At 32.9% G+C, this 144179-nt stretch overlaps 1 protein-coding gene and 1 pseudogene across 3 annotated transcripts; one reads left to right on the top strand and one right to left on the bottom strand.

Annotated features, from left to right (window-relative positions):
* Positions 1 to 13424: 13424 nt before the first annotated feature.
* On the bottom strand, positions 13425 to 23203 carry LOC143242509 (ubiquitin-like modifier-activating enzyme 6 pseudogene; annotated as a pseudogene). Its single transcript, XR_013022841.1, has one exon. The product of XR_013022841.1 is annotated as a ubiquitin-like modifier-activating enzyme 6 pseudogene (transcript).
* A 28893-nt stretch (positions 23204 to 52096) lies between these two features.
* Positions 52097 to 118611, top strand: LOC143242497 (histone lysine acetyltransferase CREBBP-like). Of its 2 annotated transcripts, none has more exons than XM_076485930.1 (27): positions 52097 to 52950; positions 64876 to 65756; positions 67190 to 67396; positions 70255 to 70699; positions 71186 to 71341; positions 71699 to 72038; positions 74829 to 74946; positions 75126 to 75291; positions 77001 to 77401; positions 78533 to 78619; positions 80103 to 80913; positions 86907 to 87025; positions 89948 to 90118; positions 91593 to 91750; positions 93264 to 93344; positions 93623 to 93679; positions 94612 to 94689; positions 95736 to 95803; positions 98442 to 98589; positions 100657 to 100803; positions 102894 to 103007; positions 104321 to 104486; positions 111787 to 111999; positions 113213 to 113365; positions 114815 to 115096; positions 115280 to 115603; positions 116106 to 118611. In XM_076485930.1, exons 1-27 carry the CDS (start codon positions 52869 to 52871, stop codon positions 117621 to 117623), a joined length of 7491 nt encoding a protein of 2496 aa, XP_076342045.1. In that variant the 5' UTR covers positions 52097 to 52868; the 3' UTR covers positions 117624 to 118611. The 2 variants fall into 2 exon arrangements, with proteins under 2 accessions (XP_076342045.1, XP_076342052.1); XM_076485937.1 differs by having other exon boundaries at positions 52730 to 52944.
* The last annotated feature ends 25568 nt before the right edge of the window (positions 118612 to 144179 follow it).

Genomic DNA, 144179 nt, shown 5'->3' with positions numbered 1-144179 from the left:
TCGGTACTCTGTATGCTGTTGTGAGAAGTGTATTTTGTATTGTTTGTAGTTTAGTTTTGATTGTTTTATTACTTACAGTTACCCATGCTGGAGCTGCATATTCTATTACTGGTCTTATATATGTTTTGTATATTTTCAAAATGTTATCTGTAGATGCTCCACTGTGTTTACCAGTTAGACTCCTAACATAGTTGGTTCTTCGCCAAATTTTATTTTTAATTTCGTTGACATGATTGATCCAAGTTAATTTTGAATCATAAGTCAGACCTAAAAATTTTGCTGATTGGGCAACCTGGAGTAGAGTGCCATTCATATATATTTCTAGCTGTTGTTTTCTGTGTTTTGTCGATTTCGTAAAAAAGTACCAGCTGAGTTTTTGCTGTGTTTATTTTAATTCTATATTTTGACAGTATTCACTTATTCTATTTAATTGTGGTTGTATGTTTGTAGCTGCTATCGTGGGTGTTGCAGCACTTTTCCAGATTGCCACATCATCTGCGAACTGTGATGAGAATCCATGATTTGGATCCTTCAATGGCATATTGTTTACATACATGATGAAGAGTATAGGGCTAACCACCCCTCCTGTGGGACACCAGCTAGTGGAGTAAAGTATTCAGAAAAAGTTCCTTCTACGTTTACTCTACATTTTCTGTTTTCCAGAAAGTTAGATAACCAGCGAATAATTCCTCGCGGTAGTTCCATTTCATTCATTCGGAACCTTAGACCATCGTGCCAAACGGTGTCGAATGCTTTCTCTATATCGAGAAAGCAAGCGACTGTACATTCTTTTTGTTGAAACTATCTATTATAGTTTCGGTTAATCTTATTAAATGATCTGTCGTTTGTCTAAATTTTCTGAATCCATTCTGTTCTTCTGGTAATTTTGATGTTATCTCCAAGAATGTGGAGAGTCTATTACTTATTATTCTTTCGAGAATTTTGCCAACACAGCTGGTCAGACTGATTGGTCGGTAGCTATTTGGTTTATTCGCTGGTTTTCCTTCCTTATGGAACATTAATATATTTGCTAGCTTCCAAGAAACTGGGATATATCCTGAGGATAGCGATAGGTTAAATAGTGAATTTAGGTGGTCAAACAATTTCGGAGTGCCGTTTTTAAGAGAATAACTTGTATTTCATCTTCTCCTGGCGCTTTGTTTTTGGTGTTTTTATTGCTTCTAGTATTTCATGTAAGGATATTTCTTTTGTTAGTAATGTGCTTTCATAATCAGTGTTAGAACTTATATTTGTATCAGTTATGTTTACTGGAAATATTGGTTCATATTTATGTTTATTGTTTGCTATGTGATCAGTGACTTTATTGTAGAAGTATGTATTCATATCTGGATCTGTGTGTGTTTTAAATGTATTTTGGAGTTGGTTCTTGAAGGCTTCGGCTATTTCTTTATTTGTATGTGCTATGGTGTTATTGTGTTCAAGTGGAGGATATTTCTTTGTGTTTGTGTTTTCATTTGTGAATCTTTTAAGATGTGACCAGAATTTTTTCGGGTCAGTTATCTCATTTAGTTTATTACAGTAATTGTCCCATTTATTTTGTTTTGTTGTTTTATTTGAGTTCTAATGTGATTTCTAATGTTGTTTATTTGTGTTTTCGTATCTCTGTTTCTTGTAATCATGTACTGTCTTCTCAGTTGTCTGCGCTTTTTTTATTAGGTTGATTATTTCTGTGGTGGGTTTCCATGTATTGATTGTTGTTTTATGGTGTTGTTTTGGTATTGTTAACTTGGCTGCTTTCTGAAGGCAATCTGTGATTGTTTGACAATAGTTGTCCATTTCGACATGCGTTTTAACTTCTTTAATAATTTTATTAGGTAACAGATTATCTAATTCTTGTTTATAGCATTGCCAATTTGCTTTACTGTAATTAAATTTTTCTTTCCTATATGTTACATTTTTATAGGGGGTGAGATCGAAGACGCAAAAAATTGGGAGATGATCACTATCTACATCTTTTCCCACTTGAAATTTTACTAATTTCTGGCTTAAATTATATGTACACATACACAGATCTAGTATGTCACTAGAGTTAGTTGAATAGGATGTATGTGTTGGGGTGGTATCATTCAGTAAAGCTATATTATTATCATCAATAAATTGTATTAATTTTCTACCATTTGGATTAGAACTTCGGCATCCAAAGGAAACATTTATACTGTTTAAGTCTCCCATGACTATGGTGTTTTGATTGTGGGAAAAGATGTTATTTAGTAAAGTTGTATCTAATTGTTTACTGGGTGAGCAGTAAATTCCTGCTACGGTTATTTTAGTTTTATTCAATTGAGGATATCTACAGTAACATGTTCATTGCTACTGTTTAATTCTATTTCTTCTACCGATAAATCTACTTGATGAAGCAGCATTATGCCTCTGTTTTCATCATTTTTATTTTTTCTGTCTTTTCTAATAGTTGAGTAATATGGTATTTTAAATCTATTATTATTATATGTTAAAGTTTCACTTAATATTATAATCTGGGGTTTAATTCTTCTATTAGGTCTTCGATCTCATGTTTCTTGGAAGCTATTGCACCTTGATGTTGATATACACTACTGTGAACATTGTGCTGTGAGCATGTAACCTGTTAGTGTTGTTATAATGTAGGGTATATGAGGTGTGACGTGTTTTATGGTAATTGTGATCAGTAGTTCTATAAAGTTAGTTGTCTGGTTTGGTTTAGTATATTCTGTTATAAAATCAGTTATAACATTTTGAAAAGTGTTGAAAACAGGCTTGCTTTCTCTGTTGTGTTAACATTCGTTTCTTGTATGGTGATGTTGTTTTCTTTTGGTTTTGTGTTAATGTGTTCTTATTCTGTGTATTAGTCTTCTGTACTTGTTGTTTTTTGTGGTTCTTTTCCTTTAACATTTCTGCATATGTTGTTTTATTGTGTTCTGTTGATGTACTTGTTTCGGGTAAGCTGTTTGTTTTCGGTTGATTTTGTTCTGTTGGTGTGTCTGTTTTAGGTAAGCTGTTTGTTTTCGGTTGATTCTGTTCTGTTGGTGTTCTGATCTGAAAAATGCGTTGCTTTATTTGTTTATATTTTTCGCAGCCTTTGTAATTTGCTGTGTGGGTTTGACCACAGTTACAACATTTTGGCGTTTCTTTTCTTTTTTACATTCATTGATATGGTGTTCCCGCCACATCCGCAGCACCTCGGTGATGCTAAGCAGGCTGCTGAAACATGTCCATATCTCTGGCAGTTGTAACACTGTGTTACAACAATTGCCGGAGTTTTCAATAGTTCAACTTGGTATTTTGATACCAGAGCAATATTCCATTGTTTATCAGATTTTGAATGTTGTAGCTGTCATCAATGTCAATTCTAATAAGGTTAGTTGGTGTTTGTGTTTTTTTGAAATAATTCTTTCTGTCTTGGTGTGTGGTATGTTTTGTTCGTCAAGTGCCTGTTTAATTAGGTCCAGGTCAATCGTCTGATGAACCCTCTTACCACTATTGCTTTTGGTTGCGGCTTACTTCCCGGAAGGTGGATTTTGATATTTCCAGGTTTAAAGGCATCTGTTGGCCATTCTTTAAGTAGTCGGTTAAGATCGACTACATCTTGCCCTTGCACCAGTACTCCGCCTCTCGGCAAACGCTTAATGTTAACTATGTTAACATTTGGTTTGCATCTCTTTACTTCTGTGGCAAGCAGGGGTTGGTTATATTGACCCGGAATGCCTTCTATTATAACTGCGTATTGTGGTGGTCTTGTTTTTGTCACTGTATTATTGTTAGTTGTAGGTTTATTTTTCCTCATATTTCTCTTTGATATAACAGTGATAAAGTCTTGGTCTTCCAATTCTTTATCACTGTTATTTTTTCTTCATTATTATGTATATCAACTTCCATGGTGTTACTTTTTTTTACCTTAACATTATTGGGACTTAACCCTACTTTAATTGCAGGAGTAGCTACCTCTACCTCAGTATTAGTAGCTGTCACTGCTTCTTCTTCACATTCTGAGTTTTCCGTAGAATTAATTTCCTTAATTAATTTACGCTTAACTTTACTTTTTTTTTTAATGGCAGTATTTATTTTTTTAACAGTACTTAATTCACTTTTTGCCAAAGAACAGAGAGTTAGTAATGGGGAGATATTAATATCGCTGCCACCAGTTACTCTTGACTTACCTTCATTATTCTTTTGTTTAGCTGCAACGGTTTTTTCCGCCATTTCTTTTCTTGGTCTTATTGGACCCGTTGTTGTTGCTTGTGCGGTTTCCCGCTCTTCCGTTCTCAATTTGAGAAGGCCTCTGTGTTTTCTTTACGTAAGGTGTTGTTCCGATGAAATATATAACAAATTCAAATTCAAGGGATTCTTATATTCTTATTTCTAATTCTTCAAACCTAAATCGCTTTGAGCAAGAGAGAGAACGTCCTACTCGTTTCCTTTCCCACGCCAAAATCCTATTAAGTAGAAACACTTGATGTTGTTTGTTTTTGAATTTCGCGCAAAGATACACGAGGGCTATCTGTGCTGGCCGTCCCCAATTTAGCAGTGTAAGACTAGAAAGAAGGCAGCTAGTCATCTCCACCCATCGCCAACTCTTAGGCTACTCTTTTACCAACAAAAAAAGAGATTGACCGTCAAATAATAACGCCCCCACGGCTGAAAGGGCGAGCATGTTTGGTGTGACGAGGATTCGAACCCACGACCCTAAGAGTCGAGTACCTTAACCACGTAGCCATGCCGGGCCCGATAGAAGATACTACAAATTTCACAGCGTAATTATGCAATAATGAACGACATTACTCAGTCAATAACAAGGCCTAAGAATTTAAACTTCATAAAATAATATACAGATTTCTAAAACAATATTCATGTTTTTTCTTCACTGAACGACTTTTTTCAAATCGGGAAGAAAAAAGCACATCTTACTTAAATTAAATTATGAATTGGTTAACTACAATGAACATTTTTGTTATTATATTTGTTAACAAAATATACAATCAAATTAAAGAAAAGAAAAGAATGTTGATGTCAAACGATCATGCAAGTAACGACTAATTGAAATCCATCCATACATTTTATCAAAATCCAAAGCATTATATTCGAACAAAAACTTTACGATTATGATGTTTTTGCTAATTATAAATGAGATTAAAATTCGTTCGGTGAATATTTAATAACAACCGATTTACCAACAAACCAAATATATATATTAAGAATGATTATGTTGCACATGTTACACCATTCGGCAAAACGTTGATAAATGGAAGCTAGCAGTCAACTTCGACATGCCAGTAGTAGAAATTAAAACAGATTATATAAACAAATGTTGTTTTTTTTGTGTATCTTTTCTTATCACAGAGCCACATCGGGATATCTGCCGAGCCCACCGAGGGGAATCAAACCCCTGATTTTAGCGTTGTAAATCCGTAGACATACCGCTGTACTAGCGAGAGGCATATAAACAAATAAAAACTGAAGTTTGTTTATAGATGTTAGATTTTGTTCAGGAATTGCTTGTTCATTTCAGAAACTAGTTTTAATTATATTTGTAGGTGTATTACATGACGGATGATTTTGATTAGCATTTCAAATGTTGACAAATTTGCATTCCCATTGTTTCCTAAAACGTTATGATTTCAACGTTAAAAACCGACTACTGACAGGCCTAACAATCGTTAAAAAATCTACCTGTGGATGTTTTTCTAATTCTTCTTCTTTCTCACTTTTTTTTTAGACACTTTTCCTTGTTGTAAACTGGTAGCTGCAGCTGTTATTTTAAGACTTTATATCTAATCTTACTGCCATCTATTGTCCAGTTTTATAATTATATTACACATACAGTAATTTCCGTGATGCTTATTTCCGATTGTCATGACCAGAGTCTCTTTAAAGGAATATCACAGTCAAAATGCACCAAACATGCTCGCCATTTCACCTGTGGAAGCGTTATAATGTGACGGTTAATCCCACTATTCGTTGGCAAAAGAGCAGTACAAGAGTTGGCGGTGATGACTAGCTGCCTTACCTCTAGTCTTACACTCAGTGATGTCGAGAAACCCACTTGTTGAGAAATTTATATGCAAAAACGGCTCGTTTGGGTTGAGAAAATATTTTACATAGAAGAGCGAACAACGTTTCGACCTTCTTCGGTCATCGTCAGGTTCACAAAGAAAGAGGTAACTGACCGGATGTTTGAAAGGGGTTGTGTAACTGAGTGTCGGAATGTAGAGGGCGGTATTAGATGTTTGAATATATAATTTTATTTATTTTACTATATTAATATAGGTATAAAGGCGTTCCTTTATATTGGTTTATTTTGGGTTTAAGTTGTTGTATAAGTAAGGCTTCTTTAATTTTGCGTTTGTTTATGTTTGTTTCTTTATTTAGTATTTGAGTGTTTTCTATGGTTATGTTGTGTTTATTTGACTTGCAGTGTTCGAAAACGTGTGAAGGTGACTTTTTATGTTTTTTGAATCTTGTTTCCATTTTAAACCAATATAAAGGAACGCCTTTATACCTATATTAATATAATAAAATAAATAAAATTATATATTCAAACATCTAATACCGCCCTCTATATTCCGACACGCAGTTACACAACCCCTTTCAAACATGTGGTCAGCTTCCGGTCAGTTATCTCTTTCTTTGTGAACCTGACGATGACCGAAGAAGGTCGAAACGTTGTTCGCTCTTCTATGTAAAATATGTTCTCAACCCAAACGAGCCGTTTTTGCATAGAGTCTTACACTGTTAAATTAAAGATGGCAAGCTCAGATAGCCCTCGCGTAGCCTTGCGCGAAATTCAGAAAACGACAAACAAACACAATCAAATTTCATCGCATGTTGCACAGCGCGTGAGTTGTTACAGATGAAAGTTTGTTTTTGAATTTTGCACAAAGATACTCAGGGCTATCTGTGCTAGCCGTCCCTAATTTAGCAGTGTAAGACTAGAAGGAAGGCAGCTAGTCATCACCACCCATCGCCATCTCTTGGGCTACTCTTTTACCAACGAATAGTGGGACTGACCGTCACATTATTACGCCCCCACGGCTGAAAGGGCGAGCATATTTAGCTCGACGGGGATGCGAACCCGCGACCCTCAGATTACGAGTCGCACGCCTTAACATGCTTGGCCATGCCGGGCCCACAGATGAAAGAAGCGTGATGTTCTACAGGCATTTGCAGGAGATTTCTGTTAGTGGATCCAACGTTGCTCCTCAAGCAGAGGAGACATTCTTGATGACGAGAACCCCACTTAAAATAAAAATGTATCTCAAAACGGCTAGGATGGATATTAACTCTTTTATTGATAAGCAGAGAGTAACGTTTCGATCTTTCTAAGTCATCTTCTGGTTGATAAAGAGAAAATGCAACTGACGAGAGTATAAACGGGTACAGGATTGTAGGGGACGTTGGAGTTGGTTGACAGGTTATTAATTAGTATAGGTATAAAAGGGTTCCTTTATATTGGTTTAATTTTGTTTTTGGTTTTAGTTGTTGTTTAAGTATGGCTTCTTAGATTTTGTGTTTGTTTACATTTGTTCCCCACTCAGTATCTGGGTGTTTTCTACGGTTACGTTATGTTTACTTGATTTGCAGTGTTAAAAAATGTGTGAAGGTGTTTTTTTTTGTTCTTTGAACCCAGTTTCCATTTTTCTGCTTGTTTCTCCAATATAGAAGTCATGACAGTTGTTACATTGTACTTTATAAATTATGTTGGTGTTGTATTTGTCAGTGTAGTTTTTAGATAATATAGACTTTAGTTTTGTACCTGGTTTTTGAACAAATTGGTGTTTACTGGAATGTTGTTTTGTTATAAGTTTTTTTCAAAATGTTGATTATTTTTTCGCTGATGTCAGGAATATATTACCTGCATCAGTGTGAGGTTTTGTAGTTTGTTTTGTCTTGGGATTTATTGTTGTTTGTTCGTTGTTGGTCTAGGTGTGTACAAGTTTTTCCACGGTTTTTGGAGGATATTTGTTGATGTTGTTTTATTTTGTTGATTTCATTGATAATTTTATCGGGTGAGAATAGTTTTGAAGCTGTGTTTATTTAGTTTCTTAAAATATTGAGTTTTTGTTTTGTTTCATGTGCCGAGTCCCAGGGAATGTATAATCCAGTATGGGTGATTTTTCTGTGGATTTCTGTTTTGAATTGTATATCAGTTCGAGTTTTCTTGAGGTTAAGAATGGCTATTTGGTAAGTTTTTTTCCTTTTCACAGGTGGACTTAATGTAAGAGAATATCGGGTTAACGTGGTTGAAAAAACTAAGTATGTGTTATGTAAATGTGAATCTAGAAATTGTATCACCAACATACCTGTACCAGTATAGTGAGGTAGAGGAGGGTGTAAGGCTAAATTGATCGCTTGGTTTTCAATCTGTGTCATAAAATATTGGCTAGAACTGGTGACACAGTATTCTCCATAATCAGGCCATTTATTTGTAGGTAGTTTTTTCAAGGCTTCTCAAGGTCAAAGAATATTGATACAAAATATTGTCGTTTGTGAAAAGCTTCTCTTGACTGCCGTTTCAAGTAGAATCAGGTGGTCCATGGTCGAGCACTGTTGTCGGAACCAACACTGGGTGGACGAGAGGATGTTGTTTGATTCGATAAACCAAACAAGAGAAGCATTAACCGCCCTCTTTAAAGTCTTACAGAGACAGCCCTTCAAAGCAATTGGATAGTAGTTTAAAGAAATTTTGGGATTTTTCCTGGGCTTAGAGAAAAGTAAGACAATAGCCTGGCGCCAAGCATCAGGAAAAATATTCTCCTGCCAGATCTGGTTAAAACAACCTGTAAAATAGCAAGAGGAGCAGGAGATATATGACGCAGCATCTCGTATATCACCAGATCCAACTGACGTACTGCCAGACCGATTAAGAGCCAATTTGAGTTCCACCAGTGTAAAGGGGCGATTACAGTCAGAGAGACAATCAGCTCGAAAGGAAAGAGGTAATCGCTCTACTCGAGTCTTGATGGCTAAAAAGGTGGAAGATAAAACAGAAGCGCTAGATACCTGGCAAAAGCTTTCACCTAGAGTATTGGCGATGCTCCGGGTATCAACTACTTCCTGGCCATCAGAGAGCAAGATCTGGAGGAGGACAGAATTATATTGCCCACTAACCTTTTGAATCTTGTCCTATATGACTTTGGAATTGGTGGTAGAAGATATGCTGGTCTTTAACTTAATCTAAGATTCCTTCTGGCTTTGACGTCTTAACCACCGAGCATGTGCACGGGGCTGCTAGAAAGCGATGAGGTTTGATAATGTGGGATATCTACAGAAAGTATCCCAGGTCCGTTTTTGAACCTTTCGTGCTATGTATCAGGCAGGATTCCACCACGGACGAGGATATAGTGGAAAACGTGTAGAAGGTTTAGGAATACATTGAGCAGTTGTTTGTATAATACAGTCAGTTACTGCTGCCACACAGTCGTCTATTCATGGCTTATAGAAGATGGCAAGATCAAGTTCTAAAAGAGCAGTGAAAGAAAACCAGTTTGCTAGATCCAGCTTCCACTGGGGTACTCAGGTTGGGTGGCATTGACCACGGCCAGTCTCTCTCAAAATTACAGGAAAATGATCACTGCCTCGTAGATTATTGTCAACCCTCCAAGAAAAATGGGAGCATAGTGAAGGGGAGGAAACTGAGAGATCAATAGCAGTAAAGGACTGACTAGGTGCATGAAAATAAGTAGAAGAACCAGTATTGAAAAGAGAAAGGTTGTGATCAGAGAGCCTACTCTCTACACAACGACTCTTCTTATCAATATCAGCACTTTCTTAGAGGGGATTACGTCCATTAAAGTCCCCAGGATTCAAAATGGAGACGGCAACTGTTCAATGAGAGCATCAAGGTCTGATTGATCATAGGTCTTTCCAGGCGACAGGTAGAGAGAACAAACAGTGATGGTATGACCCAAGGAAACACAGATGGCTACGGACTCCAAGGGTGTGATGAGTGGCAAAGACAGGATGTGGCACATGCTGATCAACCAACAGTGCTACTCCTCCATGCACTCGTCCATCACACAGCCTGTCATTCCCGTACAAAGAAAACCGCCAAAAGGTGACTGTATCAGCAGGTTTCAGAAATGTTTCCTGTAAGGAAAGACATACAGGATGGTAGGAAGCAATCAGTTTTAATGTCATCCAAATTAAAACACAAACCTTGACAATTCCATTGTATCAAGGTGGCTATTTTTATTTATGTGTAAGCAAATTGGGTAGAGAACCCTTCTGTTTATGACCACATCTTTTTCCTTACTGTCCTTATTCTAGGGAGGTCTATAGACCTCCATGGATCCTGTCCTGGGTCAATTGGACAGGTCTTTGCTGTTGAAAAGGGATTCCTGTAACTGAGAACGTAAACGAATGATCGTTTTGCATGTTGGGGTGGAAGAAGAAGATGTATCCGAGGAAATGCCTATACACGGAACCAAAAAAAATGGACCTTGGGATTTGTTGGAATGTATGTAAGGAACAAAGATGGGTGTTGAAGTTGATTCATCAACTTTTATAACTATGTAGGTCAAAAGACTTTTCATTTGTTTTGAGAACGATTCTTCTGAAGGCACAGAGAGATCTGTCTGCATTCCCACTGTAGTTGTGGAACAAAGTGCAGCAGCATACATCCGAGATGAAATGTTGGACAGCAACTTTCGAGCTTTAGGATAAGTAATGCTATGAATCGTTTTCAAACACCACACATTTTGGGCAAGAACAAAAGTAGGACGGGTGAGAGCCATTGCAATTGATGCAATGAGGGTCCATTTCACACTCATAGGCATCATGGTCCTCGCCACTGCAATAAGCACATGTCAAGGAACCACGACATTGTCTTTGAGTGACCAAACTGCTGACACTGGAAACATCAGAGGGTTTGGTATGTATGGCCATACCCTGCAATAAGATAACCTGCCTTGATGGTGGCAGGTGGACGTGGTGATGTAAATATCAAAATGAGGATATTGGTCGGTATCGTAATTCCATCATTGTAAATGGAGATACGCCTCACTGCAGAAACTCTCTGAGTAGAGAAACCAGCGAGAATCTCTGACTCTGGGATGTTCTTGAAATCCCTCTCAACGAATTCAAAGTAGCATGAGGTGTAACCTAATAGGTACATCTCCAATTGCCTTTGAAGGCAAGAGGAATTCACAGTGTTAAGATGTGGAGGTTTCCACCAATATATCACTAAATCGAAGCTTCTTTACTGACTTTGGGGAGCCAGCAAGTCCTTTCAGAATGAAAAATCGAGACATTTGCCCTGAAGGTTTGTCGAAAGAGAATGTAGGATAAAAAATGAAATACAACATGTGTTACAGATGTTAAAGATTGCTACTCAGAATCTTCAAGACATGGTCGTTTAATTATGAACTGTTTTTTTTTTACTATTTTATCTAAGTTTATTTGGAAGATCCATAATAAAAAAGTAAAATTTCAGTGCCCACTGACCCCACCCACCATGGACCCTGACGAGAGGACACACTACAATGTCAAACAAAAACACTGCAGCAATGCCAGGGTTTTGTGAGCACTATACCCAAGCAGCAGCATCAGATACAATGTTCCCAACACTGGTACTTGGTTGACCCTAGCCCAAGTGGACCAGCCAATTGACCCAAGAGGTGTGTTGGAGTTGGACTCCTCATTTACCAAGATCCTCTACTCCCCTTCACGAGTCACCACACACATCAAACGTGGGTGGATGTTTTGATCACAGAGGAGGTAAACTGAAAGAATAGAACTTTCCCTTGGAGGTCCCCTCACTACATACAGGATTCTACACCGAGGGAAAAGATAATGAATGTGGATTAGCATAACTTGAATAATAAGTATAATTTAGATGAGAATAACCTTAACAGTGTCATGAAAAAAGGAATCTTGGTGTAATATATAATCAGCCTCTTAAACCATCCAAGTGTGTTGTTGCTAATGGCCAAGCAAATGTGATTTTAGGTTGTATCTGCAAAACATATTGAATAGAAATCTAAAAAAAGGTTATAATTCCATTTTGTAGGCTACTTGTTAGGCCACACTTGGGGCACAGGATTAAAAACATTGAATTGTCAGAAAAAATTCAGAAAAGGGTTACTATAATGGTGCCTGAGATGAAGGGTTTTCACGTATGAAGAGTTTGCAATCTCTTGAACTGTTTTAACTTAAAAAGAAAGAAAAGTGTCAGAGGATATCTAATTGAGGTGTTTATGACTGTAAAGAGAATTCACAGTGTTGATACATTATTATTTTTAGTACTTAACAGTGAGTATAACAGAACAAAAGGGCACATATTTTAATTCTGACAGGGTAGAAGTCACCTTCAGCTAAGACAGTTTTATTTTTCTAACAGGGTGGTTGGCCTTTGGAATGGGTTGTCATTGAATGTTGTGGAGATAGTAAATTTAAATGAATCTATGAGAGTTTGATAAGAGCATGAATGATAAGGGCTGGCTTTAAGTTTTTAAAATACATTTATTAATATTTTTAGTTTAGTTTAGAAGATGAGACAGTTGAGATGGATCAAAAGATCCAATGTTATCCAAAACACTATTATATTTACAAACAGATTTTTGTGTATGCTAATAAGAAGCTATGTTTTTACACATACAGCATATTCATCTATGCCTCCTCATAAGTTTGTATCTAAGGTGTAGGAAGCTTATAGGGCGATGAGTGAAATCTATACTTATAAAAGTAAAAACTTTATTTGTCCATAATCAATCCTATTGTCTTTAGACAATCTCAACTAAACTTGATGATATATTGAGCCAAGGGGCAAGCAATTGAGTGGTTATTACATGCCACATACACAGCAAAAATTTGTTTGTTTAGTTCATTACTCTGAAGTATTGTATAAATTTTTACTCCTAACATCTATTGAGTTCTTTTTAGCTTTATTCAAAAATTTGGAGTTCTTTCAATACACAAATGTTAAATATTTACATTTTTGCCAGGAAATATGGCAACCAAAGCACAAGATCTACCCCTTAAAGTGGCAAAGCTACATCTGAAAACCCTTTGCTTTTCACATGGTGAATTCTTGTATGGGTCTTTGAGAATAAAATCCCCAGAAATGTCTTTATTTTGACCCAGCAAAGCCACTCAGGTTATCTGATTTGTCCACCAAGGGTAACTAAACTCCTGATTTGAGTATTGTTACTCTGAAAGCTTACTGCTGATCCACTTGAGGGCAGTCCAGGAAGGAGGAAGACCTTCTCATGTAGTCTACTAAGACTCAGAGTATCAACAAACACAGAGGCTGTAGAGACAGATTAAAAGGTAAAGTAATTGTAACATGATTTTTGTAATAAATAAATTAGTTATAAAGTAAATTACTTGTGAAGTAATTTATACACATAAATGACTGTGGTTTATTAAAATGACAGTAAGAGAAGGCTTGTACAAAATTCATTTATCGAGAAACTGAGACTAAATCAGAGGTGGCAGAACATAATTTAATTTGCAGAGTCAGTGATAATTGGGAACATTTTAGTTGCTAGAATAACCAAGATCACAGAATTCAATGGTGAAACAGCGACTATTGATGAAAGTTATATACAACATTCTATTCCACATTCAAAGCAGCACTTCATTACAAGATTAAATATGAAGAGTACATGCTTCCCCACACACATTTCTCCATCCATGAACAAAAAATCTAATGTATGAAACACCTTTAATCCAAAGTTCACACATCCTCGTCACACACACATTAAAAGTTCAATTACTTTCATAAAGAGTAAATTAAATTTGACAATTCAACACAAATTAGCTGACCTTTCTCTTCACAAATGGGAAGATAATAAATGAAGAGAGAGAGAGTAGTCATTTGATGCAGTTTTCAACTGTTGCTTATTTCTCCATCAGTGTTCCTTTACAACTATCACTTGGAGTTTACAACTTTAAATAAATCAGACCTAACAGGCTACCAATGCTAATGCTATTATGATATATATAATTTAAAATTGTGTAAATTGCAGCAAATGCAAAACATCAATGAAATTTTAATCACACACGATGTTAATAAAATCCATGAAAGCTACCTGTTAAAAATGTTAGGTGTGTTAATGATATATATACATACACACACACACATATACCTCAGAAGTTCAAAAGACAGTCCAAGTAATAAATAAATACAAAAGACATAAATTTTGAATAAGTACTTTAATAGTTTCCTCCAAGTATCCTAAACCAAGCACTTCCTAACTCTGGGTACATGAGTAGGTAAATCAGAACAGATCACAATGAAGTGTGGTAATTCAGGTAAAACTGAATTAATTTTGAGAATTATATCTAACAGTTTTGCTTAAAATGAAAAAACAGGCAGCTAACCTAATTACCATTGTGCATTAGCTACATTAATTAATATCATAAACATAATCAACTAATTAAAATTAGCATATTAAATTCCACGTATCCTATTAATTGAAATATTCTCATTATGACTTCACATCATTTTAATTAATTTCAAAATTACTAAACTTAACTGACTAGTGTCATGACTCAAAAATATAACTAACAAAATTCTTATTTTTAATTTTTTTTACAATTTTAAATTCAATTATCCAAGCCTTGAGTGAGAGTGTTGATTAGTCAAATATAATTAATTAATTGAGTTCAATTATTAATCTATTGACAAATTCATCTTAACTGCCTAGCTCCACAAGATATTACAAAGAAATTAGAATTATAATTCTCCTATTAACCAAGTCAATTGACAAGACTGAACAATCTCTATTAAAATGTACACAAGCACAATGTGTATGTTCTTAAACCAACAGAAAATACTGTGACTCTGACTAGATACCTTCAGTGACCAACTCTTCCTTTCATTCTAACCAGTCCAACTCAAGGGATATTCCAGACTAGCCCGACTAAGATGATATTCTGTACAGACCAACCAAATGTAACATTCTTAAGAGTACAAAAAGCCATTACATCTATCCAGAATGACAGCTCTACCCACGTGACTGGTAATTCTCATCACAAGACAGCTGGAGTTATACCCTACATATATCACTAGAACAATGACTGAAGGATGCTGCTGCTGATATTCTTAAATAATGTGATGAACTGAGTGATATTCATCCCAGGCAGAACAGGTATTGTCTATTTTTAGAGCAACAAAATAAACAAAGTTACATTTGAACAAAATAAACTTAATGACTTTCTTGACCAAAAAATATAAAACTTGCAAACATATAAAATACAAAGTTTAATATTACAGGATAGAAATGCACATATTAAAATAACTCACCAGTATGCCATCCATATAACTACATTCTTCAAAATTTTTTTGCAAGTTTACAGAAATCATTTTTCTTCATTTTGATTAAAATCCAAAATTTTAATTCTTTCAGAATACAACTTAATACATAAGTAAGCTCTCAGACCTTTCTCTATGGTACCAATTTGGTGCAGTTTCTGAAAATTTATGAACACCCTTTCCTGAAGTTAATTCAAAGAACAGTTAAGCTTTCAAAACCTTTAGGTTTACCACAGTTATTTTACACTTAAAACAAACATACATATTTAAGTTTTTAAACTTAACATTTTAAATGCTGAAGCACGTGTCTAAATTTGTATAAAAAATTTTTCACACATCCAACTCTATAATTCAGAGCTTATGACAAAACATTTTCATAAAACATTGGTTAATAAAAATAAAATCACAAAAAAGTTTATTCACTTAGGCAGGAAACCAAGTATGAAGTGTTATAGTACAACAGTTTACTCACATACCTAATTTTTATGTGTGTGTGTGTGCCATACGTAACTAGAACTTTGTTTTCTTAAGTCTGACAGGTTCAAGCCAATGAAAGGTTTCATAATCTGCTTTAAATAATTAAATGAGCAGTTTATTTTCAAATAATACCATTCTATAATGTCACATTCTAAGCACTATGCTGAGAAAGACATAGTACTTGTTTTAATTTTACTTTAAAATTATCACATTCAGCAAAATGACATTCAGGTTACTCTACCTTACAATAAAATAAAATCTAAGAGTGACCACTCTAACATGAAGCAGTACACTTGGAATCTTCACCTGACATGAAGTAAAATACTTGTAATCTTCACCTGACATGAAGCAACACACTTTTAATCTCTTTCCAATATTAAACAATACATTTGTAATCTTCACCTGACACAAAGAAATACACTTGTAATCTTCTCCTGACACGAAGTAAGACACTTGTAATCTTCACCTGACACGAAGTAAGACACTTGTAATCTTCACCTGACATGAAGCAACACACTTGTAATCTTCTCTTGACATGAAGCAACACACTTGTAATCTTCACCTGACATGAAGCAACACACTTGTAATCTTCACCTGACATGAAGCAACACACTTGTAATCTTCACCTGACATGAAGCAACACACTTGTAATCTTCTCTTGACATGAAGCAATACACTTGTAATCTTCACCTGAAATACTACGCTAGGCTGTTGTTTTTTTTTGTTAGTATAGTATTTCAGTTGAGAATATGTTTTATTACTGAATATATTTAAGCTGAATTTTCTATTAGGCTATGGAGCACAAGATTTTCAAATGAATAATGCATAAATTAATTACAAATTAAATGTTTAAGACTTACATTACCAAGAAAATTTTACTCTTGTTTTCAAGTGTAAAGATATACAGTAGTACCTCGGTTATCTAACGACTCCCTTCTCGAACAATTTGGTTTTCAAACATATTGTTTGAGAAAAAACATGTTTTGGTTGTCAAATATAAACATGGTTCCCGAACCAAGCTGTCATGGCCTAAACCCCCGAAATAGCCCGACTGATGATCTAAATGACCCTTCGACCATTTTTGGCCCATGCTAAGCTTGCTCAAAACATTTTACCCACACCTGTCTCAGTCCACAGCCCTGCTAAAATCTGCTGTAAATGTTCTAGTTTTTCTTTTGTTTGTTTTTTGTTGTTCTTCTAAATATTCTGATAAATAAGCCACCATGGGGTCAAAGAAGGATAATGAAAGCAGCAAACCAAAAAGAAAAGTTGTTAGAGCCACAATAGAGGTGAAAAAAGATCACACAGCAAAGTATAAGAGTGGTGTTCGTGTGTCAGACCTTGCTACACAGTTTGGTGTGGTAAAGTCTACAGTCTGCACTATACTGAAAAATAGAGAGGTCATCAAAGAAGCTGATGTTGCAAAAAGAATGACAGTGCTTACAAAACAAAGATCACAAGCAATGAAAGAGGTAGAAAAATTGTTGTTGATTTGGGTAAACGAAAATCAACTGGTGATAGCATTTCTGAGACCATCATTTGTGAAAAAGCAAAGCAGTTGCATGCTGACCTCCTGAAAAACACCCCTGGAAGGAGTACTGATACAAGTGATGCCTTTAAGGCTAGTATGGGTTGGTTTGAAAAATTTAGGAAGAGAAGTGTGGTGAGACATGGGGAGGGTGCCAGTTCTAACAAAGATTTGTTAGGGAATTTAAGGGCTATGTAGAAGCTGAGGGTTTTATTCCCCAACAAGTGTTCAACTGTGATGAGACAGGCCTCTTTTGGAAGAAAATGCCAAAGAGGACCTACATCACCAAGGAGGAAAAGTCACTGCTAGGACACAAGCCAATGAAAAACAGTAATGCAAGTGGGGACTTAAAACTTTAGCCTTTGCTTGTGTACCATTCTGAGAACCCAAGAGTTTTTAAGAAAAATAATGTCCTGAAAAGTAAACTAAATATCATGTGGAGGGCTAATAGTAAAGCATGGGTAACCAGGCAATTTTTTTATGGAGTGGGTCCATGAAGTGTTTGCCCCAAGTGTAAAGAATTACCTCACAGAAAAACAGTTGCCACTCAAGGCCCTTCTTGTGATGGACAATGCACCTGCTCACCCACCAGGCTTGGAGGATGGGTTGGTGGAGGAGTACAGTTTCATTACGGTGAAGCTCTTGCCCCTTAACATGACTCCTCTCATTCAGCCCATGGACCAGCAGGTCATATTGAACTTTAAGAAACTCTACACCAAAGCACTGTTTCAAAGGTGCTTTGAAGTGACATCTGACACAGAGTTAACCCTCAGAGACTTCTGAAAAAATCACTTTAATATCCTCCTTTGCTTGAGAATCATAGAAAAAGCCTAGGACCATGAACTCAGCCTGGAAGAAATTGTAGCCAGAGTCAGTAGCAGATAGAGACTTTGAAGGCTTTGAGGCTGAGCCTGGTGTCGAGAATATTGTCTTACTAGACAAGTGTATGGGCTTGAATGTGAGTGGTGATGATGTGGAGGAATTGGTGGAAGACCACGGAAGAACTCCAAGACCTTCAGAAGGAGCAGCAACAGAAGGCAACTAAGAAAGTGTCTTCAGATGAGAAGGAGAGAAGGAAGGATGTTCCTAGTTCACTAATCAAGGAAATGTGTGGAAAATGGGGAGAGTTACAAAGTTTTGTGGAAAAATTTCACCCTGACAAAGCTGTAGCAAAGAACAGCATAAACCTTTTCAATGACAAGTTGTAGCAGTGCAAAGAGACAGAAAAGAGAAAGAACCCCAGAAGGAGAGTTACCTGACATTTTTATGGAAGGTGATTCCCCTTCCAAACAATAATAACCCTCCAACTCTCCACGTTCCTCACCACCTTTCACTTATGCCATCAGCTCTCCTCAGCACAGGTAAAGTACAGTTAAATTTTCATTTATTGTTTTTTTATTGTGTTTATAGTTTTTGTGGTTGACTTTATGCATGTAAGTATTATTATACAGGTATAAATAAGCAATATTTTTACTTAAAATGCTTCATAATGCATAATTTTTAGAGGTCTGTAATGGATTAATATAATTTACAGTATTTCTTATAGGAAAAATTTATTTGGTTTTCGAACAGCCTTCTGGAACAGATTAAGTTCGAGAACCGAGGTACCACTGTGCTATGGATTATCTGCACTGTGCCCACTGCAGGTATCAAACTCCTAGCATTACAAACCCACAAGCTTACCACACTGACCCACCAGGTAGCTACTAGGAAAGTAGCTACACTTTCCATAAATTTGAAATTTATATATATATATATATATATACACACACACACACATGTTGGAACCAAAGTCTAAAAGCAACAAATAGTCAAGATGTTTGATCAAACTCCAATTATGATTGATTTTTTTGATAATCAAATCATGATCTAATAATACATTTTGAACAATGACCAATTTCAGGCATTCATGCTAATAAATACTCATATTGAAAACACTAGAAAAATACAAAACCAATGTATTTCTATTAACTCTTCATCCTGAATACAAACATGTTTCTCATATAAAAAGTTATTTATTTGGTACATTTTCTAGAACTGAAATTTTTTCGGGAAATTTATGCAGGCAGAAAAACAAATTACTCAATATTATAACTGCAAAATCATCTGTTTTTTTACAAAGCAGTTTCATATAGATATATATAGTTGTACTTATTCACTACACACAAAACGTGCTAAGGTTATAAAAGATACCACTTTCATGAAACTAAATTATTTAATTAATTATTTTACCACACCATTATTATTTTTATTATTATGCAAATACATAACTCCAAATAAAACCTCACAGTGTCTTTTTAATTAGAATATTTTACTGGTAATTAAAGTAACACTGATTTTTTTAATCTTTTGATCCAATTATTAAGTTTTTTCTTGTCATTTCAGGCTAAAGAGAAACCAGTCACTTGATCTGATCACATGATTATTGTTATAAAAATCTATGTATAGAAATCTACATTACACAAAAGTACGTAAACATAAAATACAGTGGAAATGCTCAGCACCAATTTATTCTTCTATTATTGAGTTCACTTTTTTGAACGAAGATTGAAGTAGTATCTCACAATTGGCCCTAAAGCTTCCTCACCTGATGCCAGTTGGAATGCAACAGTTAAGTCAGTATATTTTTGTTGATCAAAAGGTTTTATCAGATGTTTCATAGTTTTAGTTTTTCTTTTATCATGATTTGGCATCATGTATACCCATATCATTTCTGCTTCTTTAACCACCATGCTTGGATGTAATCCAGTTTGTTTTTGTAGAGCATCCAGGAAATTTTGAAGAGTCATTTTTGGATACCCATTGATTTCCCATCTATCCCAAACTGTAAACAAAAGACCAGTGCCCAATTTTTGGACCCGAGGTGGAGCTGGTTGAGACGCTACAAATGATGCAACTGCAAGGTTTAAGAAGTAGTTTCTGTAATGTTCAATTTCTTTTAAGCCTTTCACAATTTTTAGTAACTCCAGAGCCATTAGGCTTCCGACAACTGAAGTAGTTGTGGCAAGAGCAGGTATAATTTTGCCAGCAATCTGCTTAATTCTAAACCTGGAAGCTTGTTGAATGCCGTACATCTGAGCTCGGAGATTTGCTGCAGCTGTAACAAAGTCAACATGACCTTCTGCATAATCATCTTTGTTGTAGTGAATGGGTGATACAAGATAAATTCCATTCATGTCATGAGACATTCTGCTAGACAATAAAGCCTTCAGAGTCATTCTATTCATTTTATCCTGGCACTTAAAAGATATGGAAGGTACCTTAGTTTTTTCATTAGTTTCTATGTGTTTCTGAGGGTCCAGATGAAAGTCTGGTACCTTTACTGCAGATATAATCTGCTTTATATTGTCTAAATTTGTGTCTGCAGAAGTAACTGGTATTCCCCATATTGTAGCTAACAGTTTGGACATTGATATAACAAATAATCTATGTTGTTCATCCTCCCAAGAAAAATTAAGAGACTTAGGAGGTCTTTTTGGTGACTGCCAAAACAATGTGCCATTCTGAAGCTTTGAATCTAATGGAAAAATACCAAGTAGCTGTAATGCTTTGTGATTAAAATATTTTTCAAATTGTATCCTGCTAATTCGAACACAATCCTCAAAGGAATAAGGTTTTGCCTTTAAAAATTTTGCAACACAAGAAATATTTTCTACAGAACCTTCAGACTCTAGCTTCACTAATATATCTTGCACATGTCTATTTTTCATCCAGAACTGATTCCACATTATAGGTTTTTGATAAAACAACCTCATAAATTTGTCAAGTGCCCACTGTACTGTGTGTTCCAACTGTGAAGGAAAAGACTTGATGGTGCAAAGGGGATATTCTTCATTACTAGGATCAGATTGTGCAGAGTAATGTTCTGTTAAATTTGGAATAATAACCTGAACATGACCCTTACTACCCATTGTACCAGAGTCTAATAAAGGTTTGCAATTTTCAACACAGCGTTTGTCCATGTATCGCCTTGACTCTAAGTTGTCAAGGGCATTTGCTATAATGTCTTGCTGGTTAAAAAATTCATCATTAAAAAAATCTGTTTCATCACATACTTTGAACTGATACCATTCTATGTTTATTGATGGATTTATTTCCTGTAGTGCTTTAGCAGCAATCATGCTTTTTGGTTGCCTAATATGGTGATTTCGGAAAAGAAACTGTCTATTCAAATTAGATTTTTCAATCACATCATGATCTGTTAATGTGATTTTACCACCAGCAGAAGCCACTCCTAATAGTGCACAATTTTTTATTATTTCACATCCAACAGCTCCACATCCCACTATAAACAACTTTGTTTCACCCAACAGTTTACATAATCTGTTACCAATACATATTCTAAGAGAGTCTAGTGTATCATTTTTTAGCACAAAGTTATCAGGGTCATTTAAATTAGAGCACACTTCTTGTACTTCAAAATGAAACCACTGCTGTATAGGAGTGAACTTCTTTGTAACAGCTTTTAGCACTTCTTGACCAACAACACCACCAAGAAAAGCTAAAAGAGGAGTTACCTGACCTCTGGCTGTAAATGATAACATTTGTAAAAAAGTTTTATTGAGACAATTAACTGGTTTTTCCAGTTTGGAATTTATATCCATTGCCATTTCAAGGAAATACTTACTATCATACTCACATCTGGTTCTTGGTAGTCTTCCTTCTTTCTTGTAGAAAAAATAAGTAGTTAGTAAACCAACATGAATATTTTCTACATTTGGCACAGTCATGTTTGAAGTACTGAAAGTTGGCTTCCAAATCTGTGCTTCGATGGATTCAAAATACATAGACTTTGGTTTCTTAACTTGTCTGCAGAGTCCACCTCTCACATAATTTCCATAGTCTCTTGGAGACTTACCACTATTTGTGACAATGGAGAAAGTTGATGGTGAAAGTACATTAACTGAAACAACTGTTCCATTTAATGGTTCCATTCCAACTATATCACTTAAAATAACTTTTACCCCTGTATCAAAACCATGATGTTTGCCGTCTACTGTAAAAATAATAATTAAATCATCTGTTATTGCAATGTTTCCAATTTGAACTTCTTTTAGCTCTTCTCCATCTGCATCAACTACAGTGAATGACTCACCAAAGTCACAAAATACGGAAGCACAGAAACCAAACACATCTGTAACTATACACGGAATAGGATAATTTTTACTTCTACACAGTTTGTTTATAGAAATTTGTGTGTCTAACTGTGTTTCTGTTAATATCACACATTGAAAACAACTTAACCACTCACAGTCAAGAAGATTTTCTTCACTTTTTTCTGTTATTGTGATTGTTACATCTGAATTTAGTTCTTGAAGTTCCTTTTTCCAAATAGACGTTTTTGAAGACATATTGGTATTGCCTGCATCAAGAAATGAAATAGAATGTATTCTTGTATCGTCTGGAGTGCTGTTACCATTGAAGTTTATTGTTAGCTGTTTAATTCCTAAGAGAACAAGATTTTTAGCAATCTCAATCCCAAGTCCCCCAAAGCCACAAAGTAAAACACTCGTACCTGAAAGGCTTCGCATAGCATCATAACCAATTGCATACAGCTGCCTGTTATAAAATGCTTCGTCGAATCCCTCCATCATTTACGACTTTTATATTAAGCCTGACGTAAATTTTTTATGCTCATTACAAGTACGTCTCGTTTCATGATGAGGAAGGGATGTCTTTTGTCAGATTATAATCCAATACGTTGAAACTATACTGTACCCGTCTACATTCTACGCTACAGCCTACAGAAATTAGCATTAACGCACAGTCAGCAAACAATTACTTCTATTTAACTGAACACTTTAAAATCAGAGAAACTCATTATTTATTTGATAGAACAGTTAAATATTTCTTTCCATACTAAATCACTTTATAAACATTTAACTTCAAGTGAATAATTTGTCAAGTTGTAGGAATCGACTTCTACTCATGATACACAAACACACCAATTTACACAACGACCCCTAGTGTACATAATATGTTACTCACAATATATATAGAATAAAAGTACTAGATATCTATTAACACAAAGATACACGTCGATAACTCGTAAAAATAACTACAAACATTCGAGTATCTTCACCTTTCACTATCAGTTTGATATTGAAAGCCGTCGCACCAAACATGCTCGCCTTTTCAAAACCGTCCTATTGTGTTCTCTTGCGCAATAACGATACAGGATACAATAAACGTCTATTGTTCCACAGCTTTTTACAAATGGTTAGAAGAGGCAGTGGCGTGTAAAGATACGACGTGACGAAAAACCGCTGTTTTATATAAATAATACAGTCAAGCTGCAAATTTGCATAGGCTTAGCCTAATACTAGTAATAGCGTCTGACCCAGTAATAAGACTACATGAACTTTTAAACTTATATATGAAAATTATAGTGCTAAAGAGACCTTTATATTCAACGACCCTGGCTAATCTGTATAATATATGCATTTAAAATATATTATTGTTATTATTAATAAAGTTCAAATTGGTCTGTTAATGCTGTTTCGCCCCATCTCCCTTAGCACAGGCCTAAAGTGTATATACAAAATCACTCCCCACCCCATCCCTGGGCACCTAGTACTGTATATTTAAATTACCGTGGAGTCTTACTCGTCAAATTATGTACACACAATACTAAATATTTACCAATTAATACTGAAATAAAGTATTATAGACACGATGAAGAATGTAGGGTCTTCCAAACATACAGTTTTAGGCCTATGTTTATGACACAAAATATAACATGATATACCTTCAATATCATATGTGTATGATCCATGGTAGAACTTCCAGCTATTTCGTAGATACTTTTGAATCTTCTTGAACGATTGAAGTAACGTCACCCATAGAAAAAGCGGGTACAGTAGCTGAAATATTTGTCCTTCCAAGTCCTTCAGGTGTTTGAAGTCGCAATTTTGTGCTTGCGATAGGCCTGTATGCAATTTACAGTCTCGATAATTTTGAGAATGGTCAGTCTCACTTCAAATATTTAAAATTACATGCAACGTAACTATCTACTTAACATTTATATTTACGTAAGTATTTGCCAATAGTGCAATGGAAGAGTGCGAGCGATATTCCGACCCTTGTATTGGTGTCTTAATGTAAAAATAACTTTTTAAAATTCGTATTTAATATGCACAATGAAACATGTGAGATAGGATTTAAGGAAACAAAAACTAGCTCGATTAAATAGTAAACAAAACCATAACTACAAATAAAACAGAAACTGCTATTTCACAATACGAAATGTTCCGATGGCTAACTTGTTTGTTTGTTTGTTTGTTTGTTTTTTGGAATTTCGCACAAAGCTACTCGAGGGCTATCTGTGCTAGCCGTTCCTAATTTAGCAGTGTAAGACTAGAGGGAAGGCAACTAGTCATCACCACCCACCGCCAACTCTTGGGCTACTCTTTTACCAACGAAAAGTGGGATAGACCGTCACATTATAACGCCCCCACGGCTGGGAGGGCGAGCATGTTTGGCGCAACTCGGGCGCGAACCCGCGACCCTCAGATTAGGAAGCGCACGCCTTAACGCGCTAGGTCATGCCAGGCCTTCGATGGCTAACAAAGTGGAACTTTTATCTATGGCCCGCCATGGGCAAGCGTGTTGAGGTGTTCGACTCGTAATCCAAGTGTCGCGGGTTCGAATCCCGGTCGCGCCAAACATGCTCGCCCTTCCAGCCGTGGGGACGTTATAACGTCACGGTCAATTCAACTATTCGTTAGTAAAAGAGTAGCCCAAGGGTTGGCGGTGGGTGATGATGACTAGCTGCCTTCCCTCTAGCCTTACACTGCTAAATTAGGGACGGCTAGCGCAGATAGCCCTCGAGGAGCTTTGCGCGAAATTCAAAACAAACAATCAAAAACAAACTTTTATCGATTGTTTAATAACAAAAATAAATAGTCCATAAGAAATAACATTTGATAACTCAGTGACATAGATGTGTATTAGTCAATTGATATGCACACATATATAGATACATATTCAGTAATGTTATAAACAGTGAAATAAGTGCTCTAATTAAAGATGAATTTTTTTCTCGTACTCAATAAAATAAATGCTAAAGCTATTGTTTTGAATTAAGCACAAAGCTACACAATGAGCTATCTGTGCTCTGCCCACCACGGGTATCGAAACCCGGTTTTTAACGTTCAAAGTCCGCTGAGCTACTGGGGGACAAATGCTAAACCACAAAATTTCAGACGATTCTTAGAACCTCCGATAGAGTAATCTTTAGAAAATACTTGTTAAACTCTATGTTATAACATGAGAATTAAGTTCCAGTCCACTACTTCAAAGTTGTAATTGATCATTGTTCATCATAATATTAACGTTATTAGGCGTATATATTTCTAAAGACATTTATATGACACAAATCTTTCGTGTAAATCACCTATCTTTAACTATATAAAGTTCAATATTATATAGACACTACGTTAAAATGTACTTATGCTGAGTTAGGGCTCCTCATGGTTTAATTAGTTAGAGGTAAAAGTGTGTGTCTTCCATTTGCTGTGTTCACTGAGGGGAATCGAACTCCTGATTTTAGCGTTGTAAATCCGTAGAATTACAGCTGTTCAGCGGAAGACAGAGGCAAAAAAACTAGAGGGAATCTTCAACATCCGCGACAATTAACATTATTTTTAGGCATGATTATAGTAAATTAATCTATAAGATCTTTTTTATCAGCTATATATTAGGGAGCCAGCAATAATAAGCGTGGGACGCAAGTATACTCGATCCAAGTTTATTTCTCATCAGCTTCCCACCAGCATACCTTCAAATTCAAATTCTTTTTGGCAGAATGAGAATATATCAATCTATGATACCTTGGGCGTTGTCAAAGACGTTATTCGAAAAGGTTTGACCTTCTAAGTCTAAAACAGTAATCAGATCTCAAATCGGTCAAGAAATAACGTAGCTATGAGCCAAAAGTTTGTACTTGAGTTACAAAAACACGAAAAAAACTCAGAACCATGCTATGTTCCGCCATACCGCAACTAACTAATACGACTTCATGAAGCAAATATAACAATTTTACTAACTGCCTGATAACTGGTAGTTAAGTAAACATTTCAGTGCTTGCCTTCACCACAATATATACTTTTTATATAGTACACCGTTTTATTTTTTTACTTTTCTGAAGACATCTTGAAAGTTTGTTTCTTTCAAGTGAGAATTTAATTAGGTAGGTAATTTGGTAGTTACAGCTTGTATTTTTTAAGATGAGAAGTTACACATCGTTGCAAAATATTCGGTACTTTGTTGTATAAAATTGGCGTCTCATTGGAAAGAAATGGTTTTATTTTTGTAAAATAATTGTCAAATATTTTTTGTCGAATACAAGAGACTGAAAATTTAAAAAAATGTTGGTTTGTTTGTTTTGAATTTCGCGCAAAGCTACTCAAGGGCTATCTGCGCTAGCCGTCCCTAATTTAGCAGTGTAAGACTAGAAGGAAGGCAGCTAGTCATCATCACCCATCGCCAACTCTTAGGCTACTCTCTTACCAACGAATAGTGAGATTGACCGTAACATTATAACGCCCCCACGATTGAAAGGGGAGCATGCTTGGTATGACGGAGATTCGAACCCACGACCCTCGGATTACGAGTCGAGCACCTTAATCACTTGGCCATGCTGGTCAAAAAGCTTAGAAAATACGAAACACGTACTTATACGTAAAAACATTTTTTTTAACGCAAAACAGAAAATATGATGACTTAATTCTTGTAAAGAAAAACTTAAAACTAATTGGCCCCAGTTGAAGGATCGTTGAAAAAAAACAAACTTCCTGAATATTTATAAAAATTATAGAAATTTTGGTGGTCGACTTCATTTGATTACCGCATTCAAATGTTATACGTTTTTCACAAAATATGCATCTGATGTTCTATCAAAGTAATGCCAAATTTTTGCAAAAATTTATATTTATGAATAGGAATGCAATATCAAAAGATAATGAAACATTGAGTTTGAACTTACAACTTCTTCCACCCAGTGTTCAATTTTGCATTGAAAGGTTTTCCCATTCTGCTATCGTATGGAAATACAAAAAGGCTGTATATGCTTATAACGGTCTTGAAAACTTGAATCGTATAATATTTCTTTTAGCTTTATAGAATAAGTCCAAAACTGAGTCGCTTAAGGCCTACTTTATTTAAACTGTGTATCAGTATTATCCCTATCTTCTTCTAACTACACGTTACAGATAATAGCTCAACAAAGTAATATAACACTATTAAAACCCAATATTGTATATCTAGATGGATGCATGGCTAATCTTTTGAACCGTGGCTAACCATGTCTACTCTTTTTCGTTGCCTCTCTTCCTATGTTGTTACGAACATATAGCAGCAACAAAATACTGTTTGTCTTTTCAGGCTCACATCGCAAGTTAGTCTTTCAGGAATTTAAAGCTTGTCATCCTGACCTTTACTTTTACTGCAAGTTTATCTCCTTAAATTAGAGTAAAGTGTTGTTCTTCAGAACTGCTAATCAGTTATGTCATGCAACCAAACTTTTATGAAAGGCACAGGCACTAAACAAAATGATTTTTATCATCAATGGTGGTTTAAACCTTAAACGGCGGCAATCATCAATTGATACTGCTACCAACAACAATCCCGCTGTTTAAGGGTAAATAATAATCATACAAATTATAAGTAAGTTGTATGAAACTTTTGTTATTATTAAATTTCCACTGTTATTTTGATTAACTTATTGGTTTTCAATACACACACAAATATTTTAGCATATTTAGTAAAAAGTTTATAGATGAACTTGAGATTATTAAAATAACGTATGTCCTGCTATTGATAGTGAATACTCCCACAAACTAATCACCTTGTTAGAAAAATAATTAAAACTGTCTAAATTACAACATAGCCTGGCCAGGCCTCTGCTTTTCAAGGTACAGCACACAGAGAACTCGGGCAAAGGCACCTCTCCACCCCCACCCTGATAATCTTATTAAATTAAATCAGATAACTTCTTGCCCTTATTTTGTCAAACGAAATTAAGACGAGATATCCTAACAAATCAACAAAAGACAATTTTTCCATTCCTGGTTTCATTCTTGTAGTCCTCATGTGAACATATTTTTTAGATAATGACATCAAACTGTAAACAGCATTCCAAGTGAAGCCTATTAGTGATTTATGTAAGAAAATAATTACCTCTTTTTGTTTATAAATGTCTTATAATACATGGCTTGAACAATTTACCTTCCACTAGAGCTGAGTTATTTATTATCCATAAACATCAGTTACTGTCACACAACTAAATGATGAAAATTACAATGAAATATTTAATGTTATAAAAATAATAAACTACATTATTGTTTCCATTATTGCTGTTCTTTATTATTTCAGCTATCCAAGTTATTGAAATATTGTAATTATGAATTCATGTTATTAACTGAAACTAATTTAAGGTTGTTGAAATTATCTGATCATTTTCATGGCTTAAAAACAAAAAAATAATTGAAATTAGTATTTTCAAATATTTCTATTTCAACTGATCCAACTTCCTGAATCTCATGAGGATAATTAATTAGATGAATTAATAATCAATTAACGAGTTTAACAAGTAACTGATAAACCAATTTAACTAATTACTAAGCTATGTGTCAATATCATTTTCTTTACTGAATGTATTCTCATCCAAATTACTATATTACCAAAATTATGATAACTGAGATATATTAACTAGCATTTACTATAATAAAAGGCCATTTGCCAAGTATTTACAAACTTACCAATGAAACCAAGTCATTGCTTTTCTTCAATACAGCTAGAAACACCCAATAGTTAAACGTCATCAGCAAACTCTACTAATTTAACAATTAAGTTCCTATTATTAATGATAAAGAAAATGAGAGAAAAGGCCTAATATCTACTCTTGAGGCATAACACTGTTAACAAAGATGAGATTTGTCTAGACTCCATTAATAAGAAATTTTTGATTTTTATCACTTAACCACCTTACAATCCGATCAGCTCATGTTTTTTCAATGCTCACTGATAGTTCATAATAGACCCCACCTGATAATACAGTAAAGACATTTATATAACAACATTGTGAACTTGAATAATTCCCACAAAAGTTCCTTTTATTCAAAAATACTTTCTCACCATTTAGCCTTTATTAAATGTACATTTTTCAAAGCCTTCCGACTGTCTTTACACTGGGAGCTTCATTTCTTGTATAACTAAATCATTTTCTCTCTTGAAGCCTTTTTTTCCCTAAACACTCAAGCTATTCCATGCTCTCACAACTTTATCTTCTGTAGAGTGATTTTATTCCAAGGATTCCTCAAACATGTTTACTGTAATCTTGTGATTAGTGAAATTCACCTTCATTCTTACCTAAGAGTTTTGAGTACTTGGCTATGCCTCAGTTAGTGTTAAACACCTTTGAAGTTAAAGGTTTTATGTGAGAAATGGTTTATCTGATGATCTTAGGTGTGTAGCTTGTTTGTTTTAAATGTTTACTGGATAGCTCCTGAGTACATTAATTAAAGTATTGAAGAATTAAAAAATAAAGCATAGAAAAGCTTTAAATGAACTATTAGTAGTATTAAAAGTGGACTTGGACTGTAAAAACAATTCCAGTCTCATTTAATCTGTATGTAGAATTTACTATCACTAATGTAATATACAGATGATTACAACAGCCTAAGCAAAATGCTGTGACAATCTAAAACAATTAATTAAATATAACAATAAAAACTAAAAAAGATTAACTTTCAAACAACTACAGGGTGTTCTGTAAGTCCCTACCCATCCATATATCTTATGTATCCAGTGTATCTGTGTGCTGTCCCTCATTTTCGCCTCGTAATATTATGTGACACCATTTTCCTCAACATAGCAGGGGTTATTGTTTCATGCCACAGTAACAGCTGCCTTCAACTCATCATTAGTATTATAACATTGTTTATAATAATATATGGATGGGTAGGGACTTACGGGCCACCCTGTAGAATAGAAATCTTATCCTATACAAAGAACAGTTAGTAAAGCCAAGCCTGGCCAGGAATAGGTATAAATTTTAATAATACAGATCTTAATGTGAATAATTTTAGTAAATATCTTACAAATTAGGAAAAAGAAACAGAAAACTAAAAAAAATGTAATATACAAGTGAATAACAGTGTTTCAAAATTAAACCACTTCTCAGTGTCAATAATTATGCTGAACAATAAGTTGTTCTAGCTGTATCTTGTGAACTAACCCTTTTTCAAGATCAAAGAAGGTTTTTATTTAGTGGTTAGATCACAAACTTGTACCTGGTATGATTAGCTCATTTACATAATCTTTCACAACTTTAACGCCTAAACATCAATCACCACCAGGGGAAACTCGCGTGAGTTTAATAATACAAACATACTCAAAATTAGTGTGCTGCAGATAAAATGTGAGTTAGTACTATAATGTGACTAAAAATTCACAGCTGAATAATTTGAACTAAATGATATAAGGAATAAATAACTAAGTAGTAAACACAGCTGTAAAATAAAAGTAACATCTGCTATCTCATATGTGTTTCACAAGTAACCTCATAATAATTTGGTAAGTACAATAATATGTTATTTCAGCTATTGAAATACAGTATAAAAAATGCATTACTTCTTTCAGTGCAACTCATACTTTACCACAAAATAGTTTTTTTTTGCAATCCATCATCACTACAACATTTAATATAAAGTTTTACTTAACACCTTCCTTTTGCAGTGTGAAAACATTATTTCACACTTCTCATTTCACTGTTGCTCAATTTAACTTAAACATTTCTTTGTAAAGCACACACTTTATAATTTATGTCTTTTTCTTTTTTTAAAGTAATTGATCTCAAAATCAATTTTTGTTTCATACATACATAAACATAATTTAAGAATAACAAGGGACCTAATGGTCTATCTAAACTATCTCATCCAACAGATGAAATTTTAAAATAGATATAAAACTTGAAACCAGCCTTTACCACTAAAAATATTCATCATAAAGCCTTCCCTTACACAACCCATTCCAAATGCCAACCACTTTGTAAAATAAATCTGTAAAAAGTTTTAGTCAAGTCCATTCGTAAAGCTGCTTCAGTCTTGAACAAAATGGTTGTAATATAAATGTTTCTTTAATGCAAAACAAATACACATTTGAAAATATCAGAGAAAAGAGTAAAGTTATGCAGTTACAGTGCTATTGTGTTCAAATCCTTATCTAAATAACTGTATGGAAGAAATATTAGTATTCATGATGCAAAGTATTATAATAAGTAACTATGGTTTTATATTTTTGCTATGTTATACAAGAGAACCAGAAATTAATCAGAATTAATTAAAACAAACATGATTCTGTGAGTATTTCAAGAATGGCTGTATATACTATTGTACATATTTCAAGAATGGCTGTATATACTATTGTACATATTTCAAGAATGGCTGTATATACTATTGTACATATTTCAAGAATGGCTGTATATACTATTGTACATATTTCAAGGTAGTTTCACTCATATACATATAAAAAAATGTAAGCTATTTATTAAAGTTAAATTGATTAAAAACAAAATGTGTTATTCTTAGGCAGTGGTATCAAGAGGTTAGTAAATAACTTATTCATATTACATAATTAACTGTATTATATAAATCAAAGTTCCCAAAATAGAAACTATGCATGTAAATAAATGTAAATGTAGAAATTTTCATATATATATGTATATGTGTATATACATGCATTTTAATAGTCGTTAAACTTTTCATTATGAACTGTGATATAACTTTATCCACTTCTGTGCACATTCATCACATGTTTTATTGTTTCGGATAATGAGAAATATAAATGATGCCCTTGGCTAAAAAAAATTTGGATAAATAATTTTTATGAGAAAATAATGTTAGTCTTGTAGGAAAACACCTTAATTTGAATGACTAAAAAATCCTGAAAAATACGAGGGCTATGTTAAAAACATCTAATACAAGGCTAGGGCTATACAGAATAGAGTGTTTCTGGTTAAGTTTATTTACAATATTATTCTAACTACCTTAATAAAATAAAGATACCACCACGTTGGAAGTGGCATAGGAATACGTTTCAATAATGATTCCTTTTAAAAAATAAAATTTTAAATTATAAAGTATCTTAAATTAACATGTAATTTATTTTTCTATAACAAAAAGTAAACACTGTAATTCAGGTAGATATATTTGTTGGAAGTTTGAATAATTGGTCTTCCATAATATTATTTCTGATAAAGGTACCAATAATGGTGTAAAGAGGTGCAACGAATAATACAAAATAAGAAAACATTTTGCAAAATATATATGTACATATGCAGCATTTCTTCTGGAAAGAAATGGTGGCTATTTATCACTTTGCATTATTACTGGTGTTATGTTTTCCTGGGTTTTGATAAAATTCCCATGGAGAACTTTATTTCAATGCTGAGATGTTAAACTTTATAAGTGGGAACCTATATTATTTCTCTATTAAGAGCTGTAAAGTTTGTGTATGACTACTTGATGAAGAAGGAATGTACTATTAATTTAAATATCTTTAAAATAAAATTTTGTTTGTTAGATATATGGTTGAATTTTGAACTAAAAAGCCAGAAAATCATAGTGAGATCCTGATAAAGTTTCACTTGGGGCTCCATGTACAGCATCTACTGGATTAACATCAGCATGTTGGAAAAGAAAACAAACAAACTCTAAAAGAGTACTTGAATATTAAATTTGATAAATCTAAACTAAAATGAGGAATTTATAAGTTTGGATGGCATGCCTGATGTGAATAAAACAAAGTATAATTGTTTCACTACTTATGTTGTGATCTTACAATTAATCAGGACTATGGATAGAAAGGGGGACAGGGGATCAACACCCTAAAGTGTTGACCCCCTTAAGTTAATGTCATTCATTAGCCTAACGTGATTTAGTATTTAAAAATGTAAGAAGTTGTGGTTGGCTTCCTATGACTGGTCATTTTTATGTGAATGAAATTTAAATTTGGATATAAAATCATGAATATCCAGGATAATAAATTTAAATCTAGATCCAGGGTTATTTTTTATTGAGCAATATTTCACCATCATAAAATTATTGAATGGTTTAAAATACAGTGATCTATTAGGCATTGTTAGTTTGAAATTTTGTAGGTAGGTTTATGAGTGTGAAAAGGCTTTATGGAGTTTGGTTGGAATGTTATTTTAAAGAAATGATATGAGTTGCTCAAAAAAACTATAGAACAATTAATTCTATTTCTGTAGTGTGAAATTTCTGAGGTCTTGACAAAAGAAGCTGTAAAAAAATCATTGATGCAATACATCATAATTAAAAGCCTTATTAATCTGTCTTTTTTTTTAAGATGCTAATTTTTATCAGGAAGATGAAAAAGCACGAACTTTGTGTACTTGAGTTTTAAAAAGCTTTTGATTTGGTGCCTCAAAAGAGTATCAAAGAAAATCACATTAGTAGGGGTTGGGGAAATACTATTTAACTGGAAACAAGTAAAAGGTTATTATTTATAGGGTTCAGTTAAAGTGGGCCATTTGTTACTAGTGCTTGGACCTTTCATTTTTCTTATTTATATTAATGATATAGTTAGGGGGATAATTAGTAATGTTTGTTGGTTATGTTTCTAGTTCTATTTTAGAATGTTGACATGTATGACTCATATGAATTGGGAGATTAGGCTTTAGTTATAGAACTTATAGTAAGAGCAAACTTATGCATGGGAATTATCATAATTTGAATCACATATTTATACAGATAGCATGAAATAAATAGATGACTGAAGAAAAACATTGGAATAGTGGATAAGCGACCTTAGAACATAGGAAATTCTCTGTTGCTGTTAGTAAAACTAATAGAACTTTACGATGTATTTATAGGTGCTTGGATTACAAGTCAACAGACATAATTACCTCTACACAAATCTCAAGTTAGGTTTACTTTAAGTACTGATTACTGTTTTGGTTTCACACAAGAAAGGATACTGACTTACTGAAAAGGTAACTTTGAGATAACTTGGTTAAGACCTATTAAGGTGATCTCATAAAAGTTTACAAGATAGTTCATATAAGATGAATGCTACTGTTTTCTTTGTGCTTTATCCTGAAGACAATAGGATGAAAGAACACAAGATTTAAAAACGGCGGCTACGTTTATGTTTTATTTTTGTAACAGGGTTAACTTATGAAATAAGTTGCTAATGGCATAGCAGGTGCTAACACTTTACAAGAGTTTAGTACCAATTAATAGTGGAATATGTGATTTCCAGAAAAATAGTTTGTAACGTATTTTTCTTAAGGATGGGTGTGAAAGGTGAGCCCTGAAGTACCAAACCGTTCCTTCTCATCGATATGTAAATGAATAATGCATTCAGGCATGTGAGAATGAATTCCAGAACCAAAAGGCACATCTTTTAAAGTATCTTCCAGAGGAGCTTTAGCTTGTTCCTCACTTTGGTAACATGCTTCGTCGGAATTATTTCAAATGTTTGATAAAATACGTATCTTCAACAACTACAATAAACACATAAATGATAAATGAAGATATTTTAAACTAAATTGATAAACGTGCCTGTATTTTTTTGTATAATGTTCTACACTAAACCAATGGAATGTGAAACTTGGCGTATGAAATGGGAAAAAAACAAAGCCATATTGCATATCGTTCTATCAATTAACTATGATGGTAAATACCATTCCTCATATTGTTACAAAGAAAATCTTTATAGAATTTTAATTTTCAAATAAATGTTAACTTTTTATTTTATCTGTCATGAAATTGCTTTTCGTAAAACACTTCATTAATACATAATAATAGTAGCACAGTAAAATATTTCATAATTTTTATTGCAAGATAAAATACTTTTATTGGTTTTCCTACTTTAGAATGATTATGGTAACTTATAATAGACCGTAAAAAAGAGCGGTTTAATGTGTATCATTTTCCACATTATCTTCGTAATGCTATAATTTACTTCTATAACTATACATTTCAAGATAATTTTTTTTTTTATCTTGATACATGTTAAGCTTCAGTGCTCCCTCTACGTTACATTATTTACAACATGTAATTTTGAGAATTCATACTTTGTGTAATTTTAAATTTGTATAATTTAAAAGGAGAGCTTTCGTTTTACAAACAATAACTAAGCCATTTGACAACATTTTTACCATTTAATATCCTAAAAATTGTTTTATTTATTACTTTTTCCATAAAAGTACTCAAATTGTCGGTAGTTTTAAATCAATTATTTATTATTAAATTCGTAATTATTCTTTCCATAATACCCCAGTGGTTAAGTAGTAAGTAACGGCGTATAACGTGAAAAATATAGTTTATTGCTAGTGATGGGCACTGAGCAAATACCCCATTGCGTAACTCTGTGTTTAACAACACATTTTTAAAAAATATTTTCAATGTAATAATATTTTTCAAATACATGTCGCTAATTATGTTTCTCTATTTACGTATATAAAAACAATTTATTAATTAAAGAATTCGCTTTTTTGGCTCATATTTAAATATCGTCTGTGAGTCAGGAGTAAGTCTTTTGATTTACAGCGCTAAAGTCCGAAGTTCAATTCTCTGCGCTTTGCGGTTCAAAATAACAAAATGGTGTATTTGTGAGTAAGCTTTGAAAAGCTTTACAACATTTTTATTCGAACAAAACATAACGTTCTACAATTTTATATGCAAAAACGGCTCGTTTGGGTTGAGTAAATATTTTACATAGAAAGTCGAAACGTTGTTCGCTCTTCTATGTAAAATATTTACTCAACTCAAACGAGCCGTTTTTGCATATAAATTTCTCAACAAGTGGGTTTCTCGACATTACTGATAACGTTCTACAGTTGTTAATTTTAGTGTCCCAATTTAAACTGCGGTTTCATTATGAACTAACACTTGCGTCTACTGAAAAAAAAATTATTGTTTAAAGTCAAGTAACGGTTTTCATTTCTCAACTTGTTTATAGCTTCATTTTATTTCAGAATTTTCGCCCAAAAATATAAAAAATGGCTATCTGCACATAGCGGTCCTCAATTTTATTAAACTGATAGACTAGATGAAAAGCAACTGGTAATTAGTATCCACTACCAAATCTTGGGTTACTTTTATGTGACCGAATAGTGTACTTTCATTATATAAAATATGCACTGGCTCATTTTTGAAATATTATTAATTTCATAACATGCAAGAAGCAAGAAGGCTGGAAGGTTTAACCACCTGGCCAAACTATACTTGTTTATAATTAAGCACAAAGCTACACATTGAGCTATCTATGATCTGCCCACCGCGAATATTGAAACCCAGATTTTAGCGTTAAAAGTCCATAGGCATGGGGATATTTGTTGAAGAATGGCAAATGACCCACAGCATTTCTCATAACCTAAAATCAATATTTTATTAAAATGGCCTATACTTTCTTGATCAACACTTCTAAAGTCTAACATAGCAATTGGTTAAAGTTCCCTTTTTTACTTGAATCAGAAATCGGTGCATTGTCAAACACTTAATTTCTGCACTGGTATTTAACTTCTTTATATGTATTTATGCTTTATAGATCATAAACACATTAAACTTCTCCTCAAATGATTGACGAGCAGCTGAGTAATAAATAATAATTTACTATATATATTTTTAAAGTGAATTATCGAACAGTTTATGAAATACTATTTGTCAATATAATATAAACAGTTTATGAAATACTATTTATCACTATAATATAAGTAGAACACAAGTTATTTAAAAACATTCACATAAAAATACTACTTACTTTTTATATAAGTTTCTAATCAAAGCAATCTATGTTCTTAAAATGAAACTAAAATTTAACCTGGCAATCAGTATAGCTAATTAGATACGCCGTTCTTTCATTTCTACTATTATTTTGTTTATAATATTATTTAGAAAACTTTCATTTAAATGAAAAGCAACTCCAATTTCAACATTAATATAATATTATTGTTATTTTACAGGATAATCATTATTTTAGACATTCACAGCTTTAATTAGCCAATAAAACGTGTTAATTAAATATAAAATAAATTTTTAAAAGAATAATCCAGAAACAGTTACATTGAAAATTCGCACTTCTTTACCCTTGGCGTATTTAGTTGTTATTATGTGATATGATTTTTAAGTTTGCAATATAATTCCGTATTGCAATTTTACATTCCTAAGAAGATAGTCAACAATAGTTGCTATAACGAATCTGCTATTTCAAAAAGATCTTGTTAGTTGTTTGTAGCAATACAGATTCTGGTCTTTTATAACTTGTATTTATGTTATGCTTTCACTTCACATTAATTCAACTTGTATGCCTTAATTAGAAATGGTATTGATTAACTGGCCATACATAAATTAATCTGCAGTCTCTTCTAGCTTTTGTAGAGAGAGCAGATGGGAAAATTGACTGCTAGTTCAATAAACTCTCTGAGACTTTTAGCCGAGGCATAACAGCTCATAAATTACTCTTATTTTTTATTTTCGAGTACCAGTCTTTAGCTTAATGCTTCATCACTTGACCGATTTGAGATTTAGTTACAGCTGCGACTATTGAAAATTCCCTTCTCTTTACTTACTGTTCACTTTATTTCTGAACTTGGCTTACAACATCTCCTTCCAATGGTTTATTCTAAAAATAATTGAAAAAGTGGGCATTATTAAATGATAATAAATACATTTTTTCTTGTGGTTGACTACTGTCGTTGAACAGATCTTTTCAAATTGACAGCAAAAATCAGAGAAAAAAAAAGGATATACTTTGTTCATTATTTTATTAATTCTTTTGAGAAATAATCTAAAATAGAGATAATTTTTCTTGTTATTAACTAAAATATGATCATTTTCCTATTGTCCTGGAATATTAAAATGAAATTGTGAAAGTTTCAAAGTGCATGACTACCGTAATTGAGGTAGCCTTTAGATAAAACTTTAACTGAGTTAAACTTGCTATATTTGTGCTTTACGACAAAATCACATTTTTTGACGTTGAGAATAATTTCAGAATACAGGTAGAAATTAGTGTATGGTAGTAGTACTAATGAAAAACAAACTTTAATTCCACTAAACCGTTCCATTCATGATTTTAGAAGAGAAAGAAAGAAAATCAGTATCAAATAAAGGTCATTTTTGCTGAGTCACACAATATGGCGCTTGAGTGATAGACAAAGGAATGAGTTAATATCGGAAACAGTTTAATAATTTCTATTATCTTCAGATAGTTTCATATCACATGTAATTTGTTTAAAGTGATAACACAGTGGGGAATGTTCTTCTCAGGTTGTAGTGAGGAACTATTAATTTGAGATATATGGTGAGTTCTAGAATTTCCAATTGGAAGGATTTTATTTGCAAGAGTTGCAGATGTGAAATACCACGTATGAGCCTAAAGTTACAAACTATAAGTTAGAAGACGTCTTGTTCCAACATAATGAAGATAATCAAAGTTTAATAAACTTAATAAAATACTGATTTCTTTACAACTGGAGAGTTGATGCAGAATTTTGTGTCTGTTTTGAGGCGCACTTTATTTAATTACTCTAACTCTTTACAGTTACGAAAGAGTTTTCTTAATATTCTATGGGTAGATAATGAAGTTCCTTATCTTAGCTTTTCTCAAGCCTTTGAAGGAATAAAAGGAAGTATGACAAGAAAACAGAGTGGCAAATGTTTATTTATATATATATTCAAAACACCATGCAGATGCGAATAAAACATTTTACATACGTTTACACATGTGAATTTTTGGTTTTTTATTTCGTGCAAAGCTACACGTAATTGAGGAATGTTTGCAACTTTAATAAAAGTTAAAGCAGGAAAGAATTTAACCAACAACATGGTGTGTCCATGATTCTGACGAACACTAATGTCTAAGCTAATGCTACCATAATTTTTTCAAATTCTTTATTTTTCATCAAAATATTTTTAAAATATTGAAAAAGGTTTTCCAAGGAGAATATTTTAAATAACCATTCACCATTACTAACTTCCATTTCATAAAACAAATATCAATCATTCTATTAAAGAATGTGTGCGTTCACAACTATAAAAAAGTAATTTCTCATTTTCGTAAATTAGTTACCCCTTCAAAAACAGCATCTTTTTTAAAAAGATAAATAACTGGTGGAAAATGGGCCTGGCATGGCCAAGCGTGTTAAAGCGTGCGACTCGTAATCTCAGGGTCGCGGGTTCCCATCCCGGTCGCGCCAAATATGCTCGCCCTCCCATCCGTGGGGGCGTTATAATGTGACGGTCAATCCCACTATTCGTTGGTAAAAGAGTAGCCCAAGAGTTGGCGGTGGGTGGTGATGACTAGCTGCCTTCCCTCTAGTCTTACACTGCTAAATTAGGGACGGCTAGCACAGATAGCCCTCGAGTAGCTTTGTGCGAAATTCCAAAACAAACAAACTGGTGGAAAATGCTACATCTACATAACCTTCAATAGATATTATATTATTCCTGTATCAAAATGAGCTCGTGATGTTCTAAAATCTTTGTAAAATAGAGTTAAATTGACATTGATTGAGAAAAGTCACTGTGTGATAAAAACATGTTTTATTCATACAAATATTTTTGCCTAACAGTGTTGTTTTTAGACAAATCTAAAGGGCTAAAATGTAGAGTTGGTGGGTCAAATGTCCCGTTAGGATGCATATAATAAAATGTCTTATTGGAAATAAAAATCTCCTAAACTTATAAGGAGTGTTTAGGCTTTGTCTAAGATGCAAATATTTTCTACTAAACTGAGACAGATAGTAGTATGGGAGATGAATTAATTACAACAGATTGTCTTGGACAGAACCATAAAAGTAATTACGTATTTTTGTAAATTGAGTCTTTCATTATAAATGAATATACATGCATACTGAAAATGTATAGAATGCTCTGAAAATAAATGGGTTAAAGTAATTCTGAATTTGTATTTATAAAAGTACTCTACTTTGTGGTTCACTCAACAATTTTAAGCTGCACTGATAAGTGGGGAAAAATATCTGTCATTGTATGACCAAAAATAATATGGAAAGGAGATTCTGCTGCACTGGTCTGGGTAAAATTAATGAAATTATGTTATCTCATTGGTCAGCGATAATTTTAAAGACTTACAATACTAAAACCAGGGTGCGACTCCTCGTGGTGGACAGAATGGACAGAGCTCATCATGTAGCTATATACTAAAACAAACGAGTACTTAATTTAAATCAAAATGCATGAATCCACACAATTTTTTCAGTTGCCATTACCAAGATTATTACAAACAGAAATATTTTACTTATATCCATAATTAATTTTATGAGAGTTTGATCACCTTATTGCTAAACTTTTGATGCACGTGGATCCTATTTTTTTTCTATTGGATTAGATCTTAAAACTGTTATGGAAATATGAACTATTTTAAGATGTGATATTAGCAATTAAAGCTGTCAGTTTCCAGGATTTACTGCTACAAATGATCGTCTAGGAGACTTGTGCTGAACTTAATAATAAAAAAAAAATTGTTTACCAACTTTGTATTAAGATATGAATTAACTATGAGACTTATTATGATCAAGGTTACATCACTAAATCAGTGTTGGTCAAAGACCTTGGAATAAAAACAATAAACTTAGAACTAATCCTTTAAAAATGAATGGCAGTATAACGTAGATACTCTGTGTTTTACAAAGAAATGAAAGTGCAAATTGATCTTTTTAACTATTTGCCTTTAGGAATATGAATCAGAGACAACTGAAATAGATTATACCATTCATGTAATGAGTATCAATGAGATCTCTCATGAAATTTTGTATCATACAAAGTAAAGATAAAAATACATCAATGGTAGTACGTCGGGCTCGTGATGTAATGATGTCATGCGACGATACAGCTAAAAGAAAAAGAAAGGTATAATCTTAAGTAAAGACAAATCTAGGAAGACCCATGTTCAATGACAAAAGGATTAAGAATGTGACATATCACATTTCGAAGATCAGGCAGTGAAGCTAGGAGTTTTCTTAGTAGCAACTCATGGAAATACCTTTGTAATAGCATGTTAGTTATTTAATAAAATGAAAAAAAAAACAAGTAAAGATTTTTTTAAAAATAAAGTAATTAAATCAACGAACAACAATGGTCACTGTGACTCTTCATATCAAGAAATATTTTCTGACATTTCTGCCTAGCAAGAAGAAAAATTCGATTTTCTCACTGACAATGAGAATCCAAATTTATGAATGTCCAAAACGAATAACAGCCAAATCAGTAATAATACGCTACAGAATACTTCTCTGAGCCTTTCATGAAATATGAAAGCGTAATATTCACAAATACGGAAGATCCTCATTGCAGGTGAAATGTTAATATATGTAGTATAGATATATTTGCAGCTTTAATAAAAGTCAAAGCAAGAATGAGTTGGCCAACAACGTGATATATGCATGATTAACAATAAGGTCATTTTTCAAATTTATTTTTTTTCATCTAGTTATGAGAGAAGCTATTGTTTCTTTTTTGTTTTTTGAATTTCACGCAAAACTACTCGAGGGCTATCTGCGCTAGCCATCCCTAATTTAGCAGTGTAAGACTGGAAGGCAGGCAGCTAATCATCACCACCCACCGCCAACTCTTGGGCTACTATTTTACTAACGAATAGTGGGATTGACCGACATTAATGATGAAAGGGCGAGCCGGGATTCGAACCCGTGACCTTCGGATTACAGTCGGACGCCTATAAGGGCGCCAACCATTCATTATTATTGCCCTTGAATAAATGCCAAACGTACTCTAGGTTGTTTGTTTGTATTTTGAACTTCGCGCAAAGCTATAGTTGGCGTGACGGCGATTCGAACTCTCTATCCTCAGATTACGAGTCAAGTGTCTTAACCACCTGACCATGCCGAGCCCCCTTTGTCTCATAGTCGTAAAAGCACAGCTTCTACTATACTACGTGGCCTGATATGACAGGTAGTTAGGACGCTCGACTCAATCCGAGGGTCGTGGGTTCGAACCTTCGTAACACCAAACATGCTCGTTCCTTCAGCCATGGAGCATTATAATGTGACGCTCAATTCCACTATTCATTGGAGTAGTCAAAGAGTTGGCGGTGGGTGGTGATGATTAGCTGTATTCCTTGTAGTTTTACACAACTATTTTACGAACGGGAAGCTTTGCGCGAAGTTCAAAATACAAACAAACAACCTAGAGTACGTTTGGCATTTATCCTAAACAAGGGAAATCAATAATAATGAATGGTTGTTTAAAATATTCTCCTTAACAAACCATTTTAAATCTTCATCTAAGGGTGCTTTCTTATAGCATGGCCAAACGTGTTAAGGCTTTCAACTCGTAATCCGAAGGACCTGATTTTAGCGGGTTCGAATCTGCTGGATTGCTTCTAATTATATTTAATAAAACTTTGGCTTTTGTGGTTGGTGAATTTATACGAAAAGAAAGCTATTTGTCTGTTTGAAGTGAATCACAAAGCTACACAATGGGCTGTCCGTTCGCCCTTTCAGCTGTGGGGGCATTATAATGTGACTGGAATTATAATAATAGCTTATAATTATTAGCTGTGTACTAGCTAACACACAGAATTACATGCAGGAAAATTAATGTAATTAATTTTATGAGGCTTTAACTTTTATGAACACCTTATTGCTAAACTTTTTGATGCACGTAGATCCTATTTTTCAGATCTGCTATTATCAAGTTGTCATCCAGGACCTCTCAAAGGGCGTCTTCGATATTGGATTAGATCTTAAAAAATTAGTAAAATATACAAGGAAGATGAAATGTTATGGAAATATTCTTTAATCACAGTCAAAACAGAGTTGAAAACCATGAAGACAAATAGATATTGTTAATATGTTTGTGAATTAAGTATAATGATTTAAGTTTCTAAAATTTTATCAAGATGTGATATTAAAGCAATTAAATTTAGCTGTCAGTTTCGCCAGGATTTACTGCTACAAATGATCGTAGCATTAATAATGTCAAATATTCCCACAGTTGACATTATTCACTTCAATAATACAGTGAATTTTCAGATTGTTTCATACCGGAGGTAGGAGTTCCAAAAGGAACAGCATTGAGTCGCTTATTATTCTGTCATTATAATAATGAAATACCGCGTTCAGTTGTAGAAAAAGGAAGTATTAATCTTGCACAGTGTGCAGATGACACTGCACATTGGATTGCACATCATTTTGTGCTAGTAATTACAAAAAATTGCAATTAGTGTTAACTGAATTAGAATTGTCCCCCAGTGGCTCAGTGATATGTCGTGGACTAGCTAAAATTTAATAACACAGATAGCCCATTGTGTAGCTTTGTGCTTAATTCAAAACAACAACAACAACAACGACTTAGAATTGTTGCGTAATTTATGAAGAATAATAGCTAATTCTGATTCATAATCAAATTGCACCAGAAAAGTAAATGTACAAGAAAATTTTAACTCTATTGTGAAAAGAGACTGGGGTAGGCTTAACTATGAGAAAATCTAATTATTAAACAGGGAGAATGTTCTTTACAAGGTTACTTATATTGAATATGCTGCTAGTGCGTCAATAAACAATAAACCCAATAAACCCATGGAGGTTTCGCACAAACAATTTTCGATCTCAGTTTTGGATCAACAATTAAAATGTTTTAAAATTTTTAACTGTTAAATAATATAAAAAATGAAAACTTCTATTTGTTGACAGAAACTAAAAATATAGCAAATAATAGGAAAGTTAATAAGTATAATTCACCTTTAAATGTATATTATTACTGTTAAATAAGAAAGTTTTAAATTAAATTTAATCACATTATTTTATAAAGTTTACAATGTTTTTAAATTTAAATTTAAATTTTTAAATGGAATTTGATTTTATTATTACTACAGCAAGATTTTATATTGAGTTGTTGTGGATGTCCAAGTAGTTAGCCCGACATGACCAAGCGTGTTAAAGCGTTTGACTCGTAATCCGAGGGTCGCGGGTTAGAATCCCGGTCGCACTAAACATGCTTGTTCTTTCAACTGTGAGGGCGTTATAATGTGACGGTTAATCCCACTATTAATCCCAGTAAAAGAGTAGCTCAAGAGTTGTCAGTGAGTGGTGCTGACTAGCTGCCTTCCCTCTAGTCTTACGTTGCTAAATTTGGACGGCTAGCGCAGATAGCCCTCGAGTAGCTTTGCGTGAAATTCAAAAACAGTCTAACTAGTTTAGTTTATGATTTTTGTTAATCAGATATTTACGTGATAGAAGATTGAAATTAATTAATAAGATTAAATAAACCTTTAAACTAAAGCAAATGAAGAATTAGGATTATTTTTTATTTCATTAATTGGTATAAGATATATTTATTATCAACATCTTAAAGTACATTGTATTCAAGCAACATGTCTTATTACGTGGGTGTCAGAGCATCTGAAGGGTTGAAAAACACCTTTACTCGAAAAGGAAGGATAAATTTCATTTTCTCTCTTTCTCTGGTGATGGCTCTGTTGATGTTGTTTAAAAATATGCTATTTGAATATATAATTATCTGGCTTTTAGTTATGACGAGAATACCAGAAGCTTTTGATATTTTTAATAAGTTTGATTAGTTTACTTATAACTTCATTGCTCTTATAGTTGTAATAATTTTATTTTGGTGTCTCAGGTACCTGTTTCAAGTCAAAACTGTATGTTTTTTATTTATCATTTGTGATTATTATTAAACATAAAATGTTAAATTTCACTTATATATAATATGATTAACATAAATGTTTCATTTTTGGAATTATTTTATTTTTAGATTTTTGTTTATGTGTGAAACTGGCATGTTTTATTTACTTTAGGCGATTTATGTTTCAATGTTTTTCACTTCATTTTATTTATGAATTTAAGTGTGATATGTTTATTTGAAACTTTTCAGTGTTATTTAATATCAATGTTTGCATTTGATGTTATTATATGCATTAATTGCTAATTTTATGGGCTTTAATTTTATCTAGTTTGTCACATTCAGTACTAGTGATCTTTGTTATGCACTAGTAATGATCTCAGAGTGTTTTAGGTTTTCTAATGAATTTTAAAATTGTTAAACTGTTTGGCTGTGTATTTTAATTTCTTATTAAAATTTTATATGTAGAGGAAGCTAAATTACAGTGAGAAGCATGTCTTTCTATAAGTGGCTTATCTTTAGTGTAGTTGTGGTTAAAATTAGTGGGTTATCAATTGTGTTGATAGGTTCAAATAGCATATTGTTCTTCTGATGATAGATATTTTCTGTTAAATATATTCCGTGCTCTTTCCTACAAAGATTTTATTATTCCTTGATTTGCGATTGTTTAACGGCAGGAAAAGGAGTGAACAGACAAATCTGCGTGAACGAATTTACTGTTCATTGTTGTGTACAATAAGTACAATAGTGCTCTAATGAACGAGAATGTCCACGAAGGCAGTTGTTTTTCCCTCTTTCCATTATGAACTTAATGTTGTTGCTAAAGGAGTTGAAGTATGAGAGGAGGTTAGTATTTGGTGGTCACTGCATGATCAGATGATCAAAACATCATTGAAGTGTTTTTGTAATTAAAAAGATGGGGGATGTCTGTAGAGAAAATAACTATCAGAATCCGCTACGAAAATATACATGAGATTTATTACTGGTCTTTTTAGTGTTAATGTAGCAGATCTATTCACCTATATTCTCAAAATGTAACACTTGAACTAACCGGTATAAGACTGTGTGTTTTGTGTTTTTCTTATAGCAAAGCCACATCAGGCTATCTGCTCAGCCCACCGAGAAGAATCGAACCCCTGATTTTAGCGTTGTAAATCCGGAGACATACCGCTGTGGTATAAGACTGTAAACACTCACTTCCAGAACAACTACGAATATTGAAACTATAATATAACTAATCAAAGTGTACATCAGATCTTCCTATGTCAAATAATAAGACAGACATTTTGAGTTAGCTGAGGTTTAACCACGTCGTCGCCTCTCTCACCCATTCTAATAAACATCTTTATAAGACTCTTTTAAGAAAGAGCTTTTACTTTGACAGGCATCTTACCATCTTTTTACAGAAATTACTTTAACGACACTTGAATCACCTGGCTGTGTGGTAAACACGAAATACATAATTACCTTTTACCTCCTTCAGTAACAGCATTATGTTAATGATATAAAGATAGAAAGAGAAAACTGCCTTTCTTTCCTGGAATTCTTTATCGTTTTCACAGTAATAACATATGCAAAACAATCTATAGACAAATTACTCACATGGTTAGGTATCTTAATTTTCCTCCCTGCCACTAACGATCCACAAAACACAAAATTGACAATATCGTTATAGAATAAAACAAGATATCTGCAAAATATCTAGCATCAGAACAATAACACATAATTAGAACATTCAGTCAAATGTTATCCATTAATTTTATTCTCAACTGAACCAAAGACAAACCAATCAGTAATTCACTTAGTACAAAAGAAGCATTAAGAAGGTCTTTGCAAAATCCACTCTGAATCTCAATCGCCATCTTGAAGTCATAATGGATATTGTCTGTGGTAATAGCTCACAAATACGTTGGGGATATCCCACCTGCGAAATAAAATTCAAAGGCTGATATTGAACAAGTCAGTAATTATTTGCTCCTCATTCCGGTGGTACAGCGGTATGTCTGTGGACTTATAACGCCCAAAACTGAGTTTCGATACCCGTGGTGGGCAGAACACAGATAACACTTTGTGTAGCTTTGTGTTTAATTGCTAACAAACATTTGATTCTCACCCATACAGTCATCAAGGAGCTCTCTAAATTCTCGTCAAATCACAGAAACATTGTTAAAATTTACCAAAAATTAATCAGTAAAAATCCAACTGTATGTCCCTACACATATTTGCTGATTTACTTCACCAATTGACAAGTGACACGTTACGTTTAAGATACCACTGCATCTGAAGGCCCTAAAATATCCGCTTACTCTGCTCTACAACACACAATAATAAGATCCTACAACTGTCTCTGCGTGTTACATAACCATAACTCGAAAAGAATCGTGAAAATAAAATAAAGAACGGTGACAATGGCTATTGTTGTGACAACTCACCAGTCACGTGAGATTGTGCATTCCCATCATGACAAAACATGTGAATGCATACAATTTGAAATCAAAGTTATTTTTATAGTTCAACAAATTAACGACATGAAAAGTAATTCAGAGAAATCCCTTTAAATTGCACACACTCATCCAAAAGTTATACAGTCGATATAAATTTTATATGTGGTGTTAAATCACAACTTGTTGTTGCTCTAAGGAAAACTGACATTAACCAACCAGACCAGATGTAAGTTCATATAGCAACACAACTCTTCAGCTTATACAAAGGATTTTTCAGGACCATGAAAGTAACCTTAATATTAATAAAGCCACGATTTCAAAACCCCTTTGGTTTATTGGCATGTCAGAGCTTCCAGCAATCATTGAACAATCATCAGTTTCCTAGCCTCGGTGTGCAGACATACTCACCGTATAAATTAATTTAATTATCATTATTTATCATATTTCTGTTACCTTCACAAAATATCTTCCAATAATCCAGAAAATAATTCACAGTGTTCTTTCAGTTGACAGCCTTTTAACCATTCATGTAACCTAACTTACCATAACAGGGTTCATAATGTAATAGTTTCATAAAAAGTGCTATGAAAGATTACTGACTATCTCATAAAACAAGGACTGCCATTTCATTTTAGTCATTGCCTTGTCATTGAACTGACCATCATAACTACTGGTCAAGTGGTCACTCAAATGTATAATTATAACACTAATGATCTAGCCATTCATTATAACAATAAACCCACTACTTGAAAGGATGTTTTTCATCCTACTCCTTGTTAACTATCAGGTGTGTATTATCAACGTCTTCCTTGTAAACAACTTTAGCAGAATCAGTATGTTCGCCTACTTTTAGCTACAACAGTAACAAGTTTTTGCAAAGTTAATAAGTAGCATAAAGTGATTGCTGATATATTATACTTATATAGGTCAGTTCAGCCACAAATGAGTTGCTTATGCATTGGAGACACATATCATGGTTCAACTCAAATTTTAACTGTCACTGTTTTATTGTAACCCTTCTTTTAACGTATGTTCACATTATTCATCTTTAAACACAATTCATGTACATCGACTATTCTAAAATGCAACTACTCGATATATCCTCGTGATGTGAACTTTATGATTTAAACTTAGCACGCTTTTGTTTCACAGCATATCCTGCCCATACAGTAAAAAACATAAGACTGAGAAGGACATGGTAAGGTGAAGGTTTTCAGCAATGACAACATGACTCCTCAACCATTTGGCTTCTTGGTTCATATAGATTACTCAAGATTATCCAGCCTTAGCCACTGTTTAGCCAACATATCAGCAGTGGACTAGCACAATTATCAATGAGTAAGCTTCAGCTCATTTGGTGAATATTTTTTATAAGATGCATACATCAATTACATGTCTTAGATTCAGGAAGAGGACCATTTTCATCCAGAATGGTTTTTGTCAAGGGAAAAACCTACAGTTTTTTGCTAGAGGCTTAAACAAGGTGCAAAATCTTTCCAATTTCTCCACCATCTATTAATTTATTTACGTGAATGCACACATAAAAATCTCGCCACAAATTTGTGATAGTATGTGACATTAAATTTTGTTATACAGCATTATGTAAAGTTGAAAGCACTTACGCTGATGACCGTTTTAGCAAGTATTACACATCTTAAATATTTCATTATAGCAGATGATGACAATGCACTGGGTTACAACCTATGTACCAGATATTGCAACGTATTTATTTTTTGAGCCAAGTGTGGTTTAGCATTGGATTATTATTATTTTCTGAAATCTGTGGTTCACCTGTAGCACATGAAAAAGTGATTGATAATTTCCACTGTAACTTGATCCATAGAACATCAAATCCTGAGCCAACACTGGAGATAACTATTTTTCGTTGTTGTTTGTTTGAAGCGCAACATTGATAGTTTTGGGTTAGAGATGTCCTTAAAGATTAATGCTTAATTTATCATATAAAAATAACATTTTACTAAATGATCAAAATGATGACTTTACTTGGAGCACCTGATACTCGAGGAGTTTCAGCAGCTCAAACCGTTAGTACTCGTTAGAAATTCAGTCTTGCATCTCCACATTGTTAGAGACTAATCCCACTTGGTGCCAAGCCCATTTTTATTCAAACCAGCCACTCTAATGTTGGGTGTAAGTTAATTACTGCTTTTCCCTGAGGTGGTAGCCAAACTTAACTTATGTTCCATCTGCTGAAATCAGCATAAGCAGTTGCAGCAAAAATCTGCTGTTGACCATCTTGCATTTAATGTAGTATTTGTCAGAACAGAATTTGCATCTACTGATTCTACTTTGCAACATGATACAGATAAATTCATATCAAATACTCAGTTCAACCAAATGAAAACAGAAGCTCCATCTTTCGTGTTTTTATCATATGCGAAATTAAAACTCATTCTATATAGATGGTGTAATCATTGCTACTGGACCTGGTAAGCCCTATTGTTCCACAAAGAGCCATGGTGGCCGCATCTGATATATGCAGCAGTGAATGTATTAGTTAGTTTTTTTGGTCAAGCACTGAAGGTCATCACAGACATTTAAAATTGTTTTTGAACAGAATTAGCCACTGCTGTTAGGTGTTTATTCTAATTGAAATCTGGATTGATAAAACCACATTAAACTGCGCTGTTGTAGAAAGTACCTCAGTTAAAGATGAAAGTTCTTAAGATTCATGTGGTGCCACAGGGTTTTGCTCAACGACCCTTTATAAACCTTGTAAATAACAGAAAAGGAAAAACATTAACCCAAAAGTGTATAATAAAAAAAAAAAGTGATTATTCCATACACTTGAAAAGGAAAATAAAACTGTATTTTTCTCTTATCATCTGGTCAGTTCTTAAATATTTTCTATAGAATTTCTATGGTTGCTGAAACTGAAGATCGAGATAACTACTTGAAATACGGAATCCAGCAAAAATCATTATATATAGATTGAAAGTTCCCAGTGTTATATCCTACAATTATAGTTTACTTATAAAGTGGGAGCGTTATAATGTGACAGCCAATCCCACTATTCGTTGGTAAAAGAGTAGCCCAAGAGTTGGCGGTGGGTAGTGATGACTAGCTGCCTTTTCTCTAGTCTTACACTGCTAAATTGGGGACGGCTAGCACAGATAGCCCTCGAGTAGTTTTACGCGAAATTCAAAAACAAACAAACAAACAGACAGAGTAACTTTTTTTTTTTTTTTTTTAAGCAAATGCAAACCGATCAGTGGAAGGATGCAGGAACGCGGTTCAATATTATGCCAGGATTGTGATAGATTATCTGACTGTACTAGAAACAAAAACTCACAGAGTTTATAGATCGACCAGCAACAAGTTTTGTTTTAGGGGCCACAGAATTCTTTTAAAACTTCCTTGATGTTATAATCTTAATCTATAAACATTGATTATATATATATATGTATCCCTAATTGACAGATGGAATCAGACGGAAACGTGCAGTTCTCACAGAGAATGAATGTTGTAGATGTATATTGTTCGTGATGACGAGAAACCCACTTGAAGTAAAAATGCATCTCAAGACGGCTGGTACGGTATTAATACTTTTATTAAAGGAAAGTAGAGAACAACGTTTTGACCTTCTTAGGCCACCTTCTAGTTAACTCTCTTTTAATACCGTACCAACCGTCTTGAGATACAATTTTGTATTATGCTGCATTGTTGATTTGTTCGTAATACCCATACATTTTATTTTATACATTTAAGCCATAATTAAGAGTAAAAAATTACCAAAGAAGTCTACAAAGACCAATATATAACGTGTTTGAGAACTGTTAATTTGAATTATTTGTAAATATATTGAGGGGGGGGGGAGAACAACAAAATCCTTCAGCTTAATGTTACTGATATAGTTCTTCATATGAAAAGGTTTTATTTGGCCACAATTGCACGGAGGTTTTAGTGTAGTACAGTTGCATCTCTTGGTAAACTACGTGCGAAATTCCAAATAAGCTCTAGCTGAATTTTCTTTGGAACTTTTATTTTCTCTCTCTATCTGTCACTTAGTACTGAAAGTTGAAATTGGCTGGCAATTGAAGCAAACTTCTAATCTGCAATTTTTCAAAATCGATTACTGTCTTAATTAAAATAAAGCAAATTTTAAAAATAACGCGAGAGAAATATTAATTGGAATGTTTAATGATGTGATCGAATGTAAAGTGCTATTTAAAATAGTTTTTCAGTTTTCGTGTTTCATCAGGGTTTAAGCAAGTCCTTTTTCTTAAATGTTTATGGAGAAATGGGGTATTTTTTTAAATCCAGAAACAAAGTTGTGTGCTCTTTCTACAATAAATGTTTATTTCTGCTTCATGAAGAGTTAAAAATCTTTGTTTTTCGGTACATTGCAAAATGGGTATGATCTTACATTCTGCCTGAAAAGTTACTAACTCTGACATGAAAAATATCGCCCACTAAAAGTCCAATCAACGTTTTATAATAACTCAGGAGATTCATGATTGTATAGTGCATGAATATAACATTACTCAAATCTTTTAATGTATAATTCATTTTTGTAGATAATTATGCGGTACTCTATTTCATATGTTTATCAAATACATTGCTATACGTGCGCTTAATTTTAGTATAGATATATCTTGCTCCAGACCTGGAAGGGTAAATAAATCTACCTATAAGGAAATAACTGTTTAGTCACGTGGCTACTATTGTCCAATTGAGTATTTGTTCTGGCACGAGCCATTTAGAGTCGCTCTTCTCCCTGAGTTGTATGTGACAAGCGCAGAAAAACTTTTCATCAACAGCCGCCATATTAGATTATTTCAGAGTTGTCGAGAGATATACGTTGGAAGGTTTTATGTGTTATTCTTCCTTTTGTATATGTTTATTATAGATCATTTTTGACTGCTTAGTCGAGAAAGTGGATTACAAGAAAATGATGGCAATTTTGTACATATTAAGTAGTTTGTTAAACTAGCTAATGCAGCCACTAACGCGTAGTCCCCAAAGTCAAAGCGTCTGCCGACGCTTAGCCGATATACGTAAAATTACCACAGGCTACAGCAGTAACATCACACGGGCCGTAGCAGCCTAATGCTGTGGATATGATGATGGAGGCGGGGGCTAGTCGGGATGCGGTAGAGACTATTAGAATTAAGACGTAAGATTGACGAAAAGTCGCCTGAATCAGACATGTGCATTGTATAGTATCATTTTCGAGTACAGAAACGGTGTTTGAATTCTGTGTCATAGTTATTTTATTTTTAATTTTTGTGTGATTTTCATTTGACAGAATTAAATATTTGATGAAATTACACAGCCAAGTTAACCTACATTAAGTATTATCTAGTTAGGCTTGAAAGAGTTTGTAATTTAATGTTAATTTATCACAAACCAGAAGGTTAGTTAATACATCACTACTACTGTTTGTAGTACAACACTACAGTACTATTAATATTGTGACAGTATCTGAGTAGTGTAGATTAAGCCTACTCCAAGGTCTGTTTTATAAATTATTCCTGCTTGAGTATTACCCTATCTTGGGGAACATGGCTGATCTTGTAGACGGAAGACCACCAAATAAACGACAGAAATTATCTGAATCAACGCTTTCATCTTCAGATGGTACAGGTAACTAATATAATAATAATTCTAGTAGTATTTAGCATTTAATATTAGGCCTAATTAGTCCTGTCTCATTGTTATTTTAACTAGACCCTGAGTTTGAATATAAAATTAAATTTGGTTTCTGTCTAAACATTAGTTGAACCTTGATAATGATATAGCACGTCAAAAGTGCTCGTTAATGAGTTTCAGGTTTTGATAATAACAACTCTTGAATGGTTATAAGTTATAATTATTATGTATGAAGTTTGGAGTAAAGTATGGTTTGTCATATAATGATGATGATGACATAAACTACACTGGCTACGAAGTTTGGGCGCTCATATGTTTAAAATAGAAGTGTAAAATCTGGACCTCCTTGTGGGAATAACACTCAGTTGTTTTATTTGAGATGTTGCCATGCCATAGCTGGTTGTTAATAGTTGGTGTAATTTGTATAGGTTAGGAAGTCTGTTGTGTGAACTAGTCTTAAAAAATAGCAGTTAGGCATTTTATGTCCCATTTAGACATGAAAATATATCTAGTGCTTTGTTATTTGAAAAATTATTTGCAATTTACCATTTAACTTTAACAGTGTTTTACTGTTACACAAGAATACATTACATGCTTTCTCATGACGTCAGATAACAATGCATGCATTATTAAGGTTGTTGCATGTGAGATGTTTAACAGTTGTGTTGCATGTTTTTAGATCTAAATTTTGGTTCTGCATCTTAAGAGTCAAAATAAATGTTTTAAATTTACTCTTGGAAAAATTTACTATGTTTATTAATTGTGTTTTCAATTTGTTGTTATTATGGTTATGATCTGTATCAAATTATTTGATTTTATTAATACAAAATTAAATTGAATTGTTTACAGTTAAATTTTGTACCTTATATTTGTGCATGAAAGTAATGATAGGCATAATAAATTTCAACCATTTCATTGTATTATGAAGTACAGATATAAGATTAAATACTATAGGGACAACATGAGACCATTTCATTTACCAATTTTTTCCTATAAATCTAATTTCCAAGAAAAAGGAAATTAAACTCATTAATGTTTCAGAAAGTAATTGATTACCATTATTATTATTTTCAATTTTTTGAAAATATTACTATTTTCAAATTATTATTTTGTTATTGGACCCTTTGGTCTATCTAGACTATTGCATTTCTACTACCTTACTTCTAGAAACTTTATAATCTAATTCTATTTTGTAATATTTTCTCCTTATCTATAAAATATTCATCTAGTCTTTCTCAACTCTCTCGTGTTAAAGTTTCTACCACATGGGAAAGCAAACTGTTCCAAAATATAAACTGCCTTCTATATTAGAAAAGTAACTCTTCCTTAAGTGGAGCTTGTGCTTTAGTTGTACATATATTAAACTTCTGTAGTATTACTGCTTGCAGATATTTTGAAAATGTCATAAATTTGTTACCAAACCATTTAATAATCTTCAACTCGGTGATATGTCTCCTCTACAAGCCATGAGGTTTCATCTTGTCCCTTTACTGTAACTCATGCAAGTCTGGAATCATTCCGGTAACTCTTTTTGTTTTCTTCAAATTTTGTCTAATCATTTGGTATCTTTTTCTTAAATAACAAACCCAATCTGAACCATATTCTGATGAGATATATCCAGCACCTTATTAGAGTGAAGTGATATCTCGTTTGATATATACTCAGTATTTCTGTGTGTACAATTAAAAATTGTTCATTTTAGTACTAACATATATTGTCTAGAAAGTTTTAGAGCCTTTATAGTAGCTATACTCACTGTTTTTTTCCCTTGACAATGCAACCTAGAGATTTTCCTGCAAGGCTATAAGAGTAATGAAAAATTGAGATTACCAATAAGGACAATGTTACTAAAATTAGAAGATTTCATCCAGTTACTAACCCAACTTACTAAATAGTTCAAACCTGTTTGTTAAATTTCAACATTTTTAGTACATTTTAACATACTTTCAAAATTAATATCTGCTAATGTAATTATTTAACTTTTTATTTCTTCATGTCATTAATAATAATGAGAAATTGCAAACAGTTTGGCATAAGACCCTGAGGTACACATCAATCCACTTTATTTTCATCCCACTTATAACAATATTTACTTTATCCTTCCATTTTAACAACAGTTGAACTATTACTTCTGCCTCAATAAATGTAATGTTTTGAAGACATCTCTTGTATGGTACCTTAAACTTGATGGAAATTCAAGTGTACTATATCTCTTATCTACTGCATTATGTGTGTTCATTTAAGTCTAACATTTTAAAACAAATTTTAAAAATATGTGTGAGGCATGACATTCATTTTCTAAACCCATATTGATTGTTTGTCATAATATAAAACTTGTCTGAATGTTCCTGTTGAATTTCTTTAATTATAGGCTATTATTTTTTCAAACAATCAGATAAGACTAATTGGATATTGTCTAACCCTCTATCCTGTAGAAAACAATGTTACATAAGTTGGTCTATTCTTCTGGCATCTAATAATTCTTAATGGATTCATTAAGAAATAAAGTTAATGGCTTAACTTAATCTGCTCTGTTTTAGTAGATTTAATTTTAATTAACACTAAATATAATTGAAATGTTAATACCAGGCTTCTTGAAGACAAAACAGCATATTTGACCTTTCAAATTAAAACATATTATACCAAGAATTAAAAAAAAAACTCTGTATCTGAACATTTAGAAATACAGCACCTAAATTTTCTAGAACATTAACTCTGTAATGTAATCTTGACATGAATCCAGAACTGTTTCAACAGTGTATTCTTGACACAAAAAACTAGGAGAATGAACCAGAAAGATGAAAATCAAAATTGGAATTTAATCACAGAAGTTTGTTCAGTCTTTGCAAATAAATTGCATAAATCAAGACAAAACCATGGCATATGCCAATGTACATTTTGAAAAGATTCTTCTACTTGAAAACTTATACAAGTGAGGTATAAGGCAAACATCCTCACAAAGGTAAAAATCAAAAACAGACTTTAGGTTTTATTTTATTAATTAAATGTCTTGTGAAATCATAAAACTATAGGAAGTTTCCAAGTTAAATCTGAGGCTTAAACTTTATCATGTTCTGTTTAAATGATGTTAAAAAAAGTATAGTTTAGTGCTATGAAAATACTGTGAAAGACTCCTAACAGTTTTGTTTTCAAACATTAGTATTCTTTCTTTGTTCAAATAATGTACAAGAAAAAGCATCTTTTCTGTTTACTGTGTTATGAAGAAGTGTCTGAAAATATGCAAAGCTATCGAAACAGTGTTACTACTAGTTTTAAATCACATTTAAATTGAAACAGAAGTTTTATTCATTAATAATACAATGTAAATGTTGCTAGACAGGGAATTATTAATTTTTCAGTACCATACAAAATATTAAAATACAAATTAAGAGGTAAAGGTGAAACTAGATTTGTAAGGTAACTTACTTATACTTTGACCTTTCCTCGAACAGTCCTTACGATTATTTCATAGAATTAGGCAGAAGTTTTGATAGTAGGTAGCATGTTAGCTGACATGCAGTAATTTTTTAGATCTTCCATTATAAAAGAGAAGGGCAATCTTCACGTCATAAGTGTGCTGAAAACCTATGAAAGAAATAACTTCAAGGTAAAAAGTTTGGACTTGTTTCAGTTACTGTTGCTGAAAGAAAAAAAAAAGAAGTCATTCTCCAAGAGCTACCTGCACAGATTTTTGTCAACGATAAAAATATGTAAGGCAGATCTAACTTGTAAGGATAATGAAGTATTTGGATACAGAAGGACTCTATGGAATAAACAAAATGATTAGAGAAACCATTGAAGGAAGCAGTGCAAATGAGATAACCTTCAAGGTCTCATACCAGGCACAGGAAATGGTCAAGTTCAGAATGGTCATAAATGTGGGAAATGGTGGTAAAGAAATGGGGAAAAAAAGTGGAATTCCTCTCCCTTGCAGCATATGTCTTGGACAAAGGTGAATAGTCAGTCAGAGAGAGGAGAATATAGTTGCTGCTAGAAACATGTTTTGTGGAACACATTTTTGATATATTGAGTTGGAATAAGGGTCACTGTTTTCTTAAGCAGCATTGGGCCCGGCATGGCCAAGTGTGTTAAGGCGTGCGACTCGTAATCTGAGGGTTATGAGTTTGCATCCCCGTTGTGCCAAACATGCTCGCCCTTTCAGCTGTAGGGGCATTATAATGTGACGGTCAATCCCACTATTCGTTGGTAAAAGTGTAGCCCAAGAGTTGGCGTTGGGTGGTGATGACTAGCTATCTTCCCTCTGGTCTTACACTGCTAAATTAGGGACGGCTAGCACAGATAGCCCTCGAGTAACTTTGTGCGAAATTCAAAACAAACAAACAAACAATTAAGCAGCATCTGATAGATGCTTACTGAGAGAGATTCTGTTTTAGACCTTGTATTTAGTATTAAGAATGATATCTTTAGAAATCTTGGACAAAGGGACCTGAGTACTAGTGATTATAACATCATTACTTTTGATGTTTATATTAAAACTAGGTGTAGAGTTAATAAGAGTTTTATGATTTCCAGAAATTATTATATCTTTTATAAAAGTATCAAAAACAGATTGTATTATTCAACAAAATAAAGGTTAGTGAATTACAAGATGTTTAGTTTAACCATCCAAAATAGAAGGGAATGTATTCTTTTTTCTTTATAAAATATATTAGTGAAATGATTAAATTACTTGTAGTAGAAAGTCTGTAGCATGCAATGAATTTTAATTCATGCTTAAAATTGAGCATCTTTATGAAAATAAAAATTATATAAGAAATTATTAGTAATTTCTCATCAAAATTAGCTACCTATGTAGATGAGAACTAAACATCGGTTGTGCTGGTTTAATATTTTGGTATAACTAGCGATATGCACTATTGTAAAGTGCTGATCCATCAGTTGGGAACCCTTGCTGCTGTTGATATTTTTAGTCTTAATCTTGATAACATCTTAAGAGGTTGGGAAGCTTAAGTTTTGTTCATTACTCATAATAATAAAATTTTATAAACAGATGAAAGTAATAATTTGTGCATACACTAAATATTTAAACTAATACTGCTAATATAACTGAATTTAAATAAATATTAGAATATAACTTACAAAAGTATTTGTTTGCTTAATATAATTATTACTGATTCCTCTCCAGAAAAACATGACACCAAAATTTAAAGAATTGTGTAGAGACCTCCATAACAACATACAGTGATGACTGAGAACTCATTTATTGTCTCTGACAGTGCAACTAAATTGTATCTTAACTTTTGAGATAAGCGTCTGACACATTAGTATAGTAGGATGATACGGATAGTACAATAAAATATAGATGGTTATGTAGATAAAAATAAAATTGTATAAGAAATAGAAAATATGGCAATTAGAATTAAAAGTAATTAAAGTTTAGAGTGATTAAAAAAATGTTAATACTTCTATGAGTTTATAGTTGTTATTTTCCATGTTTCATACAGTTTCAACTTGCTCTGTTCAAATATATATATATGCATGTCCGAAAGATGTCAAACATTGCATCCAGAGCTCTGGAGCACACCGTTTCCTTGAGATTGTGTATATTCCACGACTTTGTGGTATACACATGTTCTTTAACCATATCTCACAAGCAAAAAATCATGTGGTGTTAAATTTGGTGAATAGGCAGGCCATCTCAGAGGACCAACTCTTTCAATCTGTCTTCTGGAAAACGTTTTATCCAGATGGTCGTGAACAATGACTGTCGTATCAAAAAAGGTCTACTGTGTATGTCTGCTGGATACCTAAGGTTCCATGACCAGTGATGATAGTCGAAGAAGAATGTATTTATCAGTCCTGCAGCAACTTTTATCGTTTTTTCTGAACTCAACCTTGTTACCATCATCAAGCCCTCTGTAACAGAAAATCCGGTATAAGTGTAAACATTTTTTGAATTGCCCTGTATGTGCAACAGATAGAAAAAAAACAACTAAATGTACTGTGAGCTGTCTATAAACAACTAATTTAATGCAAATATTATTATTATTATTTTAACATATATTCAAGTAATAAATATAACAGTGTATCTCTTAAAACTAGCTGTAAGTGATTAATGAGATGTCTTCATAGTAATAACACATAAGCTGTAGTAAATACAACACAGATATTAATGTAACAACTTATGGTGTAATGCTGCACTTGAAATAAGTAGTGAGAGGTAAAACTAAAGATGGTTGTTCATTAATACTCTAGAAAATAGTTGCTAAAGTAGTTGATAGTTTTGAATAAGTCATGGTAATGTGTAAAATTGTTCAAGTCTTTTTACGAGAAAAACATTTATGAATTAGCACGAGCAAATTGTACAGATGTTTAAAGTGATGTTTCAATAGAAAAAAGCAAGGAAATTGTAGTTTTAATGTTATAAATATTTGCATTATACAGCAGAATTTTCAATTTTACTAAAAGTAAAGAATAAATTGTGCAACACCACTGTGTTCAAAAGGGCTGCCCAGTGGTAATTATGTAGACTTGTAATGTAAAAAATTAGGTTTTGATACTCATAGGGAGCATAGCACAAATAGCCCATTGTGCAGCATTGTACTTAATTACAAACAAATATAAAAGTTTGTTGTTGTAATTTTAAAGGTTCTTGTTAAAGTTCTGTATTTCCCTTCATTCTCTTTCTTCTTCCTATGGTTTTGTATCCAATAATTTGTTTTGCTGTAACTTTGAAATGACATTTTACCAGTGTTAAGTAGATTTTGAAAGGTAACATTTTAAGAGTTCATTATTATTCTTGAGATTTTTCAAGGTTTTAGGATACATATTGCTATGGACAAGTGTTTTCTTAATACATTACTCTTTTAAGTCTTTTTCTTTAATAAAAAAATAGAACTGAAACAGAATTCTTTCCCATTTTGAAAGAAATTGGCTAATCCAACAATATTTTTCTTTATCAGGAAAAATACTAGTAAAAATTACAAAAAATTAAAAAGACATAAGATTCCGACTTGTAAACTTTACAGAATCATTCCTTGTACAGTGGTATAAACAGTGATTTGTTTTTGTTTTGCTTAGGTGCATTATTGTTTTTGAAACCCTAGTTTCCAAGGTGTTGAAAGTGCTGAAATTATGAGATAAAAAAGTGTTCTTTAATTTAGAACATCTCAAGTAGCAAACCTAACATCTTGTTTCATTCTTTTCAGTTTAGGTGAGAGTAAAACATTTCAGGTAGACTTTTAAGTTGAGCTTATACATTTTCAAAACTTTTTTTAGCTATTGTGATACTAACTATCTTCATTTTGGTAGAACTTCTGTCTTCATTTCCTTAGAGGGTTTTCAAGAAGAAATGTTATGATATTTCAATCATGCTGTTAACACACACTCTGTTGTCAGTTGATGTGTTTCTCTCAATTCGTAGCTCATGAGGCTGGCTGGGATGCAACAAACACAGCAGTGGTCTGAACACTAATGACCATTTGTTGCACAAACAACTGTTATGGAGTAAATACCTTCTCTAAGCTGATAAAACAGTTAATTATATTTGTTATAAGATCTAATACTTATGACAAGTATAATTAATTGTAATTATGCTTTGCTAGCTTAAAGAAGCAAATTAATTCATATAAATTTCATTATTTTAACTTGTTTTTGTATTTTTCTTTGTTCATAATTAAATTAATTTTTTTATTCATGTACAATGACATTTGGATTTGGTTGTGAATGAAGAACATTAAATAAATGTGGCATGATTAAGCTAATAAATTTAATAAGCTTTATTATTATTATTCCCATTAAGGTTTGCCATCTAACTGTAATTTTTCATAAGTACCTACAATTCCAGAAAGTCAACTTTTCCAAAATTAAGTACATAATTCACATTAACTGTAAAATTTGTTTAAACATCAAAAACAATGATTTTATGATTACTCGTGTTTATATATTTTTTTACTACATTTTTAACTCTTTCCTTTTACAAAGAGCAGTATATAAAATTAATATCTCTGCTAGAGACCTGTCTGGTAAGGGTTAACCAACTGTTAACCAATGGGCAGCTTATAAGGGTTGAAGGAAAGATTGCATGACAAGCTGTACAACTTAAGTAAAAATACCACTTTGAACTATTTAAATTTTTTTTACTTAAATATTTCAGAACTGACATTTTGTAACATTGGGAAATTTTTTTATTGTGTGTGAGTAAATTTATTGTTACTCAAACATAATGCACACAAAAACTCCTTTGTCAGTAAAAAAAGATATAATTATTGGAGAGAAATTGAACTTAGCTAAAAATATAGTTGGAAAAATATTGCTTGTATCAGTGATGTCGAGAAAACCAACTTGCAGAGAAAAATATTTATGTAAAAATGGCTCATTTGGGTTGAGAATACTTTTTTTACGTATAGGAGTGAACAATGTTTTAACTTTCTTTGGTTGTTCACTCCTCTACGTAAATAATTTTTTCTCAACCCAAACAAGCTGTTTTTACGTATATATTGCCTGTATCAGTATAGGGCTCTGATATCATATGCTATATTTATGACAGTAGGTAAATATAATTAACTATGTTAATAACTGATGAAAATAAAACAGGTTAGACATAATTGGAAATATAAAATGACTTTTCTGAGCGACAATGTTTTAGCTTGTGTTGTTGTTTAATAGTTTCTTCATGTGTAAGAGCTTGTATGAAGAGATGAGAAAATGAGTATTTGTAATTACAACAACCAGACACAACAGTGAGTTTTATTGAAAAATATCTGTTGGATACATTATGTTATGTGCACATTAAAAAGGCAACAGAAACTAAGAAAAAAGGGGCTATTTTTAATTTTTTTAAAAGCAGTTTTGCATTAAAATTTCTGAAAATTACCACCTGAAATATTGTGTAAATACTAAATGAAATGATACAGTATTTTCATACATAAGTTACACGTGTAGAAAGTGTGTGCCAGGTCTTATGGAATTGGGCTAAGTATTTTAAGTGTGAGAACAAAGTAAGTGATAACACTTACCTTACCATGTTGGTCTAAGTAAGGTTAATATAATAGTACATGCTAAATTTTGGTTGAGATTGGTATGAAAAATGGACACAAGTGGTGGCTTTGCTTTACATAGATGTTTATGCATATTTATAAAACTGTTACTTATGGCTGTTTTCTAGTGGACATTCCAATCTATTTACATTACACTATTTGTTCTGACATTGTTAACTGTATTTTGTATAAAATTTCTTGTGAGCAAAGAATTATGATATTATAGTAAGGTGTTTTGAGTGCTAAATGTGCTGTTTTTGCTAATTGAAAACATGATAAGTTGAATTGGTGAATTCAAAAGGAGCCCACGTCCACATTTTTTCAAAATTGAGATATTATATGTTTAATGATCTTTAAGAGACAAGCTGTCTGATTGTGTGCATAAAGGTCCCAAGTTCACAATAATGTATTGACATAATGTTCACAGTTTGGGGGTCATAGAAAAAGTACAGCGAAGATATGATACAGTCGAGACGTATCAAATATGGGATGAAATCATTGGTGAAAAGTTTGAGGTTGCCTCGATGAAAGGTACAGATATGCTGGATTTCAAATCCCACCTTGGTCACTTTTATAAAAAGTCAGACAGAAAGGATGGAGAGAAATACATAGCAAATACAAGGTGTTCAGATTCAGTGCAGATTTCAGAAATGACAGTTTCCAAAAATATGTCTGCTCAGGTCACAACCAGATTCTGCCTTCTAAAGCCCTCGGTCAGGGTTGTTACATATCCAGAAAAGCCACTCTACAGTAAACAACTTAATGTAAAGGCAGCAAAAGTAAAGGATGTTCAAAAATTGGCAAAATATATTTCACCAGAGGTTCAGCAGTTCCTCAATAAGTTAACAGTTTGTGATACTAGGGGTGAAGATGAGTCTGACTTTGAAGATTAGATACCATGAGAATGATGTACCTTATTGATAACCTGTCCCCTTTCAGAATGAAAAACTCATTTTACTGGCAGTTATCATGTATCAGAACAATAGTTTGGATATAAATTGATGTTAAGAAGTGTTAAAAATATGACAGAATAAGAAATAAAGATATCCTCAGATGAAAAATATGTGGTATGTTCATTCTCTTTAGATTTTACTATTGTTTAATTCAAGAAGGGCCCAAGTCCAGAGACTTTAGTTTGCCAACCCTCTGAAATGTAAAGAATGAAGTGCTTCATATTATAGCATTTGTAAGCTATGAACTGGTGCTATATCTGGGTAAAGTATGAATCATTTGGCATATCCTCCCTTTAAAGTAATCAATTAAGTTGATTTCCTGCAAAAACATATTTCTTGGACTTGGGCCCCTTTTGAATTCACCGATTCAATTATATGAAATAATATTTATAAAGTTAAGTGAATGTTTTAAAATATGACACTGGATTTGAATTCAAATGGAAAACATGCAAGTTGAAGGAAATCTTATGTATCTCAGAAGGACTGGCATGGTTATTAACACTTTTACTAATAAAGCAGAGAACAATATTTTGACTTTTTTAGGTCGTCTTCAGGTTAACAAAGAGAGAGTTTGCAACTGGCTGTTGCTGGGTGCATTTCAGGGATGAGAGTATAAACAGGAATGGGGTTGTAGTAGCAGTTAGATGTTGGCTTGTTAATTAATATAGGTATAAAGGTGTTCCTTTGCATTAATTTTAGTTGTTGTATAAGTAGGGCTTCTTTAATTTTGCATTTGTTTATATTTGTTTTCCTACTAGTGGCTAGTTTCCTATGGTTATGTTGTGTTTATTTGATTTGTAGTATTAAAAAAATGTGTGAAGATGTTTTTTTGTGTTCTTTAAATCTAGATTACATTTTCGTGCTTGTTTCTGCAACATAGAAGCTGTGGCAGTTGCATTGTATTTTATAAATAATGTTGGTGGTGTGTTTGTCAGTGTAGTTATATAGTATGGACTTTAGTTTTGTTGGTTTCTTGTCATCAAGAACTGAAGGAAATCATTTATTTAATTTGAGGGTGTGCATTATTTTAGATAACATGTCAAGACAAGATGTTCTTTAAGTTTCACTGCTGAGAATATTGTTTAACATGTATGAAAAACAAATCTTAATTTTTTACATTTTCTTTGCATTATTTTATATTTGAATTTCTTTCAGTTTTAAAGATTTTCTACATGTTGAAGAGAAAAGATTAACAATATATAAAAAGAAATAATTTATTTTGCTTTAAAAAAAAGAGGGATTAAGGTTTAAGATTAAAATTAGAAATAAAGACAAAATCAGAATGGTATTTTTCACAGTATATCCACCTTGGGTGTTTAGCATTAGAACACAACAAAATAATTTCACACAATTATGATAATTTTTTGTAAACTGTATTTTTAATATTAATTTATGGGTTTGTTTGCTAGAGAAAACATAGTGATTCAAGATGTTGAAATTTCATAAAAATTAAGGCTCCGGTAGAATTTGTAATTTTCTTGTATCAAGTAGAAAACTAAATTGTACATAAACCTCAGACTCTGTGAATTAGCCAGATAATGAGTTATTCATATCAGTTATTGAGTAAGAAAGTGAACTTGAAATTATTTTTACCCAATAATCCAAAAGATCCCTCCCAATGATAAAATCTGTTAAAACAGTAATATTACAGTGAGGATTATTAATATTATATAAATTCGAAAGTAGTAGATATATAATTTTCAGTTGATTGCACTTTGTTAATATTGTGTTAATATTGCAAATATTTCAGTGATTTCCTAAACGTTTTCTCCAATATAAAGACATTGTATTTGCAACCTAGAGACTTTGAAACAGAATTACCTTTTATCATAATATACTTGTATTAATTTTTTAAAATATATTTTGAGAATTGTGACTTTTTCAGCTACTTTTTAAAGGAAACTGTCACTTATAGATGTGAATAATACATGAATATGTTGTTTACATTTTTATTTATATTTTTGTAGATTTTAACCTGGGAAACTTGTGGGAGTTGGAAAATGAACTTCCAGAAGAACTTAAGAACACAGAAACAAGACCTGAGCCAACACAGCAGCTACAATCTAGTTCTCACTCTAGCCTGAATTTGCAGAATGGTGCAGTAGATTCCTCACTCAACCAGGAAGATGTTGGTGTTATGTCACCACAGAGAACACAGCAGTTATCTTACCTTCTTCAAAATAAGGCATCATCAAGTCATGGTGCACTAATAAGTTCTAAGAATCATTCAGGATTGTCTGGCAACCAGACAATTAATAATCCCAATGCCATTTTGCAAAACATGAGTGATGTACAAAGTCCTCATTCAAATCTGTCTTCTCCAAACATGATAGTTAGTAGAGCTGGGACTTCAGTGTCTAGTTTGATTCATAACCATACCATGAATATTGAAAATTTGACAAGCATATCAAATAGCTTGATAAACAGTAATCTGAATAGTGGGTCAAGTATTTCTATTGGTATTAATCCATTGGTGAGTATGTCTTCAGGGGTCAACAAGAGTGGACTTTTAGGTTCTCAAGGAAAGTTGTTAACCATCTCATCTTTGAGCTCATCAGCTAATTTGCCTGTGCAATTGCAACAACAAAATCTTCCTACCAAATTCTCTCAAATCCAAATGCAACATCCTCAACAGACCCAACTTCTTGATGGAGGAGGAGGAATGATGAATGGGTCTCAGATGAATGTAAACAGTTCTGGAACCATTAGAATGCCGACCAATGCTGTATCAGTCAGTAACATGACACATAACAATATACTGGCTAATACTGTTCCTCAGAACACTACTTATCAGAATCCTCTTAGCCATGTTGGCATCTCCACTTCTCAGTCAATGACAGCAATGAAGGTACTAAATATATATATATATATATATTTGTATCTTTAAGATGTAATTAATGAATGCTCTTATTGTTATTGGAGAAAAATGGACTTTTTTCAATTTTTTAATCATGTTTTAGCTTTGTCTGCAGAACATATTTGAGCTTGATTTATATACTATTATTTGTTAAGAATATTTGTGAAAATAGTTTGTGTGTGTGCACAAATGTATGGTGTGGTAAGCCATTGATATCAAAATTTTAAAATTCTGTACAAAAAGATTTTCATTAACATTTAAGAGGGAAAACAAATACTGTTTATTGCTAACCTGTATAACTTGAATTATATATGATATTAAAAAGTTGATCTTTGTAAGAAGTTTGTTTCATTAGTGATCTAGTAGCTTGGCATCATGTGTTTGAATAAACAGGCATGAAATTTCAGTGTTGGGCTACTGCAAATATTAAAAATGTGCCAAAAAATAAAATTTTGATAGTTTTTTTTGTTAATAATTGGCTTTGTTAATGTGTTTAAAAAGTTTCCCCTAACCCTGTATGTGAAATTTTGATACAATACCTTACCTCCGTTCACAACAGCTCTCCTCAGTTTGTGCTGCTCTTTATTTGACACTTGGGTAATAATGTATGTTTTTGTTTGCTTGTGAACTTTTCAGATTTAGGCATTTCTTGGTGGAAGTATCTATTACAAAGACATTGTTTCATATATAAGTCAGTAGTTTCCACATTGTCTGGTGCAAAACAACACATTTGTTCATACTGGCCTATTAAACTATATTGACATTGAGTTTATCTTGGTCTGTTGGGAGAGGTGATCACACTTGTGTGGCAGGTGCTAATTTTTTATGTGGTCTGAGCTTTCTTTTGCACTTAACAAAACTCCAACTGTGTTTCTTGTTTATGGCAAAAGATATTTTGAAAATTTCTTCTACCTACCTCTGCCTTACCTTATACCCATTTTGTATTGATTGTACCTCAGCCATTTTTAGTGATTTGGTGACTAGGTTTCTCATGTTTTTTGTTTTTTTTTACATAGTTATTTTTACCACTAAACCATTGTGGCGTTACACACTTTGTCTCATCATCGTTCCTTTATTACCTCATATGACTAGGCATAACTTTGTGCTGTAATCCTTTCTATGACACCAGAACTCTGGAGTCTTTTTTTTCATATCCTTTCTGTTGTTTTTCCTTTTTGACCTAGGATGTTTGTCTCGACCTTTTAAAGAGCTTATATTCCTGTGAAATGATAAATATTTGATCTTAAATTTTTACACAAGACTGAATATTAGCCTTTACTCTTAACCCTAACACCTTAAAGAACAAGTTTGCTTTTACTTCAAAAGTGCTATTAATTCTTTGTTTTATGTTATGGTACATACAAATACTGAGTATGAATGTATCATGATCACATCACAAAATAATTTTTTTTTTAATTTTTTAGAGTCCAGGAATTGCACCTGCTGTAAAACAGATACAGATGTCTAGGAGCTTTGCTGGAAACATTGTGGCAGTTTCAAGGACCCATTCTCCTGGTTTGCCCACCTCTGTAGCTTCTGTGTTAGCAGGTGCTCAGCGCCAACCAAATACGACGGGAATGACAAACATGGGTCCACGTTTTCATTCACCTGCGAATCCATCCTTAGAAAGTGTAAGTTTAAACTCTCAGTAATGAAATGTTGTTGCTTTCTTGGAGTTACAACAACAAACAACCTTTATGAAATTATTACAGTGTTGCAATGCAGGTGATTATGTGATAATAGAGAAGACACAATAAAATTATGCTCATAATTGTATGTAACAGTTGTGTTGTACTATGGCTAATACACAGTATATAGGTGAAATAATTATATAAAATTCTTATGAGAAGTATAACTGAGAAGATAAAGTGATATTTAACTGATTAATATTTTGAACCACATGCAATAATATCAAATAAGGTATTACATATTTTAGCTATAACAGTGTTAGGTCTTTAAATCATAGGTTTACTAACTTAAAGGTAAAACCATTTTCATACTCCATGAGTTCTTAATAGACTGGAGGGATCATATACATAAAGTAGCTAGGTATATATAAAACTCAAAATTTCTCAGAAAATGAGAGAATTTGTTGATATGTGCATCTTTCTGCTTGTCAAACTGGTAACTATCATTAACACATACAACACACAAATAAATTATATGCAGACTTGACATTTTTTGGTAAGTTTGAGGTAAAATTTAATTTAGACTGTCATTTTAGGCCTATTAACTATACATCTATTAACACATCATATATTTAACTTTGCACACAAAGGAAATACATGCAAAATTAGAATGTCCTGCATGAAAAAGCAAACAATAGACCCAGCTTACAATATAAAATTATGCCGTATGTTATAAAACAGACTGTAAAAAATGAGGAAAGCTTACATTCATTTTACACAATAAGTTATAAAGTAAAATCAGGTTAGTGAATGTACTTTATTCTAAATTTTTCCCTGGTGGTTCAGTACCTAGAAGTGGATTTTTTCTTTTGCTACATTATAAAGTATAATATTGCATTTTGTTTGTAGTATATTTTGTATATCAAGGTCATAATGTGAATACAGTATCACATTCATCAAAATATATTAAATTTACATGAAAGTAAATTGAACATAATATTACATGCATATTTACATTTGAAATTTTAATATTTGGGGGGGGATGATGGGGGATAAAGAGAATAGAGCTAGGCTTATTTTGTTCACCAGAATGGGACCTCATATAAGGTAAAATAAGTGTTCTCCTCAAGGGCCTATTTATCCTTGCCAGTGAAGGAAAACAAAGAAAACATCATTCATAAGGATGCCCTTCTTTAAAACAGATTTGTAGTACATTTCCAAAAGTCAAACCTAAAGTGTTTATTTTTTTCATAAACTAGCAAAATATTTCTACCTATTGAAATATGGAATAAGGAAACGGAGAGAATGTTTTTTTTCCAAAAATTCTGGCAATTTCCAAGGAATGATGCAAGTTAGTGATAATAGAAGTACTGTATTTTTAAAAAGACATCTACTGTATGCAATACCACAGTAATGGTTGTTTGATTCTACGTTTTGATTGTAAATAGAAATTTTTTATTAGATGGTAATATAAAAATTAAATTCCATGAGTTAGAATTTGTTACAGAATCAGATATACTGGGAAAAAGTAAGCAACCAATGGTAAAAAAGAAAGCAAAAATGCTAACCAGTTAATGTTCCACTCTCTCTTGTTGTTATTATCTGTTTTGAGTACAAACTGTTAATAAATCCCAGTGTTTAAATAGCTAGAGGTAAAGCTAAATACCATTGTATAAAACAAATTATAATGTTTTTCTTTTTCAGTGTAGAATCAGTAAGGTTTATGGCTTTATGGCAAAGCTATTAGATATAGCTCCTGCAAAGAAAAACATTAATAAATGTTTTGTGTTAAATTATATTTGTAGGCAAATTAATTTTTGTTTAAAGGTAAGGCTGTTGAGGTTTAGAGAGTACAGTAGGGGATAACAAAGTATTGTTGGCCCCAAATCCTTGATTATTAAACATTATTGTTAACTTATAATATCAAAACAATGTACATAAATTAAAGAACTTGTTTGTTGAAAAGGAACTATATTAGATATAAATTGAGCTAAAGAAAGAATATTGTTGGCAAAAATATTGTTACCTAGATTGGTCTGAGGCAGTAGTGACAGTAGATCTTTGTCATTTTTTTTTTTAAATTCATATTTCATAAGTGGTGACTATTTCAACTGGCAAAGTGAATTGACAAAAGGAAATATGCTAATGAAAGAACTTGTTTGTTGAAAAGGAACTATATTAGATATAAATTGAGCTAAAGAAAGAATATTGTTGGCAAAAATATTGTTACCTAGATTGGTCTGAGGCAGTAGTGACAGTAGATCTTTGTCATTTTTTTTTTTAAATTCATATTTCATAAGTGGTGACTATTTCAACTGGCAAAGTGAATTGACAAAAGGAAATATGCTAATGAATATCCTTAACATTAAAATTGGTCGAATTTACAAAATGTAACTTTATTATCAATCATAAACTGATAAACAGAATTGGAATTCTGAGATGAAAGTATTTAAAATATTTATAAAAAAACACACAAACACCTTTCCAGAAAATTTTGAATGTCTCAAAATGTAAAAAAATTTATAGAAAAAGTATCATGCTTTTTTAAAGGTAAAACTAATTATTATTCATCAAGTTTTTACTAAATAGTTGAGATATCCTTAGGGTAGGTTTTTAAATCTTCATACTAATAGGGTAGAGTGTTTGATATCTTCAAAAATTAAATATTAAGATAAAAATATTTCATATATAATTGTAAAAGTAATGCTGTTTAGTCAGTATTTTGTATTGTTATTTTTCTTCTACAGTTTGTACTTCTTGTTTTTAAAGATATAATGTGTTTAACAGAAAGTTTGCATCTTAAAATAGTGAAACAACAATACCAAATTCTATCTAATGGATGTATGTATAATTATTATTAGCATGGACTACATCAACAAGTAGTAACAAGTCCAAACATATCTACAACACAAACTGTTACACAGGGACCACCACCTCAGAATCCCAGTGGCACATCTAACTTAGCATCAGGAATCCCAGTTCCACAAGCTAGTGGAAATCCATCAACTGCTGATTCTGAAAAACGGAAGTTGATCCAGCAACAGCTGGTTTTACTTCTACATGCACATAAATGCCAGAGACGTGAAAACCAGGCCAATGGTGAAATTAGGCAGTGTTCACTCCCACACTGTAGAACTATGAAAAATGTGCTAAATCATATGACAACCTGTCAAGCTGGAAAGTCCTGTCAGGTTAATCACTGTGCTTCATCACGACAGATCATATCACACTGGAAGAACTGCACAAGAAGTGATTGCCCAGTTTGTTTGCCTTTGAAGCAAGCAGATCGGAAACAGCAGTTGGCAGGTAGGTATTAGCTTTTGAGCATATTTAACTAGATATCCAGTACAAGTCTTTTAATTTTGTTTCCTTTCACATTTATTTTCATTTAAATGCTGTTATTTTTTTAATTTTTCTTCAATGTTGATGTAATTTTCTTATTCTGAGATGATACCTCACCTATTGACACACAGAATAGCTATATCCCTTATGCATCTGTCTATAAGGGTGCTGTTACATTTAAAGATGTGGCAGTAAAGAAAAAAGAAGTTTTATTGGTATTTCTATTTTGATTGAATCACATATTGCAGGACTGAATTAAGAAACACATAGTGTTTGTAATATGTTATTTTACATTTCCAAGTATTTAACAACTAACAGCTATTTAATTTCATGGTGTAAAAGTATTTAGCATATCTATGAATGGGAAATTTTACTTTTTCATTTTGAAACCAATATCAGTGTGGAATTTCAGCATTGTATCTATTTTTTTATATTTTATTTTATTAACAGGAACATCAGTTCAACAGAATCAAGCAAATCAAGGTCCTGCTCCAGCTGACATGCAACGTGCTTATGCTGCATTAGGCCTCCATTATAATGCAGGAGCAAACAATAATGTTAACTCTCAAGTTATACAGCAGAGACTTGGTTTAGGACAGAGTCAAGGTGAGCATTGTCAGGTTGAGTACCATAATATTTTCATATTTTTTTTGTTTAATTTATCTTGTTATCTTACATATATAGTTGAATGTGTTACAGATTGCTGTTGTAGTATCAGTTGTTGAATGTATTTCAAGTGAAATATGAGGTACTTTGTAAGAGATGAAGTTCTTATATTTTCTGTATTCTTTTATTGTCTCTTAAGGTTTTTTTGTGGTAATAATCAGTTTATTTTTAAATCAAGATGTTTCAATTTTGGCACTATGCATTAGATACTTTTTTCAAGGTTTGCATGTTGTAATTTTTGTTTACTAAGTAAAAAAAGTATGTGAATTGTTTTTTTCTTTTTTGTTCACTTTGTAGGAGTCAGTGAGACGCAGAATATGAATACTTTGTCTCTGAGCCAACAACAACAGCCTCCAACAACTCAACAAAGCCAACTTCAATCTCCTACTCCTACACCTTCTAACCCAGTTCCTCACTCTCAAGGTTTCATTAGTACGACTGATGCTTCTCAGATTAGTTTGATGGGAAGAAGCTTAATGTCAGTTATGCCAACTCCCACGTCAACAGGATTGTCTGGTGAAATACTGAACCAGATATCATCTGCAGTGCATGTTTCACCAGCTGAACCTACTTCAGGAACCAAGGCTTGGCACCAGTCTGTGCCACCTAACCTGAGAGATTGTCTGGTACAAAAAATGTATGTTTTTCTTCACCTTTTTTAAGTCTTCCTAACTATCTAAGAGTTATGCAGTTGTTTTTGGAGATAATATGAAATTTTAATTTTTGTCTTTTTTATGATGATTATTTTTGAACATATCACAAGTAGAGATGACTTGTATAATCACTTCTTTATACAGTTGTCAGCAAAATTTTACCTTATAGCTTGGAGTGGTCCATATGCAATGCACACATATATTCCAATGGAAAGTTGATTTCATTAATTTTGATGAACCATATTTCTTGTAACCTTGTCACTGTACTTGGATGGTCATTCTGGTTGAGTAACTCCTGTAATTTCAGCAATATGTTCAAGTTTACTGTTATTATTGCAGTTTTTGTCAAACTTGACAGTTTATTGAAAAATGGGATGAGTTTTTATTATTATAACATATCTGTGATACACAAAACGTAGTAAATGGTTTTCAATATTTATAGATAACTGTGGGAGAAGACCTCCTTTATGATCTTGTACTTAATTAGTATTTTTTAATACATTATTTCCATCTCATTATTTTGTGTGAAGTATATTTCCATAGTGCCATAGAATTGTTTTTATAGTTAAGTTAGCAAATTTACAATAATTACAATATCATTTCACTACTTGCTTGATAAATAATATATAATTAAAGAATTTTAGGTATTTTATCCACAGACACAGTTGTTATTCCCAGGGTTAGATTGAACAGCTAAGTAAATTATTTTAAGGTACTTGTGCATTATTTAGAAAGCCTGTTAAATTATGAGTTATAGGACATTGTTTGCATTGTGTGTGTTATTATTTTGCATTAAGTGCATATATAAAATAAATAAAACTTGTTTGATGTATTTGTATGTAAAAGTAGGCTTAAAAATGGAGCCAAATATAAAGCCTAAATTTCTTGTTTTGTATAGACAAAACAACAAAGGATTTCACAATTTTACCAAGGAACCTAAAATTCTTTATCACTCTCAAGCACTAAGACTCTGAGAATATTTCTGTAAAAAAACTTCATTCTTTTAATTGATAGACATTATCCATTTTGTTATAAAAGTGTCTAAAATGTAAAAGTTAGAAAGTTATGAGGTTAGATAAATGAAAAAGAATATGATAAAAATTTCATCACAATGTATGCTTGTAAATATATTACATTATTCACCATTGTAGCTTGAGAAGTAGATAGATATTATTCAGGAGAAGTAAAACAATAATATGATAAACAAACAGATGCAAAATGTTATGAACTTTAAGTTGTTTAGTGTAAATAATCATAATTTTATGTTATAATCTCCTCTCATTCTGTAAGTGGAAAAGGGTAGTTTAGTTTTTTTTTTATATTTGTGTGAAGATGGTTACAAAGTCGGTCAAATCAACTCATTCCATATAGTAATCATGATTTTATGTTATAATCTCCTGTTATCTTATAAATGGAAAGGTTACTTTAGGTTTATTTTGTATTTGTTTTATGATGGTTACAAAGTCAGTTAAATCAACTCGATTTATATAGTGTTAAGGTAGAGAAAGTAAGATACAAGTTTTTGCTGAAAAATTTTTGATATTCATATAGAGGTTTTAGAGGTTATGGAAATGAAACTTCAACTGAGAAAGAAAAATTATTTTTAATATTAACATGGTAAATCACATTGCGCTTAAACTAGTCGCTCCCTGATTTTTGATATTCACAAACTAATCTTCAGTGAAAAAATAATTTAAAAAATTGATTTTTTGTGTACAAAGATTTAAATGTTTACTCAAAGCATGATAGTCCACTTACTACATTAAAAGTTATTGTATCTAAACTTTAATGGTATTTGGTGGTTTTACATACTTTTGTTAATCTTAAATGTGCAGTTGAAACATAGAGTACAACAGAAACAGAACATTGGTGAGTTGTGAAAAATATTCAGAGGCTGTGGAAAAGGTTATAATTCATGGAAAAGAACTGAAATCATGTAATCCATGAATTACTAAAATAAGGTGGAAACAAAATAAATATGTTACTGTATAAAAATGTGGTTAATGAAATTTAAAGAAAAACTGAAAGGCATAAATATGGCCTAGATATATAGGATGATGCAAAGCTCTGAATTGTCATAAAAATGGCTGAAATGTTCTGAAAAATTATTTTTAACCAAGTGTGGGAACTATGACAGTGTTACTGGTAGCATTATTGAATTTGCTTGTGGGAGCAGAATAACTAACAATTATTTCTTAATGCATTCAACATTTCATATTGAGGCCTGTCAGTTTTTGTGGGTTGATAGAGTTGTTTCATTTTTGCATTGATTGTATGTGTAAGTTGTGTTGTAGGATCTTATGTTAGTTTTTTTTTTGTAGATTAACCAAGTAAAACATTTTTAGCAAGATTTGTTATAATAAATGTGATATAATGTTCTTAAAAGTTTTTATATGTTGATTATTATGAGCATGTTTAACTTTGATAATGTCTTTCATTGACTTTGATGTAATTTTTAAAATATGGTTTGCTGGAGGTGTTCTAAAGGAGTTTACTTTAAATGTGGGTAAAGTGTATTGATCAGAAGAATGAAATTTGATATGAAAATTTCTCCAAGTGAGACTGTTTAAGAGTTACGGAGAACTTTAGGCTCTTTTGTAAAATTGTTTTTAGGGAAAAAATTTGTCTAACATTGAAACTGGATGGTTTAATATCTTTTTTTAATATTATATTATAACACTTTTTTCATGATGCATTTATTTATATTTAATTATTAGCTTGTGTGTTATTATGAGATAAAATATAGCATTAGCAATTGAAAGTTACTTTTGTAGAGTGCAGACAATATTTCCCACTCCTGACCCATCTGCTCTTCAAGATAAACGGATGAAAAATCTGGTTGCATATGCACGCAAGGTGGAACGTGACATGTTTGAAGAAGCCAATAGCAGAGTGAGTTTTTGTTTTGTTGTTACTAACCTAGTATTTGTACTGTATTGAATAATAAGAGGATATTCATTCTGTTCAAAAATGTTATCTTGAAATAATTTCCATGCCACTGTATTACCTTCAGTAATATTTTCTAGGATGTTACAGGAGTGAACTTTACATTATTTTATGTTATTTATTAGGAACAATATTACCAAAAGCTAGCAGAAAAAATCTATAAAATTCAGAAAGAATTAGAAGAAAAACGGCAAAAAAGAAAAGAACAACAGCTACGTCAGGTCCAACAAGTAACAAGTAATGTTGGAACACCCAGTCCTGTTGGCAGTCCTGTCAGGCTTCATCCAGGAAGTAAGATTTTAGTACTTCTTGGTTTTGATCGTAAAATTAAACACAGTGTGAAAGCATTAGGTCTGTAATATTGAGCTGGAAACATTATTCTTTTTTTTAAGTGAGAAGTGCATTACTATAGAGTTCCAATTAATAGTAGGGTGGCCAGATTTCTAATAGAAGTAGACATCTAAGTGATAGTACAGGGCAAAAGAAATGGAGTTTTTTTTCTCCCTCGTACTTCATTCACATGGTCTTCCAGGTGATTAGCTATTGAAAGGCAAGGGAGTCAAAATCTTGCACATGCTTGAAATTCGATATTTGATAATAATAAAATAAATGTGCTGTAGTGTTAATTTTATCAACCAATTAAGCAAATTGGCTAGTTACCAGTTAGAACCTCCCAATATCCTGTACATTCAGTGGAAGTGTTTTGAGTTTTGAATAGGCCAAACCCTATACACTGCTTTATGACACAGCTCTCAACAGCTCACAAAGTGCTATAATTAAATGGCTGAGCTTGCAGTAACAAACATGAGTGATACTCGTGAATTTGCTGAGGAAGTGAGGTGGACAAGATTCTCCCAAGTAAGTGATACTGGAAGGGTTTCTCGCCTTGTCAGCCAAAATTCAGTAATCGTATAAGTGTACGATTATTTGCAACTCTATAATACATGTTTCGTTTACTTGTACTAATGTTTAAATTGATAAATGTTAAAAGTAAAAATAACTATAAAATAATGATCAAATAGCTGAGATTTTACTGAAACTGCATTAGATATAATGAGATAGAATTATCCATTTCACGATAAATATTTGAACATTTACTGAATTTTCAGTGGTTCACAGAGCTAACTTAGCTTTTCATGCCATCCTAAAAGAAGTAAATACTTGTTTCTTACTTGTAAGTCTCAAGAAAAGTACTTTGCAAAACATTTTTGTTTTAGATTTGTTAGTCAACTTTGATTGTCTATGCTTCCACAAAAGATTTAAAAGTAATAAAATCTGTTAATTTACAGATTCTTTTTTGAATTACACATGCAGATGCTGACCTCTCACTTTTTTTATGTTCAGTTAAAAAATATGGTGATGGGAAAAGTGTTGAGTATCTGGCCAAGATTCGTGTTTCTTAACTCTAAGGATTTATAAAATTATTTCTTGTTTCTACGAGTTGAAATTACTGTGACTCCAAGTTTCACTTTTCACCTTGTATAATATTATTAAATTTCTGTTAATTTGAAAATCTGCAGAATTTAAGTTGTTTCAAAAGTAGTTTATCAAATGCATGTTTTTTTTTTTTAATTTTATTGCAAGCTATGTAGTCAGTTTGTGAGACACCTGGCTGTATGTACATATTATACTTTTATCTGTAAATAGAGTAGCTAGTTTAAATGTCTTAGCTCTTCTGAATATGAAGTACTTAATTGTAATGGTTAATTAATATTATGAAACTCTTAGTTATATTTTGTAATTACACTGGCTTGTGATAAACATAAGATTTTTATTTTTATCTTAGCGATTAGATGAGAAACTAAATTTATAAACGTTATAATAGTATTTCTTTTCTTTCATTATATATCAAAACATTCAGTGAAATTCTGGTTGATCGAAAATGAAGTTAATAAATTTGTTGACTTTATATAACTATTAAATATGTAGGAATAAAGATATGTTAAATTTCATGATGATCAAAACTTTTATAGAAGACTAAAATTGGCATGATTTTACAGATCTTTCACCCTCAGTGATGGCATCCCAGCCACATGTTTCAGACATTACAAATATTGGTAATCACCAGAGAATGCCACCACAAAATATAACTCTTCCTAATATAAGGAATGATTTTTTTGTTAATGTCAATAATAATCACCTAGCTAATTCTACGACTGTCAACCAAACTCATTTTGGTCACTCAAACTCGACCACTTCTCCTGTGATGTCACTTGGACAACAACAACCTCATTTTAGTAACTTGGCTAACATAGGAAGTGCCACAAGTACTACAACTGTTTCTTTTGGAGGAATAAGTGCTGCAGCAGGGCCTGTGTCTTTCCCAAATTCCCAGGCTGGCTCAAGATATCAGGAAGAGTATTCTCAGCTCACTGATTCATTGAAATTAAGACAAGTTACTGTAAGTATTTTCATCATTTGAATATGCCATTAATGTAACACATTTGGAATTAGTCATAACATAAATCTTGTTCATTGTTCATTAAAAATTATATTGGGTGTAAGAAGCATGTTCAAGTTTTATGACATATTTCAAGTGTGCACTGTTTTAATAAGAATTAAATATTAAGATTTGAAAGTGCAAACTACTCTGTGTAGTGTCATATATTTCTGCCAGTTGTGAGGTTTTTTTTTTTAAATAGATATTTTCTGAAGTTTTAAAATGTTATCAGTGCATTTGTTGCCACCTGACACTTTGAGAGAGGTTCATTCAATTGCCTTGTTTTTGGACATTAAAAATACCTTGAAAGTTACATTTTAAAGTTCAAGTTTATTAGAGATTTGCTCTTACTTGTTTTGCAATATTCTTGTACTAAAATTGTTTAATAAAGTAGTTATAGGTGATAGTAAATTGCATTAATGGTGCAACTTATTTATACCATGATGTGTTGTAAAGAGGGAAATGATCTTGTGTTAATTGGAAATAACAAATATTGTAAATTTTGAGAGGTATTAGAACTTTTAAAAATGTTACAAATAGATGGGCATATTTGCTATTAAATAATGGTTTTTATAGAAGGAGTTAAGTGTAGCAATTCCTTGCTTTTTTGCAGGTTTTCAGTTATTAAGATGATAAAAAAAATTTTTTCCTAACTGGTCTGTCAAACTTCAATCATGGAATGATTCAAAATTCATTTCACTTTTTTGTTGGTTACTGGCAAAGTATTTAAATAATATTGTGCTATTATGAATACTTCATTATTGAAAAACAGTTGCATATTATTAAATCAACTAGCAAACACATCTTGAACTGAATAATAAGACCTCTATCTCTGTTTTGCATTTATGTTAATAATCTTAACTTGATTTCTTTTGGATGATTGTGCTTACCATTCACAACAGCTGTCGAAAATATGACACATAGGAATAACATTATTTGTGTTTGCACACAGTGGTTTCAAGTTGTTTTATTTTGTTAGTCCAGTGTTGACAGTTGTCAATGAAGCTTGTTACATTAATATTTTTTATATGAATGTGATTATATATATTCATTATAATATCATAATGTAAGTAAATCTTAACTATGTTTCAGGTGGAGCAGACCCAACAAGGAAACCAGATGCATGGATTAGATCAGGTGCAGGTGGCACAAACTGCTTATAACAATGCTGCATCCCCTGTAAGTTTAATAATATATATATTAAGAATTTTGTAACAGAACAATTTAAAATCATGATTCTGCAGTAGGCCTGAGGGCTTACATGTATAAACAGTAAAAATTTCATTTTATGCCTATGGTGTAACTTAGTCCTTAATACAAACAAACAGGTTTATTGTTATTAGCCAACAAAATAACTCATTTACATTACATGTAAATTAAAAAAGGCAATTTGTTCAGTTATTTTTTACTATATTGAAAAATCTGAGGCTTATGTTGAAAATTGTATTTGATAAGCAATCCTATCTTATTCAGTGAAGCCAATTTAATGATGGTGGTGTACATGTGAAAATATATATACATTTTTCTTTAAAGGATTTAATCACTATTATCATTCATTACAACTGTATTTGTGTAAATACGTAATAAAGATGTATTGATAGGAAATTATTTCAGTTATAAAGATCGGCCTGTATTTATTTGTTATGGCCATGTCTTTGTTCCGAAACCCAAAGTGTGCTTTAGTTATAAATTTCAACTTCTCCAGTCTAACAGTTGAGTTTACACTATTTGTAAAAAGGATTTAAACTTGAAAATTTAAGGTAAAATTTGGGTTTTGATTTCTGTGGTGCACATAACATAAATAAGCCTATTGTACAGCGTTATGTGCAACAACAACAAAAAAAATATTATAAGAACACTATTTTTGGAAATTTGATGTATACTTCAAAAATTTACTGATACATTGATAGAGGGAGAAAGGGCAAACACTTATGTTCTCTTAATGTTGTACCGTCACAGATTATAATATCTACCTTTTATTAATTGGTAGTTTGCAGGCAACAGCAAATGAATATAATAGGTATGCGTACCAAAGTTAGTACGACTTCCATTATGATAGTTTCTAACCTGTGTAATCACTTATATCTATTTATCAATTAGTAACTAATTAATAATTAGACATAGAATATTGCATAGATTACTAGTCATGCAAATGATTGATATCTAGTTGCCACAACTTCACTGTAAGTATTTCAGTATGACTTGTTTGTTTTAATAATTTGAAGTTGTGTGTAGAAAATATGGAGAATTTGATTTTTAGTAGTTGAAGATGTTTGTGAAATATAATGGGTAATTCATTCTTTAGTTTGATAGTTTGGAATAAAAAAGAAGATTATAGATACAAAATATACTTCTTTTACCTAGACCATAAATGACCTGTACATTAAAGCTTAGCTGCCATTTTGATTCATAAATAGCATCATACTTACTAAATGTTCCATTCATTTGTTTAAAAAAATGCACTTTTTTGGTGAGACAAAAGTTGAATGTTTAGTCAACTAGCAATAATACATGGTTGGTGTGAGTTTGTTTATAACCTACTACTTGTTGAGTAGTAGGTGTTTACACCTAAAGTTTTAAAGTGTTGATGACAAATTTCATTGATATGTTATAACTGCAGGGTTAATGGTGAGTGCATTTTGGGTAATTATATTTGTTGCAGGTTAACAGGATGCATATGCAACAGAGTAGTCAAGTATCAGGAAAGCAGCTACCAAGTTTATCACCTAAGATGATCTCCACTTCCCCATCTTCAATTCAAACTATTCCTCAGTCATCTACTCCTCAACCCCAGTCCAACCAAATATTTATTCAGCAGCCTCCGAGGGCAGCTTCAGTGCCAGGAACAACAAGAAGTCGGCCAAGCACCCCTTCTACTCCCCAGAATTTTCAACACCGTCTACAACAGCTTCAGGAACAACCACAGCAGGTGGGCTATTCTGTTAACCAAGTCTGTACTTCCCAGGGATTAACTGTTACCAGCAACTCTGAAGGAGTGAATTCTCAAAAAGATATGATGTGTACTGTAAATGGTTCGAGTGAAACGGCACAGAATTCAGTTGCTGAAGCAACTTCTTACACTGTTAGCAATACAGCAGTTTCAAGTGTTCATGTAACAACTTCTATTGGGAAGACTCCTCTTAGTGTTACGGAAGTTAATATGGAAATTGACACAACTGTTATCAAGGAAGAAGAAAAAACAGAAATAAAACAGGAGGTTGAAGTCTCCAAGTGTGATAATGCAGTGAAACATGAAATAAAACAAGAACCTATGAAAGACCGTAGTAGTTCAGGATATGATAGTTCTGAGTGCTGTGGAGCTGCTAAAGTGGAGCCTGCTTCTGTGAAAGAGGAACCAACAACTCCTGTATCAACATCAAGCAATGGAGATTTACCAAATACTTCATCTGATAGTAAGTCGGAACCGTCCGAAACTGCTCAGCCACCTCCTAAACCAAAGCCCAATAAAAAAGGTTAGTTTGACAAGTTACTTTTGTTATTTAAAAAAACATAAAAGAATTGTAGAATTTTTAACATTTGTAATTGCTTTCATATTATTTCAGGTAGAAAAGTCAGAATTTTTTATTAAAAAGCAAATTTACAACCAAAACCTCTTTAGATTAATACACATTTCTTCACATACATAGCTAGAATATGGGATCTATTTGAAAACCTATACTATATCAACATGAACAGTAGCTTTGTACTTGTTGCAGCAGGAATAAGATACAATTAAAGAAAAATACTTTAATAATAACTGGTTATTGAAATTAGTATTAAAGATGCTAAATATTTTTGCAATAACTTCTTTGTACCACTATTTTATCTTCTCATTATTCATATAAAGTTACTTCAATACAAAGAAAATTTTTGTTATGAGGTTACTTTGAAATATTTTTCAATTTTAACAAATAATTGTCATAGTAAACCTATACTAACTTTATTTAAGTGGGTCCAAATAGGTGAGCTTAAATAAATTATAAGAATGTAAAATAGAAGGGTGATTAGTTTTTTATAATCTTGCTTAATCTGTATTCTGGCAGAATAATATTTTAAAACTATGGTTTTAGTCTAAGTTAAATTTTACTGCTGCTATTAGATTTCAGATTGTGCATTCTGGTACATTCTAAGCATAAGATTGTTAAACTTGATGAAGCTAATATATATATCATAGTATAAGTGGATTTCAGGCACATAACAATTCTGCCAGTTCTCCTTCCTGGACCTACCACACTGCAGTGCTTATTGACTGTGTTTAGATTGAAGTAAATTGAAGACTGCTTTCTTGAAAATCAAATGAAAAAAACATCATTGAATGCTGAACATACTAATTTTAACTCAAAACATCTTACAAAATGAAGTCAAAAGTACCACAAAAAAAGGTAAAAATATAAAAATTTGTAAGTAATTTGATTAATTGCTCAGAAAGAATAAAAACTTTATACAGTTTTGACTTCACTAATTACATATTTATTCATAATTACTTGCTAAAACTGAATTGGAGCAACTACTTAGGTCATCCTCAATACATACTGTGGTTGCAGTAAATTGTGGTGATTCAACATAAATTTTGAAGTTTAATATGACATGAAGGTTGGCAAGGAATGAATATTTGTTAGAAATTATATGTAATTTTTGCCATTTATTTGTTTTTTTATAATTTCGTGCAAAGCTACACGAGAGCTATCTGTGCTAGTCATCCTGATATAGCAATGCAAGACTAGAGGGAAGGCAGCTAGTCATTACCACCCATTGCCAACTCTTCGAGTACTCTTTTGCCAATAAATAGTGGGATTGGCTGTCACATTTTTATGCTCCCACAGTTGAAAGAGCAAGCACATTTGGTGTGATGGGGATTTGAACCTGCAACCCTTAGATTGTGAGTTGAGTGCCCTAACCATGGTTTCAAGCCAAATGTTACTGGCAGCATTGATTATTTTATTTAGCGTTCCATTAAAGTTGTCATATTGCTCATCAGTCATTTTGCTCCTTTGCTTTTTCTGGACAAAAGGTGATCATTAATTGTTATGTGGAATAATACCTCAAATGTATTTTTAATTTGATTGCACCATTCAGAAAACAGTTGCAGTTCTACATTTATCATTGTATGATAAAAATGATTGTCCAGTTGCTGAATAACAGAGTTACCATATTCATTAAAAGTAGGGCTGTTTGCAATGGGTACTAACCCTGGATGAAATATGAAAAGGATTCAAGAATAAGGGTACTATTCTTGAATATTTTATCAACGTTTTTCCATTCACTGCTGGTCTGGCATGGCCAGGTGGTTGAGGCAAATGTCTCGTAATCTGAGGGTTGCGGGTTCTGGTCCCTGTCACACCAAACATGCTCGCCTTTTCAGCCATGGGGGCATTATAATGTGACAGACAATTTCACTATTTGTTGGTAAAAGAGTAGCCCAAGAGTTGGTGGGTCGTGATGACTAGCTGCCTTCCCTCTAGTCTTACACTGCTAAATTAGGGTAGTGCAGACAGCCCTCGAGTAGCTTTGTGCGAAATTCGAAACAAACCAAAGTATTCACTGCTTAAATTATGTAAGGTTTTAATGGTACAATCAGTTTTTTCATTTTTGTTATCTGCTAATGTGCAGTTCCATTTTTGGACATTTCTTCAAATCAAAAAATGGGTTTCATTAAGTATAAAAATGAAAAGTTTCAAACATTGTACAATATTTCTCAAAAGATTTTGAGCTCAGCATTGCATGACTACATCTGTGAATAATTTTTGTTTTGTAACCTAGCAACAAGCATTGTTTAGCTGATTCATGTTAATAGCTACAAAGGCTGTTTTTATTAACACTGTAGTTTACCATGTTTTCATTGGGTTTTTGTATAAGATGGAAGAATTTTTCTGATAAATATACATCCACCTTTTGACCAATTGCATAATGGGTAGGAAAAGTACATATTCACTATATCATTCACTGTTCAGCTGAAAAAAGAACTTGTATAAACAGATGGTATCTAATCAGCTTTCAGTATTTGTTGGATGTCTTTTCATGAGTACGAATCACACAAAACTAAAGTGATGGCTGTAATTTTATAGCATCAAGATGTGAATAACACAGACTGGTGCTGTGTAAATATGTATTTGTGGAAGAGGTTTCTCAGTGAAACATATTAATCTTTTAATTACTTCTGTGCCTTTGAAAAAATTTCAGTAAATGTTTTTGATTAAATGTTTGTATAAAGTATGCAGAATAGATGCTAAATTATTGTAGATAGTCAGTGTACTTTGCTAAAGACATCCATCTTGTTTTACATGTATTCTAACATTTTTTCTGTAATTTTATTAAGACTAGTGCTTAATGTTAAGTTTTTGTTGTACATGCATGAAATTGGGCATTATCTGTAGTGTAATATATAGATACATAATTTATATATTCTATTTTGTCACCTGCACTAAAACGAGCTAAGGCTAATTGTTGCATATGCAATGAATATTAACTAGCTTATTAGCTTGATCAGTGTGATCAGCCTTTTGCTATATACTATATATTATGCAATTCTATGTGTACCTTCACAAAGTTTGGTAAGAGTTAATGGACTTTTGCACACAAAAAAATATTTTTTTTAAATATATTTTTCATAATCATTTGTGTGTAAACATATGAAGGCTTAACTGAGCCAGTCTGAGTAAAATATAATTTTTATGTCAGCAAAAATACTTCTTTTCACCCCACAATTCTTTTTATTTCTCATGTGCATGAATTCTATCTCCTGAATGAATCTCAGAAGTGTTTTTTGTGAAACTGTATTTTCTTTACTCTTAACACAAGCTGTAGCAAAATAATTTGTAGTGAAAGGTAGAAAATATGTGACACACACACACACACACACACACACACACACACACACACACACACAAATAATAAATTTTCTTTGTAGGGTGACTCAAATGACTGAAAGTTGGTTATCTTTCCCACATACTTGGCATTGAAGTTTTAATAAAAGTGGATTTGTCTATTTGCATGTATTGATTACTGTTATGGTATCAAGAAGTCTGTGATAAAAAGCATACATTATGCTATGTACTTTTTTTTGCATTACAGAAAGTATAATAAAAAGTGCATTAATATGAAAGGTTAGCTAATTTTGTTTCTTTCACTTTCTCTCTCTTTGGGTCTGGATTAAATATTCATAACTGTTATTTACAGATTTTTTAAAAAATTGTTTTGAACAAAAACTTGTATCAGTGAAATATGTTAAGGATAAAGAAGTTGTTTGAGAGAAATACTCTTTCATCATTAGTATTTTCATATTTCTGTGCTACATTTGCCTTTCATATAAGAAGATCAAGTGAAAAGCAAATTATCCCTTTCCAGATGGGTCATAGGTCAAAGGCCACATCATTGCATTTTTTTTTACTCACAATCAACATTTTAGTGAACTATTGTTTTATAAATTTATATAATTAAGTAAGATATCAAACTATAGATTATAATTCAGGTGCTCATGTTATACATTATTTTTTAACTTAAAAGAAAATACTAAAAAAATGCACCTAATCATTGATTTTTGTCATGTGGAGTGTTGAATGCAGCACTGGTTCAAATTAGATGTTTATCATGCAAAAATACAAAGTATGTAGTCTTGTATGAATGAGGAACTGAAATTACCAATTTTTACAAACTTGAATATAAAATAAAAACCTCCTGTCTTTTCTATTTGCCGAGATATTGCTTATGTACTGAATCAAAAGCAGTGGCCCTGCTAACCTCTTTGAATTTTTGGAAATGGTCTCCTATGCTCTTACTTCTATATACGACTTGTGAATAACCAATTGAAAGCTCAGAAATTCTCCTCGTGGTTTTTTCAGCCATTTTCAAATATAATGGCATCAATTATTTTTGTCAAGACAAACCTTCCTGCTGGTAAGTTGAGTCCTTAGCCTGTTTGAACTTTTATATGTTTTTTTAGACCCAAATACAGCTTAGTTGCTAAAGTTGGTAAATGATAATGAAATTAAGTGGTATTGATATATTAATTTATGACTGGTCATTTAAATGCTTGTAAAGAACCTTAAAAATTGTTTTGTTTTGCATTTTCCATGTGTGAAATTTCTTAAGGCTCAGCAAACTATGACGAGTAGCAACCGAGTACAAAGATCATGACTGGAAGAGATAATTGTTTGCTTTACTTCTTTATTTACTGTTCTGTGTTGTAAGAAAAGTTTAAGAATGTGGTTGTAAACAGTAATAATCTATGTACAGATGTATGATGATTGAAATGTGACTGTTTTACAAATCACTAGTCCACTAAAGCTCATTTAAGATAGGTCATATTGTAATGACTAAAGGTCAGTTTTTTAATTATTGAATTCAGTAACATGAGTGCATGTGCACTGGGTTATTGTAACTTCTGCATAATTATGGGACTTAAGCTTTTAGTCTAAACATTTATGTTTTCATGCTATAATTTATAATCATTATATAATGAAAAAGGCATAATTTATTTTATAATTTTTTGGTGGTTACAAGAACTTTGTAACTTTGTCAACTTGACCAAACCCATACAGAGACTCATTAGTGAAAATAACAGATAAAATGTAAAGTTTTACCATAAGAAAACTTTGTTAACTCATTGGACACTATAAGGATTTTTGTATGTGAAATTTTAAAATATTCTGGTATATAAAAGTATTTTCAATCTTAAAATGAAAATTATTTTGCATGTTGGATAGGCAATACATGAAAAGAAAAAGGGCATGACAAAAACATTACTTAAACTTTAAGACTTAATAAAAAAAAAATGATTTTTGTATGTGAAAGTATTGTAATGTTTACTGATAATATGCTAAAGTTTGAAAATATGCTTACTTTTTTAAAAGTTATAGCATGTAAACTATAACAAACACAAAATGGTTATGAGGCTGATCCCAGTAGAGAATCATGGCAACATATAGTAGAAACTTTGATATTATTCAGTGGGTGTGATTCTTAAAACATCTAATCAAATGCTTCATCACCTAATTTTCACCCTGCATGAATGCAAGACTTGCATTGTTTTCAGTAATTAGTAACTCGTAGAAGAGGTGTTTTATCTGTGCAAGTTTTGGTTTAGTAATCGTAATTTAAATATTACTTAGAAGCTACTTTTTATTTTGTAAAACACTACAAGATACATCTAGCTGGTTGTGCATTTTGCTTAAGACTAAATTCCACATAGATAAAGTTAAAACCTTATTAGTATCTTTTCAAATTTTATTATATGTAAAAATGGCAATATCATCTATGTATTACTACATGTATGTATATATCAGTCTTATTATTGAACTTATGTTTCTGAGATGTTAAATGTTTTCCATCAGTTTTTTAAAAGTTAGACACAGCTTATATATACATGTACATTATCATCTGTTTTTATTATTTATGTTAAAATATCAAGAATTGTAACTGAAAAAAAAAGTTCACGTTTGAAATGTGAAGTTTTAATTTTTGTTTTTAGTTTTCAAACCCGATGAGTTACGGCAAGCTTTAATGCCTACCCTAGAAAAATTGTACAGACAAGACCCTGAATCCTTACCTTTTAGGCAGCCTGTAGATCCACAGTTGCTACAGATTCCAGTAAGTTATACACAATTTTTCTTGTTATTGTCAAAACTGTTTTCCTTGTCTGAATACACTCTGATTCTGAAATCAAAGTGTATAGAAACAGTAAAACGTGGAAAAGTCGGGAAAAGAGTGCTTGAAGTTGAGGTTTTTTAGTTTGACTTGTATTCATTAACAGAAATGTATTGGCGAGCTACTACTACCAGTAAATATATTCATTTGAATTAATAATTCATTTGAAGTTGTAGAAAATGCCAGAGTGACTATGTAATTTTTGTCTATAATATATTTTCTTGAATGAAATAGCTGTAAAACAGAAAAAGCTATCAGCTATTGGGGACTTGGTTATGTTAAAAATTTCCACATTTTCCACCACCACCCCCTGTTTACTTGTTGGTGGTTTACATACTTCTTTTTTAATGTGTATGTAAAATTATATATAAAAGAAGTAACTTCATCTTTTGGAAGTAAAACACCCTTTAATTTTTTATTCTTGTTTTCTTGGTGAGGTTTCAAGGAAACATTTTTTTAAAGCCAGAAACAGGATTGTCAGTATATATATATAATAAAATATAGCCTTTTATTTTAATCATCTGATTTCAATCTTTTGTACTTTGATCACTGTTTGGATTGAATCTTTAGGATCATTTGATATCTTTCCACTTTGTTTTAAAAGACATAGAATTTGTTGAAGTATTTTCTTTCCTTTTATTTAAAAGTGTTAGCATATTTTGTAAACGTTATGAACATAGAGCTTCTTGATGCATAACAAATTGCAGTTCTTATACAGCATCAATTTTAAGTGAAATTTCAACCAAGAGTTCAGTTTTTTTGTTTACAGTTTTGCTTTTATTAGTAAGAAAATTTGCCCTTAATTCTTACACTGTATTGTAGGTATACTTTTTATATTTTAATTTTTTCTTTGTTTCCATGATTTTCTAAGCCTTTATTTAAATGCTTTTTGCATTGTTAGTGTACAAGTTAAATGGTGTGAAATCTCTGTAATACATTTATTTTTCCTTTGCATAATGAATTAACACAATTTAGCAACAAATCCAGTTTTTGGCAAGTTAATTTTATAGATGAGCTTAAACAAGTCTGGTGCCAATTAAGATAACCTGTAATCAATTACTTGCAGTATATATAAAAGGGAGATGACTTTTCATTCTCATTACCAAAACTATTATCTTACAGTAATTAATGTTATTTACACCTTCAGATTTACAACTTAGTGTTCAAACTTTTCCACAAGTTTGTAGATTTCTTACTTTAATTTCATCCAGGGTTGTTAGGTTTCCAGTAATATGGGAAGAAGTTTTGGGGTATAATGCTGTGATGCATACTTCATTCCAGTAAGATACTCGGAAATGTGCTTAAAATCTAGTGTTTGTAAACAAGTACTCTGATATTTCACTTGTGTACAACAGTAGACATATTCTCAATGTTTCAATTCTTCATGCAGACTAGTTCAAGTTTTGACCAGTCAGAAGCTGTTCATACATTTCTATGGTGTAGATATACTGCATTAAGAAGTAGTTGAACATTTTTTGCTTTAACTTAAAATGAATTGAAGAAGTGGCAAAGGTTATCAAATAGCAAGATGAAATGAGAGCTGCGGAAGTTGATAAGTTAAAAACAGATGTGATTAAATGGAGAAGGAATTAGAAATTTGATTATTGTTGGGAATAAACCACAAGCAATAAAGTCAACTGACAGAATTATTTTCAAATGTTTATTCAGTAGGAAGCTTGTGTACAACAAACATACAAGCCATACTTCGCAGAACCTCTCTACAGTTGTGATGCATGGCACTACCAAAAGTCACATAAAATGGTTAATTCACTAGCCAAATTTGGCTAATTTACTGTAAACTTAAAAGGCATCGTATATGTAAAATAAATGCCTATGTTTGTAAAGATAGGAGAATGTACTGTTGAGCTTCTAATTTTCAACTATTTTCTGTGAAGCACATTTTTGAACTGTAGGCTCCCATTATTATATTCAAAATGTTCATACCTCTTTTTCCTTTGCCAATTAGGCCCAGCACGGTCAGGTGGTTGTGGCACTCAATTCTTGATTTGAGGTTCCTCGGGTTTGAATCCCTATAACACCAAACATTCTTTCCTTTTCAGCCATGGAAGCATTATAATGTGACAATCATTCCCACTATTTGTTGGTAATAAAGTAGCCTAAGAGTTGGCAGTGGGTGGTGATGACTAGCTGTCTTCCTTCTATTCTTACACTGTTAAATCAGAGATTGATAGTGAGGATAGTGAGCCCTTGTGTAGCTTTGCATAAAATTAAAAAAACAGACAGGCCTTTACCCATTCTTATTCTTAACATAAAGCTGCAAGTACTTTTTAAATAATTTCCCAAAATACATAGAGTCGCACCAGGAAGCTTTTAAAGCACCAGCAGTTGAAAAAAGCATGGAATTAACAGATTTTCTTTGCAGAGAGATAAGTCAATGATATGTATCACTGTTCCAAATTAAGGCAAGAAACATCAAGAACTATTACTTGATGGAACCTTATATCTAGAATGTTTACTATTCCAGAAATTAAAAAGGAAAAAAGCCTCACTATCCTGCAGTGGCAGCAGGAGTTAGTGAGATACAGAAATTAGCACTTGGGGCAGGTTTCATCTAGACAGTACAGCTACAAAAAATGTCATTGAAATACATTGTTCAAAACGTTGTTATGGAAATATCATGCTTAGGAAACCACCATAAAGTAAATTACTTGTATAACAATGGTCTCTAAACAGGAATCTTCAGTACTAACTTCAAACTTAGGTTACAACTTGAATGTAATATTCAAAAATCAGTTGATAAATACTCAGTTATGTATATAACAGAATTGAAATATAACAAGACTTTTCTGTATATGTTGTTGTTTTTCAAGTTGCTTCTCTTTTGTTTTTCTTTTTTTGGTCAAGGATTACTTTGATATAATTAGAAAACCAATGGACCTATCTTCTATTAAACGAAAACTGGACACTGGCCAATATCAAGATCCATGGCAGTATGTTGATGATTTGTGGCTGATGTTTGATAATGCTTGGTTGTACAATAGAAAGACATCTCGTGTTTATCGTTATTGTACAAAGGTAGGTTTTTTTTTAAAAATATTTTTGTGTGAGATGAAACAAACTTTTTCAATATTACTTGTGTTCAAGGAAATGCATTTTAAGAACAGAAATGTGCACATTTAGACTATTGATAATTTAGGATTATGTGTTTTGACAAGAAAGTGGTGTTTTAACATGTACAAATGTATGTTTATTATAGGATGTATATATTTACTTTTCATACCTCATTGTTATGAATAACTTTTATACCTCAGAATATTGTTAAATTTATTGCACAGTAAAACCTGTTTGAGGCAGAATCACACGGGACCAAATAAAATTTCTGGCTCAGACATTGAACATGCATTTCCTTAATTATATATAATTTTTGAGTGGAACGTTATACTTGCTTGACTCAAGGGGAGTAAGACATTTGTGAATAAAGTTATTATACTGTTTATGCTATATTTATTAGAATAAGAACAAAAATAGACATTCAGAATATACACAAACAAAATCTTAATCAAATTTATTTGAAGAATGTATCCAATTTAAACTGTTTCATTTTTTTAATGGGCTTTCTCATGTGGTTAAATGAGAATGCCAATTCTATGGCCTTTTCATTAAGTTCATTTTCTCCCTTCATTTTTGCATGTAATTTGATAGTGTTAATATAAATTAACACTTGCGATGAAGTAGGAATTTCTGTTTTCTCACTGTCTTTTCTATTTTGTTCATCTTCTGAATATTTCACTTTGTTACGATATTACGATTCTATTATAGATTTTAAATCAATTTCTGTTAAAACATTTATGTTAACGTTCACAAAACTTTCCGCGTTCACAGAATCATCTACATTAATCTTCTTGATCAGAGATTGGATTTCACAAGAATTGTCATAACAAACAACGTTTAAAAAAATGTGGGTATTAAGTAAATTCTCCCTATATTTTAAAATTAAGGAAGATAGTAATTTATTTTTTTGGTGAGAATTATTTAAAGAGTAGAATTTTGCACTTAAAAGACAAATATATTTGTACAAATCAAGAATCTAATTTAAATGCAAAAATAGTGATGGCAAAAAAAAACCGGAATATATTTAACCAATACTTACTGTAACAAAATGTCCAAGAATTTATTAGTGTTTAAACAAATTATTAATTAAACAAGAATTTATTAATATTTAAGGAAATTATTAATTAAATAAGAAATTAATATTTAATCAAAAACATATTTTCCACCTCACTCAGGTTCTAATCCTACTTGTTGATAGATGAGGTAGATGTAACATAGTTTACTGTCTGCATTACACAGGTTCTGCCATATAGAGGGCCTTTTTTTAAGATAAATATTAAGATAATGCTGCAAAATTTTGTTATTTCTGGCTTGTACAGGTTTCTGCCCTATACAGTTTTTGGCTTAGACAGGTTTTACTGTATAAATATTTCATGCATCTGTATATGATTAATGAAAACAATAACACATACAAAAATTGGAAAACTTTATTATGCAGTTAGCAGAAGTGTTTGAGCAAGAGATTGACCCAGTTATGCAGTCCCTTGGTTATTGTTGTGGACGAAAATATGTCTTTCAGCCTCAAGTTTTGTGTTGCTATGGCAAGCAACTTTGTACTATACCTAGAGATGCAAAGTATTGGAGCTACCAAAATAGGTTGGTTATTATAACTATTTATATATGTGTATACATGTGGTGTGTGTGTGTGTGTGTGTGCAGTAAACTTATAAAAATGTATTGATTTAATTTCATTAGTGATAACTGTGTCAAGTTTGATATGTATATCAATATATTTTGAACCTTTGATAAAACGTATCCAGCATATGATAGTTTTATGCTCGTAAGGCTAACCATCATAACACAATAATTACTAAAACTGTAACTCTCGGTATTTGTAAAGGGAAACTGATTTCATCTACATTTATAATTTTTTTATATTTTATTTTAATATCTTCTAAACTCTGTTTGGCATTTGCTGCCATTATTCAAGGATTGCAGTTGGTTTTTAAGATTAAGATAAAAAATAAATATAATTATTTTTATATAAAATGACTTATTTTAGCTAGGATTACTAAATAATAAGATAAAATTAAAATCTCATTAAAAACATTTTCACTTATTCACTTGTCTTTTACACTGGTTTCAAGCTTTTGTGTTATACATTTTTTGATTAGAAATCTACATGTTCAGTTCATAGCTATAACCTGCAGTTGCCATAAGTTTCTTGAAAAATGTTTGGACATATGCCATTTCAAAAATGATAGAGTATTTCGGATACTGGCAGAATGACAACAGATTGATTTTAAATTTGACAAGGAATCCACTTCTTGGAAAATAATTATTTAGAGATAGCTTGGTTGGGTAATGAAAAGAAACGTTATTATAAATGTATGATGTTTTGACTAAATTATGTACCTGAGGTTGAGATAATCTTGTCAAAACATTGCACATTTTAAAAAAAGTTTTCTTTATTACCCAATCAAGCTGTCTCTAAATGGTTATTAACAGACTGCTTTGTCTTTTATAGAATTAAGTAAACAAGATACTTCATACAATGTAACAGCATGTTTCTGTTCATCATATGCTGTATACTGCTCCTACAACTTTAGACAGTTGGTTTTTTACATAGTTTTGAATTGTGAGTGTAGCTTGAGGAGTTAGCTCTTGTGTTGTTTTGTAGACCTAAATCAAAGAGAGTTATTTTGTGTACATCTCCATAGGAGCTTCCGTGTGTATTAGCACTGGAATGATGATCTTACATTGCTTTAAGTGATATATTGTTTAATTTTCTTTATTATTTTTCCATTGAACAATTGATAGGCAGTTGTGCAGTAGCTTTTCTTTCCCCTGGGTTTAGTCATGTCTGCTTTCATAATTGCCTGTAATGTAACTATCTCATAAGAGGCCAATTTTAGGTATAATTTTCTTTTAAAATTCACCACGTTTAAGCTGAATTGTAACAAAACATTCAGGGCTTTTAACCTATATATTCTCAGGCCAGGAGGATATTCATGAGCAGACTAAATGGATATGTATATTGGTAATATGGTGAACAATCCTCTTACATACCTTTTTTTTTTTTCATTCCCCACAGTTATAACACTGTTATATACCACTTAATAACTTTGTATATTTGTTTTAGTAAAAGTATTAAGCATTTCTTTTTCAGGTATACTTACTGTCAGAGATGTTTTGCTGAGATTCAGGGTGACACAGTTACTCTTGGTGATGATCCAACAGCACCTCAAACGTAAGATTTTTTTATATAAAATAGTTAAAAATGTATTTTATGTGTTTTTTGATGATGCATGTAGTTCAGAGAATGAATTTCAATGTCTTTGTATTCATTGAACTGCTAATGTGTGCATGTTTATGTGACTACATAATTATACCTTAAATCATCTCTCAAAGTAAAATTGTGTGTGCATGTAAACAGTTGTTTATGTAGAAAATATAGTTCAAGTGAACAAGAATCGAAAGTGAAGTTACAAAAAAAAATATACAGAATAAATACTTCTTTATGTGTAGGTCTATCCCAAAAGACCAGTTTGAAGAATTGAAAAATGATCATCTGGAGATGGAACCGTAAGTAATGCATTTTATTTTTCAATACATTGTTTTACTTGTGTGGTGAAAGTACACCCAACAGTTGCTTAAGTAAAAAATCCTGTAATATCACTCAAGTATTTGAGAAAAGAAAGAGTATCTTTCAAGGAAGAAACTAGTAATGAATGTGTGTGTGTGTGTGTGTGTGATATTTCTACAGTTTGAAAATAAATGCCTCATAACTGAGATTTTGGAAAATATTTATTCCTTAAACAGTGCAGTTAATAATCTATGTGGGCTTCAGTTGGTCCTGGAGTAAAGCTCTGGATTTTGGAACTGGAGAGCCAGGTTTGAATCTGTACATCTACACAAAATATTCTTTGCTTTTTAATCTGTGGATGTATTATATGAATGATGGTCAAATCATTAGTGTGGGTGGTAGAATTCTGCTTATTGACTCCCTCCATTCTGGTCAGTAGTTAAAAAATAGTTTTGGTAGCATAAAGCCTTGGTATTTTTGCCATAAATGCAAATAATCTATGTTTAGGAAAATGGTAAAACTTAATTGTTTTATAAAAATTTTCCTTGTTATTTAAACTGTGAAATTCTGTATGAGTGACATACTTTACTGCAACTGTAGGTCTTTTTTGAACAAGTGAAGAAAAGGACTTGAGTTTCAAACCCATAGTTTATTAACTGATGTGGTGTTTGTTTAATATCTTACCTGTAACTACTATTTGTAAGTCAGCTATAAAAACTACATGTAGATGGTATAGTAAAGTTCATCTGGACATTGGTGGTCTTGGTAATACTTTGTATGACTACCAAATTAATCCTCATAAATTACTAAATTTGCTGAATATGGATGTCTTTCACAAATGAAATTTTAGCAATTATTATTATTCTGTTGTATGTTTTAGGAGTAATAATTATTTTCAACTCTAACTTGTGACATATATTTTTCTGTGCAGGTTTGTAGAATGTATGGAATGTGGTAGGAAACTTCATCAAATTTGTGTTATCTACTTTGAGAGTATCTGGCCAGAAGGGTAAGTATGTTTCTGTATGATTTTAAAATTGAACATATATGTGTAGCTATTAAGGTTTATCAAGGCAGCTTAAGAAAAATAACACAACTATTTATTTCTGTATTTATTGACTGCAGTTTATTAGTGAAAGTTTTAAAATGCAGTCAATAAGGTTTTAAAACTATATGTATATAATAGTTTTCTCAAAGATGTGATAAAAACTATATTTGAAAAACAATTTGCTATCTTGAGAAAATGTTTTATATCCAACATTTCTTACATTGGTTTACTGGAGCACCACCAGTTGAACATAATTCCATTATGTGCAAATGTAAAACAAGTTATTGTAGTTTTTTAATGTATAAACAAATAAAGAACAGTAAAAGAGTTTTCCAGTTACATTGATATGGCATTTGCATTAATAAAACTTAAGTATGAATAATAAGGTTGGCTGTATTACAGTCACTTTTTTTACCTTGCGTAGCTATTATTTGTTTTAAAAGCTCCAAGCCATTTTATTTTACAAGTTTTGAAAAATTAATGAAGATTTGAAAACAAAATATCTGTGGTGGTTTGAGTCCATTTTACTTCATCATACAGTAGCATAAATTAATTTAGGTATGTCAATATTATATATACACAGTTGATTTTTTTAAATTGATCTTTGTAACAAAATTATGGAGGAAATAACTAGAGCTTTTGCATCTCTTGAAACATTTTGTTCAGTCAAAATGATATGTTAGCAGTTGCTGTGATATATTTTTGCTGTTTTTATAAAAATTAGTTCATGAGTTTGGCAGTTAGCAGAATATGTTGATTGACTGATTCTCAGTCTCGTTAACTAACTACATTTACGTAATCCGTTATTCTCACAGAAGACAAATATTTATATTTCCAACTTGTTTTGAGATTTCCTCAAACATTTTTGAATTAACCCTTGTTTAATATGACAGACATTTTCAGCTACAACAATTTAGGATTAAGTTACTTAATTTTGAACTGGTATATATGAATAATTTATGAGAACTAGTAAATTAATTACCTTTTTTGTTTTTTTAAAAATTCAGGTTTACTTGTGATAATTGTTTAAAGGCACAAGGAAAGAAGAGGAAAGAGAACAAGTTTACCAGTAAACGTAAGTAATATTTGTTGTATTATTTGATGTACTCAGTAAATTCACTTTTTTTTTACACTTTGTAAATAAAAGAAATAAATATATCAGGCTATCCCAATGGTAATGTCATTTGTAATACTAATATTTAAAAGGAGAAAAAAAGAAGTTAAATAACAACTTCAATCAGTTATATATTTTCCATCACTTTTAGTAATAGTCTGTCAATGTCTCGAAAGATTTTCAATACCACACTTATTTAAAAAAAACAAAAAACATCAGGTGGTTTTGAAACAAAAAAGGTACAAAGGCTATTTTTTTACTCATCTGTAGAAGTAAACTGTTTTTCGTTTATATGATATTGCAAGCTTTGAAAAAGATGATAATGTGAAGGAGCAAGATCAGGAGAATAAGGGGGGGGGAGTGTCTCCTAGCCAAACTCTTTCTGGAAGTGATCATAGTGGTGTGAGGACATGTATTGTCACAGTGGAAAACAACTTCTTTCCAATTCACCAAACCAGGTCTCTTTTGTATTTGAGTGCAGTGCTCAGTCAATCCAGTTGTAAAATATTGTATATCTTTTGTACTCCACTGACAACTCTATGGTAATTGAGGCTTCTAAAATAAATAAAACAAAAACTAGTAAAGAAATGAACTGGCTTACACTTAATGCTGTCAAGTCATCCCATATAACTTGTGTCACTTCGAGAATAAGTTTATTTAGCCAAGAAAATTGCATTTGAAGTTATCCTATCTCAAAAAACAACATTACTTATGGGATGACTTGATATATTACTTAAATATAGATGGCCTGTTTTCTGTAAATCTGCTGACTTAGTTGCATTCTTAAATATTACCAGTATGGTAGACAACTAATAACAGAAGTTTTAGTTGTTTCATGATAATAGTATTAAAAACAGTTTTTTTAAAATTGATAAGAAAAAGATTAATCTCCTGTAGTCTGGAAGGTGTAATACCACCCCTGACCTTGTATTAATAAAAAAAAAAATTAATAAAAGTCACCATTGCTGAACTACATATATAGGGACAGGGCATAATAAATGTGAAATATAAATTATTTTTTGTAAGTTTATGATTTACCTAGCCAATGTATGTCATGGTTCATTTCTTAAAATGGGAGAGGTGAAAAAAACAACACACTAAAATACATTTAACCAGGTAGAATAGTTCAAAAGCTTATTTGCCCATTGTACTTTTAGTGATGGGGGTGTGAGTTTTTGTTTAAAATAAATTAACTGCTAAAGCTCTTACTTCAGTAGAACAAACACAAAAAAAACTCATTAAGTTAATTTATTATATTTCTGTGGGTTTCAATTAATAGAAAAATCACAACTAACTTGAAAAAATATTCTACTTAGTCCCTAGGTGCCTCAAAACTTAGTAACAAATTTTGCAACTTTACAATCTAGTGTTATTATACAGTGAAAAAAGAGAATCCTGTGGCATATAGGTTGCTAGAAAGAAAATGATCTAAGGTTTCAGACCTTATATTTATAATTTTATTGGCTTTAAAATATTATTAAACAAAAACTTGAGTAGTTGAACTTTACAGTTCTTGATTTCAACTTCTAAAAATATCACTGTTTTCAAACTATATGAGCTAAATATAATAATTGGATAAGTTCATAGTTTATAGACTTGCATCTCAGTTCTACCCATTTCAAGTTGTACCTGTGCTGGCTGAAGATTTGTTTTCACCATCTCAATAATAACTACAATAGGGCCAGAAATTGAAAATTAGGACTAGCAATTTCAATTTTGTGTTATTTCATCCAAAACAAATTAACAAAATTTGCATCAAAAGTAAATATAAACTTTCAACATTTGAGTTAATTAAATTTTGTGAATAAATTGAGGTGATAGATCATACACATTTTGAGAACTTGATGTCATCAGTTTACCCCTATAAAAATCCAGTAACCATTGCTGAAAATGGTTGATTACTACATTGATAATTCTAAAAATAGCATAATGTTAAATCATACAAGTGTTTTCATTCACATTGTCTTACTGATAATAGTTTTAAAAAATAGTCACTTCCAGTTCTGAATGGGCTTGGTTAGGTGGTTAAGGTGCTCGACTCATAATCTGAGGGTTGCAGGTTCGAATCCCTGTTGCACCAAATATGCTTGCCCTTTCAGCCATGGGGGCATTGTAATGTGACAGTAAATCCTACTATTTGTTGGTAAAAGAGTAGCCCAAGAGTTGGCAGTTGGTGGTGATGACTACTTGCCTTTCCTCCAGTTTTTAGAGGGCTCTTGTGTAGTTTTTTACAAAATTAAAAACAAACAAGCAAACTCCAGTTCTGAACATGTTTGATTGTCTTAGAAAATTTTATTATCTTAATCTTAGGATACTTGTCTAGTGCAGTATAAATTAATTTGTTATTTATGATTATTAAACTTTAAATGTAATATTTTTTTCCTTAAATTATTTTAAAATGTTTCATAATCTTGGATGAACCAGTATTGTGTGAATAAAAATACTGGCAAGAGTAATACAGTCATGACATTAGTAACTAGAAAATACTGGATGATGTAATGAAAGAGACAAAAAAAATCTGTACAGTTCACTGAATGACAGAATAACTAACAAGTGTAGAAAACGTACAGAAATCATTATATAAAATATATTTATATAGGATTACAACAAACAAAGCTTGGAAATTACATTGAAAATCGTGTAAATAATTTCCTGAAGAAGAAAGAAGCTTGTGCTGGTGAAGTTACAGTTAGAGTTGTAGCAAGTGGAGATAAAGTGGTTGAAGTAAAACCTGGAATGAGAAGCAGGTATGTCTTGTAAGTTATTGGAAAATTTCTGGTTTGTAGCTGATTAAAACCTGTACCATCAACATCATACCAATCACAGATCGTGTCTCTGAAAAAGGAAGTGACTATTTAGTGTATCAAAAAGTGATATGGTAATTGAAAGGGTAATAAATAATTACTGATGCTAATTGATTTCTCAGTATTTTTCTTTAATTTTCAGTGAAGTAGTTGTTGCAATTCTCCCAACAGATATATTTCATTAGTACTCCTGCTATCTTGAATCAAAAGTGAAAAAGGTCCATAATGTCTTTTCTTTTCTCTTTCTCTCTCTCTTTTTACATAAAAATTTGTGTTATGATTAATTAGATTTTGGAAAGCTTTAACTTAGTTGAATAGGAAAATGAAACATATACATATAGGCCATTACGTGTTTGATTTGAGAAGGAGCTAAGAATAGCTACTATATAGAAAGTTAAACTTCAGTGCATTTTATATCTTTACTGAACATTTTGAAAATTATTATTGCTCAGAAGAATTCTTTCTCTCATTATTCTCCCCTGGTGGATCAGTGATGAGTTTCCAGATTTCTAGTGCAAAAGAAAATGTGTACCCCTCTCCCACAAGAAATTGATAAACTATTTCTAATTTCATATTACTGGGGTGATATATTTTAGTGTTTTAATTGGTCTAGTAAATCAAGACATGGTAAAATGAGAGGAGTAGTAGTTTAGCAATTTCCACTTTCTTTAGCTTGGACTGTAGTAATCCGAACTATCCATATTTTTAGTGAAAGTTCTCTACTGGATTGTTACCTTATGTACCAAAGTTTAAGGCAGCCCAATAAGAAATACATGAGATATAAAATGTCTAATCCCCCCCCTTTTTTTTTGTTCTTTGCATTGAAAGTGTGAAAACTTGAGAGTAAAACATACTTTCATGTATTTTTTAAACATTTGGTACACTGCAGATTTTTACAACTTAACAATTAAATTTCAGTTGTGGTCTAAATATATACCACATGTGCAAAGTTATTCAATAAAAACTGCTCAATTCTGACCACAATTTTTTGCATACTTGTGTAAAAAGTCATGAGCTACCAAACTAACATTTTTACTAGATATTTAGCTGAAAGTGGACCACTTAGTTTTTTTGTCATTTGATTCCTCAGAGCAGCAAAGTTGTATGATAAAAGCACATGCATATACATAAGTATTAGTTAGGCCAAGTCAACCAGTTTAGTGGTTTTTAGCTCAAGTTTTCACAAGCATTACAAGAGTAGACATTTATTTTTCATTGCAAACTTTTAAACACAGATTTGTTAAATTTTATGAAACTATTCTAATTAAAGAGAGTTTAGTATCATTGTGATAGTGTAAGTAATGACTCTTGTTACAGCTGTACTGTTTGTGTGCATGTGGTGATAAGAAACTGTTAATCCAGTTTCCATAGTGTTATAAGAAAGAAAGCTACTAATACTGTTTTATGGAGGAAAACTACCACAATATATTGTATAAAAAATGTGATTGGTTGTGTAAAGTATAGGACTGTTCCAGATAATAGGGTTGCAATTCTAAGACTAATATTGGTTTCTCTCAGGTGTCTTTTTTATTTTTTACTTGCTGTCACAATATCTAATCAAAAACACCTTAAGTGTTACTGAGTGTAAGATTTAAAAGAATGAAATTAAAATTAGTGGTTAATCTGGTTAAAGCTACTCTTACATCATTAATAAGAATCTTATATCAAATATTCATTCATTAGTAAGTAAGTCTATATATGTAGTTTTAATTTCCATCATATCCAAATTGAAGACAAAGTTCATCCTGGCTTACTAATGAATGAATATATACTGTTTTTGGTTAGATTTTCCTGTAATCAGCTCTAGAATTATTGGATGTGCAGGACTTACTTAGTCCTTATAAAGCTATAGTACTATTTATCTGAAATGGTTGAGGCTTTGTTATTTTTATTTATATCCTTTAATAGGTAAAATATTCTCTTGTAAAAGTTTTACAAATTTAAATGTATATAAGCAGTTGATTGTTTTTCTTTATTGCTTTTCTAAATTGTTTTTCATTTTTGGTCCAGATATGTAGAAATTGGACAAATACCAGAACAATTCCCATACCGAGCAAAATCACTCTTTGCTTTTGAAGAAATAGATGGTGTAGAAGTCTGTTTCTTTGGAATGCATGTTCAAGAGTTTGGATCTGAATGTCCTATGCCAAATACAAGGTATGACTTTCTCAGTTAGATGAGCGTTCATAATAATAAGAAATTTAAAAAATAGAAAAACATGGAAAATGTTTAGTCAAACATAGAATGTTTTTGTGTTTAAGTTTGTTTGTTTTTTATAACATTTACATTAATTGAATTTATTTCCAACAAATTGTCTTTGTGTAGGTACTTTCACATGATTATTTGTTAGTTATAATGGTAAAAAAGTTTTATGAAACTATTATTTGAGGTGCATGTAGTTCACTCTTGTCATAACACACATTTAAAAATTCATTTGGATAATTTTTTATAAAGTAAAAATTTTGGTTACATTTAATTCTGAAAAGTAAAATTTATTAAAATTAATATTTCAGCCTATTACTTTTATTTTTAAAAAATATATCAAAGATTATTATTCTGAAAGTGATACAATAAATACAGTCAAGCTGTTAAACTGCTCTACTTTGAATATATTAAGAATCTTCATTTTTATATTTTTAATTCTCTCTTTTTTTTTTAACTGAAGTTAATAAATTTCTAATTTCATTGTTCACATCCCCCACTGGTACAGCGGTAAGTCTACAGATTTACGATGCTAAAATCAGGGGTTTGATTCCTCTTGGTGGATTAAGCAGATAGCCCAATGTGGCTTTGCTATAAGAAAACACACACACACACACACACACACACACACACACACACACACACACACACACACACACACACACACACACACACTGTTCACTACTTTATTTTTAAACATCTCTTGCTAAAAATGAAAAAAAATTCATTTGAAGGTAAATTTTTATAACATTTTTACGTCATGCTTTGGTTTGAACGTGATGTATCCAGTTAAAATACATCCTAATTTGTCACCCATGTAAGCCTTCAAAAGGTGTAGATGTACAATTTACTTGTAATTTTACTAATTTCTTTCTTTATTTATCTCATTAAACCTAAATATAATAAGTTTACTGTACAGCAGAAATAAACATTAATAGTAGTATTACATACCTAATGTTGTTGTGTAGTTCTCAAGCTATCAAATATAGTAATTTGAAATTAGCAATATTTTATTCAGAACTGTTAAAACAACAATTATGAAATTATTGTAAATCAGAGACATTACAAAAAGACTCAAAAATCAAAACTAATTTTTCCATTATGTTGTCATCAGTAAAATTCATAACAGATAGTGTCACTGGGCACATTCTACAGGGTGTTCGGAAAGTCACTGTGCACTTATATGTTTATTAACAGACAAAAATGCACAGTGACTTTTCAAACACCCTGTATTTATCAGACAAGATCCATACATGCACTCCTACATGCATACGTATGGCATCTGTGTTATTCTATTCAATAATGTGTAGCGCTTCTTTTAATGATGCAGTCATATGTCTATATTTTTAGAAATAAAATGTGTGCCATTTATGAAAGAAGCACCTTAAATATTTAATACATTTCGGAATTAACTAACAAAATGGGTAGAAAAAAATAAGTTATAACTAGCATTTTTACTTATTTGTAAACATTTAGAACCTCTAGTTTTATCTAACAGAGAATTAACAGAATGTTTTTTATATAGTAAATACCAATAGTGTTATCCATTGGACATTAGCTTGCTGGTCAAAAGTAGAACACTGTTATAAAAACTGATATTTCAGTTATAAATAGTGTTATAAGAAAGTGACATTACAGCTGTAATTAATATTATGAAACAGCACCCATCATTTTAAAAACTCAAGTTCTCCTCTCCCATTCCAATTTCTGCTAAAATCGTTTATTTTTTTAAAATGACAGAACTTGTGGTAGGTGTATAATACTCATGATGAATTTACAGTTTTTCTGGTGTATAGTGATTTTGTTTGTTTTATTATAGCAAACCCACATGGGGTATGTGCCGAGTCCACCAAGGGGAATTGATCCCCTGATTTAATTGGATTTTGAGGAATTCTTCTAGAAATAGTTTGTATGTGTAGTTGTTTAAAGTACTGTTTTTATGAAACTCTGATTAGTTTTTTATTGTGATTGAAATTGAATAATTAAGGATTGTAAAATTATTTTATCAAATTAAACTTTTATTATTTGTATTCTGTTACTTTTAGACGAGTTTACATAGCATATTTGGACAGTGTACATTTCTTTCGACCAAAGCAATTCAGAACAGCAGTGTACCATGAGATTCTCTTGGGATACCTGGATTATGTAAAGCAGTTAGGGTATGTTGGGTTTAAAGGTTTTATTTAGTACTAAAAATGTCATGTGTGTTTGAATACATTTTATTTGGAAGTGAATACAGTTTTAGGGGAGAGAATTAGAACTATCATAACTCGATACTTTAGATTACAAAATTGAAGTTAATTATTTTATAATAAATAGGCAGTGCAAATAGAAATTGTTTTTAAAGTACATCTGTATACCAGCTTTGGCATATTTAAATTTAATTTTAAAAAAGTTGTGTTACTTGATGGAAATGATTATTGCTAAATAGTTGATTTACCTTTGTTACATAATAGTAAAAGTACAGTATTAAAAAATTAGGGTTGACTTTTGGGGAACATGTATGTGGAAGCCTATCCAACAGTTTTGTAACTATTCTGTGAAGCACACCAACAAATTTTGTATTGGTATTCCTACAATTTCAGTGTATTGTTGATACTTTTAGTACTTACATAATGCAGTAATCGACACTGTATTCTTCTGTAATTTCAGTGTAGTGTTGATACTGTTATTCAGAAGGCAGAGCAGGCAATATTATGTTATTTATGTTAAAAGAGTGAGGGAAGAAAACATATTACAATTTAAAGAGTAATATTTCCCTGCATTTGTATGTTGTGTTTGTTTTTAGTATTTTACCAGTGAAATAAACATTTAAGGTCAGTAAAGACTGTGTGAAAATGTTAACTAATAGTTATTTTCTTGAAGTGATAAAGTGGTTTGTCAGTGTACAATCCTGTTCTATGTACTTATTCTGTTGTAAAAATGTAGATTGTAATAGTGTGGTTTAGGTCTTTAAAAAATTCTGTAACTTAAGTATTGTTTGGTATATGGAATGGCATATGTATTTTATTGTTATAGTATTTTGTAGGATGCTTTAACATATACAACATTATTAGGATTCTTTTGTTTGTACTGAGATAATTATATACGAGTTAAACAATTTTTACTTTAGGATAACTACAAACACTAAATTACTGTAACTTAAATGTATTAATGATTAAGTAATTTAAAATAATGAAACAAAACATGAATATAATAACAGAAATCATTTATTGAACATTTTGGAACAACTTCTTCCTGTTATTATGCTTATGTTTTACTTTATTGTTAAGCTGCATTTTCCAAAGAATAAAGTGATTTAATTTGTAAACAACACATGAAAAATTAAACCCAGTGTGGTTGTAGTAATGTCAAATAAGGTGATCATGTTGAAGAAATTTGTTTCTTCATTGTTATAAGTTTTTGAATGTGATTAAAATTATCTGAGTGGTTACTGTCTTACTTTCAACTGCTATTTTTAAATTTTTACAAGGTATACAATGGCACACATCTGGGCCTGCCCACCAAGTGAAGGAGATGATTATGTCTTCCACTGTCACCCACCAGAACAGAAAATTCCCAAACCAAAAAGGTTACAAGAGTGGTATAAAAACATGCTTGACAAAGGAATTATTGAAAGAATTGTTTTGGATTATAAGGCAAGTTTGACTGTTAAAATCAACCTTTTTACACACAAAAAATTAAACTTTGTGATAAAAAATTAGAAACATTTATCTTATCACTGTGAGTATTGCTTTTTTGAAGATTAATTATTTTTTATCCTTACAAAGAAATTCAAAAAATTATTTAAAATAAGCTCAATATTATTTTATTTCAATGTTTATACAGCAGATTGTAATTTCCAGGTACTTTTGTTTTAATCAATCATATTTTTAATTATTTTTTTGGTGAAATTGCAACTTTCTAAGTGAAAAGTATTTGTGAGTTGACAAAAAAAAAATATGGTGGGTATCTTAGTTGCTTAAAATATTTATTAAAACCCCTTTTGTCAAAAAAAGAAAGTATGTGATAGCTTTAATAACATGAATAGTGTGTATGCATTCTCAGGTTTCTGTAAGAATATAATTCATTTGCTAAGATGTTCATGAGTTAATAAGGCAGATCAAAACCATTCATTTCTCACTGACATTTACAATCATTTTTCTTAGCATGCCAATAATTTTTGTTGTTATAAAGACAATTGAAGTTACATTATATCTGTAGATCTCTATAGAAATGTAAATTTTTTAGTTTCTTTGGCATTGTTTAGAAGAGTAATTTCCGTAATTAAGAAGCATTATTTTGAAGCATTTTTTAACATTATGCTGAATCTTTATCACATTTTCTTCTTTCTGCAGTCAAATCAAGTTCTATGAGTGTTTTTATTTTTATATGAAAGGTTTTTGTCCTACTGGTTTGAATTATTTATTTTTTCAGGTTGATGTTGAAATTGTTTGCATTTTTAAGTGTTGAGTCCATACATGAACATCAGATTTCAACATTGAAGGGGGGAAAATTTGTTTCTATTTCAGGATATTTTTGCTTATTGCAATTGATATTTTAATGCATGTAATATATACAAAGAAAATAGAAAAAAATTCAAAAATGTACGTTTGTGTCAGTCTGAAGTTTACCTGTAAATACTGGATTTATCAGGTTTTTCAGACTTTTTCTGCCCATCTCGAAGCTTAGCCTTATGTATTTTAAGAAATAGTCATCACATGGAAATGTAATTCATATTATTTTCTGAACTGAGTAAGCTATCTACATAAACTGAAACTAAAAATATTTATTAAATTGTATGTATTGCTGGTTAAATATATTGCTCAAATTGTGTTACATATAATGAGTAATAAGCATTGTTTCATCCTTAAAAATAGATAAAGCCTGTGGCTGTGAAGCAGATTTATGTGAACACACATCTTTATAAAATAAGTAGAACAGTTGTAGATACAAATTTGTTTGTAAAAGTATTAGCAGCTGGAGTTTTTGTAGGGTACGCAAAAAATATTTTAAGATTTTTTTCATATTAATTTTACTTCTGATGATGTTAAATTTATCTATGTGAAAGCTACTAAAATATTCTTTTATCACAAGACATCCAATAAGCTTAGTTAGGTTTATCAAGTACAGTAAGCATGAGAAAACTATTTAATATTTATTTACATACACACATGCACACACACAAGAAATATATTAATGCATGTCAACCAAATTGAAACTGATTGGATATATAAAGTGGAACTTTTTGATTAATAGAAACCAAATCAGTGTAAGTCTTAAGATGAGGGGAATTAGTTTACTGATTTTTAACAAGTTTCTTGCCAAAAATTTTGGAAATTAAACAACCTAAAAAAATTATGAAAATATTAGCTCAAATTATATGAATTTTTTCAATGTAGAAAGTAAGTACTATTTGGAATGTTTACTCTGATTTTCATGCATTTTTTCCCGTTGGTATGTATTCCTGTATGTGGCGAGGGGACCTTCCAGGGAAGGTTCTGTTCTTTCATTTTACCACCTCTGGGATCTAAACATCTACCCATGTGTTTGCCATGCATGGTAACTCGTGAAGGGGAGGAGAGAATCTTGGTGGTTGAGGGGTCAGTGGGCACTGAAATTTCCCATTTTTTGTTATGGATCCTCCAAATAAAATAGTGAAAAAACAGTCCATAGGTAAATGACCACGTCTTGAAGATTCTGAGCAACATCTGTAACATCTGTTGTACCTCATTTTCTTATCCTACATTCTCTTTCAGACAAACCTTTAGGGCAAATGTCTCCCTTTTTCATTCTGAAGGTACGAGAGGGATTTGCTGGCACTCCAAAGTCAGTAAATAAGCTTTGATCTAGTAACATATTGGTGGAAACATCCACATCTCAACACAGTGATCTTCTCTTGCATTTAAAGGCACTTGGGGATATATCTATTGAGGTTACACCTCATGCTACTTTGAATCCATCGTGAAGAGCTATTGTTGATAGGGATTTGATGAACATCCCCGAGTCAGATATTCTCACTGGTTTTTCCACTCAAGGAGTTTCTGCAGTGAGGCGTATCTCCATTTACAATGATGGAATTACGATACCGACCAATATCCTCATTCTGACATTTACATCTCCATGTTCACCTGCCACCATCAAGGCAGGTTATCTTAATTGCAGGGTATAGCCATACATTCCAAACCGTCTCAGATGTTTCCAGTGTCAGTGGTGTGGTCACTCAAAGACATCATGTTATAGTTCCTTGACATGCGCTTATTGTGGTGGCGAGGACCATGATGCCTATGAATGTGAAACGGACCCTCATTGCATCAACTGCAGTGGCTCTCACCTGTTCTACTTTTGTTCGTGCCCTAAATAGTTGAAAGAAAGAGGTGCTGTGTTTGAAAACGATTCATAACGTTACTGATCCTGAGGCTCGAAAGTTGCTGTCCACCACTTCATCTTGGACATATGCTGCTGCACTTTGTTCCACAACTACAGTGGGAATGTAGACAGATCTCTCTGTGCCTCTAGAAGAATCGTTCTCAAAACAAATGAAAAGTCTTTTGACCTCCATGGTTATAAAAGTTGATGAATCAACTTCAACACCCATCTCTGTTCCTTACATACATTCCAACAAATCCCAAGATCCATTTCCTTTGGTTCCAATTACAGGCATTTTCTCGGATACATCTTCTTCTTCCACCCCAAGATGCAAAATGATCATTTGTTTACGTCCTCAGTCACTGGAATCCCCTTCCAACAGCAAAGATCTGTCCAATTGACCCAGGACAGGATCCATGGAGGTCTATAGACCTGTCTAGAATAAGGACAGTAAGAAAAAAGATGTGGTCATAAACAGAAGGGTTCTCCACTCAATTTGCTTACACATAAATAAAAATAGCCACTTTGATACAATGAAACTGTCAAGGTTTATGTTTTAATCTGGATGACTTTAAAATACTGATTGCTTCCTACCATCCTGTATGTCTTTCCATACAGGACACCTTTCTGAAACCTGCCAATACAGTAACCTTTTGGCAGTTTTCTATGTACAGAAATGACAGGCTGTGTGATGGATGAGTGCATGGAGGGGTGGCACTGTTGGTTGATCAGCATGTTCCACACCCTGCCACTCGACACACACTTGGAGGCTGTAGCCATCTGTTTCCTTGGATCATACCATCACTGTATATTCTCTCTACCTGTCACCTGTAGAGACACATGATCAATCAGACCTTGATGCTCTTATTGAACAATTGCCATCTCCCTTTTTAATCCTAGGGGACTCTTATGGACATCATCCCCTCTGGGGAAGTGCTGATTTTAATAGGAGGGGGTTGCTCTGTAGAGCATATGCTCTCTAATCACAACATTTTCTCTTTTCAATACTGGTTCTTCTACTTATTTTCATGCACCTAGTCAGTCCTTTACTGCTATTGAACACTCAATTTGCTCCCGATCACTATTCTCCCATTTTTCTTGGAGTGTTGACAATAATCCAAAAGGCAATGATAATTTTTCTATAATTTTGAGAGAGACTGGTCATAGTTCATGCCACCCAATCTGAGTGTGCAAGTGGAAGCTGAATCTAGCAAACTGGCCCTCTTTCACTGCTCTTGCAGAACTTGATCCTGCCATCTTCTGTAAGCCATCAATAGATGACTGTGTGGCAGCAGTAACTGACTGTATTATACAAGCAGCTGCTCAATGTATTCTTAAAACCTTGACATGTTTTCCACAATATCCTCGTCTGTGGTGGAATCCTACCTGCCACAGAAGGCTCAAAAATGGGCCTGGGATACTTTCTGTAGATATCCCACACTCTCGTACCCAATCACTTTCCAGCAGGCCCATGGACGTGCATGGTGGGTAAGACATCAAAGCCAGAAGGAATCTTGGATTAAATTCACAACCAGTATATCTTCTACCACCAGTTCCAAAGTCATATGGGACAAGATTCAAATAGTCAGTGGGCAATATAATTCTGTTCCCCCTTTCAATCTTGCTCTCTGAGGGCCAGGAAATAGCTGATACCTGGAGCATCGCCAATACTATATGTGAAAGCTTTTGCTGGGTGTCTAGCACTTCTGCTTCTTCCTCCACGTTCTTAGCCATCAAGACTCAGGCAGAGCGATCACCTCTTTCCATTCAAGCTGATTGTCTCTATGCCTATATTCTCCCCATTACACTGGTAGAACTAAAACTTGCCCCTCATCAGTCTGGCAGTACATCAGTTGGACCTGATGATGCACTCTATGAAATGCTGCACCATCTGTCTTCTGCTTCTCGTGCTATGTTTCTGATTGTTTTTAACCAGATCTGGCAGGAGAATGCTTTTCCTGATGCCTGGCACCAGACTATTGTCCTACCTTTCTTTAAGCCTGGGAAGGATTCCAAGACCCTTTCAAGCTACTGTCCAATTGTTTTTACGAGCTGTTTCTGTAAGTCCTTAGAGAGGATGGTTAATGCTCTTCTTGTTTGGTTCCTCGAATCAAACAGCCTCCTCTTGCTCACCCATTGTGTGTTCTGAAGACAGCACTCCTCCGTGGATCATCTGATTCGATTTGAAACATCAATCAGTGAAGCCTTTTTCAAAAGAGAACATCTTGTATCAATATTCTTTGACATTGAGAAGGCTTATGATACAACATGGAGATATGGCATTTTGAGAGACCTCCAGATATATGGGTTACGTGGCCATTTGCCCATTTTTATTAAACATTTTTTAATGGACAGGAGATTCCAAGTTTGTTAGGGTTTGAGACTTTCCCGTTGTTTTCTACAGGAACTTGGAGTCCCTCAGGGCTATGTTTAGAGTGTCACACTTTTTGGTATAAAAATTAATGTCATCACTGTTGCAAACAGGCTCTATGTAGATGATTTTCACATCTCATATCGGTTGTCGAACGTGAGGTATATTGAGCAGCAGCTAGAAACTGCCCTCAATCATTTACTGAAGTGGACCACAGCAAATGGTTTTAATTTTTCTCTCTCTAAAACTGTTTGCATGCACTTTTGCTACCTATAGGGTATTCATACTGATCTTGAACTTTGTATCGGTGAAGTTGTGCTGCCTGTGGTTTCTGAGACAAAGTTCTTGGGGCTTATTCTTGACAATAAGCTGACCTTTATACCACACATCAAGCAGTTACAGGTCAAATATACGAGAGCACTGAACATTCTCTGTGTCCTCTCTTTCACTACTTGGGGAGCAGATTGATGTTCTATGCTAAAGATATATCGTGCTCTTATTCAATCGAAACTCGACTATGAATCACTGGTCTATGGCTCTGCCAGACCATTGGCCTTAAAGGTGCTGGACCCCATTCATCATGAAGGACGTTGGCTCTGCACTGGGGCTTTCCTCACTTCCCCATTTCAGAGCTTATACATATGAACCTTCTTTGCAGTTGTCTTTACTCTATGCTTCAAAACTTCATTCCTTACCAAAGCATTCCACTTGGGGTTGTGTTTTTTTTTCCTCGGTGGGCCATACTTTTTCAGAACAGATGATCTGCCATTGCTTCTTTTGGCCTTTGTATCCAGGTGCAGTTGGATGAATTGGGTCTGTCCTTGGATAATGTTGTTGTATCTACTGGTCAGCCCATCCCACAATGGCTTCTTACAGTCCCCAAATGTGACCTATCTTTAAGTCATCTGAGAAAAGCAGATACTCCCGATTGGAAATACTGTCTGTTATTTGCTGAATATCTTTCTAACAATCCTTCCATTCCTATTTAACGAGCTCGCTGACACTGCAGCTAAGTGTATCTGCTCTGGCACTATCACTGCTGTGCCTGTTCAATGCTTGGCTCTATGCCAGTTGGCAGTCAACTTGGAGTGAGTAATGTGAAAACAAGCTTTTCCAAAAAAAACCCTATATTGAACTTTGGCCGTCTTGCTTCCGTAAGGATGGAAAAGAGGAAGTTGTTCTAACTAGACTATGCATTGGTCACAACGTTTTAACTCATTGTTTTATTTCATCTGGAACTGATGCACCAATGTGTAGTCTGTGTAACACTCATGTCACAATAAGCCATATTTTACTTTCTTGTTGTTGTTATGACTCTTGACTGCACTATTTAAAACATGTTCTGTCCCAGGGTTTGCCCATAACATTACAGTGTTATTGGTGATGGTGGCACTGTCCACTGTAATGTTTTTAGTTTTTTTAAAAGCCATTAATCTTTTTAATGCTATTTAAGTTTTTAATTTATGTAATAGACATTTTTAATGTGATTCCCTTTTAAAAACCAAAGTCCATATAGTTCGATTTGAAATTAGAAAATGGCCATAACATTAAATAACTTGAAACCAGGACTGGAAAGGCCAACTTCAGGTGACTAATGCTGCTGTTTGAACTACCCATTAGTCATCCTGGCGTGTTATTATTAAAATTTTGCTACAAGTCTTTTAAAACTTTTATTACTTTACTTTTTGAAAATAGCCATAGCTTCAACTAACTCAGAACCAGAACTGGAAAGGCCAACTTTAGGTGACTGAGGGTGGTTTTTGTGCTTATCTGTTAGTCTTTCTGGTGAGTTAGGATAATTACAGTTATGCTACAGAAAGTTCTTTACAACTTGTATTTCTGTAGTTTTTCTCTTAATGTTGTAGACTAGATGTAAACATTGGTTTTATGCTATTTGTTTTTTTTAAACCTTGTTTGGTTTTACCTTAATTTCTTTTTATGAATTTTACTAAATTTACTTTAACTTTTAACCGGATGTTTTGCACAGATAGCCTAGCTGCTTTGTGCCATAAAACACTAAATCAAACAATCGGCCATGCATTTTGTTGTAGTATTTTTACTGTACAAAAGTGTGAGTGATATAAGTCTGGAAAGGATTAAGGTAATCAGTCATAATGATGGGTTTTATCCAGTTGTCATCATCAAGTCTTTATTCTGGTAACTTTGTTTAGTAAATACATTATAGCACATGGTATTAGTTTCAACCTATTTCTTTGTAGGATATTTTGAAGCAGGCCACTGAAGACAATCTGAAAAGTGCAGTGGAATTACCCTACTTTGAAGGAGATTTTTGGCCTAATATTTTGGAAGACTGTATCAAGGAATTGGATCAGGAGGAAGAAGACAAAAGAAAAGCTGCTGAGGCATCAGCAGCTGCAGCAGTGACCTCTGGTGGTGCAGATGATGAAGGTGAATCAGAAGGAACTCAGACAGTATGTACAACCTGATTCAAATGACAGATATGAATTTTAAGCTTTATAGCATTGCATATGATGTCTTCTATATGTGCTGTTCACTATTTATGCTAGTAGGAATAGAAATTTTGTTGTTATTCGTTGGTGCAAAGCTTTCCCTAAATTTATTGTAATCATGTTATTTTGTTTTGATATACAAAATTTGTGAAACGCAAAGTAACTTATACCAGTTTGACATCCCAAAAGTGAAAGGTATTATAGTATATTTTTGTTAAATTTATTGGCCTTCTAGTTACATAGTACTAAACCTACTGTACTTTCTACTCTTTATGGCTGTTCTAGATTTTAATTGATGGACATGAATCTTGCTCACTATTGAGCCCTGTGGTAGATCATGTTATGCCACTGTAAAAGTTTGAGATGATTTGCTACTATTTATTTTCTGTCAGTCATTTAAGAATAGGGTGTGTAACTTATGGCAATGACTTTCATGCAACACTATCAAAAGTTACACACCATATTCTTCTAGGAGTCCACAACTTCATTGTGGTTGTTTAATTACAGACTCTCTGTTCACAGTAACCTGCCTTTCAATTAGTGTTATTCTTGCTGTGGTTCATGAATGTACATAATAATAATAAAGACAATTGATCTTAAACTTGCTGATATTATGATAAAAAAATAATTGGTTCCACTTATTGAAAATCCAACTTCCATTTACCAATTGCTTAAGTAATATTCAAATATGTACATTTTAACTCCTTCAAGTCATTGTCCACCTATAAAGGAAGATTAAGATTTTTTTCCAAAAAGCCATTAACTCTCTTTTTGGAAAGATTATTTGTCTAGAAAATCAAATTTTATATGACATACTTGTATATACACTGTCTCATGATTTTTTGTGGCTCCAAACTTAGTTTGGTAACTAGATAGAAAGTAACATTATGCCTGTGTTGGTACAATACATATAATACAGAGATCTGTTCATACACGCTTTGAAAAATATGTAAAGGTTTGTCAAAGTCCCAGAATTCTTGTGATTTGAGCAAACTTGCACCTGAAATCTATCTTGAAGTGAAATAGCTTATGGCATGAGTTGGGTTTAGTATCCTGTTATAGCAGAAATATTATTGATATTTTTAACTGAGGATAAGTTAATTACATATCATACTACTTTTACAAGTTTTCTCTGTATTTACTTAAAAATTTTGTTATTGGGCTCATTTAACAGCATGGAAAGAAGAAAGGACAAAAAAGTGGACGAAATAAAAAAGCCAACAAAAATAAAAATCCACAGAGGAAGAACAACAAGAAATCAAATGCTTGTAATACCGGAAGTGACTTAACTGCTAAGATTTATGCCACTATGGAGAAACACAAAGAGGTAACATTTAGACACGTTATAAAAAATCATACAGATATTCATCTTCTTTCTTGTATGTAAAAGTCACCATTCTAGTAATTTGTGTGTTTGTAACGAAGTTTTTTTTATTGTCAATAAAGATAAATTAAGTTGTTTTTATGCTTTCAAGCAATAGAATTTTGCCATGAGGCTCATTTGCTGAATTTTAAAGAAGAATTACAAAAATGGCAGCAGTGGTTTTAAAATTATATTTAAATATTAATTTGTATCCTGGTTAAAGATTCTGTTGAACTTATTCTTACAGAAACTATTTCATTTCTTAAAAAAAATTAGTTTGTTATTGAAAAAACAAGAATAATGTGTTGTTTTCCATAAATTAACAGTTTAAACTAACTTGTGTGGAATCTACTACTGTTAGTTCACACTGACAGAAATATTGTGGTTACTGTCAGGTGTTAATCTGTGTGTTAATAGTTTATATTCAAAATTTTAATCAGGAGGAATCTGGAGTTAAAATTAAGATTACTTTTTCATAATTTCAAAATATTCATCAAAGTTATTTATAAAATATAAAAAGGAGCTTTTATTGCATCATGTTTTTTTGAGATTTATAAGTAATGTTTTCACATTTTAAATTATTTTATTATTCTACTAATGAAACTTTGAAACACCAAAATATATCAGATTATGAACCTATTTAGTAGCTGTGACTGGTACATAAATAGCCTCTAATGTTTTTCATCTGTTTGTGCAGCTGATACACATATGGCTTCTTGCTTTCAAAATTCTTCTCCGAAGTGTTAAATCGTATGTTTTTGTAGTAGTATTGTTCATCCATACTTTCTTACAAGTTACTTCCAACTTCAGTTTGTCAGTTTTCCTCAAGATGTCAGAAAGGCATATAAGACCACATCTCACTGCCAGAGCAATAAGGAAAAATAAAATTATTTTATGGATTTACTAAATAGCATTGACCCTGAGCTGACACAGTAAACCGGAAGAATAGAGACCATGTATGTACCAGCCTCAGTGAATGGATGAAACTTGTTTACTTCATCAAATATTATAACAGAATATAAAACTTTTTAGTCTAAGGTATCAAAACTCATACAATTCTTGATGACGTGAAACCCATTTGAAATAAAAATATATCTCGGAATGGCTGGTATGGTTATTAACACTTTTATTGATAAGCAGAGAACAACGTTTTGGCCTTTCTAGGTCATCTTTAGGTCAAAACGTTGTTCTCTGCTTGTCAATAAAAGTGTTAATACCCATACCAGCCATTCTGATACACAAGTTATACAACAAAGATATTTTTAAACAGTTATAAAGAGGGCAATTTTATTTTATTTTTATGAGAAGTAGAATATGTCATTTTGTACCAACTAACTTGGTTGGTTTATGAAGTTATCATTATTTTTGGTGGATTTTGACAGTGCATTGCATTTTACCTTTTGTTACTGTTAGGTATTCTTTGTTATTCGGCTGCACTCAGTTCAAGCAGCTGCCAGCTTACCACCTATCCAAGACCCTGATCCTCTGATTAATTGTGATTTGATGGATGGAAGAGATGCATTTCTCACTTCAGCACGAGAGAAACATCATGAATTTTCCTCGCTGAGACGTGCAAAGTACTCCACTATGGCCATGTTGTATGAGTTACACAACCAAGGTCAAGATCGATTTGTGTATACCTGCAACAGTTGTAAAGCTCATGTGGAGACCAGATACCATTGTACAGTTTGTGATGTACGTTTGTGATTTGGTCACAATTTTCCTAACAGTGATCTTGTAAATGAACACATTAAGAAAACAATTGCTTATTTGTTTCAATTAAACTTTTGAGAATTTGTTTCTGTATGTTTTGTAATTCCAATCTATAAATAGAAAAATAGTTTCGTGATATTAATGTTTTTTGTTGTTTTCTTGTAGGATTTTGATCTCTGCATTCCCTGCTTTAAGAAGGAAGGCCATATTCATAAGATGGAAAAGCTTGGTTTTGATTTAGATGATGGGTCTGCTGCTTCCGATCAGAAACAGGCAAACCCTCAAGAGTCTCGCAGATTATCCATCATGAGGTGCATTCAGTCACTGCTTCATGCATGTCAGTGTCGTGATGCCAACTGTCGACTTCCCAGCTGTCAGAAAATGAAACGTGTAGTTCAGCACTCAAAGATATGCAAGCGTAAAACAGTTGGTTGTCCTGTCTGCAAACAGCTCATTACATTGTGCTACTACCATGCTAGGCTTTGTCAGGTTTGTTAAATCGAATATGTAATGTAATTTTATAAACAGTTTTTGAAATGACAAAAATATTTACCATTAGCAGGTAAATTAAAAAAAGCAAAAAAAAAGCATATATCAGCTAATGTGCACGATATGGCTTATTTTGGCTTCTAAAACTGTATTTTAGTGCTATTACTGCAAAAGTTAGAAACCTCTTTAAATACTGAAGATACAAAAAACATTTGAATTACTTGAAAATGTTAAAGAGTAAAACTTTTGGAAAAATAGTTTTAGTTGTATACGGTATATCATGAAATTGAAAGAACCAACCACTACTTTCCTGCTGCTGAAAGAAAATGGTTCTTGGTTTGAATGTATATTTAGTTTTATTAATTCATCATGTTTTTTTTCTAGACTTCAACAGCTTCTAAATTGTTAAAAAAAAAGTTCAGGTTTAATTTACATGCTCGTACAATGAAAGGTCACTGTATTTATTAAGGCACTTTAGCACATTTTGTACTTTTTTTTTTAGGAAGCAAAGTGTCTGGTTCCTTTCTGTTTGAATATAAAACACAAACTTCGCCAGCAGCAACTCCAGCAAAGAGTACAGCAAGCCCAAATTCTTCACAGACGAATAGCAAGCATGGCCACCATGCAGAATCGACCTGTGGCAAGTCAGCTTCCTCAGCTGAGCTCAAGTGCCTATTCAATGCCCAGTGAACCCTCTTTGGAGCCCTCAACACCAACAACTCATCCACATCCAACTGGAGTTGGGATTAAGCCTGCAACATCAGGTCCACCAGCAGGTGCTCTTCAGGCTGTTCAAGCAGTGCAGGCTGCAGCAGCAAGACAGCAAGCCCCTCATTTAGCTGGAGCGTACCAGAAAGGTAGCCCTATGGCTCTCTCTCATAGTAGTGGGGCCACTTTAATGGTAACCACACAAGGTCAAACTCAAATTGGACAGATGGTTCAAAGCATAGGTAATAGAGTAGTGGGTCTGAGTAGTCCCAGCCGATGGGATGGATCTCACTCTAATTATTCACTTCAAGTACCAGCACAGCAGAATCAAATGGCTGATCAACAGCTGGGGATTCAACAGCCAACACAGATGATGGGACCAGCTCCTGGCAATCCACCAGTAACTATGGGACCTCCTCCGACAGGACCAGGTATGCAGCGTACATCTCAGTTACCTCAGGGACTGCCTCAGCTGCTACAAATGTTACGCCTGCCAGGTTCTGTTCAGCAACAACAGAAGGTTTTACAGATGTTAAAGACAAATCCCCAGCTCATGGCCTACTTTATTAAGCATCGTAATGCCCAGCAGCAACAGCAACAACAAATGATGATACCAAACCAGGCATCTATGGGAAGTAGTGCACAACCAGGAATATCTGGGCAGCTTACACCCCAACAACAGCAACAGTGGTTTCAAAAGCAGCAGTTACTGGCTATACAACGACAGCAGCAACAGTTCTCGCAGTCACAACCTCCCATGTACACACCACGTGCACGTCCTCCTCATCCAATGAATTTTAATCCCCACCAGCAGAATTTCCACCCAGACAGTGGGGGCCAGTACTCCTCTTATCAACAGCAACAGCTTCTTATGCAGTCCCAGCAAATAAAACAGCAAACTGCTTCACCTAATATTCCTCCCATGAGCCCACAACAAGGCTTGATAGGACATCCTCAAACGGGAGCCCCTGTTGCTTCACCTCAACAGTTAATGTGTTCTCCACCTGCTGTTCGGTCACCTCAGCCAATTCATTCTCCAAGGGCTCAACCTGTTCCTTCACCTCGCCAACAGCATGCCATGTCTCCTCACCACTCTCCTCATCCAACTTTAGCAGGAGCTACTCAAGTGTATGGGGGATCTGGTCAGATGGCTTCCACCAATGACATGATGCTTACCCAACTAACAAACCCAAGCTCGTCACGATCTGGCGTTGTTAACCAACTTCAGAACGCAACAAACTCAGAACCTGGCCTCTCTAGAGATGACCTCACTCCACAAGAGCAACTGAATAAATTTGTTGAAAACCTCTAACTTGTAGGTTGTTTGCTTGTGTGAATAGAAATGTATTATGAACTCTTGTTATGAATGTTTTCTGACAAGAAAAGAGGACTTTGTTTTCACTTAAGTTTCATGTTTTAAAATTTTATACTTAGCTTATAAGTAAGACGTTAGAATTTGTCAGCAAAGATTGACATATTATTGTATTAAAATTAATTTCTATAAAAGGTTTATCAAATTCTCATGCTGTATAAAAACTTTTGTATAGTTTCATCATATATATATGGGATTTATATGGTAGTGTACAGGTAGGATATGGTCTTGTAATTGAATGAAGTGTTTTCCCTTTCAACTGATAATTAGCAATATGTTCAAATTGTGCATATGTAAATCTGTATTTCTGTTTGTTACATAGTGCACACACACACACACATTAGAATTAAATGGGTAAGAGTCAATAAAATGTCATTGAGGCTGGACTGAAAGTATAAATTTCCCGTTAACTTTATTTACCACAGAGTTTCTATTTACATAGTAACATTCCAGTGATTATAAAATCATGTATAACCCAAAGACTGTGATTCCATATATAATAATACTAATTATAACTAATAATGAATAACTACTGTTTTTCTTGGCTTTGTTTTTATTAGCCTTTGAAAATATTTAATAATAAATCTAGGAATGATTTTCTTTTTTTAAAAAAGTGTTTTGTGTCTTATCATAATAATAACGAGTTTACGAGATTATCATCTTGTATAGAATCTCATTTTATCTTATGTAAGATAGTTTCCCCATCATGTATTTGTAGTTTTTTGGAAGAACTAGAATGTGTTGTGTATCTTTTTACATGGTATAAGTTACGTGGTTTGTTTCAATGGTAGGGCTCTCCTACCTTCACATTTTTGTTCTGTACATTTCATTGATAGGTCACAGGTAGAAGACTAATAAATATTGTACATATTGTATACATTTTAAAACTCCAAGTTTGAATAAAATTAAATATTGAAAAAAGTACCAGCATTTTTGAATACGTGTGTAATTATATTTATTCGTACTGTGTTATTTACAACAGCTCTGAAAATTTGTGCCCTTTCAAAAAATCATCCATAGAATTTCACAGGTAGTCCTAAAATAAAACAAAAAAAGGTATTTTGAGATGTTTACCTTGTATGTCTACTTTAGCCAGATGGTTTCGTGGACGTAGGTTGTATAAGAAATAATTTATGTAAAGTCGGGTGGTTTGCATAACATTTGAAAAAAAACAACTCCAGATGTAAATTTATCATCAGCATTTATATTTCCAAATATAGAGGAACTAATTTGATTTTATCAAGACTTATGATATTGATTTTGTAATTATTATCATGATTTTATTGTTATCAAACACTTATTTTAAAATACTTATCCTGTTGCGGTGTTATGTCACCATGTTAAGTTAAATATGTCATAATTTAATTTTCCCAATATATATTTGAAGACAATTCTAAATTTCCATAAATTTGAATTACCCTAAACATTGTTTTATCTGGTTGCTTTTATTTTGTGATCAGTTATTTTATGTTAAGTTCGAAACTGATAATACTGTGTTCTTATACGTATTGTGTTTTGGTAACTGGGTCGCGTAGCAACAAAACAATGGCCTGATATTGTTGTCTTAAGAATGTAGATAACATTTTGAATGTTCACGAGAGCTGGCTTGAACTCCATATTTTTTCCTTTTATGTTTGTTTGGAATTAAGAACAAAGCTACACAATGGGCTATCTGCTGAACCCACTACAGGTTTCGATATATCCGGTTTCTAGCGATGAGAGTCCGCAGACATACCACTATGCAATTGGAAGACTTTATATTATGCATATGTTTTAAAATAAAAAAAGAGTGTAATGTCCATAATTAAAATGTTTTTATTAGGTTTCGTAGACGTTTGTCAGCTTTATTATTACTTTTGTTTTTTTCAAATGTATTGCCATTAGTCTCAACTGATGTTGGTACTTGAAATTAATTGTTAGGTATAAATTTTATTATAGAATTTTATCATAAATCTTAAGCCTATTGGTTGGTTGAAGTGCTTCAATTTTCCGCGTTTAAACCATACTTTTTATATCATTTGACGTAGATAAAGCTGAAAGTATGTCTGACATAGCCAGATTTTAGTCTTTTTTTTTTTTTTCGTTTCTGTTTAACTTTAATACATTTTTGTCATACAATTAATTATAGTGCTGTTTTTCGGACAGTTTTATTTTTTCTTGCATCATATCCATTGGAATATTTTAATGTGTACAATATTTTTTCTAAAACACTTTTTGATCTATGCTTTATTAGAATGTGGTATTTATGCACATGATTTTGTTTGTTTTTGTGAGAATTACTTTTCGGAAATTTGATGAGAAACGTGTTTTTACTTGCAGTGAATTTTGATTGAATATACGGGGACAAAACCAAACAGTTTTAAATCTTTTTAGCGCAGTTTATCGTTTGTTTGGCTGAAGAGATTTTCATTTCCTGGGTAACAAAAATCAGTTGGTTGTCGTCGGTCTTGCTTTAACCGAGTTTTGATCTGTGACATAAGAAATAATTTATTAACTCATATGTAATCTGTAACCAGGTCATCAAAACATGGAAGAAATGTGCAACTCTTCATTTGGTTCTTCATATATTGAATCTTGATCACTTTGTCTACTATTCTCATATCATAGCTGTTAGTGGTAACTTTTTTTAAGAAGTACAAACATGGTTAGTTAAAAAATATTGTAAAAACCACAATATTTTTAGCTTTAGAATGGGCTCGGTATGGCCAGGTGGTTAAGGCACTTGACTCGTAATCCGAGGGTCACGGGTTCGAATCCTCGTCACACCAAACATGTTCGCCCTTTCAGCCGTGGAGGCGTTATAAAGTGACGATAAATCCTACTGTTTGTTGATAAAAAAGTAGCCCAAGAATTGGCGGTGGTTGGTGATGACTAGCTGCATTTCCTCTAGTTTACACTGCTAAATTATGGACGGCTGGTGCAGATGGCCCTCGTGTATCTTTGCACGAAATTCAGAAACAAACTTTAGAATGATCCAAAACCATATACACAAATAAACACTATAAGAAATAAGACATCAAATTAGACAACAAAAACAAGATTGTTGGGACACCTGTTCAGAACTAAATCACAACACAGATCCAAAACAATTCTGGACACACTTGAAAAATATATGAATACAGGAAAAACAAACACAGCATACCCACCACTCGAACTAGATGGAAAAACAGCGTACACTATCATAGAAAAAGCTGAGATATTTAAAAAAACGTTCAAAACACATCATGAACCAGACATGAACAGATACTTCTATAATAAAATCAATAACTATTGATCACAACAAAAACGTATACACACCAATATTCCCAGTAAACACATTAATAAAAGCAGAGAAAACAATAGACTGGAGCACTCATCAACTAATAAAAGGTATAACAGTAAGGGAAGTAGAAACAGCTATCAAAAATAAAAAAAACAAAGCTCTTGGAGAAGATGGTATCCAAGCTATCCTCCTAAAACACGGTACTCGGAGATTATGTAAGCACCTAACAGCTTTATTTAACCTGTCATTATCAGCTGGATATATCCCTGTTTCTTGGAAGGCGGCAGTAATATTAATGTTCCTAGCGAATAAACCAAATAATTACCGCCCAATTAGCCTAACCAGTTGTATCTGTAAAATTTTAGAAAGAATGATTAGTAATCGATTATCTATATACTTAAGAGTAAAATCAAAATTACCTGAAATTCAAAACAGATTTAGAAAATACAGACCACCTAATTAGACTAACAGAATCAATTGCAGAGAGCTTTAACAAAAAAGAATGCACTGTAGCTTGCTTTCTCGACATTGAGAAACCATTTGAGACGGTGTGGCATAACGGATTACGTCACCGGTTAACGGAAATGGCTTTACCCCAGGGAATTATTCGCTGGCTATCCAACTTCCTGGAAAATAGAACGTGTAAAGTAGATGTGAATGGGGGCTAACTCAGGGTCCTTTTTACCCGAGGCAGGAGTGCCGCAGGGAGGGGTTGTTAGCCTTATATTATTTATCATGTATGTGAGTAATATGCCACTGTCGGATACTAAATTTAGGTTTGCAAGATAATTTGCTGATAATGTAGCAGTCTGGAAAAGTGTTCCCACTCCTTCAATAGTGGCAATACACCTCTAACCAGTCCTAAATAATATAGAAGAATACTACCAGAAATATAGAATAAAATTAGATATTCCAAAAACCCAAGTAATACTATTCAGTAGATTAAATAAACTAAAAAAACGACACACCAAAGTTATACATGAACGGATCACTTTTACAGACTGCTACTTCTGCTAAATTTTTAGGATTAACTTATGATACCAAATTAACGTGGATACAGCATACAAACAATATCCTGATTATAAATCTGAAAAGAGCAAATTATGTAAGAAGTCTTTCAGGTAAAAATCAAGGTACATTACCTGATAATATAATAAAAGTCTACAAAATATATATTAGACCTGGCCCGGCATGGCCAAGCGTATTAAGGCGTTCGACTCCCGGTCTCACTAAACATGCTCGCCTTCCCAGTCGTAGAGACGTTATAATGTGACGGTCAATCCCACTATTCGTTGGTAAAAGAGTGGGCGGTGATGACTAGCTGCCTTCCCTCTAGTTTTACACTGGTAAATTAGGGACGGCTAGCGCAGATTGCCCTCGAGTAGCTTTGCGTGAAATTCAAAAAACAAACAAAACATACATTAGACCTATAATAGAATGCGCATGTCCTGCCTGGATAAACATAACACAAAAACAATTACACAAACTACAAAAATACAAAATTTAATCTTAACTTCAGCCTATAAAGTACCACGTAGTACTTCATGCACAAGTATGCAAACACAGAGACAAAATCTGAAAGACTCTTGCATAATGTACTAAATTATTGTAATAAGAACTAGCATAAAAATGATTTAATGTGTGATCTCGACAGATACTACACGATGAACATAGTCCTAAGTACCTCTCTCCTATAAATATATATTTAAGAAATATAAAACAAGCTGACCATTATGCACTAGAAGCTTAAAACTACTATTATTTCTTTTTTTATGTTTTATGTTTTTCTTTCCTTTTTCTTTTATTTATTATTATTATTTTATTTTTCCGATAAATATATATGGAAAAAGGAAATATATATGTATATATATATACCAATAAAAGTGAAAAAAAAAATGGAAATAGAATAAAAGGTGGGAAAAAATAATAAATACATGAGACAATACATGAGCATTGCCCTGAAAATGGCCGTAGTAGTGTGGGATACTCTGGCCCGAAACACTACAACAACAAATGTTTAATAGTAGCCGACATGAAAGCTAGGGATGGAGGAAGAGGCCTTGTGCACCTGACCCTCCTGGGTATTTTAAAATTCAACATACCCACAAAGAAGAAAATGTTCAATTTCACAAAAATTTATAATGACAATAAATAAATAATATGTATATTGGCATCTAACGATGAAAATTCTTTCAGACCTATGTTGGAATCGAGAAACAGAAAAGTGGAGAGAAGACGGAACGAAAATGAAGATTGTTATCTGAAAGTAACAGATCCACCACCTGTACCTTTAAAACATCTAATTTATAGTTGTTATTGTGTACGAGAATAAAAGAAAGATTATAAGGGTAAATATGAAAGAGTAATGAGGGGTGCAAGAGCCAATAAATGAAACCTAAAGTAAGTTATTCTAAAATGTAAAAGGCCATTTATATCAGTAGTTTATGTAACATCAAGTCTCATATGTACAACATCGAAGTAGATGTAATAGTGTTAACTTTTATAGGTCAGTGGAGACTATTTGAAACACACCAACACTTCTTGTTGAAAAGGTACCATTAAAGAAGGACATTGTTTAAATTATCAATCTTACTGTGGTGTAATGTCCCACTTACTTAAGATAACCCGTGTAAACAAGGCAGTGCATGTAATAATTGTAACTACACTTTTGGTTTAAAGTTGGATAACAACTAGAAGAACTCGCTACTTTCCTGTCTTCAAGGAATTTCTATACAGCACACTAAATTATGTGTTAACTACTTAGTGCTATTTGTATTGTATTATGGATTTAATTATTAAGTAATAGGTAAATACCACGTCTCCAACTCGCGGATATATAAAAAATCACCCACGGAACAACAGTCTCGAATCTATTATTGTCAGCTTAAACTGGGCCTGACATGGCTTGGTGATGAGGGCGCTCGTCTCGAAATCGGAAAGTAGCGAATTTGAATCTCGTCATCGTATGGGCCTGGCTACACGGGTGTAAGATTCTTGGCTTGAGAAAAAAAATCAACAAGTTAATCTGAATTAAGATCGTTCTTGCGAATGAAAAGATGTAGTAAGTGATAAAATGATATTGTAGTACTATGAAATGTTTCAAAATAACTACGAAGCACGGGTTCGGTAGATAAACCCCCACAGCGGCATGTCTGCAGACTCACACCGCTAGAAACAGAGTTCCGATATCTGATGGGTAGGGCACAGACAGCCTATTTCGTAGTTTTGTGCTTAACTTCAAACGTACAAAGCCCGGCGTGGTCAGGTAGTTAAGGCACTCGACTCATAATACGAGGGTCGCGGGTTAGAATCCCCGTCACACCAAACATGTTCGCCCTTTCAGCTGTAGGGGCGTTATAATACGCGGTCAATCCTATTATTCGTTGGTAAAAGAGTAGCCTAAGAGATAGCGGTGGGTGGTGATGACTAGCTGCCTTCCCTCTAGTCTTACACTGCTAAATTAGAGACGACAAGCGCGGATACTTCTCGTGTAGCTTTGCGCGAAATTCAAAACAAACCAAACCAATCAAACGTACAAAACCTTTCCGGGCGCACTATCCTTGATAGCAACGTGCACTGATAAATAACTACTGCTTTATCTATGCCTTGGAGTAGATCAATAACCTTACAGACTTGAAACAATAAAATCAGTTGTTCGATTCTCTGCAGTTGGCAGAGCATAGATAGCCCACTATGTAGCTTTGCGCCAGAATAACAAAACAACCACATCGCCATGAAGTCATTCTATCGATTTTTATAACAATGGCCATCCGCAATGTAACTGAAAAAGAACTTATACCGTACTATATTAAACAAAAGTTTTTAGAAAGAGCAACAATATTTAATCACTGTAATATATCTTCCACGTAAATAGACCAGTGGACGTACTCGTAGTAGCATCAGCGTTATCTTAGTATTCAGAAAACATACAGGTTTGATAGATTCACATATCAGCTAGATGTTTGTCGAAACTTGTTATTTGTATTAAAGATACAGTATATTACTACGTAGTCAAGGTAGTTCCTATTATGAGCGGCCCGGCATGGCCTAGCGCGTAAGGCGTGCGACTCGTAATCCGAGGGTCGCGGGTTCGCGCCCGCGTCACGCTAAACATGCTCGCCCTCCCAGCCGTGGGGGTGTATAATGTGACGGTCAATCCCACTATTCGTTGGTAAAGAGTAGCCCAAGAGTTGGCGGTGGGTGGTGATGACTAGCTGCCTTTCCTCTAGTCTTACACTGCTAAATTAGGGACGGCGAGCACAGATAGCCCTCGAGTAGCTTTGTGCGAAATTTCCAAACAAACAAAACGTATTATGAGGATTCCGGTTTCTATTTCCTTAAACATTATTTTATCCATCTACCGGCTATTAATAAAAAAAGGAAACGTTACGCTTGCCAAACAATAATGGTTCTTTTTTCCCGTGCTCTAAGAAGCCTACACAGAAGGTATGCCTTAGAACACACTGTCATGTACCCACGTGGCTATTCTTACAACAAAAATGTCATGTCGTAATGCAATGCTTCGTTGAATACACATTATTAATACAAAATAAGGCTTAACTAATAACGGTCTATCCTCGAATGATAACTTTGTTGTAATTGATTTGGCTCGGTTCTGAAATGTCTCATCCGATCATAATATTTTCCCCCTTATTTCATATCGTAAGGATTCCGTTTCAAATAAGTATGACAATGGTGGAATACATTTTAATGCAAGCAGAGATATTAAATATTCGATAAGCACACTATAAACCTGCTATCCAATATCATTGTCTTTATACATTGTTGAGAACTTCCGCCGCTCCTCTTTTTATATAACTGCTAAGACTGACACAAAGAGAAACATACATCACATGGAAAGGTCTGGAAAGCTTAACATCAAATTCTGTTCTTGAATTACGGTGATGATTTTTTTTTTTTCCATATACGAAAAACATTCAAACCAATATTTGAAGAATGTGTGAGAATATGTCAACTGTGCTGTTAGATATACACGATTGTTTAATTTGAGTGTTATGATTTGAATAGTTTAAGTGTAACATGTGAGTTAAAACTGGTTGTTTTTACACTGGATAATTTATGCCGGTTTGTTTACGCAACTATGCGAACATACATTATGCAATTCAGTTGTTGTAAATTAGCACTTCATGTATCATTGCGTTATGTTACTACAACCTTCAATGTTTTCACGTTGTTTCAATTGACTATCATTGTATCGTAATATCTAGTAGGTATGGAACGTTTTAGGCTTCGGTCAGTCTATAAATATGCATCCAAGATGTAGTTCTAATTTGAAGTGTATTTAACTATCTTTGACACCAACTTACTCGTTTGTGACATAGATAGTTAAATACAGATACATAGGTAGTTAGATCTAGACTGCATGATTGTAAGTTTAGCCATAAGGAGTGTATTGTGGCGGATTTTAAAGTGTAATCATCATAGATTGTACTGTAGTAACACAGAAGGAAGAACAATACATCTCGTCAAATTGTGCTCTAAAGTAACTGAACCAGACTGTATAGATTTTGACGAAAAGGAAACAATTATTTAAGGATACGGATGCAACTTTGATAACAAACAGTGCAGGGAACATTTGTTTCTACGTTTGAGATATTTTAATATATTATTTTATAATATATTACTTTTGCAGACAGGCACATCATTATTTAATATATTCTGAAAGATCCAACTCATCTAGAGCATTGACCTCTCCTAGGTGGCAGCTACGTAGCACATTTTAGAGTCGTACACTGCAGGCCAAAATCTTAAGGTCGATGAACATAAAGAAAAAATATGCATTTTGCGTTGTTAGACTCAATCACTTATTTGAGTACAGCTTCGAAAGATGAAAATAAGAAAAGGAAAATAAAAACCTTTTTTATCATTTAATAGGGAAAATGTGAACACTATGAAATTAGCCTAAATACTAGTTGGTCAAAAGTTTAAGACCATACTAAAAAGAAGTCCTAAACAGGGGAGGAAATGCCAAACAAGAGTCATTGCGAATGACTGCAAACATTCGCTTTGCATTGTCTATGTTTGGAATTGACGCCCATTTCTATAGACTTCCCTTGCCATCGATCCCCAAACATTTTCAATGGGGTTCAGTTCGGGCGAACACGCTGGATGGTCTAAAAGAATCACGTTATTCGCCATATAAAAGTCTTTTGTCCTGCGGGCATTGTATATTGCAGCGTTGTCCAGCTGAAAGATCCGGTCATTTCCACACAAGCGAGGGCTTTCAGATCATGATAGAACGTCCTCTACTGTGTTGTGTAGAAAATGTCTCCGGTGGGATATACTTATCGTGCCAGCAACGTCGGAAGCTATCTGGACCATCCAGGTTCAATTTTTTCTCATCAGAGAACAAAACCTTCGTTCACTTTTCTATGTCTCATGTTTGGTGCTTCTCAGCAAAGTTTAACCAAGCTGTTTCGTGGTGTGGAAGGACGCGTGGCCTTTGAAGACATTTACGGTTTTTAAAGCCTTTCTCTCATAAATGCCATCTCATAGTTCTTGAACTGTATTCTGCCTCCGTAAGGACTTTAATCTGGTTCGACGATCGGCTGGTATCTTGCCAGACAACCCGTCGAATCCTTCTGCTCAACGTCAGCAAAATTTTCTTGTGCCGACTACTTGAAATTCTCGTTTCAATTTCCTCAGGGTCTTTTCATAAATTTGCAACAGCAGTTTTACTACGCGCAATCTCACCAGCAATGGCACTTTGAAAGAGACCTTGCTTTTGCAGCTTGACAATTCTGCCACGTTCAAACTCTGTCAACTTTTTAGCCTTTGCCATGTTTTTACACAATGTAACACAGGATATGTCAGTGGGAGATGTTGACAACGCCAATGCTTGAACACAAATGACTAAATTGCGTTACGTGTTTACCTATTAACACTTCGTTTCAGTATGGTCTTAAACTTTTGACCAGTTAGTATTTAGACTAATATCATAGTGTTCACATTTTCCCTATTAAATGCTAAAAATGATTTTTATTTTCTTTTTTCTTATTTTTATCTTTCGAAGCTCTACTCAAATAGTGATTTAGTCTAACAACACAAAATGCATAATTTTTCTTTATGTTCATTGGTCTTAAGATTTTGGTTGTTATTGTTTTGAATTAAGCACAAAGCTACACAATGGGCTATTTGTGCTCTGCCCACCACGTGTATCGAAACCCGGTTTTTAGCGTTGTAAATCGGCAGACATACCGTTGAGCCACTGGGGGGCTTAGATTTTGGCCACCAGTGTATCTAGTTTATTAAGAGATGTTCACGGTCAGAATATGTGTTTAATTCTGCTCATAATCATGGAATATTATTTTTTGAAATCCAGGTATAAATTAAAGTTATTGTTACAGTTTTAAAACAGTTAGTGTTAACGAAGTGACTATATACATGCATATATGTATCTATAACGTTTAAAGAATATACATACAGGGAGGTTGTTGATGAACATACATTAAAATATTAATAATAGATGGCAGCACAAACATATTCATCGGAACAACTCATCATCAATTCCTGGTAAAAGGTAGAAAAATTCGTAAGAGCCAGCATGGTTTTTAGTGTATATATATATATATATATAAAGTATAATGCATGCTGTGTTTTCTATTATTTGAAGCGCATACGAGTGAAGAACACGTGGAATAAAAAAAATGGCACGTGCCAAATCGAAATAAAAGAAACTCAATATAGGCATGTATAAATCAATAACAAACACAATTTAAATGCATAAACTGCACCTATAAAGTTTCATGTCTTGTGTTCTAGGACCCGGCATGATTAGGTGGGTTAAGGTGTTCGACTCGTAATCTGAGAGTCGCGGGTTCGAATCCCCGTCACACCAATCATGCTCGCCCTTTCAGCCATGGGGTCGTTATAATCTAACGGTCAATCCCACTATTTGTTGGTAAAACAGTAGCCCAAGAGTTGGCCTTGGGTGGTGATGACTAGCTACGTTACACTACTAAATTAGGTACGGCTAGCGCAGATAACCCTTGTGTAGCTTGGCGCAAAATTAAAATAAAAATTCAAACAAATTCTTGTGTTCTAAGTGATTGAGTTGCATGTAAATGTGCCAAAACGTTGAAACATCTATATTAGTTTCAATTTCGAAATTTGAAAGCATATTTATGAATAAACTGTTTCTAACTAGCTACACTCGTGGAATTTACTAATTTCGACTCACAATGTTTATATCTGAGACCAAATGATTCACATATTTTTATCAGTATTTTACTTTTAAAATATGTTTTCATATTTGTGTCGTGCAATAGCAAAAACTTCACATATTCGATAAAGTATAAAAAACGAGCCTTGTTTTCTGCATCAGACTTTTTCTTCTATTATCCGTGACTTTTAACAATTCTCAAGTTTAACGTTGTATCTACTTGTCTTGGTAGATATGCAGGCCCTTAAATATCAAGGAAGTATTTTATGATAAGCAAAATATTCTGAATTTTGACAACTAACTTATTTTTTCTTTTAATTTATCACATAATCATATCTTTAATGATAATAAAACAATTCAACAACGGATGCTATTTCTCCTACGTCAAGAAATAATTTCACTTTCTAGCTTATAAACTGTTGGTTTATTTTTTTATTTTTTGAATTTCACGCAAAGCTACACGGAGGCTGTCTGAGCTAGCCGTCCCTAATTTAGCAGTGTAAGGCTAGAAGAAAGGCAGCTAGTCATCACCTCCCACCGCCAACTCTTGGGCTATTCTTTTACAAACGAATAGTGGGATTAACCGTCACATTATTACGCCCACACAGTTGAAAGGGTGAACATGTCTGATGCGATGGGAATTCGAACCCGTGACCCTCAAATCACGAGTCGAGCACCTTAACCACCTTGTCATGCCGGGCCGATTATAAGCTGAAACATAGGCCACGCAAGCTAATAATTCACTACGTTTTACTCCTAGGCATTTCATGTTTAATAGTGACGATGTTCTAAGGTATTAATAATAATTTAAAAACTCAGTATGGTTTACACTGGCAATGTTGGTGATCGATTACACAAGTGATTCCTGTTATATTCTCTACTGACCCACTTCAATTGACGGCCTTAAAGATATAGACCAGCGTTGAACTCGTTGAGGAACTTATCACCGAAATGCAGCTGTAACAATATCTGATCATATTTCAGGCTTCAAATTAGGCTAGTTAAGGCCTGATGTGGCCTTATTTGTGACTATTGGCTTAGAATAACATTAAGTATAGCTTAGAAATTAATATTAAAACATAAAATTATATATATATATATTCCCATGGAATGAATGAAAAAGGGCCTGTGATGACTTGGTGATTAATGCACATGACTCACAAACTGCGGGCATGGGATTGAAACCCGGCGCAACAAGTGCTCGAATTTTCTATTGTCGGGGGCGTTATAAAATTACGATCAATCCTACTGTTTGCTGGTAAAAGATTAACCCAAGAGCTGACGGTGGGCACTGTTAATCGGTTGCCTTCCCTCTGGTGGACAGTACAAATTTATAGACACAAAAACAAATTAAATATTAATTAGCCATTATCTGATCGGTAAACTCATCATACATTTCACCAATCTGTGTAGTCGGCCCCCGCTAGTACAGTGGTATGTCTCCGGACTTACGACGCTAAAATCAGGCGTTCGATTCCCCTCGGTGGGCTGAGCAGATAGCCTGATGTGGCTTTGCTGTAAGAAAATCACAATTATTGTTTAGTCGCGCCAATAAGAAAGCATAAGTTTGTTTGTTTTGGAATTTCGCACAAAGCTATTCGAGGGCTATCTGTGCTAGCCGTCCATAATTTAGCAGTATAAGACTAGAGGGAATGCAGCTAATCATCACCACCCACCGCCAACTCTTGAGCTACTCTTTTACGAACGAATAGTGGGATTGACCGTCACATTATAACGCCCTCACGGCTGAAAGGGCGAGCATGTTTGGCGCGATGGGGATGTGAACCCGCGTCCCTCAGATTACGAATCGTACGCCTTAACACGCTTGGCCATGTCGAGCCGAAAGCATATGTAGATTTTATTAAGGCCTGGTATGGCCAAGCGTGTTAAGGCGTACGATTCGTAATCTGAGGGTCGCGGGTTCGCATCCCCGTCGCGCCAAACATGCTCCCTCTCCCAGCCGTGAGGACGTTATAATTTGACGGTCAATTCCACTATTCGTTGGTAAAAGAGTAGCCCAAGAGTTGGCGGTGGGTGGTGATGACTAGCTGCCTTCCCTCTAGTCTTACACCGCTAAATTAGGGACGGCTAGCACAGATAGCCCTCGTGTAGCTTTGTGCGAAATTCAAAACAAACAAAATATTTTATTATAATAATAAACAGTATCAGCTGCAACCTTTGCTGCTTGTGAAAACATCTTATTACTTCTGTATTATTTATTTTTCATGTTAGACTAACTGGTTGTGTGTGTATTTTCTAATACCAAAGCCACGTTGGGCTATTTAATGAGTCCACTGAGGGGAATTGAAACCCTAATTTTAGCATTCTAAAACTGGAGATTTACCGCCTCCAACTTTCCTTGTTTTCACTCTTAGCTTTGGTCTGCGGGACGAAAACGTTTTATCATAACATTATTTTTAGTATTACCAAGTTTTTCTTCTCCATTATATGGTTTGTTCTTTTATAACTACGTGCTAAGAATCAGGTTTCGATGCTCGTAGTGGGCACATCAGAAATAGCCTGTGGTATAGCTTTGTGTTTGATAACAAAATAAAGAAAAAAGTTGTTTGTTTTGAAGTTAAACACAGAGATTCACAATGAGCTATTTGTGCTCTGCCCACCACAGGTGTCGAAACCTGATTTTTAGTGTTGTAAGTCCGTATGCAGTCTTGCCACGCGGAAGTGGGGACGGAAAAACGTTTTTTTGTTTTCCGGTTTCGCGCAAAGCTACACGAGGGCTATCTGCCTCTAATTTAGCAGTGTAAGACTTAGGGGAAGACAGTTACTCATTACAACCCACCGCCAACTCTTTTACCAACGAGTAGTGTGATTGATCAGACATTATTACGCCCCTACGGCTGAAAGGAAAAGCATGTTTGAAGCATGATTGGGATTCGAACTCGCGACCCTCAGATTACGAGTTGAGCACCTTAACCACGTGGCTATGTTGGGCCGAAAAAATTCTGATTTACGTATTAAAATGAGAACAGCAACCTTACTATTTGGAACATTAATTGTTGAAAATAGAAATATTATTGGTTGAAAGTTCGTTATGATCATTCGACTGAAAACTTTGAACTTCAATTTTGATCAACGATGAGTGGTAAATAGATAGTGTGTATTGATTTTAGCGAAATAATTTTTTAAAGTGCGTTTCCATGGATAAATGTGTTCGGTTACGTCAAAAAAAGTCTTGGTAATTAATGTGATAATTTCGTCTATATTTCTACAAGCGCGACTGATGTACGAACCTTTATTACAGTGTTTGTTACTAAGATATATGGATGGCCGTTTCGTTTCCAATAAATGTAAAGCTACGAGTTATGGGCTGAAGCTGTCTTCTGTTGGATATTTCTGTGTTTGTTGGGAGACAGTCTGGCCAAATTGCACAAATGTGTCGTCAAGTAGTGAATATATAGCCTGCAATAACTGACTTAATGTGAGACAGCAGTACTTGTTTTCATTAACGCAAATCATTAGTTTACCAAAATTATTAAAATACCTTGAAATTCTTGATGAAAAACTGGTGTAAATATTATAATTAAATATTGTTTCTTTGTTTCAAAGCAAAGCCACATTGAACTCTGTGTCCACCGAACCCCGGATTTTAACGTTGCGAGTCCGTAAACTTACCAGAGGACCGTTTTTGAAATTTCCTGAGGGACTAGATAAAGAATGCAATGTTTAAAATATAATAGACCTAATAATAATGTCTTATTAAAAGAATAATTAGTTATCCACTTGCTTCACCAACTTGGGAAAAGAGTTCAACCTTAACAGTATTGAATGTAAATGTATCCGAAATCAAATGTTTTTTTTGTTTTAGTCTCAAGGTTTCTAATTTTTTTCTTTATATTTAATGGAGTTACTGGTGACAATGGAAAAATTAATTCCGATTCTCTCAACGATAATATTACATAATTCCTTTATATATTATTATTATTATGCCACTCGATTCCATGAAGGAACATAGGGCCGCAATCGCTTGCGGATTCATTAACAGGCTGGTTTTTTAAGTGAGCAGATTGTTAGCCTACTGCACAACCCCCAACAAGGAGGAGAAACCTGAGCCGTCCCTAATTTAGCAGTGTAAGACTAGAGGGAAGGCAGCTAGTCATCACCACCCACCGCCAACTCTTGGGCTACTCTTGTACCAACGAATAGTGGGATTGACCGTAACATTATAACGCCCCCACGGCTGAAAAGGCGAGCATGTTTAGCGCGACTGGGATGCGAACCCGCGCCCCTCAGATTACGAGTCGCACGCCTAACGCGCTCGGCCATGCCGGGCACAATTCCTTTATATACTCTTTAATTTATCTCAGACCACTATCCATTAAAATTGATAAATTATTTGTCTTACTTTCATTTAGCCATAAATAACAAACTGTATTTGTATGTATTTTATGTAGCTTTGGAAACGAAAATAATTATTGCATTATAAGATTTTATTAAACGTTTGGTTTGAATTTCGCGCAAAGCTACACGGGGGCTATCTGTAGTAGCTGTCCCTAATTTAGTAGTATAAGACTAGAGGAAAGGCAGCTAGTCATCACCACTCACCGCCAACTGTTGGGTTACTCTTTTATCAATGAATAGTGGAATTGACCATTACATAACAACGCCCTTACGACTGAAAAGGCGAGCCTATTTGGTGTAATTGGGATTCGAACCTCGCGATCCTCGGATTACGAGTCGAGTGCCTTAATCACCTGGCCATTTATAAAACGTACAACGACGTTTTATGAAAACTGTAATGTATTTCTGTGAGGTGTTTTTTTTATCGGTTTTAAAGTGATTATATAACTTCTTTCTTGAAAGGTTTAACGTTTCGAAAGAAAACTTGGTTCTTTAATTATGTTGTAATATGCCTTTATAGCAAATGAAAAGCTGTTAACTGCTTTGTCGGACGTAATGTTAACATATCTACTATGTAACTAATCGAAATACACAGTGACTTATAAAAAAAAAGGTAAATATACAATATCACGTAAAGTATCTTTCAATAAATTTTAAATCCACACTAACTGAACCATACTGATTTTAAATGGGAACTAGTTTCTCACATGCTTTCTTCAGTCCAATCCTTGTTAGTTCGAGAAACACAGACAAACATTTCACTAAATAGGACACGTGATATGACAAACTAGTTTCCATTTAAATTTCTGATTGTTCAATGAATGTGATTTAATAATTTGTTATAAGTCAGTGACTTGTTTCTTAATCATAAAATATTCATCGCTATTAAATTTCTGAAAAATTATGAACTAAAATAAAGACGGATGCGCTATAATAGGCCCGGCATAGTCAAGTGGTCAAGGCAGTCCACTCGTAATCCGAGGGTCGCGAGTTCTAATCTCCGTCATACTAAACGTTGACGTAACTTGTCAGCTCTTCTGTGTGACTCACTGACCCACTTTAATCAGGGCCTGCCATGGTCAAGTGTGTTAAGGCGTTTGACTCGTAATCCGAGGGTCGCGGGGTTGAATCTCGGTCGCACCAAACATGCTAGCCCTTTCAGCCGTGAAGGCATTATTATGTAATGGTCAATCCCACTGTTCGTTGGTAAAAGAGTAGCCCAAGAGTTGGCGGTAGGTGTCTTACCTCTAATCTTACACTGCTAAATTAGGGACGGCTAGCGCAGATAGCCCTCATGTAGCTTTGTGCGAAATTCAAGAACAAATAAAAGAACAAACGTAATAATTTGTCTGGCATATACTGTGGCGAGAGACCTTTCGCTAAATACCATAACTTTTCAGGGCGACTGGGGTATAGTAGGAAATAGTAATGATCGAAGCATTGTTTATGTCATCATATTCTAATAACAACTTTTATGGTGTGAACTCGAATAAGTATGTGCTATTCGTTTATGGATTACGTCTATAGGCTATTTATCTACCCATTTGCTAAATAGGATTATTTTTACGTTCTCTATTTTATTTCTATTTTACTTGGCAGAATACAAGTTTAATAGGTAATTACTAGTTATTTTATTGTGAGTTTCCGATTACGATTATGTCTTTAATAGACGTGCAAATCTTTGTTAGGTACAATATCAAGGCTATCCGTGGTTACGTGGTCATTGGGAGAATATATGTTAAGGATATGAATTACTTTAACATTGAGATAATAAAATGTCGTGTAACTCTTCAGTAGTTATTTATGATGTTAGAAAAAAACACATAAGTTCGAAAAATCAATTTAACACAATGATACGATACACCATAACCCGAGATGTTTTGAAAAGCGGACCTTCTCTGGAGAAAACAGGCCCTCCTTTCCAAAGCGTTTGGACTATAGGATATTCTGTTTTTGTCTTCAGTGGTTATGTTATCTAACGCCTTATTATTATGATTCAAGATGTTACTGCCAAAGGCCCTTTAACAAGACTAGTTAATAATTAAGTATTTAACTTTGCACGTGTTCGTCATTAACTATTGCACAAAAGTGTTTCTAACTTCAGATTCTAATATTATGAGTTCCATACTTGTGTCAAGAAATGCAACTAACTTGAACCTTATATTTACGTTCAATGGTTGCTGTTTTAGACTGAGGCACTGACAAGTAACAACAAGAAGGGAGTATAGATTTATCACTAAACTTAATGACACTGCAATAAAAATACGTTTATTAATTAAAAGTCATTTTAAAGTCGCTTACAAACTACTGAATCCTTCAATTTAATAAATTTCGAGGAGATTGTAATAAAATGTTTGTGTTTAAGTCTTGTTTACTTCTTAGTTTTCTGAGGACTACGTAGTCGATATGTAATTGGTTGAGAAAAGTAGGGATAATTTAAAAAAAATAGCTGGTTTGAAAAACATCGCCTTTACATTTATCTTTAACTCGATCGTTTAGCCGATAAAGGTTAATTGTGACTGATGGCTAATGCCGTTCTAATAACTTAAATAACTTCTAATAAGTTAAATTAAATACAGATATGTAATAACATGTCAACCACATTACACCGGCCATATCGAGTGATGAGAGGCCTTTTGGCCAGTACTAGAGATTAAAAGTCTATCAAACATATTCTACGAATGTAACGAAGAAGTTGAATTGAATCGCGTAGCTCGGTTGTATAAAAAAAGAAACCCAACTTATTACATTATTAACTTACACTATTAAGTAATTATGCTGTTTTTATCGGAAAGTGACATTAATTATAATGTTAATTAGAGAAACATGATCATTCAAAAGTGGTATTAATTAAGACAGCTCTTTTCATCTGAAAGTGACATTAATTATATTGTTAATTGGAGAAACATTATCATTCAAAAGTGGTATTGATTAAAACAGCTCTTTTCATCTAAAAGTGACATTAATTATATTGTTAATTAGAGAAATATGATCATTCAAAAGTGGTATTAAGACAGCTGTTTTCATATGAAAGTGACACTAATTATATTGTTAATTAGAGAAGTATGATCATTCAAAAGTGGTATTAATTAAGACAGCTGTTTTCATCTAAAAGTGACATTAATTATATTGTTAATTAGAGAAATATGATCATTCAAAAGTGGTATTAAGACAGCTGTTTTCATATGAAAGTGACATTAATTATATTGTTAATTAGAGAAACATGATCATTCAAAAGTGGTATTAATTAAGACAGCTGTTTTCATTTAAAAGTGACATTAATTATATTGTTAATTAGAGAAATATGATCATTCAAAAGTGGTATTAAGACAGCAGTTTTCATATGAAAGTGACACTAATTATATTGTTAATTAGAGAAATATGATCATTCAAAAGCAGTGTTATTGTATTGCTAGTAGTCTGAAAAAAAGACTGTAACTGTAGTTGACAAAATTTTTCTATTACTCTATCTTGGCGCGTCAAGTTATAATCTTTAGGCGAGATTCTCGTAAGGCCAACAATATTTGAAGATTCAGTGTACTTTAGTGTTTTTGTGAAACGCACATTCTTCATTCTTTTGCGGGACTTGCGCCATACACATCCAGTGATATACGTCACATGCATGAAACTGAAATGAACGTAGATGTTAAAATAAATGTAAAACAGTTAAATCCGTTAGAAATATAATCATTTTCATGATTTTCTTGAGATGTGTTTTCTCAAAAGTACTGCAAAATTTTTTCTTGGAACGAGGTAATCTTCTTACAACATCAGTTTCAGCAACAGACGTACACCAGTAACAGAAGCTCGCAGTGACATTACAAGTATTCTGTTAAATCAGTTTTATGACAGAGTAACAATACGATGGGTTCATAAAAAATACGTAAAATACACTAATACAAAATGTAACCTGATAATCGAAACGGTTTTTTTCCTTCTTTGTTTTTTTAAATAAACTCATTTACGCAGTTAACGGGAATATATCTTGTCGTCATTATTTGGACTGTTAATTAGAACTTATCTTGTCCTCACTATTTTCATAGTTAATGGGAACATATTTTGTTATCACTACTTGTACAGCTAATTGGAATACATCTTGTAATCATTATTTAGACAGATGATGGGAACATATCTTCTCGTCAATATTTGGACAGCTAATTGGAACACATCTTGTAGTCATTATTTCGACCGAAGATGGGAATATATCTTGTCGTCATTATTTGGACAGCTAATTGGAACACATTTTGTAGTCATTATTTGAACAGAAGATGGGAACATATCTTGTCGTCATTATTTGGACAGCTCATTGGAACATTTCTTGTCGTCATTATTTGGACAGCTAATTGGAACATATCTTGTCGTCATTATTTGGACAGCTAATTGGAACACATCTTGTTGTCGTCATTATTTGGACAGCTAATTGAAACATATATTGTCGTCATTATTTGGACAGCTAATTGGAACATATCTTGTCGTCGTTATTTGGACAGCTAATTGGAACATATCTTGTCGTCATTATTTGGACAGCTAATTGGAACATTTCTTGTCGTCATTATTTGGACAGCTAATTGGAACATATCTTGTCGTCATTATTTGGACAGCTAATTGGAACACATCTTGTCGTCATTATTTGGACAGCTAATTGAAACATATCTTGTCGTCATTATTTGGACAGCTAATTGGAACATATCTTGTCGTCGTTATTTGGACAGCTAATTGGAACATATCTTGTCGTCATTATTTGGACAGCTAATTGGAACATATCTTCTCGTCACTATTTTGACAGTTAATGGGAACATATTTTGTCATTACTATTTGAACAGATAACTGGAACATAACCCATCATTCTATTTGTACAGATAATTGGAACATAACTCGTTATTTTATTTGTACAGCCAATGTGAACACATCTTGACGTCATTATTTTAAGATGCATAAATAATTCATACAGAATATCTCGGGTCACTTAACATAAAAATAACCAGGAATAACTTACATCATTGTTAATTATTAAATAAAATACTTTTTCCCCAGTTACTTTCTTGTAGCTAAGAGTAACTTACACCGTTTTTGCTTGATAATTACAAGAGCATTCTGTTCTCTTGTGTACCTTAGTAAACTGGAAAGGTGTATAGCATTTTTACTTTATAACTCTGTTCTCTTACACTTTCATGTTGTGGAGCAACTTACTGAATTGTAACTTGATAATTTAGTTCACTTATATCATTATAATCAGGGGTAATTTACAATATTGCTAATTGATAATTATGAGACCCTTTTTACCAAGTTTTGCCTTTATAAGTAGAATAATTTATCGTTGTTATTTAACAACACAACATTATTCTGTTGTTTTAAAAACTTATAACCGGGAGTAACCTGAAACATTGTTGCTTATCAGTAAAAAATCCACCAAGTTATTTTCTATTTTTAAAACCAGAAGTAAGTTACAACATTTTACTTCATAAAAGATTATTTTACTCATTTGCTACATTGTAACCAGAAGTAACTTGCAAGCTTACGACACTTGCTAATTATAAGTTTTCTTTTTTCTTATAACTAGGCATAACATTTTTCATAGGTAAGTGTAGTCGTATATAATTATCTATAATTAATTGAAATTTCTTCACTGTACTTTAGGTACTTTCAAATCACGATTTTCATTTCTTGCTATCTACGAGATATTCTGTTTTCCTTTGGTGCACGCCTAACCTACTGTGGGTAACTAATCAGCCCTCATAAAATATGTTACTCAGGGGATATATATATATATACATTTACAGTTAATGTAAAAATCCACTTTTAGCGATTTAAACTCAGTAGATTTCGACACACAACACCAACACCATGTCAACAACTACATAAATACAAACCAAGCTTCATTCTCACCAGGATTTCCCGGAGAGACACTAGAAGCATACTCAAATTCAATCAATAGAAAAATAACCATATCCGAACTAAAGATTAATATCAAAAACTTGAAGAACACTTCCCCCGGACATGACCAAATACCAAATATTATTCTCAAAAAAAGTTCCACTCTCCTACTACAACACCTCACAAACATCATGAACATTTCACTAGCGACCGGGTATTACCCTGACACGTGGAAAAAAGCCATCATAACAACGATCCCCAAGAAACAAACTAACAGAACAAATCCAGATAATTTCCGCCCCATCAGTCTGTTAAGCTGCCTTGGCAAACTGATGGAGAGAATTATCTCCAACCGTCTCCTCCATTTTGCGAATCAAACAACATCCTTCCAGAATCTCAAAATGCCTCCAGAAAAATAGACAAACAACAGATCACCTCACACGACTCACCGAATCAATCTACAAAGCTTACAACAACAATCAAGTAACCATCGGGGTATTCCTAGATGTCAAAAGCATTCGACAGCGTTTGGCACAACGCCATCATATACAAACTAAATCACCTACAAATAAATCCTACGATAGTCAAATGGATTTCAAATTTTTTAACCAATAAAACAGCACAAGTAAAAGTCAATAAAACCATATCCAAATTATTTAATATAACGGCAGGAGTGCCCCAAGGATCAGTCCTCTCTCCACTTCTATACATAATTTTCGTCAGTGACATACCTTTTCCAAATCTAACATACACACACAATTCACAATACGCAGACGACATCGCAATCTGGAGCACCTCCAGAAACCCAGTAATGGCCATGTCTCGCGTATAAGAATCACTAAACAACGTCTCAACATGGAGCAACAAGTGGAGGGTCGTGTTAAATCCGACAAAAACACAAGCAATCACCTTCTATAGAAAACTAAAGAAGCAAAGAAAAAATCTAGAAAAAATAAAACTATCACTTGGAAACACAACCATTAACATGAGCAAAAACATCACATTCTTTGGCGTCACTTTCGACACAAAACTAACATGGAAAAAACACATAAACAATATACACTCATCAATCAGAAAAAGGATTTCATATCTAAAGACTATAACTGGTAAACAATCGAAATGCGCACCGAACACCATTATACAAATATACAAGGCTTACATTCGTCCACTAATAGAGTACGGATGTCAAGTAACATACAATATGTCAAACAACACACTCCAAAAAATCCAAGTGCAACAAAACAAAATATTAAAATCCGCATTCAGTTTACCATCTTTTACGCCAACAAATTATCTACACCAAATTAGTAATTTACCAACTATAAGAGACAGAATAACAGAACTTTCTCTCAAATATTATCTAAAAGCAGAAAATGGAAACAAACTAACGGCATCACTACACAAATTATCAAGTGCACCAACGAAATACATATCACCTTACAACATATTTCAAGAATCACAATCCACTCAACAAAGAATCTAAATAAATAAAATCTATGTTATTAACATGAATTCCTTTTTTTCAGGTACAGGGCACACGACACGCAAAACTTTCGGCGCCTGTCGTGTGAAAGTGGTTTTCTCGGGCACTCCGTTTCCCCACATCAAATTCTTCAGGCATTGGATTTCTAGATCCCAGCCTAGGCAACCTTTTTGCCAGACCCAGAATCGGGCCGTTTGATTTGATCTGAATTTGAATGAATAACATTCATGTTCACATCTGCCCAACTTTTTCATTTCGGGACAGGTCCCGGCCTTTCTTTCCTCTGCTGCCTTTGCCTCCACACAAAAGAACATTTAGTGAGACATTCTCCACCCAAAAAGTCAAGAATAATAACGATAATTAATTTATTAAAATAATAATTAAAAAAAAACACCACTTAATCTTAATAACAATCCACGAAAGGGGACGAAGAGGAACTACAAAGTTCCTGAACACCCCAGTTGGAGAGAGAACTCTTCTGATTTCTCTCTCTCTAAACTGAACCCCTGCCACGTTAGTTTAGTTTAGTTTAGTTAATGTAATTATAAGTCACAATGAATTCTTTATACTAGTATTTGTCAAGTAAAGCCGTTGCTTGTCGAATAGTATAAATATAGCTATCTTAGGCTCATGAAAAGCGAAACGAAGTCAGAAATATTCATCAATACGTGTACTATGTAGCTCACGTGCTTAGAAGGGGGAATGAAACCTTTCAGCGTCGGAAAGGTAGTGAGGTTTCTGAATAAACCTAATGAAAAGATTAATTCAGAACATTCAAAGGTCACATCAACTGGGATACATTCATAATGTAAATACTGTAGCCTTCGTATACAAGAATGAAGACTAGCATTCATTACCTTATACACTTCACTACTTATACATCTCCTTATCTAAAATTTCATCTAATACCAGTGCATAAAGAAGAAATGATAAAGAAATACCGCAAGAGGTCGTTGCAGTCACATCTTGTCGTGAATGTATTGGGTATCCGTAACAGCTCAGTTCTTTTCTTTTTTAATGAGGAAAACACTTTGCTTTAACTTCCTATGTTATAATTTTTTGTTTCTTTTTAATTAAATCTTCAAGTAGAATCTTTCCAAAAATAAATTAATTTTTTTTCTGTTTGGGTAATTGTCGATTTTGATCTTGATTTTCCGCTCAAAGTAAGGGGCAATCTAATTTAATTAAAGCATTGAATTTGAGACAGAATGGAGCTGCGCGAGCTACTTGCTTTGGTGTACCCCTTGGACTCAATGGTGAGATTCTCAATCTTCTATATTAATCAACTAATTTATGAACTTAAAACGAGGTTACAAAGGTTTCAAACAACTTGGAATGCTGTTTTCGAGAACTTAAATTTTCGCAATGGGTTACTTGTGTGAATGACGAGCACTTTTGTTATACTTAACAGCTGTGAACTTGTTAATAAGTTTCTTCTTATACAATCTGTAAAAATGAATATATTAGGTTTACAGTTGAATGTTGTAAAGAGTCAAAATGTCCCTTTTCTTGTTTAATTCAGAGAAACGACTGGCGATTACACGAATTTAATAATTGCTTTCCGATAACTTTCAAATTTAACCTTGTCTGCATTTTCCTCATCAGATTTAAAACTTACGTCCGCCAATCTTCAAATATAAGATTATTATCAGTGTTTTATAGCTATTTTTTATAAGTTCCAAAATTAATTTTCTGGAAAAAAGAGGTAGTTTGGGATCTATTTAATGGTAACTTGTAAACTAATAATATGTGTTAAAATATTAACTGTCCTTTGAAATCTATTAATAACTTTGTTGAGAGATTCAGTTTTCGAGTGACAACTCCTATGATTTAACGTTACAATGAGTTAAAGAAAAATGTTACGTTTGTCTTTCCGCATACAAGACACCATGGTTTAAATATAAAAACAGGAGCAAAGTTACGAACCAAAAAGTCCAAGGTTTGAGTCACATTCTGTTACTGAAACGCTTCGGACGTTCAGTTTATGACCACTTTATAAAAGTGAAAGTCAATCCCAGTCGGTGAAGAGTAACCTTGTAGGTGGCTGATGCTACTGGTTTGTTTCTCATTCTCTGGTAAGCATTTCAAAATTGGGGATAAATGGTCATGCCTGAACTTAGTTCAAGTGTCGAATAAGGTGTCGTTCATGTTGTAAAAAAAAACATATTAAATATCAAATGTGAAAAAAAAATGTTCAAATGCTCTGATATCTTTTAAACACTTCAAAGAATTTACTTGCACTGTTTGCCAATATACATGTACATTCATAGGTTTAATCACCAGATGTCTCTGTGTTGAAATCAAGGAGTTCTTAAATACAAAGGCAAATTCCATTTCGTGTGTTCTGAAATATATCTGGAAAACCTGTAGTCATTGGACCGAACGAGCAAAGAAGAAAGCAGAACATCAAGGAAAGGGCAATTAGAAATGTACATGTTTACTCTGTTTGCACATCAGCTGAGTCCACAATGCTTAGCACACATAGCCCATTGTGCAGTTTCGGGTTTAGCATCTAACGGATAAGCAAACATTTTGGTACTTTTCTGAAAGTACCATCAGATTAAACATAGGATATAAATTAACTGGTGAACAACAAATAATAAGCCCTCTTTTGTCGATTAGCGGCAAATTTACGAATTTACAACTCTAATGATCCTAAATTCGATTCCCTTGCGTGGATTGAGCATATATACCCCTTGTTTTAAAATAACGACTGTAACATTTGTGTAGCTTTGTGTTAAAACAACAACTGTAGCATTTGTGTAGCTTTGTGTTAAAATAAAAACTGTGACATTTGATAAGCAAGAATGGGAAGAGTGTGATTTAATTAGTAATTTAACAATGGGAAAAGTGTGTTTTAATTAGTAATTTAACAATGGGAAAAGTGTGTTTTAATTAGTAATTTAACAATAGGAAGAGTGTGTTTTAGTTAGTAATTTAATAATGGGAAGAGTGTGATTTAATTAGTAATTTAACAATGGGAAAAGTGTGTTTTAATTAGTAATTTAACAATAGGAAGAGTGTGTTTTAGTTAGTAATTTAATAATGGGAAGAGTGTGATTTAATTAGTAATTTAACAATGGGAAGAGTGTGTTTTAATTAGTAATTTAACAATAGGAAGAGTGTGTTTTAGTTAGTAATTTAATAATGGGAAGAGTGTGATTTAATTAGTAATTTAACAATGGGAAGAGTGTGTTTTAATTAGTAATTTAACAATGGGAAGAGTGTGATTTAATTAGTAATTTAACAATGGGAAGAGTGTGTTTTAATTAGTAATTTAACAATAGGAAGAGTGTGTTTTAGTTAGTAATTTAATAATGGGAAGAGTGTGATTTA

Source organism: Tachypleus tridentatus, chromosome 2 (genome assembly GCF_004210375.1).
Source record: "Tachypleus tridentatus isolate NWPU-2018 chromosome 2, ASM421037v1, whole genome shotgun sequence".
Classification (NCBI taxonomy): Eukaryota; Metazoa; Arthropoda; class Merostomata; order Xiphosura; family Limulidae; genus Tachypleus; species Tachypleus tridentatus.
This window is presented reverse-complemented; position numbering and strand designations above follow the sequence as displayed.

Coding starts and splice junctions, on each gene's coding strand:
- LOC143242497 (XM_076485930.1), top strand. CDS start 52,869: ATGGCTGATCTTGTAGACGGAAGACCACCAAATAAACGACAGAAATTA. Junction 78,620..80,102: donor ATAACAATGCTGCATCCCCT/GTAAGTTTAATA, acceptor TATTTGTTGCAG/GTTAACAGGATGCATATGCA. Junction 95,804..98,441: donor GAACAAGTTTACCAGTAAAC/GTAAGTAATATT, acceptor ATATTTATATAG/GATTACAACAAACAAAGCTT.